This window comes from Pseudoliparis swirei, chromosome 13 (genome assembly GCF_029220125.1).
Source record: "Pseudoliparis swirei isolate HS2019 ecotype Mariana Trench chromosome 13, NWPU_hadal_v1, whole genome shotgun sequence".
Lineage (NCBI taxonomy): Eukaryota > Metazoa > Chordata > Actinopteri > Perciformes > Liparidae > Pseudoliparis > Pseudoliparis swirei.
This window is the reverse complement of record NC_079400.1, coordinates 20,116,152-20,250,035: the sequence shown is the minus strand read 5'-3', so window position 1 is coordinate 20,250,035 and position 133,884 is coordinate 20,116,152. Positions and strand designations below refer to the sequence as shown.

The 133,884-nt window shown below is 47.2% G+C and overlaps 10 protein-coding genes and 1 pseudogene across 26 annotated transcripts; 6 read left to right on the top strand and 5 right to left on the bottom strand.

The window, feature by feature from the left end:
- Positions 1 to 19,835: 19,835 nt before the first annotated feature.
- LOC130204002 (DELTA-stichotoxin-Hmg2b-like) lies at positions 19,836 to 20,741 on the bottom strand. Its single transcript, XM_056430476.1, has 2 exons — positions 20,629 to 20,741; positions 19,836 to 20,280 (listed from the first exon to the last, which is right to left on the bottom strand). The coding sequence occupies exons 1-2, from the start codon at positions 20,739 to 20,741 to the stop codon at positions 19,836 to 19,838; spliced, it is 558 nt and encodes a 185-aa protein (XP_056286451.1).
- A 3,586-nt stretch (positions 20,742 to 24,327) lies between these two features.
- Positions 24,328 to 25,134, top strand: LOC130204000 (uncharacterized). Its single transcript, XM_056430475.1, has one exon. It carries the CDS (start codon positions 24,328 to 24,330, stop codon positions 25,132 to 25,134), a length of 807 nt encoding a protein of 268 aa, XP_056286450.1.
- A 13,499-nt stretch (positions 25,135 to 38,633) lies between these two features.
- LOC130203752 (DELTA-actitoxin-Afr1a-like) lies at positions 38,634 to 39,909 on the bottom strand. Its single transcript, XM_056430149.1, has 3 exons — positions 39,803 to 39,909; positions 39,603 to 39,710; positions 38,634 to 39,145 (listed from the first exon to the last, which is right to left on the bottom strand). Exons 2-3 carry the CDS (start codon positions 39,704 to 39,706, stop codon positions 38,704 to 38,706), a joined length of 546 nt encoding a protein of 181 aa, XP_056286124.1. The 5' UTR covers positions 39,707 to 39,710; positions 39,803 to 39,909; the 3' UTR covers positions 38,634 to 38,703.
- A 315-nt stretch (positions 39,910 to 40,224) lies between these two features.
- LOC130203891 (uncharacterized) lies at positions 40,225 to 41,950 on the bottom strand. 2 transcript variants are annotated; one of them, XM_056430347.1, is made up of 3 exons: positions 41,359 to 41,950; positions 41,162 to 41,286; positions 40,225 to 40,718 (listed from the first exon to the last, which is right to left on the bottom strand). In XM_056430347.1, the coding sequence occupies exons 2-3, from the start codon at positions 41,263 to 41,265 to the stop codon at positions 40,292 to 40,294; spliced, it is 531 nt and encodes a 176-aa protein (XP_056286322.1). In that variant the 5' UTR covers positions 41,266 to 41,286; positions 41,359 to 41,950; the 3' UTR covers positions 40,225 to 40,291. The 2 variants fall into 2 exon arrangements, with proteins under 2 accessions (XP_056286322.1, XP_056286321.1); XM_056430346.1 differs by having other exon boundaries at positions 41,363 to 41,949.
- Positions 41,951 to 43,427: 1,477 nt separating this feature from the next.
- plaub (plasminogen activator, urokinase b) lies at positions 43,428 to 49,220 on the bottom strand. Its single transcript, XM_056430345.1, has 11 exons — positions 48,676 to 49,220; positions 48,493 to 48,592; positions 48,327 to 48,428; positions 48,086 to 48,239; positions 47,145 to 47,242; positions 46,948 to 47,067; positions 46,026 to 46,218; positions 45,789 to 45,940; positions 44,774 to 44,914; positions 44,430 to 44,578; positions 43,428 to 44,311 (listed from the first exon to the last, which is right to left on the bottom strand). The coding sequence occupies exons 1-11, from the start codon at positions 48,727 to 48,729 to the stop codon at positions 44,117 to 44,119; spliced, it is 1,458 nt and encodes a 485-aa protein (XP_056286320.1). The 5' UTR covers positions 48,730 to 49,220; the 3' UTR covers positions 43,428 to 44,116.
- Positions 49,221 to 54,875: 5,655 nt separating this feature from the next.
- On the top strand, positions 54,876 to 66,829 carry LOC130203865 (protein HID1-like). Its single transcript, XM_056430306.1, has 19 exons — positions 54,876 to 54,991; positions 56,718 to 56,867; positions 57,461 to 57,622; positions 59,495 to 59,617; positions 61,312 to 61,418; positions 61,848 to 61,964; positions 62,639 to 62,849; positions 62,930 to 62,986; positions 63,068 to 63,208; positions 63,483 to 63,573; positions 63,646 to 63,797; positions 63,865 to 63,943; positions 64,022 to 64,186; positions 64,550 to 64,771; positions 65,009 to 65,127; positions 65,210 to 65,296; positions 65,383 to 65,474; positions 66,277 to 66,435; positions 66,540 to 66,829. The coding sequence occupies exons 1-19, from the start codon at positions 54,926 to 54,928 to the stop codon at positions 66,601 to 66,603; spliced, it is 2,364 nt and encodes a 787-aa protein (XP_056286281.1). The 5' UTR covers positions 54,876 to 54,925; the 3' UTR covers positions 66,604 to 66,829.
- Positions 66,830 to 66,929: 100 nt separating this feature from the next.
- LOC130203867 (proton channel OTOP3-like) lies at positions 66,930 to 71,127 on the bottom strand. The gene is made up of 7 exons (XM_056430307.1): positions 70,760 to 71,127; positions 70,537 to 70,673; positions 69,451 to 69,509; positions 69,233 to 69,372; positions 67,873 to 68,558; positions 67,638 to 67,799; positions 66,930 to 67,509 (listed from the first exon to the last, which is right to left on the bottom strand). The coding sequence occupies exons 1-7, from the start codon at positions 71,112 to 71,114 to the stop codon at positions 67,339 to 67,341; spliced, it is 1,710 nt and encodes a 569-aa protein (XP_056286282.1). The 5' UTR covers positions 71,115 to 71,127; the 3' UTR covers positions 66,930 to 67,338.
- Positions 71,128 to 72,590: 1,463 nt separating this feature from the next.
- On the top strand, positions 72,591 to 82,889 carry LOC130203549 (pre-mRNA splicing regulator USH1G-like; annotated as a pseudogene).
- A 630-nt stretch (positions 82,890 to 83,519) lies between these two features.
- fads6 (fatty acid desaturase 6) lies at positions 83,520 to 92,884 on the top strand. 3 transcript variants are annotated; one of them, XM_056429840.1, is made up of 7 exons: positions 83,520 to 83,584; positions 83,741 to 84,013; positions 86,319 to 86,485; positions 88,526 to 88,706; positions 88,922 to 89,109; positions 90,488 to 90,667; positions 92,251 to 92,884. In XM_056429840.1, exons 2-7 carry the CDS (start codon positions 83,773 to 83,775, stop codon positions 92,398 to 92,400), a joined length of 1,107 nt encoding a protein of 368 aa, XP_056285815.1. In that variant the 5' UTR covers positions 83,520 to 83,584; positions 83,741 to 83,772; the 3' UTR covers positions 92,401 to 92,884. The 3 variants fall into 3 exon arrangements, with proteins under 3 accessions (XP_056285815.1, XP_056285814.1, XP_056285813.1); XM_056429839.1 differs by having other exon boundaries at positions 83,532 to 83,613; XM_056429838.1 differs by lacking the exon at positions 83,520 to 83,584 and having other exon boundaries at positions 83,640 to 84,013.
- A 722-nt stretch (positions 92,885 to 93,606) lies between these two features.
- On the top strand, positions 93,607 to 102,680 carry trim16 (tripartite motif containing 16). Its single transcript, XM_056430622.1, has 7 exons — positions 93,607 to 94,015; positions 94,408 to 95,168; positions 98,087 to 98,182; positions 99,241 to 99,474; positions 100,116 to 100,287; positions 100,975 to 101,070; positions 101,779 to 102,680. The coding sequence occupies exons 2-7, from the start codon at positions 94,599 to 94,601 to the stop codon at positions 102,393 to 102,395; spliced, it is 1,785 nt and encodes a 594-aa protein (XP_056286597.1). The 5' UTR covers positions 93,607 to 94,015; positions 94,408 to 94,598; the 3' UTR covers positions 102,396 to 102,680.
- A 1,426-nt stretch (positions 102,681 to 104,106) lies between these two features.
- LOC130203350 (exocyst complex component 7) lies at positions 104,107 to 120,660 on the top strand. Of its 14 annotated transcripts, none has more exons than XM_056429437.1 (25): positions 104,107 to 104,189; positions 104,842 to 104,915; positions 106,460 to 106,604; positions 106,700 to 106,789; positions 106,873 to 106,998; positions 110,071 to 110,136; positions 111,792 to 111,976; positions 112,063 to 112,168; positions 113,000 to 113,222; positions 113,569 to 113,736; positions 115,956 to 116,048; positions 116,695 to 116,757; positions 116,887 to 117,032; positions 117,349 to 117,501; positions 117,612 to 117,710; positions 118,066 to 118,128; positions 118,205 to 118,271; positions 118,823 to 118,861; positions 118,930 to 118,995; positions 119,068 to 119,188; positions 119,267 to 119,362; positions 119,587 to 119,650; positions 119,829 to 119,870; positions 119,958 to 120,091; positions 120,338 to 120,660. In XM_056429437.1, exons 1-25 carry the CDS (start codon positions 104,178 to 104,180, stop codon positions 120,438 to 120,440), a joined length of 2,544 nt encoding a protein of 847 aa, XP_056285412.1. In that variant the 5' UTR covers positions 104,107 to 104,177; the 3' UTR covers positions 120,441 to 120,660. The 14 variants fall into 14 exon arrangements, with proteins under 14 accessions (XP_056285412.1, XP_056285416.1, XP_056285417.1 ...); XM_056429441.1 differs by lacking the exon at positions 115,956 to 116,048 and adding an exon at positions 113,849 to 113,860; XM_056429442.1 differs by lacking the exon at positions 115,956 to 116,048.
- Positions 120,661 to 133,884: the final 13,224 nt, after the last annotated feature.

Below are 133,884 nucleotides of genomic sequence, written 5' to 3'. Positions count from 1 at the left end.
CAGAACACGGTTTCATGTTCTGAAACGATGCGCACAGGAGGTCACGCCACGTTGTGACCACTAGGGTGAGACCTTGTGCAACACAATAACACAGGATGTCACGCCACGTTGTGACCACTAGGGGGAGGCCTTGTGCAACACAAGCGCACAGGAGGTCACGCCACGTTGTGACCACTAGGGGGAGGCCTTGTGCAACACAAGCACACAGGAGGTCACGCCACGTTGTGACCACTAGGGGGAGACCTTGTGCAACACAAGCACACAGGAGGTCACGCCATGTTGTGACCACTAGGGGGAGACCTTGTGCAACACAAGCACTCAGGAGGTGTTAAGACGTGCGTAAATGATTCGATCGCCTCGGGTGGAGGAGGAAAGAAAAGCGACGCCGCTTATTCTCGTGTGTGGGGACGGGAGAGGAGAGGAGCGGAGCGGGGAGGGGAGGAGAAGGGAGAGGAGAGAGAGGGGGGGGGAGGTTTGAGGTGCGGGTCGGCTCACACCGGGTACTTTATTGAGGGAAATAAGCGTGCTCTAAGGACAGAAGTGTAGAAAACTGTCGTAAAAGCACGTCGGCGACGCACAGGCGCAGCGCTTCACCGCGCGCTGACAACCTGCACTCCGGAGAGGACGCGGGGCCACGGGTCACGATGCCCGGCCTCTCGTCTGACGGTCACCCCGGATGACGGTATCCTCGCCTGGCTCGTCGAGGGGGAACGAGGAGCTCGAGCGAGGGCGAAGACCGTGCTAAGGGGGAGGGAGGCGGAGATCAGTAACTCCCTCTATATGATTCTGCGACCGTTCGGGCCTGATGAGCGACGCGCGTGCACATCGACAGTAGTAGCTGCTCTGCTCGCGACACCCCGGATGATGTCAGAACGATCTCCGCGGAGAGAAACGCTGGGTATTCAATTACCTGGTCTCACCCCAACACACTCGAGGGTACAAGGCTCGGAGAGCGGTTGACGGGACACTTATTAATATTCTATTTTTAGGACAAACTCTGCGACGAGGATTCGAGGGTTACGAGTCCCTCTCTCGGTCCCGGAACCAACCACGGCTCGGCCGACAGCCGGAGGTCTACCAGCTGCAGCGATATCTCTCGTCAGTACAAAATGTCAGTGGAGGTGTGTGAGGAATCAGTATGTGCCCTGGGTAACTGAGGTCAGTAGCAGTGGCGGCTGGTGAATTTTTTTGGGGGGGGGGGCGCAGTTTAAATAGCACTCAACAATGAGAAGAAAAGAGGTTTTGAGTAGAATATTGTAAAAAACAAAGCTTTATTTCAAGAACACAGCGTGCTCAACACGGTCCAATAACAACCATCAACACACTGTAACTTTGGGCATGAGAGGTTCAGAGCAGCTTTAAGAAACATTGGGTTGGGTTTCAGAGGTTTGCAAAATAAAAGTTTCACCCTCACATGAAAGAGGTTCAGAGCAGAATAGAGTCAGAAAGAGATCACATGTTACATTGGGTGACAGAGTAGAGCCACTACTGTAAAGACAAGTAGCCTCCTCTCTTTAAAGTGGTCAAACTTCTCCATAACTCTGGTTAAAGTCAATCATGTCTGTGACCAGCTTGTTTCATTATTCTGGAGGGAATGTGTCTGTTCTTCAGAACTTCTTCGTTGTGTTTTCGATGCCAGTTCGGTCTCCTTCTGCTGCTCTGCTCTGCAAACAGGGTTAGCTTCATGCTGTTAGCTAGTTAGCTTCATGCTGTTAGCTTCAGGCTGTTAGCGAGTTAGCTCCATGCTGTTAGCTAGATAGCTTCATGCTCTTAGCTAGATAACTGCGGCAATATTCGTGCTTTACACTTGTCTGCAGCTCTTTAGATCCCTCACCCCGTTGTAGTCCAGAGAGTTTCAGTCCCTTTGGAACAACAGACAGGGGAAATTAAACAGCGCATTACTCACTGAGCACCAGCTGACAGCTCCGGTTAGCAACCTGCTCGCGTAGCTCCTGGAGCTCTCTGGCTGAGGGAACGATAAGGTCTCTGATCTGCCGGATAGTCCAGTCACGTGAAATAATAAAACGATGTCATTGGCCAATGAGCGCACATTTTTGTGTCCCAAGATTCATGTTTCATCCGCCAATGAGAAGCCGTCCTTGCCGAAACGACTGAAATGTTTGCTCGCTCACGTACACACACGTTTGGCGGAGCCCCGTAAAGGGGGGGGGGGGGATTCTCTCCGTGATAATGAGTGGCGATATATTATATTTTTTCACATTAACTTAAGTGGTTGTTGACAAGCTGACGGTCTCCCACACACATTTAGCGCGTCAACACGGTATATTTACTCTTTAAATGATTTGGCATATAATGTTTTTTGACAGGATATATACAGGACTGTCTCAGAAAATTAGAATATTGTGATGAAGTTCTTTATTTTCTGTAATGCAATTAAAAAAACAAAAATGTCATGCATTCTGGATTCATTACAAATCAACTGAAATATTGCAAGCCTTTTATTCTGATTTATTGCTGATTATGGTTTACAGCTTAAGAAAACTCAAATATCCTATCTCTAAATATTAGAATATCATGAAAAAGTATACTAGTAGGGTATTAAACAAATCACTTGAATTGTCTAATTAACTCGAAACACCTGCAAGGGTTTCCTGAGCCTTGACAAACACTCAGCTGTTATAAATCTTTTTTTACTTGGTCTGAGGAAATATTAAAATTTTATGAGATAGGATTTTAGAGTTTTCTTAAGCTGTAAGCCATAATCAGCAATATTAAAAGAATAAAAGGCTTGCAATATTTCAGTTGATTTGTAATGAATCCAGAATGCATGACATTTTTGTTTTTTTAATTGCATTACAGAAAATAAAGAACTTTATCACAATATTCTAATTTTCTGAGACAGTCCTGTATATATATATATATATATTTTTTTTCATCTCAAAATTTTAAGAGGGGCGGCGCCCTAGCGCCCCCTATGGACACACCGCCACTGGTCAGTAGGTGTGGCCGTGCGGACGTAGCTCAGACTCACCTCGGGGGCTGCACGGCTCTGGTCTCGGGTCTCTTCCTCGGCCTCCTCGGGTGGGTCGACAGGTGAAGAAATAGGCGTCACAAAAGAAGTAGGTCCACAAACCGAGTGTCAAGTTTTAAGACTGCAAGGCAGCAAGTATTTTATTCAAAAACAGGAAGAAGAAATAAACAAAGTACAAGTCAGTGTCGAGTTCTCTCACGGAAGCCTGAAGCCAACCAACAACTTCTAAAAAACCCTTTCTTTTGTTCCTCTGTTCGTCCTCTTTTATACCCTCTGGCTCATCCTACTTTTACCGGACATACGTCCCCCTCTGGGTGCTGATGGGGGGGTCATGCCCCCCTCCTCTCTTCTTCACCCTGAGAGGTTCCGGGGAGACTCTCTGGCTCCCCATCAAAGAGGAGGACCGTTGTCTTAGCTGGTTTAGATGAGCTCGGTCACCTCTGTGACCCAGCTCCGGGTATCTTGTCTAATCTCTCAGGCACTTAGGGGGAAGTACCCTCTTTACAGCTCCTTCCAGACTTTGTGAGACTTCTCGTGGGCAGTGACACAGAACACACACGGGGGTAAGGATACAGAACATATGGGAGACATAGATTACATTTTCATATCAAAGAACATTGATCTACAGGCAGGTTAACATACATGAATTCAGGCTTGTGTTTATTCACTCCGCAGTACCATCACCTTGGGCCCATATGGTTAGGCTATGGGCTCAGAAAACATGATTAAAAAGAGTCTTCATTTGAATATCACAAGAGGTGCCATGTTTACATCTCGTGTCGACGTGTGGCCCCTGAGTGAGTTTCAGACAGAGGGTCATCGGTTGTAAACGCCTAAGATGACGACTCAGGACCCTTGTTCTCTTCGGACCTGGCCCTCTGCTTATCGTTCCCGCGATGGCCTCGACTCTTTTATTTGACCTTCCAGCCGCTCTCCCCGTCGGCCGGCCTGATGGATGCCTGGTTGCTTTCCTGTCGTTGTCGTCTAATGGAACTGGGGTCACCTTAGATCTGTTTTAGTTCTAACATTCCGCATTCGATACTTCCCCGCCTAGTCCACGGATCCCCCTGCTGAACTTCCAATCCCAGAACAATTTGCATTTATTTGTCCCACTTCTAACTGAGGTCACGCCATTTAACATTTTTTTTTAACCTGCTCTAGCGCAGGGTCATTCAGTCAAGCTGGATAAGATGACCACGCCCCCTGAAGAAATGGAGCTTACTCAGAATCAGAAAGAATCAGAAACAGGTTTATTGCCAAAGAATGTTTTCACAAACAAACGAGGAACTTTTTTTGGCGGAAGGTGCAAGATTCGCGCACCAAGACACCGAGGCGCCGTCCGCGGCGCCATCTTGGAAAGGGTGGATGAAAGATTACAGCATAACATGAGGGAAGAAAGGCGAGAAAAAGAAAAAGCCACCCCCCGACTATGCCCCTAGAGGGGTACAGTGTGGGAGCAGGAGAAACAAAAAACACCATTGCACATAAGCACATACATCTTAGACATGACTTGCAACGAGTAGGAAGGGGGGGAGGGGAGGTAATCCAAAGACTGGGCGATAGCCCCGCCATTGGGGGCAAAAGGTAACCAGCACCGACAAGCAGCCAGCCCGGTCCTTCGCCGTCACGGCGCCGGACGCAGACCCGCCCTGTCACCCTGGGGGGGCAAAGCAGGCGAAGGCGTGGGATGGGGGGGGGGGGGGTAGTGAGTGCATTTCAGTGTGTTGGTTGTGTGTGTAAGTGGCCTGGTGTGTCGTCCTCCCCCAGTCCACAACAGACAAAGTTCCCAGACCGCAAGATGGTCGTTGCCATGGAGATGGCCTTGAAGGGTCCTGGGGAGAAAACAACCACAGGTGTCTGTGGATAGGGGGAAGGGAATGAGAGAGAGTCTCGCTTCAGTGATCTTCGGGGGAGTTGTTGTTCCAGTCACGGCCTTGGCCAAGGCCCGTCCTGGTAGAGGGAGCCGAAAGCAGATAAGATTGGGATTGTTTGGTCTTCCAGTAGCTGCATATCAATTTTGCGCACCTACTATTCCTCCATTTTCCTCCCGTTTGCCAATAGGATTTCAAATCGATCCAATTTCATTTGCAGAGCCATCAGCTTCTCCACGATGTTGTCATTCTGACGGTTTAATGCCAAAGTCTGAGTGCCAACAACTCTACCCAACGCGTCAATCATGTCGGGCAGCCTTAGGGGGCTTTTAACGGCTGTCACCATTTCCTTAATTTTCCGATAAGCCAGGGCAGCGCCAAATCCAAACAGCAGAAATCCTGTAATCAAAGTTCCGAATAGGTAGATGTCTTCTACGTCCTCCACGGAAAGGGCTGCTAGGCACAAGACACGCCACTTCCCCCACGCATCCATCGTGTAACCAGCAACCCACGTCCCGGCAGGACAGGCAGGTTCCCCCGAACCCGAGCTTCTCGTCGAGAAGATGGTGTCAATTGCGTTTAGGGACCAGTTGATCACGTCCATGGTTTTTAGTTCGAAGAGCGATGCGGAGAGAGTCTCTCAAGTATAGAGACAGACAAGACATGACGAGAGAAGCCAAGCAGGGAGGGGAAGGTCATGGGGAGGAGAGGGAGAGAAAAATGCGACCGCCTTCGTCGAGAGCCAAATCCAGCCACTCAATGATAAAGCAGCGAGATTAGTTAGAAAATAGTTTTTTAGGGAAAGAGTTATTATCACGTCAGGATGACTTCCTTGTACGAGCGCCATGCATTCTGCCCACGAGGAATCATTTATTTACTGACCTTCTGGAGCACCTTGAACACCACACGCCGCAGCCGACATTGACTCACAGACTGTTTGCAGAGCCGCGCACAAATGATCCGGAGTTTTTGTGTCTTGTTTCCTGTCTTATTTTGAAGTCCTTGTCTCTCGTATCCTCTGTTTCCATGCACTTCCTGTCCCTGTTATTGTCGTCCCCGTCTCTGAAGGATTCCTTCTGAGCGTTTCCCTCGTGTGTCTTGATTGTTTTCATTCCCCTCACCTGCCCTCAGCCACTCTGGTCTCGTTATTGTCTCATGCTGTACACCTGTGTGTGAGGTACAGTGTGGTACAGTGTGGTACATTGTGGTACAGTGTGGTACAGTGTGGTACATCGTGGTACATCGTGGTACATCGTGGTACAGTGTGGTACAGTGTGGTACATTGTGGTACATTGTGGTACATCGTGGTACATCGTGGTACAGTGTGGTACAGTGTGGTACATCGTGGTACATTGTGGTACATTGTGGTACAGTGTGGTACATTGTGGTACAGTGTGGTACAGTGTGGTACATCGTGGTACATTGTGGTACATTGTGGTACAGTGTGGTACATTGTGGTACAGTGTGGTACAGTGTGGTACATCGTGGTACATCGTGGTACATTGTGGTACATCGTGGTACATTGTGGTACAGTGTGGTACAGTGTGGTACATCGTGGTACATTGTGGTACAGTGTGGTACATTGTGGTACAGTGTGGTACAGTGTGGTACATCGTGGTACATCGTGGTACAGTGTGGTACAGTGTGGTACATTGTGGTACATTGTGGTACATCGTGGTACATTGTGGTACAGTGTGGTACAGTGTGGTACATCGTGGTACATTGTGGTACATTGTGGTACAGTGTGGTACATCGTGGTACAGTGTGGTACATTGTGGTACATCGTGGTACATTGTGGTACATTGTGGTACAGTGTGGTACATCGTGGTACATTGTGGTACAGTGTGGTACATTGTGGTACAGTGTGGTACAGTGTGGTACAGTGTGGTACATTGTGGTACATTGTGGTACATCGTGGTACATTGTGGTACATTGTGGTACAGTGTGGTACATTGTGGTACATTGTGGTACAGTGTGGTACATTGTGGTACAGTGTGGTACAGTGTGGTACATTGTGGTACAGTGTGGTACATTGTGGTACATTGTGGTACAGTGTGGTACATTGTGGTACATTGTGGTACATTGTGGTACATTGTGGTACAGTGTGGTACATCGTGGTACAGTGTGGTACATTGTGGTACAGTGTGGTACATCGTGGTACATTGTGGTACATTGTGGTACAGTGTGGTACATTGTGGTACAGTGTGGTACATTGTGGTACAGTGTGGTACATTGTGGTACAGTGTGGTACATTGTGGTACATTGTGGTACAGTGTGGTACAGTGTGGTACATTGTGGTACAGTGTGGTACAGTGTGGTACATCGTGGTACATCGTGGTACAGTGTGGTACATTGTGGTACATTGTGGTATTGTGGTACAGTGTGGTACATGTGGTACATTGTGGTACATGTGGTACAGTGGTACATTGTGGTACATTGTGGTACAGTGTGGTACATTGTGGTACATGTGGTACAGTGTGGTACATTGTGGTACATCGTGGTACATGTGGTACAGTGGTACATTGTGGTACATCGTGGTACATGTGGTACATTGTGGTACAGTGTGTACAGTGGTACATTGTGGTACATTGTGGTACAGTGGTACATGTGGTATTGTGGTACAGTGTACATGTGGTACAGTGTGGTACAGTGTGGTACAGTGTGGTACATTGTGGTACATCGTGGTACAGTGTGGTACAGTGTGGTACAGTGTGGTACATTGTGGTACATTGTGGTACAGTGTGGTACATCGTGGTACAGTGTGGTACAGTGTGGTACAGCGTGGTACATTGTGGTACAGTGTGGTACATTGTGGTACATCGTGGTACATCGTGGTACAGTGTGGTACAGTGTGGTACATTGTGGTACAGTGTGGTACATTGTGGTACATCGTGGTACATTGTGGTACAGTGTGGTACAGTGTGGTACATCGTGGTACAGTGTGGTACAGTGTGGTACATTGTGGTACATTGTGGTACATTGTGGTACATTGTGGTACATCGTGGTACAGTGTGGTACATTGTGGTACAGTGTGGTACATTGTGGTACATCGTGGTACATTGTGGTACAGTGTGGTACATTGTGGTACAATGTGGTACATTGTGGTACATCGTGGTACATTGTGGTACAGTGTGGTACATTGTGGTACAATGTGGTACATCGTGGTACATCGTGGTACAGTGTGGTACATTGTGGTACATTGTGGTACATCGTGGTAGTGGTACATTGTGGTACAGTGTGGTACATCGTGGTACATTGTGGTACAGTGTGGTACATCGTGGTACATGTGGTACATTGTGGTACATTGTGGCAGTGTGGTACATCGTGGTACATCGTGGTACATCGTGGTACATTGTGGTACATTGTGGTACAGTGTGGTACATCGTGGTACATTGTGGTACATTGTGGTACAGTGTGGTACATCGTGGTACATTGTGGTACAGTGTGGTACAGTGTGGTACAGTGTGGTACATTGTGGTACAGTGTGGTACATTGTGGTACATGTGGTACATCGTGGTACAATGTGGTACAGTGTGGTACATTGTGGTACATCGTGGTACATTGTGGTACATCGTGGTACAGTGTGGTACATTGTGGTACAGTGTGGTACATTGTGGTACAGTGTGGTACATTGTGGTACATTGTGGTACATCGTGGTACATTGTGGTACAGTGTGGTACATTGTGGTACATTGTGGTATATTGTGGTACATCGTGGTACATCGTGGTACAGTGTGGTACAGTGTGGTACATTGTGGTACAGTGTGGTACATTGTGGTACATTGTGGTACATCGTGGTTGTGGTACATTGTGGTACAGTGGTACATGTGGTACATTGTGGTACATTGTGGTACATCGTGGTACATTGTGGTACATGTGGTACATGTGGTACATGTGGTACAGTGTGGTACATTGTGGTACATGTGGTACATTGTGGTACAGTGTGGCATTGTGGTACATTGTGGTACATTGTGGTACATTGTGGTACAGTGTGGTACATTGTGGTACATTGTGGTACATCGTGGTACATTGTGGTACAGTGTGGTACATCGTGGTACATTGTGGTACAGTGTGGTACATTGTGGTACATCGTGGTACAGTGTGGTACATTGTGGTACAGTGTGGTACAGTGTGGTACATTGTGGTACATTGTGGTACATCGTGGTACATCGTGGTACATCGTGGTACATTGTGGTACAGTGTGGTACAGTGTGGTACATTGTGGTACAGTGTGGTACATTGTGGTACATCGTGGTACAGTGTGGTACATTGTGGTACATTGTGGTACATTGTGGTACAGTGTGGTACAGTGTGGTACAGTGTGGTACATTGTGGTACAGTGTGGTACATTGTGGTACAGTGTGGTACATCGTGGTACATTGTGGTACAGTGTGGTACAGTGTGGTACATTGTGGTACAGTGTGGTACATTGTGGTACAGTGTGGTACAGTGTGGTACATTGTGGTACAGTGGTGTACATTGTGGTACATTGTGGTACATCGTGGTACATTGTGGTACAGTGTGGTACAGTGTGGTACATTGTGGTACAGTGTGGTACATTGTGGTACAGTGTGGTACATTGTGGTACAGTGTGGCATTGTGGTACAGTGGTACATTGTGGTACAGTGTGGTACATTGTGGTACATCGTGGTACAGTGTGGTACATTGTGGTACATTGTGGTACATTGTGGTACAGTGTGGTACATCGTGGTACATTGTGGTACAGTGTGGTACAGTGTGGTACATTGTGGTACAGTGTGGTACATTGTGGTACATCGTGGTACAGTGTGGTACATTGTGGTACATTGTGGTACATTGTGGTACAGTGTGGTACATCGTGGTACATTGTGGTACAGTGTGGTACATTGTGGTACATCGTGGTACAGTGTGGTACATTGTGGTACATTGTGGTACAGTGTGGTACATTGTGGTACATTGTGGTACATCGTGGTACATTGTGGTACATTGTGGTACATTGTGGTACATCGTGGTACAATGTGGTACATCGTGGTACAGTGTGGTACAGTGTGGTACAGTGTGGTACATTGTGGTACATTGTGGTACAGTGTGGTACATTGTGGTACATTGTGGTACATCGTGGTACATTGTGGTACAGTGTGGTACATCGTGGTACAGTGTGGTACATCGTGGTACAGTGTGGTACATTGTGGTACAGTGTGGTACATTGTGGTACATTGTGGTACAGTGTGGTACATTGTGGTACATTGTGGTACATGTGGTACAGTGGTACATTGTGGTACATTGTGGTACAGTGTGGTACATGTGGTGTGGTACATTGTGGTACAGTGTGGTACATTGTGGTACAGTGTGTGGTACATTGTGGTACATCGTGGTACATTGTGGTACATTGTGGTACAGTGTGGTACATTGTGGTACAGTGTGGTACATTGTGGTACATTGTGGTACAGTGTGGTACAGTGTGGTACAGTGTGGTACATCGTGGTACATTGTGGTACATCGTGGTACAGTGTGGTACATCGTGGTACAGTGTGGTACATTGTGGTACATTGTGGTACATTGTGGTGTGTGGTACATTGTGGTACATTGTGGTACATTGTGGTACAGTGTGGTACATTGTGGTACAGTGTGGTACATTGTGGTACATCGTGGTACAGTGTGGTACATTGTGGTACAGTGTGGTACATCGTGGTACATCGTGGTACAGTGTGGTACAGTGGTACATTGTGGTACAGTGTGGTACATCGTGGTACATTGTGGTACATTGTGGTACAGTGTGGTACATCGTGGTACATCGTGGTACATTGTGGTACAGTGTGGTACATTGTGGTACAGTGTGGTACATTGTGGTACAGTGTGGTACATTGTGGTACATTGTGGTACATTGTGGTACAGTGTGGTACATCGTGGTACATTGTGGTACAGTGTGGTACATTGTGGTACATTGTGGTACAGTGTGGTACATTGTGGTACATTGTGGTACAGTGTGGTACATTGTGGTACAGTGTGGTACATTGTGGTACATCGTGGTACAGTGGTACATGTGGTACATTGTGGTACATTGTGGTACAGTGTACATTGTGGTACAGTGTGGTACATCGTGGTACATTGTGGTACATTGTGGTACAGTGTGGTACAGTGTGGTACATTGTGGTACAGTGTGGTACAGTGTGGTACATTGTGGTACATTGTGGTACATTGTGGTACATTGTGGTACATTGTGGTACATTGTGGTACATCGTGGTACAGTGTGGTACATTGTGGTACATTGTGGTACAGTGTGGTACATTGTGTGGTACATTGTGGTACATTGTGGTACATTGTGGTACAGGTACATTGTGGTACATCGTGGTACAGTGTGGTACAGTGTGGTACATTGTGGTACAGTGTGGTACAGTGGTGGTACAGTGTGGTACATTGTGGTACATTGTGGTACATTGTGGTACAGTGTGGTACAGTGGTACATTGTGGTACAGTGTACATTGGGGTACAGTGTGGTACATCGTGGTACAGTGTGGTACAGTGTGGTACAGTGTGGTACATTGTGGTACATTGTGGTACAGTGTGGTACAGTGTGGTACAGTGTGGTACAGTGTGGTACATCGTGGTACATTGTGGTACAGTGTGGTACATTGTGGTACAGTGTGGTACATCGTGGTACAGTGTGGTACATTGTGGTACATGTACAGTGTGGTACAGTGTGGTACATCGTGGTACAGTGTGGTACAGTGTGGTACAGGGTGGTACATTGTGGTACAGTGTGGTACAGTGGTACATTGTGGTACATGTGGTACAGTGTGGTACAGTGTGGTACATCGTGGTACAGTGTGGTACATTGTGGTACATTGGTACATTGTGGTACATTGTGGTACAAGGTGGTACAGTGTGGTACATTGTGGTACAGTGTGGTACATTGTGGTACATTGTGGTACAGTGTGGTACAGTGTGGTACATCGTGGTACAGTGTGGTACATTGTGGTACAGTGTGGTACAGTGGTGGTACAGTGTGGTATGTGGTACATGTGGTACATTGTGGTACAGTGTGGTACAGTGGTACATTGGTACAGGTGGTACAGTGTGGTACAGTGTGGTGTGGTACATCGTGGTACATGTGGTACTGTGGTACATTGTGGGTACATTGTGGTACATTGTGGTACATTGTGGTACATTGTGGTACATTGTGGTGCATTGTGGTAGTGTGGTACAGTGGTACAGTGTGGTGGTACATTGTGGTACATTGTGGTACATTGTGGTACATTGTGGTACATTGTGGTACATTGTGGTACATTGTGGTGCATTGTGGGTACATTGTGGTACATTGTGGTGCATTGTGGTGCATTGTGCGTGGTACATTGTGGTACATTGTGGGTACATTGTACAGTGTGGTACAGTGTGGTACATTGTGGTACATTGTGGTACATTGTGGTACATTGTGGTACATTGTGGTACATCGTGGTACATCGTGGTACAGTGTGGTACAGTGTGGTACATCGTGGTACATTGTGGTACATTGTGGTACATTGTGGTACAGTGTGGTACATTGTGGTACATTGTGGTACATTGTGGTACATCGTGGTACATTGTGGTACAGTGTGGTACATTGTGGTACATTGTGGTACAGTGTGGTACATCGTGGTACATTGTGGTACAGTGTGGTACAGTGTGGTACATCGTGGTACATTGTGGTACAGTGTGGTACAGTGTGGTACATTGTGGTACAGTGTGGTACAGTGTGGTACATTGTGGTACATTGTGGTACAGTGTGGTACATTGTGGTACAGTGTGGTACATTGTGGTACATGTGGTACAGTGTGGTACAGTGTGGTACATCGTGGTACATTGTGGTACATCGTGGTACATCGTGGTACATTGTGGTACATCGTGGTACAGTGTGGTACATCGTGGTACAGTGTGGTACAGTGTGGTACAGTGTGGTACATTGTGGTACATTGTGGTACAGTGTGGTACATCGTGGTACAGTGTGGTACAGTGTGGTACATTGTGGTACAGTGTGGTACATCGTGGTACAGTGTGGTACATTGTGGTACAGTGTGGTACAGTGTGGTACAGTGTGGTACATTGTGGTACAGTGTGGTACATTGTGGTACATTGTGGTACATTGTGGTACAGTGTGGTACATTGTGGTACAGTGTGGTACAGTGTGGTACATTGTGGTACAGTGTGGTACATTGTGGTACAGTGGTACATTGTTGTACAGTGTGTACATTGTGGTATATTGTGTACATTGTTGTACAGTGTGGTACCTTGTGGTACCTTTTGTACAGTGTGTACAGTGTGGTACATCGTGGTACATTGTGGTACAGTGTGGTACATTGTGGTACAGTGTGGTACAGTGTGGTACAGTGTGGTACATTGTGATACATCGTGGTACAGTGTGGTACAGTGTGGTACAGTGTGGTACATTGTGGTACATTGTGGTACAGTGTGGTACATTGTGGTACATTGTGGTACATCGTGGTACATTGTGGTACATCGTGGTACAGTGTGGTACATTGTGGTACATCGTGGTACATCGTGGTACATTGTGGTACATCGTGGTACAGTGTGGTACATTGTGGTACAGTGTGGTACAGTGTGGTACATTGTGGTACAGTGTGGTACATTGTGGTACATCGTGGTACAGTGTGGTACAGTGTGGTACATTGTGGTACATCGTGGTACATTGTGGTACAGTGTGGTACAGTGTGGTACATCGTGGTACATTGTGGTACATCGTACATTGTGGTACATTGTGGTACAGTGTGGTACATCGTGGTACAGTGTGGTACATCGTGGTACATCGTGGTACATCGTGGTACAGTGTGGTACAGTGTGGTACATTGTGGTACAGTGTGGTACATCGTGGTACATTGTGGTACAGTGTGGTACAGTGTGGTACATTGTGGTACAGTGTGGTACATTGTGGTACAGTGTGGTACATTGTGGTACATCGTGGTACATTGTGGTATATTGTTGTACAGTGTGTACAGTGTGTACATTGTGTACAGTGTGGTACAGTGTGGTACATTGTGTACATTGTTGTACAGTGTGGTACAGTGTGGTACATCGTGGTACAGTGGTACAGTGTGGTACATCGTGGTACAGTGTGGTACATTGTGGTACATCGTGGTACAGTGTGGTACATCGTGGTACAGTGTGGTACATCGTGGTACAGTGTGGTACATTGTGGTACATCGTGGTACATCGTGGTACAGTGTGGTACATTGTGGTACATCGTGGTACATCGTGGTACAGTGTGGTACAGTGTGGTACATTGTGGTACATCGTGGTACATTGTGGTACATCGTGGTACATCGTGGTACATCGTGGTACATTGTGGTACATCGTGGTACATCGTGGTACAGTGTGGTACATTGTGGTACAGTGTGGTACATCGTGGTACATCGTGGTACATTGTGGTACATTGTGGTACATTGTGGTACAGTGTGGTACATTGTGGTACAGTGTGGTACAGTGTGGTACATTGTGGTACAGTGTGGTACATTGTGGTACATCGTGGTACATTGTGGTACAGTGTGGTACATTGTGGTACAGTGTGGTACAGTGTGGTACATTGTGGTACATTGTGGTACAGTGGTGTACATTGTGGTACAGTGTGGTACATTGTGGTACATTGTGGTACAGTGTGGTACATTGTGGTACAGTGTGGTACATCGTGGTACATTGTGGTACATTGTGGTACAGTGTGGTACATCGTGGTACATCGTGGTACATTGTGGTACAGTGTGGTACAGTGTGGTACATTGTGGTACATTGTGGTACAGTGTGGTACATTGTGGTACAGTGTGGTACAGTGTGGTACAGTGTGGTACATTGTGGTACAGTGTGGTACATTGTGGTACAGTGTGGTACATCGTGGTACATTGTGGTACAGTGTGGTACAGTGTGGTACAGTGTGGTACATTGTGGTACATTGTGGTACAGTGTGGTACATTGTGGTACAGTGTGGTACAGTGTGGTACATTGTGGTACAGTGTGGTACAGTGTGGTACATCGTGGTACAGTGTGGTACATTGTGGTACATTGTGGTACAGTGTGGTACATTGTGGTACAGTGTGGTACAGTGTGGTACATTGTGGTACAGTGTGGTACAGTGTGGTACAGTGTGGTACATTGTGGTACAGTGTGGTACAGTGTGGTACATTGTGGTACAGTGTGGTACAGTGTGGTGGTACATTGTGGTACATTGTGGTACAGTGTGGTACAGTGTGGTACATTGTGGTACATTGTGGTACAGTGTGGTACATTGTGGTACAGTGTGGTACAGTGTGGTACATCGTGGTACAGTGTGGTACATTGTGGTACAGTGTGGTACATTGTGGTACATTGTGGTACAGTGTGGTACAGTGTGGTACATTGTGGTACAGTGTGGTACAGTGTGGTACATCGTGGTACAGTGTGGTACATCGTGGTACAGTGTGGTACATCGTGGTACATTGTGGTACATCGTGGTACATTGTGGTACAGTGTGGTACATTGTGGTACAGTGTGGTACATTGTGGTACATCGTGGTACAGTGTGGTACATTGTGGTACATTGTGGTACATCGTGGTACATCGTGGTACAGTGTGGTACAGTGTGGTACATTGTGGTACAGTGTGGTACATCGTGGTACATTGTGGTACATTGTGGTACAGTGTGGTACATTGTGGTACATCGTGGTACAGTGTGGTACAGTGTGGTACATCGTGGTACATTGTGGTACAGTGTGGTACAGTGTGGTACAGTGTGGTACATTGTGGTACATTGTGGTACAGTGTGGTACAGTGTGGTACATTGTGGTACAGTGTGGTACAGTGTGGTACATCGTGGTACATCGTGGTACAGTGTGGTACATTGTGGTACATTGTGGTATATTGTGGTACATTGTGGTACAGTGTGGTACAGTGTGGTACATCGTGGTACAGTGTGGTACATCGTGGTACAGTGTGGTACATTGTGGTACATCGTGGTACATTGTGGTACATTGTGGTACAGTGTGGTACAGTGTGGTACATTGTGGTACAGTGTGGTACATCGTGGTACAGTGTGGTACATTGTGGTACAGTGTGGTACATTGTGGTACATCGTGGTACATTGTGGTACATTGTGGTACAGTGTGGTACAGTGTGGTACATTGTGGTACAGTGTGGTACATTGTGGTACATCGTGGTACATTGTGGTACATTGTGGTACAGTGTGGTACATTGTGGTACATCGTGGTACATTGTGGTACAGTGTGGTACAGTGTGGTACATTGTGGTACAGTGTGGTACAGTGTGGTACATTGTGGTACAGTGTGATACATCGTGGTACAGTGTGGTACATTGTGGTACAGTGTGGTACAGTGTGGTACATCGTGGTACAGTGTGGTACATCGTGGTACATTGTGGTACATTGTGGTACATTGTGGTACATTGTGGTACATTGTGGTACAGTGTGGTACAGTGTGGTACATTGTGGTACATTGTGGTACAGTGTGGTACATTGTGGTACAGTGTGATACATCGTGGTACAGTGTGGTACATTGTGGTACAGTGTGGTACATTGTGGTACATTGTGGTACAGTGTGGTACATCGTGGTACATCGTGGTACATTGTGGTACAGTGTGGTACAGTGTGGTACATTGTGGTACAGTGTGGTACATCGTGGTACATTGTGGTACAGTGTGGTACATCGTGGTACAGTGTGGTACATTGTGGTACAGTGTGGTACATTGTGGTACATTGTGGTACAGTGTGGTACATCGTGGTACAGTGTGGTACAGTGTGGTACAGTGTGGTACATCGTGGTACATTGTGGTACATTGTGGTACATTGTGGTACAGTGTGGTACAGTGTGGTACAGTGTGGTACATCGTGGTACAGTGTGGTACAGTGTGGTACATTGTGGTACATTGTGGTACAGTGTGGTACATCGTGGTACATTGTGGTACATTGTGGTACAGTGTGGTACAGTGTGGTACAGTGTGGTACATCGTGGTACATCGTGGTACAGTGTGGTACAGTGTGGTACAGTGTGGTACATCGTGGTACAGTGTGGTACATCGTGGTACATTGTGGTACATTGTGGTACAGTGTGGTACAGTGTGGTACATCGTGGTACAGTGTGGTACATCGTGGTACAGTGTGGTACATTGTGGTACATTGTGGTACAGTGTGGTACATCGTGGTACATTGTGGTACAGTGTGGTACAGTGTGGTACATCGTGGTACAGTGTGGTACAGTGTGGTACATCGTGGTACATCGTGGTACATTGTGGTACATCGTGGTACAGTGTGGTACATCGTGGTACATCGTGGTACATCGTGGTACATCGTGGTACATTGTGGTACAGTGTGGTACATTGTGGTACAGTGTGGTACATCGTGGTAGAGTGTGGTACAGTGTGGTACATCGTGGTACATTGTGGTACATTGTGGTACAGTGTGGTACAGTGTGGTACATTGTGGTACAGTGTGGTACATTGTGGTACATCGTGGTACAGTGTGTGGTACATCGTGGTACAGTGTGGTACATTGTGGTACAGTGTGGTACATTGTGGTACAGTGTGTTACAGTGTGGTACATTGTGGTACAGTGTGGTACATTGTGGTACAGTGTGGTACATCGTGGTACAGTGTGGTACAGTGTGGTACATCGTGGTACAGTGTGGTACATTGTGGTACAGTGTGGTACATTGTGGTACATTGTGGTACATTGTGGTACAGTGTGGTACAGTGTGGTACATTGTGGTACAGTGTGGTACATCGTGGTACAGTGTGGTACATTGTGGTACATTGTGGTACATTGTGTTACATCGTGGTACAGTGTGGTACATTGTGGTACATTGTGGTACATTGTGGTACAGTGTGGTACATTGTGGTACAGTGTGGTACAGTGTGGTACATTGTGGTACATTGTGGTACAGTGTGGTACAGTGTGGTACATTGTGGTACATTGTGGTACAGTGTGGTACATTGTGGTACAGTGTGGTACATTGTGGTACATCGTGGTACAGTGTGGTACAGTGTGGTACATTGTGGTACATCGTGGTACAGTGTGGTACATTGTGGTACAGTGTGGTACAGTGTGGTACAGTGTGGTACATTGTGGTACATCGTGGTACAGTGTGGTACATTGTGGTACAGTGTGGTACAGTGTGGTACATTGTGGTACAGTGTGGTACAGTGTGGTACATTGTGGTACAGTGTGGTACAGTGTGGTACATTGTGGTACATTGTGGTACAGTGTGGTACATTGTGGTACATTGTGGTACATTGTGGTACAGTGTGGTACATTGTGGTACATCGTGGTACATCGTGGTACAGTGTGGTACATTGTGGTACAGTGTGGTACATCGTGGTACAGTGTGGTACAGTGTGGTACATTGTGGTACATCGTGGTACAGTGTGGTACAGTGTGGTACATCGTGGTACAGTGTGGTACATTGTGGTACATCGTGGTACATCGTGGTACATTGTGGTACAGTGTGGTACATCGTGGTACATCGTGGTACATCGTGGTACATTGTGGTACAGTGTGGTACATTGTGGTACATCGTGGTACATCGTGGTACAGTGTGGTACATTGTGGTACATTGTGGTACATCGTGGTACATCGTGGTACAATGTGGTACAGTGTGGTACAGTGTGGTACATTGTGGTACATTGTGGTACAGTGTGGTACATTGTGGTACAGTGTGGTACAGTGTGGTACATCGTGGTACAGTGTGGTACAGTGTGGTACATCGTGGTACAGTGTGGTACATCGTGGTACAGTGTGGTACATCGTGGTACAGTGTGGTACAGTGTGGTACATCGTGGTACAGTGTGGTACATCGTGGTACATCGTGGTACAGTGTGGTACAGTGTGGTACATTGTGGTACATCGTGGTACATTGTGGTACAGTGTGGTACAGTGTGGTACAGTGTGGTACATTGTGGTACAGTGTGGTACAGTGTGGTACATTGTGGTACATCGTGGTACATTGTGGTACAGTGTGGTACAGTGTGGTACAGTGTGGTACATTGTGGTACAGTGTGGTACATTGTGGTACATCGTGGTACAGTGTGGTACATTGTGGTACAGTGTGGTACAGTGTGGTACATCGTGGTACAGTGTGGTACAGTGTGGTACACATATATATTATCTACTTTCTCTGCCGACTGCCATCAGGCACATTTAAATAAATATAATCTGATTTATTGGGGTGACGAGGCACTAAAAATGAGCCGATACGTTTTCCAACACTTGAAGCTGCGTTCACACCAAAACCGTTGAGAGCAGATTCATGAATGCACAGACGAGAATGGATGAGAATAAAGAAGATTTTCATCCAGTCGGTGAAAGTTCTGAGCCCTGTGAGTCAACTGGGATGTTATGTATAAATATGTTTATATATATATATATATATTATTGTTATGAACCCAGAGTTAAGAAGTATAGTCTTCAAATTCCTTAGAATCAGCATGAATCTGTTTATTTGTAAAACAATTCAATTGAATCAGTTAAAACATGTGAATATGGTTTGAATTTGGCTCGCTGCATGATCAGTTAGTTAATACGTATGAGATTGGTTTCATAATCATTTTGAATCGTTCGAGGGACACCAGACTTCTATCGACCGTCTCACCTCAGACCGACTTACAGCCTCCAACAAGGAAGTTACATCTGCTGCCATCTTATCTTTCTGTTATCAGTGTATGGACATGCTTCATGAGCGCGTTTTATATCATGGCTCAAATGTATCGATATATTGACGATTAAATCCAATAAATATTATATTGAAAACCTTTTAATATTTATTATGTGCTGCTTTCTGATCGTGCACACAATAAACCGTGGTGATATGTGTGCGTTCATGAGCTGACTCACAACTTTAACCCGCCTCTCCGGTCGACTCGACCTTCATTACTTTACAGTCATCACACAGATGCTCGTCTTCCTCATCAGATTTGATTTATTAAGCATGTATGAAGCATGTACAGAGGAATAAACAACAGCTCCTGTGGCTCAATCATCTCGTGGCTTGTCCCACACCTCCACCTTCAGCACGGACCCGCCCACCGGGGACATGATGGCCTTGATGTGAAATCTGCAGCCCTCGAAGGTGAGGCTGCCTTCTTTGGCAGCCTTCCTGACGAAGCCGTGCATTTCCTTGTCGTGATATGGGACGCCGTAGTACATCTCGTTGTAGAGCGCTTTGTTACACTCCTTGTCTCCGGCGTAGATGCCGATTGCCAGGATGTTCTTGTCCGCGATGTAGTTGAAGGGCACGGAGAACATGATGGCCAGCTTCTCATTGGGAGTGTCGCTCTGCCTCTTGAAGTCGTAGGTCAGCACGCCCACGGCACCCCTGGCCAGGCCGGTGACCATGCTGAATTTGCACATCTCAGCTTTCTGAGGGCTCACGGTGGGCTGAGGGGGAATCTGGCAGTTCCCGCTGAACAGGTAAAACCTTTTATATTAAATTGTATTATTTTATTCATTTTGTTTTGAATACCAAGAAAGAAAGAAAGAAAGAAATAAATAAATAAAAGGGAATACAAAAACATCATTAATTGGTAGAAAACAGTGACGTTTTATTCAAGCTTCAGTTATTTTATTTATTCTTGCAAAAAAAATGTGTAGATAAATCTTCTTTATTAAAATTCTAAATTATTGTCTGTACAGTGTTGTATCAGCAGTAAATATACATCAACAATAGAGCTATACATTATATCTTAGAATCTACCAAACTACAACCATTATAATATAATATATACACATGTAACTATAATAAAATGTATAAACATGTATAACGTACCCGGGGTTGATGAGGCTGGAGACATTGGTTTGGTTGGTGATCTCGATTTCCACGCTCCTGCCGATCCCGAGGTTGGCGAGGTCGGTGGCTGAAGCCTCGGCAGATTCACTCATGATGCTGGACGACACGAACACACACACACACACACACACACACACACACACACACACACACACACACACACACACACACACACACACACACACACACACACACACACACACACACACACACAGCTGTTAAAAGTGTGAAGAATAAACAAAGAAATTCATGCTGGTAAATCCTATGAAAATAAAAATGAAGAGCAGCTCACCTGTTCAGGTCTCTGGTCTCTGGTCTCTGGTCTCTGGTCTCTGGTCTCTAGTCTCTGGTCTCTAGTCTCTAGTCTCTGGTCTCTAGTCTCTAGTCTCTAGTCTCTGGTCTCTGGTCTCTGGTCTCTGGTCTCTAGTCTCTAGTCTCTAGTCTCTGGTCTCTGGTCTCTGGTCTCTAGTCTCTAGTCTCTGGTCTCTAGTCTCTAGTCTCTGGTCTCTGGTCTCTAGTCTCTGGTCTCTAGTCTCTAGTCTCTGGTCTCTGGTCTCTAGTCTCTAGTCTCTGGTCTCTGGTCTCTAGTCTCTGGTCTCTGGTCTCTAGTCTCTAGTCTCTAGTCTCTAGTCTCTGGTCTCTGGTCTCTGGTCTCTGGTCTCTGGTCTCTGGTCTCTGGTCTCTGGTCTCTGGTCTCTAGTCTCTGGTCTCTAGTCTCTAGTCTCTGGTCTCTGGTCTCTGGCCTCTGGCCTCTGGTCTCTAGTCTCTAGTCTCTGGTCTCTAGTCTCTGGTTTCTAGTCTCTAGTCTCTGGTCTCTGGTCTCTGGTCTCTAGTCTCTGGTCTCTAGTCTCTAGTCTCTAGTCTCTGGTCTCTGGTCTCTAGTCTCTGGTCTCTGGTCTCTGGTCTCTGGTCTCTGGTCTCTGGTCTCTGGTCTCTGGTCTCTGGTCTCTGGTCTCTGGTCTCTGGTCTCTGGTCTCTGGTCTCTGGTCTCTGGTCTCTAGTCTCTGGTCTCTGGTCTCTAGTCTCTAGTCTCTGGTCTCTGGTCTCTGGTCTCTAGTCTCTGGTTTCTAGTCTCTGGTCTCTGGTCTCTGGTCTCTGGTCTCTGGTCTCTAGTCTCTGGTCTCTAGTCTCTAGTCTCTGGTCTCTGGTCTCTGGTCTCTGGTCTCTGGTCTTTATTGGAAAAAGTGTGACACCCACAAAAAGAAGCTCCGCCCACCATAGCAACACATCTAAAAATGTGAACCTGCTCCAGCGCAGGATTATTCAGTCTAGCTGGATAAAATGGCCACGCCCCCTGAATAAGATGACCACGCCCCCTGAAGAAAATGTCGCTCACTTCCTCAATGATGAAGCAGCGATATTAGTTAGATTAATGTTTTCTAGGGAGAGAGTTCTTTTCCCGTCAGGATGACTTCCTGTACGAGCGCTACGCACTCTGCCCACCAGGAATCACTTATTCACTGACCTTCTCAGATGTTACGTTAGGATAAAGCAAACTTTTAGGTTCCTCATGGTAATGGAAATATGATCCGGCAAAACATTAACAAATTGGTTGGCCGTGAATGCCAACAAGACAAGGAACTAGAGCTCTATAAATCATTCTCTATACTCTATCCATCGCTCTGGCTCCTAGTCTAAACCACTTTTTTGGGGATGAGATCCGGTCCACTCTCTCCAACCTGTCTTCCTCTTGAGTTCGGGGCGGCACCGACCCGTTTCTACGGTTTTAAATGCATAAAAGAACCGCATCAAATGTGTTTATTGCATCAATGCTTTTTGACCTCTATTTTAACAAAATAAAAAATACAAGATTTCACAAAATTATAAAATGCTCTGGTGGAAATGATGACCTTTGTGTTGTTAGGGTCGCTTTAGGCGGCAGGGCAGCTGCTGCAGATGTCATCAACATGACCCCTGGAACCACAGCGCTGTGGCCAGCGTCAGTGACACCGAGACATGTGTTGAGCTATTTATGCCATTGTCACTAACAAGAGTACTCCTGTTTTCCCCCTATTTAGTGTGCCTGTCTTTCCCTTGTCTCCTGTTGGATTTTTACATTACATGTCATTTAGCAGACGCTTTTATCCAAAGCGACTTACAATAAGTGCATTTCAACCTAGAGTACAAACTAAGAACAACAAGAATACAGGAAGTAACATTTCCTCAACATAGTCGAACTACAAAAGTACCATAAGTAAGTGCTATCTAAGTAAGTGTTGTCTTTACTTCCGTCCTCCTTGTCCTCCTTGTGCCTTGTCGCTGTACCTGCCGGTCTTGGTACGTATCGCTGACCTGAGTTTTTTCCAGGAACCTTTTTTCAGTATAGAGAGTTTTTGTTATCTATCTGCACTCCTGTCCTGTTCCTCATGAGCTCTTGCCCCTCGCGACCCGTGACAGAACAATCCAGCCACGAGGAGCTCAGCAGAGGACAACGCCTTGTTTGCGTCTCTCCAGACACCAGGAGGGTCACAGCACTACAACTGCTCTAGGGCCAGCAGGATTGAGCAGTCCATCAACGGTCTGCTGACAGGGGAGGCTTTAGTGGCCGGCATGCCACTTGGTCTCGGTCGCAGTCCCCGGCCGCCTTTCAGCCCCAGCACCCAGCATGGCTACCCGTCCGTCTACCATCCCCAGCACCCAGCATGGTTACCCGTCCGTCTACCATCCCCAGCACCCAGCATGGTTACCCGTCCATCTACCATCCCCAGCACCCAGCATGGCTACCCGTCCGTCTACCAGCCCCAGCACCCAGCATGGCTACCCGTCCGTCTACCATCCCCAGCACCCAGCATGGTTACCCGTCCGTCTACCATCCCCAGCACCCAGCATGGTTACCCGTCCGTCTACCATCCCCAGCACCCAGCATGGCTACCCGTCCGTCTACCAGCCCCAGCACCCAGCATGGCTACCCGTCCGTCTACCATCCCCAGCACCCAGCATGGCTACCCGTCCGTCTACCAGCCCCAGCACCCAGCATGGTTACCCGTCCGTCTACCAGCCCCAGCACCCAGCATGGTTACCCGTCCGTCTACCATCCCCAGCACCCAGCATGGCTACCCGTCCGTCTACCAGCCCCAGCACCCAGCATGGTTACCCGTCCGTCTACCAGCCCCAGCACCCAGCATGGTTACCCGTCCGTCTACCATCCCCAGCACCCAGCATGGCTACCCGTCCGTCTACCAGCCCCAGCACCCAGCATGGTTACCCGTCCGTCTACCAGCCCCAGCACCCAGCATGGTTACCCGTCCGTCTACCCTCCCCAGCAACCAGCATGGCTACCCGTCCGTCTACCATCCCCAGCACCCAGCATGGTTACCCGTCCATCTACCAGCCCCAGCACCCAGCATGGCTACCCGTCCGTCTACCAGCCCCAGCACCCAGCATGGTTACCCGTCCGTCTACCAGCCCCAGCACCCAGCATGGTTACCCGTCCGTCTACCATCCCCAGCACCCAGCATGGCTACCCGTCCGTCTACCAGCCCCAGCACCCAGCATGGTTACCCGTCCGTCTACCAGCCCCAGCACCCAGCATGGTTACCCGTCCGTCTACCCTCCCCAGCAACCAGCATGGTTACCCGTCCGTCTACCATCCCCAGCACCCAGCATGGTTACCCGTCCGTCTACCAGCCCCAGCACCCAGCATGGTTACCCGTCCGTCTACCCTCCCCAGCAACCAGCATGGCTACCCGTCCGTCTACCATCCCCAGCACCCAGCATGGTTACCCGTCCGTCTACCAGCCCCAGCACCCAGCATGGTTACCCGTCCGTCTACCATCCCCAGCACCCAGCATGGTTACCCGTCCGTCTACCATCCCCAGCACCCAGCATGGTTACCCGTCCGTCTACCCTCCCCAGCAACCAGCATGGTTACCCATCCGTCTACCATCCCCAGCACCCAGCATGGCTACCCGTCCGTCTACCAGCCCCAGCACCCAGCATGGTTACCCGTCCGTCTACCATCCCCAGCACCCAGCATGGTTACCCGTCCGTCTACCCTCCCCAGCAACCAGCATGGTTACCCGTCCGTCTACCAGCCCCAGCACCCAGCATGGTTACCCGTCCGTCTACCCTCCCCAGCCCCTGCAGCCTGTCCGTTGGTCTTTCTACCCTGACAGCCCACGGTACTTCCCACTGCCGCCTCGCAGCCCCCATCGACCCCAGCTCCCAGTGTCTTGTCGCTGGCTCAATTCCCCGGCGCCCTGGCCGGGTCCAGCTCCCAGTGCCCCTTTGCCAGTTCCAGTGCCCCTTAGAGTTCCCGTCGCCGCCCCCCGGCTCGTCCCGTTTCCCCGTGCACCGCTGGTTTGCGCTGCCTCCTCCGGCCGGTTCCAGTTCCCGCTGTCCCGCTTCCGGCTGTCCCGTCGCCGACTCCCCCTTTCCCGCTTCCTCATGTCCCGTCCGGCTCCAGTTCCCCGTGTCTCGTCGCCTGACCGCTCCCCCAGAGCCCTCTCCTCCTGTACCTGGTCCCCCAGAGACTCCCTCTCCTGAGCCCGGTACCCCAGCTCCCCGTTCCTGTCCTCCGCCCACCCCCGGAGTGCGTACTTTGGTTTTCCATACGGTTTAAACCAGGGGTGCTCACACTTTTTCAGCATGCGAGCTACTTATTATGTGACCAAGTCAAGGCGATCGACCGACGGGGGGGTGCTAGTAAGTGTGCTCACCTACCGCGTGCGACCGGAGAAGAGTTGTTGACGGGGGGGGGGGGGGGGGCTAGTGACTTTTTCTTTGCTCTGTCCGTCCCAATGCACGCAAACCGGTGTTGGGAGCTCCGCGGCACACGAGACGGCGGGCAGAGGACTGTTAACGCGACACGTAGAAACAGAAATGACATGCTTCTGCTGTAATGTGGCGCTATAGAGAAAGTGACAGGGGGGCGGGCCAAATTTTTTTTATGTCATGGGATCTACCAATACTACGCCGCGATCGACTGGCAGGTCGCCGCGATCGACCGGTCGATCGCGATCGACGTATTGAGCACCCCTGGTTTAAACCAACTAATGCAACACATTAATTTTAATATTGTGGCACACGGCGGGTGCCCCGTGACTGAGAAATAATAATTCCACTGTCCACACCCAATTTACAACCAAATGCAAAGTCTTTATTTCACAATACCAGAGGTTTAGATCAATCGGGTCCGCGGGGTACGGGCGAGGGTCTGGCAGGATCGGGGTATTCAGACAGGCGAGGATCAGGCAGCCAGAAGCGTATTCCAAAACAGAGTTCTATCCAGTCGCTCTGGGGCCCACAGCCCATACTTCCTAATCGTCTCTCGTATCTGTTCTCGTATCTTCGTCTCCACCACTCTCCCTTGTGGGCTTCTGTCCTTTCTTTTATCTGTAACGCCCCGGGTGGTGATTGGTTGCCGGCCCGTGCCTCCCATCACCCCCAGGTGTTTCCACTTTTGTTGCCTGCCGGTCTGGCTGTCGGGGGGCCGTTGGCTCCTCTCTGGGCCGCAGTGAGGAAGTACAGGGAACAGTCAGTATTTACCGTCCCTGACTTCCCTCGTGGTCTCGTCCGGGCTGGCTGCCACACCCCCTCCTCAGCTCCAACCGGGAGGAGGCGGCCCATCCCAAGGCGTCTCTCCGGGACATGGCATCCGCGTTCCCATGCGGCCCCGGACCTGTGGAAGACGGAGAAGGCAAAGGATTGAAGGGACAGGAACCAGCGGGTGACCCTGGCATTAGTTTCTTTGTTCCTTGACATCCAGACGAGAGGGGCGTGGTCCGTGACAAGGGTGAAGTGCCGTCCCAACAAATAATATTTTAACTCTTCCAACGCCCATTTAATGGCTAAACATTCTTTCTCGATCGTCGAGTAGTTTTGTTCTCGGGGTAGCAGTTTTCTGCTGATATACGTAATGGGGTGTTCCTCCCCTTCTTGCAGCTGTGATAGAACGGCACCCACCCCTGTTTCCGATGCGTCTGTCTGGACGATGAGGGGTTTGGAGAAGTCGGGGGTCACCAACACTGGTCCTGAGCAGAGCGCTCTTGGAATGCCTTCTCCGTCTCTTCTGTCCACAGGATCCGGTCGGCCAGCCGGCTCCTGGTGAGGTCCGTGAGGGGTGCTGCGAGGGAGGAGAAATGGGGGACAAACCGGCGGTAATAGCTGGTGAGCCCCACGAAGGTTCGCACCTGCTTTTTGGTTTGGGGCCGGGGCCAGTTTCGTATCGCCTCGACCTTGCCTGCCTGGGGTTTGACGCATCCACGCCCTATTGTAAACCCCAGGTAATCTGCGTCCCGAAGGCCGAGGCGACACTTCTTGGGGTTGGCGGTCAGCCCGGCCCCTCTCAGGGCTCTCAGCACGGCGGTGACCTGCTGGAGATGGGTCCCCCACTCCTCCCCATGGATGACAATATCATCTATGTAGGCTGCTGCATATTTCTGGTGGGGCCGGAGGACGCGTCCATCAGCCTCTGGAAGGTGGCCGGGGCTCCATGTAGGCCAAACGGGAGCATTAGGTAGTGGAACAACCCGTCGGGGGTGATGAAGGCGGTCTTCTCCCGGGCCGCTGGCGCCAGGGGTACCTGCCAGTAACCCTTGGTCAGGTCTAGGGTGGTGATATATCGGCTGGTCCCCAGCCGCTCGATCAACTCATCCACCCTAGGCATGGGGTATGCGTCGAACTTGGATATCAGGTTTAGTTGCCGGAAATCATTACAGAACCTGAGGGTTCCGTCTGGTTTGGGGACCAGCACAATGGGGCTACTCCACTCACTATGGGACTCTTCGATGATCCCGTTCTGTAACATCGTTTTAACCTCTTGCCGCACGGCTTCTCTCCGGGCCTCCGGGATTCGGTAGGGCCTTAGCTTTACCTTCTTTCCGGGCTCGGTGATGATGTGATGTTGCAGAAGGTTGGTATGGCCGGCTTCCGGAGAGAACACATCTCTATGGCGGTCGATCAGCTCGGAGGTCCTGGCGTTGTCTCTCGGATAGCTGCTCGCCCATAGGTACCACTACGGCCTCCGTTTTTGACGGGCCTGGTGGGAGAGATACAGCACACACCGCCTCCCGGGCGACCCATTTTTTTAACAAATTGATGTGATATACCTTCTCTGGTGGTCTTCGCCCGGGCTGCCTAATGCGGTAGTTGACCTCTCCCACCTTTTCGATCACCTCGTAGGGCCCGTGCCATTTGGCCAGGAACTTGCACTCCGATGTGGGCACCAGCACCAACACTCTGACTCCGGCGCCGAACACCCGGGGCTGTGCGCTCCTGTTGTAGACACGGGCTTGGGCGGCCTGGGCGGCCTCCATGTGTTCTCTTACCATGGGCCATATAGTGGCCATTCTCTCCTGTACCTCCTCCACGTGTTCCACCAGGGTCCGATGGGGTGAGGGTTGCTCCCAGGCTTCTTTGGCCAGGTCTAGGAGGCCTCTGGGATGACTCCCGCATAGCAGCTCGATAGGAGAAAATCCTGTGGAAGCCTGGGGCACCTCACGAATGGCAAACATTAGGTGTGGTAAGAGCTGATCCCAATTCCTTCCGTCCGCTTCGATAACTTTCCTCAACATCTGTTTCAGGGTCTGGTTGAAGCGCTCTACCAGCCCGTCAGTCTGAGGGTGGTATACTGACGTTCTCAACTGGGTAATGTTCATGACTCGGCATAGGTCTTTCATGATTCGGGACATGAAGGGGGTGCCTTGGTCTGTTAATATTTCCTCGGGGATGCCTACCCGTGAAAACATTAGCATTAGCTCGCGGGCTATTCCCTTGGAGGCCATGGTGCGTAGGGGAATTGCTTCGGGGTACCTGGTGGCGTAGTCTAGGACCACTAGGATGTATTGGTGTCCTCGGGCACTTTTTGGCAGTGGCCGATCAGGTCCATCCCTATTCGACTAAACGGTACGGCAATTATAGGCAAGGGGACTAGGGGGTTGCGGTGATGGGGTCTGGGTGCCACCTGTTGGCACTCGGGACAGCTCCGGCAGTACTCTTCTATGGCTTTCTTTATGCCTGGCCAGTAAAACCTGGCTTTAATCCTCTCTAGGGTTTTCTCTACTCCTAGGTGGGCTCCGAGCTGGTGAGTGTGAGCTAAGCGCAGCACCGTGGGGATAAATGGCCGTGGTACTAACAACAAGTCACTAGTTACGGAGGCTTTCCGGACAACCTGGTATAATAATGCATTTTTAATGGCAAAGTGAGGATATACACGTTGTCTCACCCCTTCGACGAGTCGCCCGTCGATCACAGAGACTTGCTGCAGAGCGCTGGTGAGGTTGACATCCTCGAGCTGGGCAGAGCCGAATCTCCCGGCTAGAGGCTCAGCCCTTGGGCCCACGTCGGTGTCGTTGTTGAAGGGGAACATGTCCCATTGGTCGGCTTCCTCTCTGCTGGGGGAAGCGTCTGCCTCTTCCTCGAGGGGGTTCCTTTCCCCTTCCCTCGTCTCCCCCGGTCCCTCTTCCTCTTCCGCCACTACCTCCCCGGCGCTGGACTCTCCTTCGGAGAGGGGGTCGGTGGAGCCTTGGAGGGCGACGTCCTGCACCGCACAGAGGCGGGGTGCCGAGTGGCGCTGCCTGGGAGGCGGGGCCGAGGGGCCCCCTCGGGGCTTCCGCGGGCCTCCCATGGCCAGGCGCAGCCACAGCTGTCTGAAGAGGGGGAAGTCCCGACCGATGAGCACGGCTACTGGTAGGCCTGGTACGACCCCGGCTGTGCCCGAGTATGTTCCCTTTATTGTTTTTAACGTGATGTTTGTAGTGGGGTACTGACGGTGCTCGCCATGTATACACGTGACACTCAGTGTGTCTTCCAGGAGAGGGGGCTGGGCGAACTCCGGTCGCACCAGCATCACCACGCCCGGAATCTATCAGGCGATGGCGTCTCGCCCGTTAGCGGTGACCGAGTCGAGGTGAGTCCCCGTCTCTTCCGCCCAGCCTGTGGTTAGTAACCCATAGGGTCGTCCGCGGGTTTCTCGCTGGCGGCCGAGACCATGTGCACATCACCCTTCTGGGGACAGTTCCAGGCGATGTGGCCTCCTCCCGCGACTCGTAACACCTTCGGTGGTCGGGGTTGGTGGGGGCCGTCTCCATGGTGTTTCCTGTGTAGGTCTCACGACGGGCCCCTCCTCGGCTGTCGCTTCTTGGGGCGCGTGGGGCTTCTGTATTCCCCAGCCGTCCACTGCGCAGTACTCCCTGGGCGGCCTGGTACCCTTCCAGCAGATCCACCAGCTGGTCCACGCTCTGGGGATTCTGTTGACACACCAATTTCTTGGCGTCGTAGGGAAGTGACCTCATGAATCGGTCCATGATGACCCGTTCGATGGGAGTGAGGGTTTTTGGCTCTGAGATCAGCCACGCATTGGTAAGCCTCACTAGCTCATGCATCTGTGCTCGAGGGGTGACTGTGGGGTCGAATACCCACTTGTGGTAACGCTGGGCTCGGGTGATCAGTGTAAACCCATGGCGTTTCAAAATTTCCCATTTTAGGGTGTCAAAAGTGGTAAGGGGGTCAGTGGCTACGTCCTGGTAGGTAGTCTGCGCTATGCCTGACAAAAATTGGTCGATAGGCCACTCTTCTCTGACCGCGGTCCTCTCAAAGGTGAGCAGGAAGACCTCAATGTCATCCGCGGGGGTCTGCTTGGTGAGGAAGCGTGCGGGGTGGACCCGGCGGTCCCTCTCATAGCCAGCATGCTCCTCCTGGGCTTCGTAACGCTCCGTGAGTTGGGTCCGCAGGAGCTCGGTGGTTTGCTGCTGCACCAGCAGGGTCTGGTCGTGGCGCGTCTGCTGCTGTTGATTGTTAACTATGAGCTGTTGATTGTTAGCCATGAGTTGTGCAATCAGCGCCGTTAAATCCTTTGATTCCATTGTAGTTGGGGGGGTTTAATCATTATCTTCAGTCAGAATGCGAAACCCGCATTCTCCACCATATGTGGCACACGGCGGGTGCCCCGTGACTGAGAAATAATAATTCCACTGTCCACACCCAATTTACAACCAAATGCAAAGTCTTTATTTCACAATACCAGAGGTTTAGATCAATCGGGTCCGCGGGGTACGGGCGAGGGTCTGGCAGGATCGGGGTATTCAGACAGGCGAGGATCAGGCAGCCAGCAGCGTATTCCAAAACAGAGTTCTATCCCGTCGCTCTGGGGCCCACAGCCCATACTTCCTAATCGTCTCTCGTATCTGTTCTCGTATCTTCGTCTCCACCACTCTCTCCTTGTGGGCTTCTGTCCTTTCTTTTATCTGTAACGCCCCGGGTGGTGATTGGTTGCCGGCCCGTGCCTCCCATCACCCCCAGGTGTTTCCACTTTTGTTGCCTGCCGGTCTGGCTGTCGGGGGCCCGTTGGCTCCCTCTCTGGGCCGCAGTGGGGAAGTACAGGGAACAGTCGGTATTTACCGTCCCTGACTTCCCCTCGTGGTCTCGTCCGGGGCTGGCTGCCACAATATTAAAGGTGGAGCAAATTGACATTGAACACAGCCAAGCTAGCTGTTTCACTAGGGGGAGACCTTGTGCAACACAAGCAGGAGGTCACGCCACGTTGTGACCACTAGGGGGAAACCTCGTGTAACACAAGCAATCAGGAGATTGTAAAATAACTTTAAAGGACTTTAAAACGTTTTTCTTCCTAAAATACATTCAGGAATAACTGTGTTCATCACTTTGGAGAATTAAATTGAGTGTTAGACATTATTACACAATTTGTTGTTTGTTTTGGGGATACAAACATTTGTCCTCGTCACATTAATGTAAATATTATAATAATTATATATATATATATTAGGGCTTTCAGCGTTAACGCGTTAATCTATGCGATTAATTTGGCCGCGTTAACGCACTAAAATATTTTAACGCAACTTTGTTTACTTCCGGTGTCGTTGAAGTTTTTGCACTCCTGTGAGTGTCAAGCCGCGGCAGTCCGCCTCCTTCCTCCCGTCTGCTCCTCCATATTCACAGAGAAGCAGAGGGCGACGTGTCGGTGACGCGGGGCGGAAGGGAAAGGGGACTTTTCTTCTTCTTCTCCGCTCGATGCGCGCGCAGACGCGCCGGCATGGAGCTCTGCGGCGAGACGGAGAGCCGAGAAGAGTTAACGACACGTCGAGACAGAATGACATGCTGCTGGAGAGACGACCAACAACAGACGTTTAGTTTAATACAAGAACAAACACGTCTTTAAGGAAAGAACCTTACATTACTTCTGCTGTAATCTGGCGCGATAGAGAACATTTCAGGGGGGCGGGGCCTCACCCTGATAGAATGGTGGGCAGGGTTGTCAGGTCTGTGTGACAAAACCAGCCCAATGGCCAATCAAAACCAGCCCAAACCAGCCCAATGGCCAATAAAACAAGCCCAAAAAACAAGCCCAATATCAGAACTCAAAATATGCCTGTGCCAAACCATATACACTGCTTTTAAAGTCCAACAACATTGCTATCATTTCCAAATGTATTGTAATATCTACAAAGTAACAACAAATGGTTAGTATGCCAGCATTAAAAGCAGTTTTCCCTAAACAGTTATTTCACCTAGGTCCTAAAATGGCCTTGTGTAATTAGATACAGTATATTATCATAAATAAAATATAGCTCTGTGAAGGTGTAGACCAATTCACTGACGGACAAACTAACCTGTTGCTTTGTCTTGAGGCTTTCTCTTCCCTTTTCTCTCTTCCTCCCTGCCTGGACAACATGAATGTACTGTTTTTACTTCATATGCATTTACTGTAGTTAATGCAATACCTTATTTCAACTGAAACACCTTATGTTGCTTCACTATATTTTTATCATATACTTATAGTTCAAACAATGTATGCACTCGACAACTGGAGAACGGAGCAGCATTTCGAATGTGTTTCCCCGTTTTGCTGTGGTTTTGGAGATCACTGTGGTGCGCACGAATCTCGGTTTTGCAGTACCGACAAAAAGCTTTGGTATCATCCCCAGCCACACGTTATATCCATTCTTTAATTCCGTTTTCACTTTCCCATTCTTTCGTATATTTCTTCCCGTATTTAGCCCACTTACCGGGTGGCATGTTTCTCCAGTGTAGCTAGCTACACTAACTACCAGACCAGAGTTGGGATCGAGCGGATCGCGGCTCGCGGGAGACTGAGAGCGGCGAGAGCTTTAGGTGCGTGTGTGTATGTGGGCGTGTCCCATGTCCATGTGTGTACGTGCTGATCTGGAGTCAGTTTGGTAGGATTTGGGTAGAAATACATTATTTCATTTAAAATATGGATTTTTATTTAAAGATATTCATGTAATTTGCATGCAAAATAGGTCTACCCGAACCAGCGGACAAGAAATTCAACCCGCGGCAACACTTCAAAAGTAGCCCAATGCCGCGGGAAAACCGCGGACCTGGCAACACTGATGGTGGGGAAACACTGGGATGTGTCACATGCAAAAGCCTTTAAAAGGTGAATTTACATTTTTTTGTAAAATCGAGAAATGAGCCCAGCCTCCAGAGGGTGAACGTGACACATTGTCAGTTACCAAGGCCACTGGTTCTGCTGTTGTTGAATGTTAAAGATAACAGGACCAATGGGGTCTTTAATACACCTTGTTTACTTATCTGGATGTTTCACTGAAGAAACAATTCATCATCCACGATATTAAATACCTCGCTGGCACTTTATAGGTAGGAGCCTCTTTGAAAACACAGCTCTGTGTGAAGTTTGTTCTTTAAAAAAAGAATACAATTCAACAAGTGTCTGAAATACACGCTGTCTGAAGGGATTACTCGTTCATTCAGAAGATTTAGTCTTTAGAAGTAAAAAAAACTTTTAATCGCGATGAATGAATTTCAAAATGTGCGATTAATTAGTTAATTTTTTTAAATCGATTTACAGCCCAAATATATATATATATTACTTTTGGCAATATATTTAATAAGAATAATTCAATTAAATATAATATATATGTGCATATACATATATAGTTTAATATATACTGTATATATATATTAGGGCTGTCAATCGATTTAAAAAAATTAACTAATTAATCGCACATTTTGAAATTGCGATTAATTAATCGCGATTAATCGCGATTAAAAGTTGTTTCCTTCTTTTTAAAGACAAAACTTCACACAGAGCTGTGTTTTCAAAGAGGCTCCTACCTATAAAGTGCCAGCGAGGTATTTAATATCGTGGATGACAAATTGTTTCTTCAGTGAAACATCAGATTAGTAAAAAAAAAAGAAGTACAGGACTGTCTCAGAAAATTAGAATATTGTGATAAAGTTCTTTATTTTCTGTAATGCAATTAAAAAAACAAAAATGTCATGCATTCTGGATTCATTACAAATCAACTGAAATATTGCAAGCCTTTTATTCTTTTAATATTGCTGATTATGGCTTACAGCTTAAGAAAACTCTAAAATCCTATCTCATAAAATTTTAATATTTCCTCAGACCAAGTAAAAAAAAAGATTTATAACAGCTGAGTGTTTGTCAAGGCTCAGGAAACCCTTGCAGGTGTTTCGAGTTAATTAGACAATTCAAGTGATTTGTTTAATACCCTACTAGTATACTTTTTCATGATATTCTAATATTTAGAGATAGGATATTTGAGTTTTCTTAAGCTGTAAGCCATAATCAGCAATATTAAAAGAATAAAAGGCTTGCAATATTTCAGTTGATTTGTAATGAATCCAGAATGCATGACATTTTTGTTTTTTTAATTGCATTACAGAAAATAAAGAACTTCATCACAATATTCTAATTTTCTGAGACAGTCCTGTATATTGAGACCCCATTGGTCCTGTCCATGGACGGATTAAGAAACCACGGGCCCCTGGGCCTGGACGTGTCAAGGCCCCCCCCCCCCCACCCGCAAAAAAACAAAAAAACAAAAAATTGTCACAAATTTTTTTTGTCAAAAAACAAAACAAAAAAAGTACATTATGGAACAACGATACCGGAGCCGAGCAGACAACATAACGCGAATTATATGACCATGACATGAATGACTTAAGCCTAGCATATACCGGCTACGGCGCATCGTGTCATATCATCATATTCATATCAATACAATGTTAATCACAGCGACGTCACGCGCGGAGGCTCAGGCCCAGGGGCCCCCTGAGCTCATGGGCCCCTGGGCCTGGGCCCGGTAGGCCCGTTGGTTAATCCATCCCTGGTCCTGTCATCTTTAACATTGAACAGCAGCAGAACCAGTGGCCTTGGTAACTGACTGACATTCACATATGTCCTGTTCACCCTCTGGAGGCTGGGGGCATGTTCTCCATTTTGCAAAAAAAAAGTAAATTCACCTTTTAAAGACTTTTGCATATGACACATACCCACGTGTTCTACATCAAACATTCCAGAACAATCTCAGCTCTATATATTGAGGCACATTGTCCTCGCGCCGTGTTCTCTGCTCTCTGACTGACAGGCTGCTCATGAGCCTCACAGCTGTGGTGGGAGGTCCTTGTGATTTACTGAGTGATCATTGGTTGTTGTTTTTCGCAAAATGTTGACAGACAAACGGATTGACCAATCACGTTGAAGGTTTCGTGTGACGAGTTCTTTCCGCGCCGCGTCACCCGACACGTCGCCCCTTCGTTCCTCTGTGTATCAGAGGGGGAGACGGGAGGAAGGAGGATATGGAGGACTCAAAATGACTTAAGTATAAATAAATAAATAAATAAATGCATGAATAAATACAAGAATAAATGAATAAATGCTTAAATAAATGTATAAATAAATAAATAAATAAATGCTTAAATAAATGTATAAATAAATAAATAAATGCTTAAATAAATGTATAAATAACTAAATAAATACAAGAATAAATGTATAAATACAGAAATAAATACAGCAATTAATATATATAAGTTATAACTCAACAGGACATCATTAAATAAATGTATTTCTACATTTCTGTATTTCTTCATTTATTTATATCTCTATTTATGTGTCCACACGTATTTCTTCATTTATTTATGTGTGACATTTACGTGTCCGTATATTCAAATGAGCTGGGCGGTCCGAACCTCATTGTTGAACAGGATTGGTCAAGTCAGGGAGCAAGACAGAAGCAATCGATCCCTAGCACTTGGATCTGTAGACGAACAGCGTTTATTATGCATTCTTGTCTGTACATTCTAAATACTACTGTTGAGTCACGGAATGTAATTTAAGGATGTTTTCAGCCGAGAATTTAGTTGTTTAAGCATCAAATCTGTGGTCGGTTTATCGAAATTCAGCCTAATAAGGATATGCGACGGAGATTTGAGGTCCTGCTCGCGGGACCAGTGAGCTCCGGGCGGTCAGCGTGCTGTGTGGCCGCTGAGAGAAGCCTGATCTCGGCAGGACTTTTTGAAATGCTCCGCTGGCTCTGACGTCTCCGTAGCGGCTAAACATGAGATATAATTAGGTTTTGGAGGATCTAAAGAGCACAACGAGTTTATTATTTACTAAAAGATAACGTTACGTCAATTTGACTGAGGGTTAAGATTCATAACTTCATATTGTAGCGACCCTGGGTCAGGAAAGCTACGAGACGTTGTATATTTATTATCGTTTATTCGTAGCCTACGCCAAACAACAGTGAACACCGCAACACATTCTACTCCACTGTAAATTATTTTACAGTGAATAATTTGAGTAAATTCATGCGCAAGAACAGTTGATGTGGTGACGTTACAAGACCAGAAAGACCGTCCTGCGTCCTCGAGAGTCTGGACTCCCAAAACCAGACTCCAAAGACCAGACTCCAAAAAAACACGAGTCTGTACTCAGTGTTCTTGGAATTGATAAACGGCTGAAGTCAAAAAGCTGTCGAGGCTAACTTCTGCTAACGGTGAGCTGAGCGAGTCAACTTCAGCGTCATGTGCCAGGCAGAAGTAGTAGAGCACAACACACCAGGTGCATCACACTCCTGTGACCAATCATGCTTTAGACAGAGGTTCGGACCGCCCAGCTCATTTGAATATACGGACACGTAAATGTCACACATAAATAAATGAAGAAATACATGTGGACACATAAATAGAGAAATAAATAAATGAAGAAATACAGAAATGCAGAAATATATTTATTTAATGATGTCTTGTTGATTTATAACTTATATTTATTCATTCCTGTATTTATTTATTTATTTATACATTTATTTAAGCATTTATTTATTTATTTATACATTTATTTATTTATTTATACATTTATTTAAGCATTTATTTATTCATTTATACATTTATTTAAGCATTTATTTATTTATTCTTGTATTTATTCATGCATTCATTTATTTATTTATTTATACTTAAGTCATTTTAAGTTCTCCATAGGAGGAGCAGGAGGAAACCTGACTGATTCATCCACGAGTTAAACTGATTTCTGATCCTTATTTTCGCGGAGAAATAATTGTTTTAAAAACGGAAACAGTGTCAACCCGTACTGCCGCGGTTTGACACTCAGAGGAGTGTAAAAACTTCAACGAACACCGGAAGCAAGTCGAAGTGTCCTTGAGCAAGGCACTGAACCCCCAGTTGCTTCCCGGGCGCATCACTGCAGCCCACTGCTCCTTAATAACTAAGGATGGGTTAAATGCAGAGAACTAATTTCCCCTTGTGGATTAATAAAGTATATTAAAAAAATAAAAAATTGCGTTAATTGAGTTAAAATATTTTAGTGCGTTAACGCGGCCAAATTAATCGCATAGATCGGGGGGGGGGGGGGGGGGGGGTGTGCTAGTGAGAGTGTGCTCACCTGTGCGCGCATCAAGGCTGGGCGTTATGCGCGCCGGCATCCAGCCGAGCGATGCGCGTTATGGGAGCGGCGGCGCTGGGCTTAGCCCAGAAGAGTGAAGCAGCGAAATGTGTAGACATAGAAACACTCTCAGACAGCAGCTTGCTGTTACGTGCGCCTGCTGCCAGTCTGACTCCGCTGCTTTGGGTGAATGACGTCACGTGCGACCTGGAGGTGTTAACCACTTGTGTGCCAAATCTTTTTATTTTTATTTTTTTAAATTAACATTCGGGGCTAATTTAAAAACATTCGGGGCTTTAGCCCCGGGTTTTTTAGCCTAGGGACGCCACTGGTTAAGACCGAAACGACACTTGAGAGCCCTGAGAATGTTTAATATTAATTATTACACCATTAGACCACCATTACATTTTTCCTCTCGCGCACCCCCTAGAGGCAGCTCGCGCACCCCCAGGGGTGCGCGCACCACACTTTAGGAATCCCTGGCATAGATTAACGCGTTAACGCTGACAGCCCTAATATATATATATATATATATTATATATAGTACATTTATAGTACAGATATATAAAGTAAATGTTGTACCCAAAGTGTTTTACAGATTACATCAGAAACCAATTATACAAACAATAAATGTAGGTAAATGAAAAGCAATCAGTACATTTTATTTAAAGGAGACCATTGATACCACCAGGAGGCTGTTAGCTTAGCTTAGCATTAAACCTTTACTTGTTGAGATGTGTTCTTTGGTTTTTCATTCGGTTCAAACAAACGAATGCAACACATTCTTTTTAACATTAAAGGTACAGCAGGTTACCGTTGAACACAGCCACGCTGTTTCCCTTCATGTCCAGTCTTCAAGCATTTGGAACCAGAACTTTGAACCAGAACACGGTTTCATGTTCTGAAACGATGCGCACAGGAGGTCACGCCACGTTGTGACCACTAGGGGGGATGAGTGTGTTCTGCATGCACTTTTTGCTCAGTAACAACAGACCTCATTTTTCGTGTGAATATATTCATCATTTAGCCTTTTATTATATATATATATATATAAATTGAAAGTATGCATAAATTAGACACTTACAGATGTCTTTAAGACAATTAACATTGCATGTGCAGATTTTTAGAGGATGCTCCTTTTCATTATACATATATATAGCATCTGTTTTAAGTCTTTTCGATATGAGATTAATCTTTATGAATCACTTCTTTCTGATCATGCACACAATAAACCGTGGCGATATGTGTGCGTTGAGGAGCTGACTCACAACTTTAACTCGCTCCACCGGTCGGACTCGACCTTCGTTACTTTGCAGTGATCACACAGACGCTCGTCTTCCTCGTCAGACTTGATTTATTAAACATTCAAAGGACTAACAGAGGAATAAACAACGACTCCCCCCGGCTCAATGTTTTTGTGACGTGAAGAGCTTGTCCCACACCTCCACCTTCAGCATGGACCGGCCCATCGGGGACATGGTGGCCTTGATGTCCAGTTGTTGGCCTTCGAAGGTGAGGCCGCAGCCTTTGGCCTCCTCCCTCACGAAGCCTTCTGGCTCCTCGTTGTAGTACATCTCCTTGTAGAGCGCCTCGTCGCACTTCTTGTCGGCGGCGTAGATGGCGATCGCCAGCCAGTTCTTATAAGTGGAGTTGTCGTAGGGCACGGAGAACATGATGGCCAGCTTCTCACTGGCGCTGTCGTTCTGCCTCTTGAAGAGGTCGTAGGTCATCACGCCCACGGTGCCCGTGACCTTGCCGCTGCTCTTGCTGAAGTTGCACACCTCGGTTTTCAGAGGGCGCACGGTGGGCTGGGGGGGGCTGTAGCAGTTGCCGCTGTCCAGGTAAACCCTATTTGTTTAATGAATAAATAGTTTTTTATTTATTTTTATTAAATATGTATGTATATACATATTTTTTATTTATTTATTAATTTTTATTGTATTTTTTAAACACCAAGAACAAAATAAAGAAAGAAGAGGGAATAAAATAAGATCATCAATCGGTAGAAAAATATTTTTTTTAAGCTTCACTTTTTAAAATTTATTATTAATTTATTCATGGGAAAAAAATATGTAGATACTTAATTAAAATGTTTAAATATTGCGTGTATATTGTTGTAGCAGTAAATATATATCAACACTAGAGCTGTAAATCAATAAAATATACAATACTATCTTAGGATCTACCAAACTTCAGAAACAAGAATATTAAATATTATAATAACGATAATATTAAACATGGACATTAAGTCTCATAATACATATAATAATAACTATATTATTAAATAAGAGCATTTATTACGTACTTGGGGTCGATGAGGCAGTAGGCGTTGGTGAGGTTGGTGATCTCGATGGTCACGTTCCTGCTGCTCTTCAGGTTGGCGGATAAAGCCTCGGCGGATTCACTCATGATGCTAGACGACACACACACACACACACACAGATGTTGAAAGTGTGAAGAATAAACAAAGAAATTCATGCAAAATCAAGAGGAACGGCGGCTCACCTGTCGGGTCTCAGGTGTGCTGCTCGCTCGGCCGACGGTGAGATGTGAAACACCGTCTTCTCTCTCGGGATCCACCTCAAGAAGAGGCTCCGCCCCCTCGCACACACCTTGACCGGTTGCTCACACACACACACAATAGCTGCGTCCTCGCCCGTCTCCGAAGGAATGAAGACAGGGTGGAGCCGCCAGACGCACCACCCAGGTATGTGTGTTGTCTCCTCATGCTCCACCCCTTTAACTCTGCACCACCCCTTTACTTTACCCCACGACTGTACTCGACACCACACATGTGCTCTACACCACCCCTTGTCTCTACACCCCCCATGTACTCATGCACCACCCTCTGCAGTCTGACTGTGTTCATCGTGTTATCTGCTGTTTATTTGATGGTTAGAATATAAAGAACCACGAGAGACATGAGATCCTTATTAATAGTTTTATTTCTCATTAAAAGCTCGGTGTGCGCACACACACACACACACACACTGGTCAGCCCATCTTGTCGTACAGCTCCAGCTTGATGATGGCCCGGCCCTCGTTCGACATGCAGGCCCTGACGTCCACCCCGCGGCCGCGGTACGTGACCCCGGAGCCGTCGGCCTCCTGGCGCACGAAGTTGGTGAAGTCCTTCCCGTTGTACATGTGGTCGAACAGCTCGGCGTCGCAGGCGCGCGTGTGCTCGAACACGCCCACGGCCAGCCAGTTCTTGTAGAAGGTGTAGTCAAAGGGCACCGAGAACATGACGGCCACCACCTCGTTGCAGTGGCGGTTGCGCATGTTGAACAGCTCGTAGGTCATGACCCCCACGGCGCCCGTCGCCGTGTTGTCGTCCTTGGTGAAGGAGCACAGCTCCGTCAGGTTGGTGCGCAGGGTCGGCTGCGGGGGGTTGTAGACGAAGCCGCTTTCCATGTGCACCCTGGGGCACACGGGGGTTACACTCTGTAGTCTCAAGCCACAATGTGTAAATACTCCATCAGAATGAGAAATGAAAAGTACTGGTCCACAAGGGGGGGGGGGGGGGGGGGGTCGTGAGTTCATAACAAAATATCATTCTTTTATTTTTACTTTTTTGCTTTTCAAAAAATCCGAGAATGGAGTCGTTATTTTACACTAAAAAACACACAGAATCTGTCAAAGTGTTTGATTTCATGAGACTTTTTGTTTCAAATCCTAATAAAACCTTCGCTGAATTTTTTTTTTTTGTTATCCAAAATTAGAAGCATGGAGTAGAACATCATTGAAAAGTCTTTCCACCAGAGCTAGTCGTGCATAAACACATTAAAGTACATTTCAGGAATTTAATCTCTCGCCGGTCGTCTTTATTGCGCAATCGAAGCGACCCGCCGCTCGGCTCCTTACTTTGGGTTGACGAGGCAGAAGGTGGTGCTCACGTTGGTGATCTCCACCGTGCAGTTGCGGTTGGTGGTCAGCGTGTGGGAGTGGGCCTCGGCGTTCTGGGGCATGATGGCGGCGGCTCGGCGGCTCTGAGGGCGAGGAGGGAACTCAGAGGAGGCTGTGGACTGAACAACGAGGATCTGTGTGGAAGGTAAACGTACTCACTTGACGTCGTGTGACAGCGGCGTGGCGGAGCGTCCTCTGAACGCAGCTCGGGCTTCGGTTTGGAGACTAGCAACAAGTCCCGCCCCCCCCCCCAGGTGAAGCCCTGGTGAGCCGTGGGCCGGGTGGAGCAGCTGTGAGTCTGGAGCTGCGCCCCGCTGACTCAGGACTGAACCACATGAAAAACCACATTCTGACAGTAGGCGCTGCGTTCAGGCTCCTGGTTATTTTCTTTACTTGTTTCACAACTTGTAGTCTCAGATGTTGAGGAACAAAGCGGAGAGAACGCCTCGTTGTTCAGGGGAACCGGTTGAACCGGCAGCTGAATGATGGAAGAATCTGAGCATCGAAGGGAGCAGCAAACTGTCTGGTGATTCATACGGAGGGATTATTATGATACATTAATAATACTGGGCCACACATATCTAAAGAATACCACAACATGAGCTGCAAAATATCCAAGAGACACAAAACAACCACAAAAAGACATGAAACAAGCAAAAAGACACAAAACAACCACAAAGAGACATGAAACAAGCAACAAGACACAAAACAACCACAAAGAGACATGAAACAAGCAACAAGACACAAAACAACCACAAAGAGACATGAAACAAGCAAAAAGACACAAAACAACCACAAAGAGACATGAAACAAGCAACAAGACACAAAACAACCACAAAGAGACATGAAACAAGCAAAAAGACACAAAACAACCACAAAGAGACATGAAACAAGCAAAAAGACACAAAACAACCACAAAGAGACATGAAACAAGCAAAAAGACACAAAACAACCACAAAGAGACATGAAACAAGCAAAAAGACACAAAACAACCACAAAAAGACATGAAACAAGCAACAAGACACAAAACAACCACAAAAAGACATGAAACAAGCAAAAAGACACAAAACAACCACAAAGAGACATGAAACAAGCAAAAAGACACAAAACAACCACAAAGAGACACTAAACAACCTTAAAGACACAACACCACCACGTAAACCCAGCGTTTGGTTTGACCGCTCTGGGCTCCCGTTGAAACCTGGCAGACTCCGCCTCCTGCTCCCAATGTAGATATAAGAGCTCATGCTAAGCTACGGTTCAGGTTATTATACACTAATAAATACATATATTTTAAACATGATGTTGAATTCCTGCCAAAAGAAATGCAACACGCTGGCCCTTTAAGAGTGAACCCTGACCCTTAAGAGACAAGCTGGTCGAGCAAGTGTTTTATCTCTGCTCCGGGTGGCGAGCCGACACGCTGACCCACAATGCTTTGCACAGCGGACATAAATGTGAGCGAGCCCGTCCTGCTTGAGACGCCATCTTGAGGCCCTGGTTGGGCCCTTCGTTGCGCTCGGCGCCGCTCGGTCAACAGGACGAACCCGTTCTCTCTTCCGATCGACACAAAGGTCGCGGCGCCGCTCCCCGACTCGCCGCCACGCTTCTGTTCCGTGTTTCTCTTTCCACGTCTGCACAAAAGAAAACTGTTCCCTGTCATGCAGCTCGTCTGTCGGAGCGGCCTCTTCAAAAATAAATATATGTACAAAATTAAGAGAGATGTAGCAAAATAAAAATAACTGTCACTGCTTCTTCGTGAGAATGTAAAATACAGTAAATGAACTGTTGCTAGGCAGACTGACAGCAGAAATCACAGAGTTAAACATAATCAAATACCCAATGAGACATGACGTCATGAAGGCGCTGACACCTGAAGACCATGTGGAGCACACGCGTTTAACTTCCACAACAGCGCCCTCTTGTGGTGAAGTGGAGACATGACGCGCTCTGTCCTTTTATTCTCATCGAGCACCAGTGGACATGAATTAAAATGCAAGTGACGTCACTCTGAACGCAACGCATTGTCTTTTTTTGTGTTTCTTTATAGCTCTTTTGAAACTCTTATTTCCAATGTTGTCTTTGGTGTAAAATAACAAAATGAATCCAGAAATAAAAAAGACACAGTAGTGCATAACACATTCTGAATCCATTATACTGAACAGCATAAAATACTAAAATGATATTTAGAACAATATGATGTTAATAAACTGTGAAGATGAAGACAATTTAAAAGATTTATTTTGTTAATACTGTGGTGATTACTGCATGAAAGTGCAATTACAATGTTCTGTCTCACTAATAAATGACCTCAAAATGTAGAAATAAAAGTTTTAAAAAACATTCAACAAAAACATATTAAAATTAATCCTATATTTTTAAAGAATGTATTACAATATAAAACATAAATAGTTACCCTAAGCTACATTGCATTGCAATTGCATTTCTTTTTAAAATACAAAGCTGAGAAAACATATAACAATTTTATAATTACAGATAATTTTACACTATTGATGCTTTGTTGTCAGATAAACGTATTAAACCTGATTTGAAGCAAAATAACGCCGGCGAAGCATTCTCTCTATGGACCACCAGGGGGCGACTCCTCTGGTTGTATAGAAGTCTATACTTCATGTGTTAAAGCTGCATTCTCTCTCCTGACCACCAGGGGGCGACTCCTCTGGTTGTATAGAAGTCTATGCTTGATGTGTTAAAGCTGCATTCTCTCTCCTAACCACCAGAGGGCGACTTCATCATTTAGAGTCAAACAGACCATAAAGCAGGGCATGCTTTAGGGGCGGGGCTACAGTGCGATGACAGGGTATTTTGGGTCACTTCCTTGCAAAAAAAAAAAGAATTAAAAAAAATTTAAACATCCTCGGAGCGAGCCGCCGCGGTCAGAGTTCACGGGCTTCACTCCCGAGGGAACGCGGCGCCGGCGGCGATGGCCGGCAGCGCCGTCCGCTGCCCGATCCACGCGTTGTAGTTGGTCACTCGGGTGTAGACGCCCGGCCGGCTCGCCGCCGCACAGCCCTCACCCCAACTCACCACGCCGAACAGGAAGAGCCTGCTGCCCACCGCACACACCAGAGGGCCCCCAGAGTCCCCCTGTGGGGGGGGGGGGGGGGGGGGGTGGAGAGAGAGAGAGAGAGAGAGAGGGAGGGAGGGATTAAAGGATGTCGGCCCACCGACCCTTGGAGCTCCCAGTCGGGGTCGTCATGGTTACCTCACAGGCGTCTCGGCTCCAGTCGGGAACACCGGCGCAGAACATGTTGGCGCTGATCAGATCCCCGTAGAAGTCCGGACGCCGACACACGGCGTCGGCCAGGAGGTTCACCTGGGCCTCCCGGAGGACCCGAGACCTGTACCACAGACCTGAGGAGGAGGAGGAGGAGGAGGAGGAGGAAACTGAATATCGACGGTGTTTAGGTCCATGCATGTGAGTGAGGAATACAAGCAGCCTCGAGAATTACTAAAAACACAAAGAAGAACAGGGAGCCCCTGAACATGTATCCTGTGATACGTCCGGCCCTTCCTGCTCCTGCGATGACGTCATCGCTGACCGCTCACCGTGGCTCTCCTTCCCGTAGCCGGCGATCTCGCAGGCGGCGCCGTCCGGGAGGCTCTGCAGCGGCGGCGGCAGACAGACGGGCCTCACGGCCGGGCTCTCCTCCGAGCAGAGTCCTCCTCGGGCCCTCAGCCTCAGCAGCGCTGCAGACACACACACTTTGTGTCGTTGTTGTTGTTGTTGTTTTGGTCTTCTTTTGTTAGTGTTGTTGCCGCTCCACTTCTGTCTGTGGTTTTACGTCACTTTGTTATTACATGTTTTGCACCTATTTGTTGTTGTTTTGTGTCTCTTTGTAGCCGGAGCGTTTGGGCCCCTGACCTTTTGGACCTTTGGGCCCGACCCTTTGGGCCCCTGACCCTTTGGACCCTTTGGGCACCTGAGCCTTTGGGCCCCTGACCTTTTGGACCCTTTGGGCCCATGAGCCTTTTGGCCTCTGACATTTTGGACCCTTTTGGCCCCTGATCTTTTAGACCCTTTGGGCCCCTGAGTCTTTGACCCCTGACCCTTTGGCCCCTTTTGGCCCCTGATCTTTTAGACCCTCTGGGCCCCTGATCCTTTGGACCCGTTTCGCCCCTGATCTTTTAGACCCTCTGGGCCTCTGACCCTTTGGACCCTTTTGGCCCCTGATCTTTTAGACCCTCTGGGCCCCTGACCTTTTGGACCCTTTTGGCCCCTGATCTTTTAGACCCTCTGGGCCCCTGATCCTTTGGACCCTTTGGGCCCCTGAGCCTTTGACCCCTGACCCTTTGGACCCATTTGGCCACTGATTTTTTGGAACCTTTGGGCCCCTGACCCTTTGGGCCCCTGAGCCTTTAGGCCCCTGACCCTTTGGACCCTTTGGGCCCCTGAGCCTTTGACCCCTGACCCTTTGGACCCTTTTCGCCCCTGATCTTTTGGAACCTTTGGGCCCCTGACCCTTTGGACCCTTTGGGCCCCTGAGCCTTTAGACCCTTTGGCCCCTGATCTTTTAGACCCTTTGGCCCCTGAGGGCCCAGTAGTAGTCCGTCTCTGCCGTACCGATGTCGTTGTCGTAGTTCCCCTCGCTGTTGTCAAACCCGTGGTGGAGGACGATCTCCTCCACCCTGAAGCGCTGCTCCACCAGCGGGTCCGTCTCGTTCATGGCGTTCTTCCCCAGGACGACGGAGAAGCGGCGCCGCCTACTGCCGGCGCTGAAACGCACGTTCACGTCAACCGGCTGTCCGCTCTCACTGCTCGGCACCTGCCCCGGCGACAGGAAGTGATGTCGCCTCTCACCCGTCGGGGAAGCAGTGGGCGGCCGTGAGCACCCAGCAGGCCGAGATCAGGCTGCCCCCGCAGCGGAACACCTTCTCCTTCGACTTGCTGCGCCAGAATATGGCGGCGACCCACGGGTGGGATTCCACGGTGGCGACGGTTCCGCCCACGATCTTCATCTGCTTCCTCCGGGAGCGCCGGCCGCACGTCGACTCTGCAGCCGGGGGAGGGAACTCAGTTCAGAGCGATCGGGGGGGGGGGGGGGGGGGACAAGACAAGTGCAGAGAGACACAAAATAACTTCAAAAAGACACAAAACAACTTCAGAGAGACACAAAACAACTTCAAAGAGACATACACTACCATTCAAAAGTTTGGGGTCACTGAGAAATGTCTTTATTTTTCAAAGTAAAGCACTGTTTTTTCAATAAGGATAACATTAATCAAAAATACCCTCTCTACATTGTTAATGTGGTAAATGACTATTCTAGGTTGGAAGTGTCTGGTTTCTAATGAAATATCTCCAGAGGTGTATAGAGGCCCATTTCCATCATCACTCCAGTGTTCTAATGGTACATTGTGTTTGCTAATCGCCTTAGAAGACTAATATCTGATTATAAAACCCTTGTGCAATTATGTTAGCACAGCTGAAAACAGTTATGCTGGTGATATAAGCGATACAACTGGCCTTCCTTTGAGCTTGAAGTTTGAAGAACAAAATTAATACTTCAAATATTAATCATTATTTCTAACCTTGTCAATGTCTTGACTATATTTACTATTCAATTTTCAATTCATTTGATAAATAAAAGTGAGTTTTCATGGAAGACACGAAATTGTCTGGATGACCCCAAACTTTTGAATGGTAGTGTACAACTACTTCAAAAAGACATACAACAACTTCAAAGAGACATAAAACAACTGTAAAAACACCAGGAAGTTACCCGTCTGTGGCTCAGTGGGTGACGATGAGGGTGAAGGTGAAGGTGAAGTCGAGGGTGAAGGTAAACTTGACGGTGATGGAGAAGGCGAGGTTGAGGTTGAGGTTGAGGTTGAGGCTGGAACTACAAAGTGAGAGCGCGTTAGACCCTGATGATGAAACGTGTGATTCCAGGCCTGGAAAGAGAGAAAATGAACTCACGCGACTCAGAAACACAACGTGGAATACGACAGTACTCCCAAACCAGCCGCCGGTTCACCCACACGTTGCACCACGGGCGCCGCCTGTAGAAAAGGTTTCTGCAAAACACATAAAAACACATTAAAAACACATTAAATCCATCAAACTGAACAGCATGTGACAGTAAAGTTAGTAACTATTTGCTTTTGGCGCCATAACTTTGGAACAATTTCCAACACCAGAGTTAAAGTGCTGCACGTCTAATAAATTAAATAATATAACGGAAACCTGAAACCACATCTTAAAGCACTTTACAGTCTTTGGGTTGTTTACGTCCATATTTGGGCAACAGTGCCGAACTCGCTGGTTGTCGTGTTTTATATAACGGCGAAGCATTCGCCACGCAGGCAACCCGAAGTGGATGTGGAACATCTGCAAGTTAAACTGAGAGGCAACACCTGAACTGTGAGGTGATGGTCAGACCCAACAATAGGAAAAGGGGCAAAACAACCACTGACTATGACAAAATATACCAATAATAACTAGGAAGAGATGCAAAGAGACAATAATATACTTCACAGGATTAAAAACCACAGAAAGATGCATAAAAACAACAAAAAAGGCCCAAGACAAATGCAAAGAGACACAAAACAACTTCAAAGAGACACAAAACAACTTTAAAGAGAGATATAACTACAAAAAGACACAAATCAAATTTTAAAAAACACAAAACAACTTCAAAGAGACAAAAAAAACAAAGAGACATTTAAGAACTTCAAAGAGATATAAAACAACTACAAAGAAACACGAATCAACTACAAAGAGACACTACACAACTTAAAAGAGACAAAAACAACTTAAAAGAGACAACTATAAAAAGACCTTGGGATCACCGGAGCTACGGCCGTTAAATCCAACCCATCGATGTGAAAGTGAGACCCAGCTGGAGTCGCGGCGCCTACCTGCAGTAGTTGTGCCTCCCCGCCTGGACATCGGAAGACAGGAAGTTGTCCCGGGTGTCCGAGTCCCACTCCGCACACGTGCGGCCGCTCTCGGACGTCGCCTCCGTGCCTCTGTAGTAGAGCCCCACGCCCTCGTAGCAGAGCGGCCTCGTCACTGCAGGGACAGCAGGAGGCGTTGACCAAAAACAACAAACCAACGTGGGGGATCAAAGATGGCCGCCGCTCGGCTCCGGCCGCTCACCCGCTTCACAGCGAACGCCCTCGAAGCCGTCGGCGCACAAGCAGAACAAGTGGTCGCCGGTGGCCAGAGCCGGGAGGGAGCGGCCTCCGTTCAGACAGAGGCCTGTGAGAGCAGAACACGCCTCAGTGTCTGCGCTCTGAGCGTTCAGGAATGCTGAGCTTCTCACCTGAACTCTCAGAGGAGGACGAAGAGGACCAAGAGGACGAGGAGGACGAGGAGGACGAGGACCCAGAAAACGCCCACTGTCTTTTTGCTCTCGATAAGCCCTAAAAAGTATAAAAATAACTCGATGAATTGAAGTGAGATGCAACATGTCAGCACAAGTGAGATGAATCCAACGTGTCCGTACGGCTTCAGAGGCGGCCAGCGCTGCCAGGATGCCGGCGAGGACGAGAGCCTTCATGGTGCTGCTGCCGAATGGAAACCTCCTCAGGGGGAACACTGGCTTTATGTCTGCAAGTGTGCAGGGGAGGAGGGAGCGTCCTGATTGGCCGAGGAGCTCTTCCAACAGGCCGGACCACTTTGTTTGGTGGATGAGGAAACATCAGCTGCTTCTAGGATGAGGAAACACTTTTTAATCCACAACCGGGAGTCCAAGGAAACACATCTGTGTGGCGGGAAGCCGAGCAGCTGCTCGCATGGAGAGTTTCACACGGATGATGCCTTGACGAATGTGGATGAATAATCATGGACCAATAACACAGTTATAAACCTGCAGCACGCTTAGAAAGATAAAGGTGCCCTCGGGAACCGAAAATGGTTTCTGGTTTTCATAATCGCTAAAAAAAAGAGTGTAAAGAACTTTAAATAACCAGAAACGGTGCCTCAAAGAGCCATTTTGAGACACCATTTATGGTTCTTTGAAGAACAATTTCTCTAAAGAACCTTTTTTTTCAAGTTCCATTTGCAAATGTATCCCATTGCCCACCATTTAATAACCCAAACATGATTCATGAACAACTTCAATACCCCAAAGAACCCCGTGAAGAACAGTTACTGGTTCTCTCGTGGGCGATGGGTCTTCAGGGAAACACAGACTTTTAAAGAACCAGTTCGGAAACATAATCTTTTTGGTGTCCACACCCTGTGACACCTCTCACAGTCTCACCAGTGACACCACAACACCACCAGTTGAGTCATTATGAACCAATAAAAACCGCATGAAGAAGAAATGGCTCCAGTCCTGCTTGTTGTCACTTATGTTAAGTCACAAAGTCTCAGTAACGTGATGTGGAAACTACGTCTGGCCATCTTTTACTGCCAGGAAAAGAAATTCATGGTAGAAAAAACCCTAAAAAAAACAAACAAAGGACTAAAGATGTCTGCAAAGAAATGTCAAACTCCAGAGTGATGTGAAACGGCTTCAAAGAGACATACAACAACTACAAAGACACACAAAACAACTACATAGTATATGCCTACATATCCTGTCCATGAAAATAACAAACAAGACCGGTGAGGAAGGGCAACCGGGTAGCCCGTTGCAACGAGTCTGGAACCCCAGACTCCCGCAGCACCCCCACAACCCCCCCCCAAGGGACCCGGTCGAAAGCCTTCTCCAAGACCACAAAGCACATGTAGACTGGTTGGGCTCCCAGGACCCGTCTAGTATTCGAGGGTAAAGAGCTGGTCCACGGTTCCACGACCGGGACGGATTCCTCACTGTGAGGTCGGAGCCTCCTCTCAGCACCCCGGCATAAGCTTTCCCCGGGAGGCTGAGTAGTGAGATACCACGATAGTTCGAGCACACTCTCCGGTCCCCCTTTTTGAAAATGGGAACCACCACCCCAGTCTGCCAGTCCAAGGGCACTGTTCCTGACCCCCATGCTCCTGACCCCCATGTTCCTGACCTCATGTTCCTGATGCCCATGCTCCTGATGCCCATGCTCCTGACCCCCATGTTCCTGACCCCCATGTTCCTGATGCCCATGTTCCTGACCCCCATGTTAATGATCCTGACCGCCATGATCCTGACCCCCATGCGACATTGAAGAGGCGTGTCAGCCAAGACAGACCAACAATGTCCACTATGTCTTCAGTATCTCATGGCGGATCTCATCCCCACGGGCGCCTTGCCACCAAAGAACTTTTTGACAACCTTAGCGGCCTCTGCCAGGGATATTGGTGTGACCCCCTCTTGAGAGGACATGTTGGCCGGATATAGGAGTTCCTCAATGTGTTCTTTCCAATGTCCGGCGATGTCCCCCGCCCGGGTCAGCAGCTCCCCCCTCGTAACACCCCGCTTTCCCTTCCTGAGCCGTCAGATGGTTTGCCAGAACCTCCTTGAGGCCAACCGAAAGTCCTTGTCAATGGCCTCCCCAAACTCCTCCGATGCCCAAGTTTTCACAGCCGCAGCCCTTCTGGCCTGCCGGTATGTGTCAGCTGCTTCAGGAGACCCCTAGACCAGCTTGATGGCTTCTCTCACCCCCGAGTCCACCGTCGGGTTCTCGGGTTGCCAACATGACAGGCACCGATGACCGTACGACCACAGCTCCTATCGGCCTTGTCCAAGATAGAGGCTATGAACAAGGTCCCCAACATCCCTCGGGATGTGTGAGAAGTTCATCCGGAGGTGGGAGTTGAAGACCTCCTGGACCGGGTCCTCCACCAGACATTCCCAGTTCACCCGCACTACACGTTTAGACTTGCCAGGTTTCTATAGCTGACTTCCATCTGATCCAACTCACCACCAGGTGGTGAGCAGATCAGAGCTATGCTCCTCTCTTCACCCGAGTATGCAAGACATACGGCCGCAGATCAGATGATACAATTACAAAGTCGATAATTGATTTCCAGCCTCAGGTGTTCCGGTACCAGGTCCACTCCCGGCTTGTGAGTATCCCCACTCCCACCTGGCGCCTCTCACCCTGGGCAACTCCAGAAGGAACATAGTCCAACCTTCTCCAGGAGCTTGGTTCCAGAGCCAGTGCTGTGTGTGGAGGTGAGCCCAACTATATCTGCTGGTACCGATCCACCTCCCGCACCAGCTCTGTCTGCTTCCCCGCTAGCGAGGTGACGTTCCACGTCCCTAGAGCTCATCTACACTGCCGGCGATCGGCTCGCCTAGATCCCCTGCCCAGCCTGCCGCCCGGTCTATATAGTACCCGACCCTGATGCTTGTCCCTCCGGATGGTGGGTCCACAGGGTGGCTGTTATATGTTGTCTCTTCGGGTTGAACCCGACCAGGTCCCATAGGCGAAGGCCGGGCCACCAGACGCTCGCCGGCGAGCTCCTCTCCTGGGTCTGGCTCCGGGAGGGTGCCCCGGTTTCCCTTCTCTGGGCGAGGTAGCTTTGTTCCGTGGGCTGCTATCCATCAGGTTTTTTTTAACCGCTCTTAGATTGGACTCTCACCTGAGACCTGTTGCCATGGAGAACCTACCAGGGGCTGATGCCCCGGACCACATGGCTCCAAGGATCACTGAGCCTCTCAAACCCCTCCACCACGTTAAGGTGGCGATTCGCGGAGCTTTAAAGAAGACGATGGTGGTGATGGTGGTGATGATGAAGATATGGTTGTTTCAGTCTTCTTACCTGCATCTGACTCATCATCCAATGAAAAACGGGAATGAAAGCAAATATGTACACTAGGATCCCAGATGCTAGGTTCAGAGGCCGTTGGATGAAAACGTTTTCTTAAGCAGACACAACAAACACAGGTTTAGTTTATGTGAAACGTTATTATATCGCTTATGTATTGCTGAAGCAGTTATGATGTTTCAAAGAAAACGATCTTGTGATTATCCCGAAGCTCGAGTTTTCCGAGCAGCGCCTGAATGCAGCGTGAGCGGCTGTGAGTGGTGGATGAGGGAGATTCTCCTCCTTCACTGCAGGACGAGCTGCGGGACGCAGGATGGGAAACAGGGACACCAAACTGCACTTCAGGAAGGCGCTGATTCAGCAGGTCGGTTTCTACACGCCAAAGAACAAGAACATAACTCGCCGATACATTGGGAATGACGAGTATCGTCTCTGCTGCATGAAACTAGATTTTAGTGTAACGAATATGATCCATTTGAACTACTGTCACATATATGTAAATATTTCCCTTTTACAGTTGAGAGTATGTGACTTCATACACACATTGTGTGTCTCTTTGTAGTAATGGTGTGTCTCTCTCTGGTCATTTTGTGTCATTTAGGGTCTCTTGTTGGTCATGTTGTGTCACTTTGTTGTCACTTTGTATCTCTTTCGTTATTTAGTGTCTCTTTGTGGTCATTTTGTTTAGTTAATTAGTGTCTCTTCTTGGTCATGTTGGTCATGTTGTGTCTCTTTGTTGTCATTTTGTGTCTCTCAAGTGATTTTGTGTCTCTTTGTGGTCATGTTGTGTCTCTTTGTGGTCAGTGTGTGTCTCTTTGTGGTCATTGTGTGTCTTTGGTTGGTCATTCTGTGTCTCTTTGTGGTCATTTCATTTCTCTTTTTGGTCATTGTGTGTCTCTTGTTGGTCAGTTTAGTTCTCTCTGTGGACATGTTGTGTCTTTTGTGTCTCTTTGTTGTCGTTTTGTGTCTCTTCATTGTTATTTTGTGTCTCTTGGTTGCTTTTTTGTGTCTCTTTGTGGTTGTTTTGTGTCTTTTAATTGCTTTGTGTCTCTTTGTAGTCATGTTGTGTCTCTTCCATGTAAGAGTGACGTGTTGTAGGTGAAGGCCAGCGGGGCTCCGGACCGGTGGGAGCTGAAACGCACGTTTACGGTCAACCAGCTGTCCGCTCTCATTTCTTAACACCTGCCTCGGTGACAGGAAGTGATGTCACTTAGCACACGTCGGAGAAGCAGTGGGCGACTGTGAGGACCCAGCAGGCCGAGATCAGGCTGCCCCCGCAGCGGAAAACCTTCTCCTTCGACTTGGATTCCAAAGAGACACAAAAGGACTACAAAGAAACATCAAAACAACTGCAAAGTTACACAAAACAACTGCAAAGATACACAAAACCACTACAAAGATACATGAAACAAATACAAAGACACACAACACTTCTAGAAAGATACATGCAACCACTAAGAGACACAAAGCAACTGCAAAGTGTCACAAAACAACTACAAAGATACATAGAACAACTACAAAGAGATATACAACAACTACAAAGTGTCACAAAACAACTTCAAAGACACAGAAAACGACTACAAAGAAACATCAACCATCAACTACAATGTGACACAAACACACTAAAAATATAAATAAAACAAAGACAAAGAAACATCCCAACTACTACAAAGAGACACAAAACAACTTCAAAGACACACAAAACGACTACAAAGAAACACCAAAACAACTACAATGTGACACAAAACCACTACAAATATACATAAAACAAATAAAGAAACATCCAAACAACTACAAAGAGAAACAAAACAACTTCAAAGTGGCATAGGACAACTTCAAAGACACACACAACTACTACAAAGAAACATCAAAACCACTACAAAGAGACATAAATGTGCAAGAAGAGCCACACATCCTCACAGAGATGCGTCGGTATATTATCCAAAGTATATTTAAAAAACATCCATGTGGATGCTTAATTGTTCGGTTTTGTGACAACAAACTCACTTAATGTTTGTGTTGCTCTGTGAACACCGGCGCTCATTTATCCTGATTGTACCTGAAGTATCGTGACGGGTCTCACTTCATATACATCTGTATTTATAGGTTAGAATAATAAAGAATAAAACTACCGTTAGCTTCATCTCAATTCTGATGACATAATATGATCGTTGATGAAGATGAAGATGAAGATATGGTTGTTTCAGTCTTCTTACCTGCATCTGAGTCATCGTCTCTGTTATCCAATGAAACACATGAATGAAAGCAAATATGTACTTTAGGATCCCGGAAGTCGTCGTCTGGATCCTGCTTGACGTGTGCAACGTTCAAGGGCCGTCGGAGTTAATAAGTTTTCTTAAGCAGAAATAGAAACACAACAAAGAGTTTCGGTGAAACTTTGTAATATAGGTCATGTCTTGCAGAAGCAGTTATAGTTATGATGTCGTCACCATGTTGAAAAGAAAACGATCTCATTTTAAAGTTTGATTATCACATTTCCAATATGTTTAAGCTGTTTTGTTTATTTTTCTGCATCTCTTTCTTAAATGTTGGGGAGTATTCATTTGATTTATTTGCCATTATTCACTGAATTTGTTATTGATTATTTGTTACATTATTTTTTCCACTCAAAGCACTTTGATGCTAAGAATAACAGTGTATTCATATGTACACTCGGATATTTGTAATAATGTATATATTGATGTTAGCTGTGTCTTCTTCTTCTTCTTAATAATATTATGTATATATATATATATATATATACGCCGGGCTGTTTTTGTGTGTTTTTGTACTTTTGTTTACTGTCAGTTTGCTGTGGAGATCATTGTCAAGATTGTATTTTTTATGTTTTTTGTGCATATTTTATGAATATTTACAGAAAAACATATAATATAATTTGTTAATACATTGTAACGTCTGCAGCACAGCATCTTACTGTTTGTTAAAAAAGCGTGAGTTTTCCGAGCAGCACCTGAACGCAGCACGAGCGGCTGTCAGCGTGGATGAGGGAGATTAACCTCCTTCACGGACCCGAGCCAGCAGCACGAGCTGCGGGACGCAGAATGGGGAACGCGGACACCAAACTGCACTTCAGGAAGGCGGTGATCCAGCTCACCACCAAGACGCAGGTCGGGTTCTTCACTTTAAACTCCGGGCATGAGCAGAAACGCGCGTCGAGCGGTTTGTGGCGTTAAACTGAGCGCGTGGAGATGAAGTTGGAGCGCCAGATGGCCTGAACGCAGCCACTGTGACGCAAAGTGGAGAGAAACACACGCACAGCAGCGCAGGCGGTTAATTAAAGCGCATTTACACCCAAAACACAAATATATCTCCTGAGGTATCGATATTTCTCTCCATATTGTCCTGTAAACGCTCACCGGGCCGTTTGGATGATGCGAGTCCTTCTTGGTTAATTAATGTAATTAAAACCGAAAACATCCCTAAATAACGTGAACACGTAACGCGTGAATTAAAACATGAACTGGGTTCCCCTGCAGGCTCGTGACGCGTATTTACCTGGCAGGTGTATTTAAGGTGGAACTAACCCCATGACGTCACGACCTTTCCTTTAAGATACACGTTGACTGTTTGTGGTGGTCTACGTGAATATCTTTGTTCATTTTTGGGGACGAAACGGTCACGTTGGCATGTTCCACTGTTTACTTTAAGATGACACTTAATTAATAAAATAATTACTATGAGCCATTTGAACTGCTGCCGTCACGTGACTGTAAACATCTCCTCTTACAGTTGAGTACAAACACACGTAGATAGTTATTATATCCACATGAGAGACATGTGACCTCCACGTCACACGTATGAGAATACGTTGATAAGACGGGATTAAAGACAAGAAGAGATCAGACACGTTAGGAGAGTAATATCACGACAACGTTACCGCTGATCAGCCTCTTGTTGTTGTTGTTGACATGAATCTGAAGTTAGAAAACATGCTGCTGTTGTTTTGTGATGACAAATTCACTGGACGTCCATCTCTTAATGTTGTGTGACTCTGTAGTCACTGTGTGTCTCTTTGTAGTCTAGTTGTGTCTCTTTGTGGTTGTTTAGTTTCTCTTTGTGGTTGTTTTGTGTCTCTTTGTGGTTGTTTTGTGTCTCTTTGTAGTCTAGTTGTGTCTCTTTGTGGTTGTTTTGTGTCTCTTTGTGGTTGTTTTGTGTCTCTTTGTGGTTGTTTTGTGTCTCTTTGTAGTTGTTTTGTGTCTCTTTGTGGTTGTTTTGTGTTTCTTTGTAGTTGTTCTGTGTCTCTTTGTGGTTGTTTTGTGTTTCTTTGTAGTTGTTGTGTGTCTCTTTGTGGTTGTTTTGTGTCTCTTTGTGGTTGTTTTGTGTCTCTTTGTGGTTGTTTTGTTTCTCTTTGTGGTTGTTTTGTTTCTCTTTATAGTTGTGTCTAGTGTCTCTTTGTGGTTGTTGTGTGTCTCTTTGTGGTTGTTTTGTGTCTCTTTGTGGTTGTTTTGTGTCTCTTTGTGGTTGTTTAGTTTCTCTTTGTGATTGTTTTGTTTCTCTTTGTGGTTGTTTTGTTTCTCTTTATAGTTGTGTCTAGTGTCTCTTTGTGGTTGTTTTGTGTGTCTTTGTGGTTGTTTTGTGTCTCTTTGTGGTTGTTCTGTGTCTCTTTGTGGTTGTTTTGTTTCTCTTTATAGTTGTGTCTAGTGTCTCTTTGTAGTTTAGTGTCTCTTTGTAGTAGTGTCTCTTTGTAGTTGTGTTGTGTCTCTTTGTATTTGTTTCATATTTCTTTGTAGTGTTTAATCTCTCTTTCTGTTCATTTTGAGTTTGACATGTTGCAGGTGAAGCTCATATATGTATAACTATATATATATATATATCTCCTGTGCCCCCCTGCAGCCCGTGGAGGCCTCAGACGAGGCCTTCTGGGACCAGTTCTGGGCCAACGCCTCCACCAGCGTGCAGGACGTCTTTGCTCTGGTGCCGGCGGCCGAGATCCGAGCTGTGAGGGAGGAGTCTCCGTCCAACCTGGCAACCCTGTGCTACAAGGTGACGTCCTGGAGACGGCTCACAGGAATGCTGCTGTTTGACGTTCCCACACCGAACGCTGCGGCGCTCGTTGGTGGCGGAGGTCAAAGGTCACTGAAGAACAGCCTTAGAATGAGACTTGCATGTCTGGATGTTTATGAATGAGGTTATTTACATGTTCATCACTCGGCTGCCAAAGAGTGATAAACATGGTGTCTAGTACTTCTTCTTCTTGTTCTTCTTCTTATTATTATTATCATCTTGTTCTTCTTGTTGTTCTTGTTCTTCTTCTTCTTGTTGTTCTTATTATTATCTTCTTCGTGTTGTTCTTGTTCTTCTTCTTATTATTTTCTTCTTCTTCTCCTTCTTCTTGTTGTTCTTGTTTGTGTTCTTTTTCTACTTCTTCTCGTTGTTGTTGTTCTTCTGCTTCTTCTTCCCTCATTCATCTGAAGTGTGAACTAAGGATGTGAAAGATAACGAGACTCAGAAGAACAGATTCAAAGCGTTGAATAAAATGAAATTTACATTTTCTTAGATTTCTGCTGTCAGTTCAGGGCCGAACAGAATGACCCTGAACGCACCGCTCGGTCTGTTCCCCCCCCCCCCCCCCCCAGGCCGTGGAGCGCCTGGTTCAGGGCGCCAACTCCGGCTGCCCGTCGGAGAAAGAGCGCCAGACGGTCCTGAACTGCTCGCGGCTGCTGACGCGCATCCTGCCGTACATCTTCGAGGACGCCGACTGGCGAGGCTTCTTCTGGTCCACGGTGCCGGGGGCCGGGGTGAGTGTGTGTGTGAGTGAGTGTGTGTGTCTGTGTGTGTATGTGAGTGTAAGCCTGTGTGTGTCTGTGTGTGTTTTTTCTCCTTCAGTCTTATTAACTAAATTACCATTAAGCAGGAAGTATTTTTATTTGTAAAGAGTTATTTTGATGTTGATGTGACGTCACCAACGGAAACATTGAACTCCAGAATAAGTGAAGCGACGACACGCTGTCGTTCCACCGGAGCCTTGAACGCCTCACGGTGACATCATCGGGGTAAACGGGAACAACGGGAGGAAACTCTGATGAGCTCAAGGTCAAACTCAGTGGTCCTCGACCTCCACACTCCGCTGACTCTGGATGTGAAGTCACCTTTCAAACATCAAAGGGAATCTTAAATCTTAGGTTTGGTGGTTTAGTGAGGGATCAAAAAAGAAGCTGTTTTTGCATCTTTGGGTAGTTTCTAAACCACAAGAAGTCTGAAAGGCCAGCAGGCGGTCTGCAGGGTTTCATCTCCAGAGGACCTTTGAGGTCTTTTGAGAACCTTTGAGGACCTTTGAGAACTTTTGAGGCCCTTTGAGGACCTGAAGACCCTTAAAGGACCTTTGAGGACCTACAGGACCTTTTGAGGCCCTTTGAGGACCTGAAGACCCTTAAAGCTCCTTTGAGGACCTTTCAGGCCCTTTGAGGCTCTTTGAGGCCCTTTGAGGACCTAAAGACCCTTAAAGGACCTTTGAGGACCTGAAGACCCTTAAAGCTCCTTTGAGGACCTTTCAGGCCCTTTGAGGACCTAAAGACCTTTAAAGGACCTTTGAGGCCCTTTGAGGACTTAAAGGACCTTTGAGGATCTTTGAGGCCCTTTGAGGACCTGAAGACCCTTAAAGCTCCTTTGAGGACCTTTGAAGCCCTTTGAGGACCTAAAGACCTTTGAGGATCTTTGAGGACCTAAAGACCCTTAAAGGACCTTTGAGGATCTTTGAGGACCTGAAGAGCCTTAAAGCTCCTTTGAGGACCTTTGAGGACCTAAATACCCTTAAAGGACATTTGAGGCCCTTTTTAGAACCTAAAGGTCCTTAAAGCTCCTTTGAGGCCCTTTTGAGAACCTTTGAGGCTATTTGAGGCTTTTTGAAGCCCTTTGAGGAACTTTGAGGACCTAAAGGCCCTTTGAGGACTTTTAAAAATCCTCCAGGGGCGAGAAGTGATTCTGCAAGCCGGAGCTGTGAGCTGTGAGAAGGAGGTCACGGTTCCCTTCCACCTGATGGCTGATGGTTCTCTGGTTACCTGGTCGGCCATGGGACCCACGGTCCAAACACTGGCCATATTGTACCCCCCCCCCCCTCTCCCTCCTTCCCTCCCGGCCAGCGGTTGCATTAGAGGGATTCAATGTCTTCATTAAAGTGCGGGACTTCCGAGCTGCAGCCGGCGGAACAACTCAGGTTGTTTTGTGGTTGATTCGTTTTGACGTAGACACAATAACGGAAACACGTCGCCTCCTTGAGCCAATAGAACCAAAAGAAACTCCTCGCTCATTCAGCAGCGTAAGCCCCGCCCACTGTGTCCAAACTCAACTCATAGATTTTTGTTTCAAGAGGGCAGGGTTCATTTTTAAAGCAAATATTTAAATTTTTAGACCAAATATTTTTATTTTGACAGCAAATGTTTTTTATTTTAGAGAAACATTTTTTATTATTTTATACTCGTCTTGTTTTAAATCTAGTTTCCTTCCTCTCCTTTTTCCAGTCTGCTGCCGGTTAGCGTAGCTTAGCACAAACACTGGAAGCAGAGGGGAACTGTAGCATGTCGACTAAAACGCATCTAGAGCCGCCTTATTTAAAAATGACCTCCGACCTCTTTGATTTTTAACGCCCGCTGACTCGTCTGTTTTCCCTTCAGCGTTTGGACGAAGATGGCGATGAAGAGGACGCTCGGCCGCTCGCCGAGTCGCTGCTGCTCGCCATCGCCGACCTCCTCTTCTGTCCCGACTTCACGGCCCAGAGCCGCAAGAAGAGCGACCCGGTGGGTTCCTCTTTATGCTAAGCTACGCTAACCACCGTTTCCATAGAAGAAGAAACGCTCTTCCTCTGTGTTCACGTAGTGAGTCAATAACACAGAAGTCCTGTTGTTTACTCCCCGGACACTTGGCGCCTCTTATCGGCCTCTCAGGCGGTAGCCGAGTTAATGAGTTACTCCAGAGGGGGGAGGGGGGGAGGAGGAGGGAGGCAAAGGAAGGAATAGAGAGGGGAGGAGGAGAAGGAGGAGGGGGAGGAGGAGGGAGGCAAAGGAAGGAATAGAGAGGGGAGGAGGAGAAGGAGGAGGGGGAGGAGGAGGGAGGCAAAGGAAGGAATAGAGAGGGGAGGAGGAGAAGGAGGAGGGGGGGGGAGCGACCATGTTTGTCAACTGGGCTGAGGAACGCGTCTCTGTGGCATTGAGTAAAACATCCAGAGCTGCGTGGGAGGTGACGGACACGTGGCTCTGCAGCAGGTCCTGCAACCCCTCCTCCCTCCTAACTCCTATTTCCTCACACCTAACTCCTCCCTCCTCACTCTCCTGAAGCGTGCACATACATGGAAACATCTGAGCTTGGCCCCGTCCCTTCCCAGGTTCAGGGAAGGGTCCGTTCCCACGAGTCAACAGAGGAAAGTTCCCCTCAGAGTGGAAGGTTCACAATGGCCCCTGAACGCCTCATAACGGGCCCTCCGGCCTCCATAAGAACCAGAGCCTGGCGGCCATTTTGTTTCTCTTTTTGGTAGTTTGAGACTTCTTTGTGTTTCTGTTTTCTGACTCTCTGTGGACATTTGTTGTTGTTGTTGTTTTCTGTCGTCTTCCAACTCTTTGTAAACATTTTGTATCTGAGGAATTCTATTTGTGGGTGTTTTTGGTGTCTCTTTGTGGTTGTTTTGTGGTTGTTTTGTGTCTCTTTGTGGTTGTTTAGTTTCTCTTTGTGGTTGTTTAGTTTCTCTTTGTGGTTGTTTAGTTTCTCTTTGTGGTTTTGTGTCTCTTTGTGGTTGTTTAGTTTCTCTATGTGGTTGTTTTGTTTCTCTTTGTGGTTGTTTGGTGTCTCTTTGTGGTTGTTTGGTGTCTCTTTGTGGTTGTTTGGTGTCTCTTTGTGGTTGTTTTGTTTCTCTGTGGTTATTGTGTCTCTTTGTGGTTGTTTGGTGTCTCTTTGTGGTCGTGTTTCGTCTCTTTGTGGTTGTTTGGTGTCTCTTTGTGGTTGTTTTGTGTCTCTTTGTGGTCGTGTTGCGTCTCTTTGTGGTTGTTTTGTGTCTCTTTGTGTCTCTTTGTGGTTGTTTTGTGGTGGGTCTCTGTGTGTCGGCTCATGAAGAACCAGCAGCGCCTCGTCACGTCTATTCGTGGCGCCCGGCTATCGGGCAGAGGCGTCTCCTGAGATAACGTCAGCTGGTTGAATCACACGCGGAGAACACGGCAAACATTAGAGTCAGAATGAATCAACCAATACCGGAGATTAACTTATCACACTCACGGGGTGCTCGACACCTTTTGTTTTGTCTGGCTTAAAGTTTCATGCTGGTTGTAATTTACCTTCAATGAAATGCCTTGAGGACCATTTTGAAGGATGTTGTGACTGATTTACATTTCTATCAAATATTTTGTCAATTATGATCTTTTAGAATTTCAGAAAATAGTAAAAAACATATAAAATATATAATTGATGAAGAGTGCCGATGTATGACCTGGTGTTCGGGTTTCAGGACTCGGCCGACGACATTCGATCCATCGACAGCTGCGAGTACATCTGGGAGGCCGGAGTCGGCTTCGCTCAGTCGCCTCCACTCAACTACGTCCACGACCTCAACAGGTGAGACTGGAAGTCGGAGAAATTGGAGGTAGTCATTTTTGATATACTTCTATACAACCAGAGGAGTCGCCCCCTGGTGGTTAGGAGAGAGAATGCAGTTTTAACACACGAAGCATTGACTTCTATACAACCAGAGGAGTCGCCTCCTGGTGGTTAGTAAACAGAATGCAGCTTTAATACATGAAGCATAGACTTCTATACAACCAGAGGAGTTTCCCCCTGGTGGATGGTAGAGAGAATACAGCTTTAACACATGAAGCAAAGACGTCTATACAACCAGAGGAGTCGCCCCCTGGTGGTCAGTGGAGAGAATGCAGCTTTAACACATGAAGCATTGACTTCTATACAACCAGAGTAGTCGTTGTCTGGCTGTATAAACTACCTTTCTGTGATGTGCAGTAACTCCGTCCTGTGCTCCTCCTCCTTCAGGGCGGAGCTGCTGAAGTTGCTGCTCACCTGTCTGTCTGAGGCCATGTACCTTCCTCCGTCCTCTGAGAGGCGGAGTCTCAACCCCTGGGTGTCCTTCTTCTGCTCCACGGAAAACAGGTGACGCGAGCACGAGGCCCTCGTATCGTCTCTACTGCGTTTGCATCTTTGACGACACGGAGGTCTGTGAACACCTGGACTCACCGGGAAATGACGAGATTCCTGGTTCTGACTGAATGTTGTCTTAAAATGTCCAACAGGATAAAATGATGAAGTGATGACATTTGACAGCTGTAAAAATATAAATTGTAACCACACAATTTTATGTAATAACATCTTCCTTCCCTCCAAACATGCGCTGCCTCTGTTCATATAAGTCAATATTAAATGCTTTATAATGGTAAAAAGGAGCTAAAGAGTGCAAATGATTACACAAATATGTATATTTTTTATTAATTTTATTATTTTGTACATGTTTTATATTAAATGTTATTTACATCAATATATATATATTATTTTAAATTTTTTTATTTTATTTATATTTATTGATGTGGATATATATATCTATATTTTTATTTATATATATTTATATCTATCTATGTACAGAGAGATATTTATATATACATAGATATTTACTTATTTATGTATATATTTATTTATAGACTTATTGTTTTTATTTATTTGATATACATGTATATTTATATATTAATTTAATTATTTTAAATGTTATATATATATATATATAAATCAAATCAAATAATTATATTTCTGCTCATGACTGAATGCCCCCCCAGACATGCGCTGCCTCTGTTCACCTCCCTGCTCAACGTGGTGTGCGCCTACGACCCCGTCGGCTACGGCGTGCCGTACAACCACCTGATGTTCTCCGACCACCGGGAGCAGCTGGTGGAGCAGGCGGTGCAGATCCTCATCGTGACCCTGGAGCACGAGGGCGGCTCGCCCTTCAGCGCCGCCCTGCAGGCCATGAACGCCTCGGAGACAGAGGTGCGTTCGTTGTTCACGCTGACTCGGCATTTTCTTTGTGTATGTTTTGTGAAACTCTCTCTCTCTCGTCTGTGTTCCAGCCGGCCGGACCCGAGAACCTCTTTGTGAATTATCTTTCTCGGATCCACCGGGAGGAGGTGAGCTGAAGCCCTGGAGCGGGGTGCGTAGGGGGCGGCGCCCGGCGTGTGTTAACGCGTGCCCTGCGTTTTGTTGGTCAGGACTTGAGATTCATCCTGAAGGGTCTGGCCCGGCTGATGAACAACCGCCTGGTCCAGACCTACCTGCCTCACTCGGCCAAGAAGATCCAGTTCCACCAGGAGCTGCTGATCCTCTTCTGGAAGTTCTGTGACTTCAATAAGGTGCCGAGCTCTACACTACCACTTAAGTCCACAGGGGGCGCCAGAACCAACACTACCACTTTAGTCCACAGGGGGCACCAGAACCAACACTACCACTTTAGTCCACAGGGGGCACCAGAACCACCACTACCACTTTAGTCCACAGGGGGCACCAGAACCAACGCTACCACTTTAGTCCACAGGGGGCACCAGAACCAACACTGCCACTTTAGTCCACAGGGGGCACCAGAACCAACACTACCACTTTTCTTTGTACATGTTTTAAATCTTGTAGAAGTTCCTGTTCTTCGTGCTGAAGAGCAGTGACGTGTTGGAGGTTCTGGTTCCGATCCTCTTCAGTCTGGACGACGCCCGAGCGGATCAGTGTGAGTCCCTCACGGTTCTGACCGACGGTGCGTTCAGGCGGCGTGAGTAACCGGCGTGTGTTTGTCCGTCAGCGCGCGTGGGCCTCATGCACATCGGCGTCTTCATCCTGCTGCTGCTGAGCGGCGAGAGGAACTTCGGCGTGCGCCTCAACAAGCCGTACGCGCTGCGCGTCCCGATGGACATCCCCGTGTTCACCGGGACGCACGCCGACCTGCTCATCCTGGTACCGGCCCGGCCCGTAGACGGTTCCCTGTGGCGGTTCTCCCCCCTGACTGTGGTTGTGTGTTTAGATCTTCCATAAGATCATCAGCGCCGGGCACCAGCGGCTGCAGCCGCTGTTCGACTGCCTGCTCACCATCATCGTGAACGGTGAGGAGGCCACGCCCCCTGCTGGTGAAGACGAGGAGTGTTTCCGTGTCTGACGTGCGGCCTGTGCTCCTCCTCCAGTCTCTCCGTACCTGAAGAGCCTCTCCATGCTGGCGGCCAACAAGCTGCTGCACCTCCTGGAGGCCTTCTCCTCGCCCTGGTTCCTCTTCTCCTCGCGGCAGAACCACCACCTCGTCTTCTTCCTGCTGGAGGTCTTCAACAACATCATCCAGTACCAGTTCGACGGTGAGACTCAACCATGAACCCTGTGGCCTCCTCCTCCTCCTCTTCTTCCTCCTCCACCTCCTCTTCTTGCTCTTCCTAATCCTCTTCTTCATCTTTCACCTCCACCTCTACCGCATCCTCCTCCTCTTTCTCTTCCTCCTTCTCGTCCTCTTTCTCCTCTTCCTCCACCACATCCTCTTCTTCCTCCTCTTCCTCCATCTCCTCTTCCTCCTCGCCCACCTCCTCCTCCTCCTCCCCCTCTCAGGTAACTGTAACCGGATGTACGCCGTCACCAGAAAGCGTAACGTGTTCCGACTCTTCTTCCTCCTCCTCCTCCTCCTCCTCTTCTTCCTCCTCCTCCTCCTGACCTTCTCCCCCTCTCAGGTAACAGTAATCTGGTGTACGCCGTCATCAGGAAGCGTAACGTGTTCCACCAGCTGGCCAACCTGCCGTACGACGCGGCGTCCATCCAGACGACGCTGCAGAAGAAGAAGAAGTCCACGATGTCCAGGAGCGTCTCCATGGAGACGGAGAGCGCCGAGGGCAACGGACCGCCGGCCCCCGCCGAGCCCAGGACCCTTAAAACCAGCCTGGAGGCCACTCCAGGTACTGGTCTTCACACAAGGGCCCATGTGGGGTGCTATAAATATATATATATATTTTTCTTTTCTTTTTTAATAACTTTTTTATATATTCATATATATATTTATATATTTAATTTGTTTACATTTTCTTATTTAATTTTAAAGTTGAATACATAAATTTATATATTTATATATATATATTCATAACATTTTAATATAATTTTTCTTTAAATAAAATAAATCTTCTTGCTCCCCTCAGGCATCGATAAGATAACGGAGAAGTCCCAGGTGACCCTGGACGGCACCATGATGCCTCTGGACCAATCGGACGCCACGCGGGTGCCGGCCGGAGACACGGCGTCCACCTCTGAGCCCGAGGTACGCCGGCCGCCACGTGTGAGTCACGCTTCTGTCTGCAGTCAGAGTGACCCTGAACCCCCCACGCTTTTATTTTGAAAAGGTCTACGGCGCGGAGTCGGAGGCAGCGATGAGCCGGTTGTCGAGCGTGTCCTCGTCATCGGCGCCGTGGAGCGCCAACACGGACTGGGTGAGTAGACCCCCCCCCCCCCTCCTGTCTCCACCCGCCCCCCCCCCCCGTCTCCACCCCCTCCATCATGCGGCTGCTGTCCTCAGGTGTTGTCGTGGAAGGCCAAGCTCCCCCTGCAGACCATCATGCGGCTGCTGCAGGTTCTGGTCCCTCAGGTGGAGAAGATCTGCATCGACAAGTAAGGAGACAAATTATTTTAACAATCTTTTGATTATTTTCTTTAAATGTTTTCATCTGTGAAAGATAATATTTATAAATTAGTGTGAGGAACTTTTAACTGGTTCACAGTTTAATCCTGATGCTCTCTACACGACCAACATCAGTAAACAGCAGTGGTAGTGTTGGTTCTGCTGCCCCCTGTGGACTAAAGTGGTAGTGTTGGTTCTGGCGCCCCCTGTGGACTAAAGTGGTAGTGTTGGTTCTGGTGCCCCCTGTGGACTAAAGTGGTAGTGTTGGTTCTGGCGCCCCCTGTGGACTATAGTGGTAGTGTTGGTTCTGGTGCCCCCTGTGGACTAAAGTGGTAGTGTTGGTTCTGGCGCCCCCTGTGGACTAAAGTGGTAGTGTTGGTTCTGGCTCCCCTGTGGACTAAAGTGGTAGTGTTGGTTCTGCTGCCCCCTGTGGACTAAAGTGGTAGTGTTGGTTCTGGTGCCCCCTGTGGACTAAAGTGGTAGTGTTGGTTCTGGCGCCCCCTGTGGACTATAGTGGTAGTGTTGGTTCTGGTGCCCCCTGTGGACTAAAGTGGTAGTGTTGGTTCTGCTGCCCCCTGTGGACTAAAGTGGTAGTGTCCCTGAGCACCAGGGTCCCTTTCAAAGAACTCATTTGACTGCAGCGGGGTCTGATGGTCTCTGGTGGTCTGGTTACTGATGGTCTACAGAGGACCAGGACTACATTGAGACATGTCCCCCACAGTAGCTTTTAATATGTAAATATGGACCCGTGAAGCTTTAACTCTTCACGTTAACCGTCCTTTTCGTCTTCAGGGGTTTGACGGACGAGTCAGAGATCCTGAAGTTCCTCCAGCACGGCACCCTGGTGGGCCTGCTGCCGGTCCCGCACCCCATCCTCATCCGCAAGTACCAGGCCAACGCCGGCACCGCCATGTGGTTCCGCACCTACATGTGGGGCGTCATCTACTTACGGTAAACGCCTCAGACGGGCGGTCCGACGGACGCCTTTAGAACCGGGCCGCTCAGTTTTAATTACTTTAATTCTTTGATTTGATTTTGTTCTCTTGTTGCCGTAGCAACGTGGATCCTCCGATCTGGTACGACACGGACATCCGGCTGTTCGAGATCCAGAGGATTTAGAACGACTTCTTTTCTTTTCTTCTCTTTACCTTCTTCACGCCCGGCCGGCGGTCGGAGGAACGTTTCATTGCAGCGAGGATCTGGAACCTGATTCGTTTGGACAATGTTCAGGGTTTAGATCCCCAAAAAATAAGAAGTTTGAATGTGTCAGAGCATTTGTGTATCCCATACTACGGTGTTATGTGATATGAGCCACACAGTCATTAAATCTGACGTCCTCATGAAATGTGACTGTTATTGAACATTAATTTATTCACTGAGTTCATATAAAACAAACTGAGCCAAACTTCTTCATGTTGAAACCGGAAAGGGACGAACAATTAACACTTTCATTTAAATGTATTTTTAATTAGAACCCTGGTGGTCAGGAGAGAGAATGCAGCTTTAACACATGAAGCTTAGACTTCTATACAACCAGAGGAGTCGCCCCCTGGTTGTCAGGAGAGAGAATGCAGCTCTAACACATGAAGCATAGACTTCTATACAACCAGAGGAGTCGCCCCCTGGTGGTCAGGAGAGAGAATGCAGCTCTAACACATGAAGCATATACTTCTATACAACCAGAGGAGTCGCCCCCTGGTGGTCAGGAGTGAGAATGCAGCTCTAACACATGAAGCATAGGTACAAACCATGTAAAACCGCCTCCTCGTATTGTATAAACCAAATAATGTGTATCATGTTGTTGTTGTTGTTGTCCCCGCCCCCCCCAAACATTGTTGTGTTGCTTCCGCCGTGTCACGCGGCGATGAGCAGCTCCATCAAGGCGCCCACCGAGTGCATCCTGTAGAAGACGCTGAGCGGCTGACCCAAGTTCACCAGAACGAACCACGCCGAGAAGCCGAAGAACTGTTTGCCCAGGCCGTTCTCGAACTGAGGGTGGACCCCGAAGGCGGGGATGACCCACAGCTGGGGGGGGGGGGGGGGGGGGCAGTTGTTAATATAAATCTTAAACATTGAATGTCCTCATGAGTTCAGAATAACAACACGCAGCAGCTTGAACACGTCTCTGAGGAGACGGAAGTGAATCCCGTTACCATGACGTTGGACAGGATGAGGAAGGCACAGATCTCTTGTATCGCCCTTTTGGTCCAGGGGTTTTTCCCATCATGCTCTCTGGCAGCAGCAGCTGGCGCGTTCCCGTCCAGCAGCGTCTTGTTGGTCGTCCTCTCGCCTGGCGCCGGCGTCTTCTTCTTGATCTGTGGGGCAGATCGACGTCCATGGCGAGGATGAGTTCCCGACGTCTCGTGCCCCCCCCCCCCCCCCCCATACCTTGAATATGCTGCTCCGCCGCCGCTCTTTCCTCGCGGCGAGCCGGCTCGGGTGGCGGTGGAGCCCCTCGATGATGAAGATGTTCTGCAGGAGGATCTCCAGGAGGCTGAGGAGGGAGTAGGCCAGGTCCAGGTCCCCCAGGGGCCTGCCGGTGCCCACCGCCATGGCCGCCACCACGGAGAAGTAGGACAGGGCGAGCTGGCCCAGCGCCGCCGCCACCAGCAGCGTCACGTCCAGGCTGCGGGTCGGGTTGCGCCCGGCCTCGCTCGCCCGCCTCTCCAGCCGGTGCACCAGCACGCCCGCCACGCAGCACAGCGCCATGGCGGGCATGACGGCCAGGTGGTAGCCGTAGAAGAGGAGGAAGGCGGCGTGCCGCAGCCGCCGCCGGCCCACCCACACCTGGTAGAGGATGAAGACGACCACGCCCACCGCCAGCACCAGGGCGCCGGCCGCCAGGCCGTAGGGGACGCCGCCGCGGTACACCACCTGCAGGGTGAGCTTCTGGGTGGCGTGCGGCGGGTGGGCGGGGCTTACGCCGCGGCCCACGTTCTTCCACATGACGTAGAGCATGCAGCCGGCCATGAGGTAGAACTCCATGTTGAAGGGGTAGAGGACCTCGAAGCCCTTCCGGAATACCAGGCAGGCGGCGCTCGCGGAGCAGCGGCACGAGGTCGAGTTCATGACCCCTGGAGGAGGAAATCAACCGATGGGATTTCAGCGTGAAACTTCTCCAGCTGGCTCGTTATGTTGAGACGCTTTCTGAAAATGTTTAATATGCAAAATGATGCATTTTCTTATCAGATACGTTCTCATGTTGATACATCTATAGAAGAGAAATAAATCTCTGAACACCGGGGAACGCGTCTGCATTAAGCTTCACAACAACAATGAAATAATAACAGAAATATTCACAATGAACCATGGAGGAGCTTCTGGAACCAAAAAGGGTTCTTCAGAGTGACGCCATAGAAGAACCATTTCTGGTTCCATAAAGAACCTTTCAAACCAGGGTTCTTTAAGGAACCATTTCCTTAAAGAGTTCTTCAAAGAACCTTTAAAGGTGTCTCAAAGAACCTTAAACTCATGGTTCTTTGAGGCACCATTTCTGGTTCCACAAAGAACCTTTCAAACCAGGGTTCTTTAAAGAACCATTTCAATAAAGAGTTCCTCAAAGAACCTCGAAAATATGTTTTTTAAGGCATCATTTCTGGTTCCTCAAAGAACCGTTCGAACCATTTCTTTAAAGAGTTCTATAAGAATCTAGAAAGTTGCCTCCAAAGAAAGCACAGTTCTTCAGTAGGTGACGGTTCTTCGTAGAGCCACAAAGCCCCTTGAAGAACCCGTGTGGTTCTGCGTGTACCTGCTCCTCCCAGCTGAGAGGCGTTGGCTGGGTGGAGCCCGTCGTCTCTCTCCAGCTCCATCTCCTCGTGGACGGTCTCCTCCGTCACGGCGTTCAGCCACAGCAGCAGGTCGGCCGAGAGGACGAGCATCAGGCCGGAGCTGCGGAGCGACACAGCTGCAGAGATGAAGGCCCCGTATACGGTCACTGAGAGCATCATATACAGGTCTCAGACGCACCGGGTGGCGGTCTTGTGCCGGTGGATGCAGTCCTTGGAGTGAGCCCACAGTAAATACGTCTGCAGGGACAAAGAGACAAACACTTTAAACATGTCCAGGAGATGCAGGAGGAAAGACAAACAATGAGCCAACACTTTGAAAAACACTTTCAATATATCTATAACGAATAGTTCTTAAAATGAAAGGTTTATTTAAGACATCTGTCTATTAATTCATACATTTTTTAAATGTTATTTTAAGCATTAGATTCAACAATTTGTGAACATGAAGATCACGAGATGCATGTATTCGTTATGAATGTCTTCTTTATGTTTAGGTGAGACGTGGAGCTTGTGACCATTATATGCATACAGTTTGCATAAACAACATCGACATTGAGATATTGTTGTTTTAGTGAGAACCACAAACAAATCAGATGCATGATTATTTTATTTAGTATTTTTTAATGTTTTTTTAAGTTTAAATTTTTTTTAAGTTTAAAATTTACGTTTCTGTTATATTTGTTCATATTTTAAAAATACATTTTTCAATTATTTTCATGCTTGTTTTATTTAGAGTTTTTTCTCACGTTTCTTAAAGTTTTAATTTGTTTAAAGTTTAAGTTTATGTTAAATATAAATATATTTAAAATACAAATGTTTTCAATTATGTGCATGCTTGTTTTATTTAGTATTTTTATATATATAAATATGTATATATGAATATATATATGACGACCCTCCCCCGCTGCGGCTGGGTACCTGGCCTAAAAGGGCTTTCTGGTGGGTAAAAGGTGGCACCAAAAGGAGTCTCTCTCTCTCTCTATGACCTCTCACTCAGCAGGGCCTGCTGCTCCAGCCTCCTCATGTTTTTCTTCTTGTGTTTGTCCAATGAACAGGTTTGGTTTGTGAGGTCAACGTGTTGCCTCCAGCCGTGAGCCAAGAGGTGACAATATATAAATGAAATATACTGTGAAGTCACATCTTTCATTTCAGTCATTTACTGTGAAAATGAAACAATACCTTCCTTCCAAAGTAACAAAACTACAATCCAAGTAATATTCCTACGGCCTCTCGTGGAGCCTGAAGTACACGTGGGCCTCGTTACCTGCAGCGCCAGAAAAGGCGCCTCGAAGAACGGCGACAGCACCTTGGGCGCCGGTTTGCACGCCATCACGCTGAGGAGGTACCCGGCCCGGAAGACGCACAGCAGCAGGCTGAAGGCGGCGAACAGCATCAGGACCACTGGACCGGAGGGGGGGACACGCATCAGGACTCGGGGGACCCGGGCGAAACCCTCTCACGTGGCCTCGGAACACACGGCGGCTCACCGGTGACGGGGACCCCCCCGGCGTGGTGGTCTTTGTGCGGGCAGATGCCGGGCTGCCTCCGGGCCCACAGCAGGTACCACAGCATCCAGACCAGGCTGACCCCCATCAGCAGCAGCATGAACACCTGGGGCTCCTGGTGCTTCAGGCCGTCGGGGTTGAAGGCCCCCCCGGCCACCAGCGCCGACCCCAGCAGCACCAGGTTCAGGCCCAGCAGACCCGAGATCAGCCGCTTGCCACTGGGGGCCCACGTCGGCACCAGGTCCTGGATCTCATGGTCTGGGCTCTGAGCCGGTTCCAGACCCCCAGGTGACTCCAGGGAGGAATCGGCCTCCGCGGCTCCAGGATCTGGGTTCATGTTTCTAGTTGTTGCTTCTACCTGAACGCGTTGGGATCCGGCCGCCTCCTTCTCGGTCTGCAGGTCTCGCTGTGCTTCCGCCCCGTGGCGCCCGCAGCTCAACATGTAGAGGCAGCAGTCAGAGCGTCGTACTCATCGTGATCCGCCCCCCCGCACACCTGCAGGGGCGGGGCCACGACCCAGAGCACGCCGGCACACATTCCCCAGGGAAACTGACAGGTATCCTGTTTGCTTTGTTTCTGCCACTTGAACAGAGGGTGTTTGTTTATTGGTCGACTGCAAAGATACCAAATCAAAATGTCAAAATTATTCATCATTGATTATCCGTGGGCCGGCAGAACCAAGAGTTAGAGAAGAGTTCAGAGTGTTCATGTGAGTGTTTATCACTCAAGGGGTATGAAGCAACACGTTCAGAGCTATACATGAGGGATGATCAAAGTGAAGGGCAACATGGACTAAAGAGAAGATGATGCTGCGTCGTTAGACACTAAAAACATTCAGAGCAAAAGCACCACACAGACAGAGATTACATGTTCACAGCAGAACAATAAAAGAAGTTATACTTCATTCAGTTGTGTTTTTCACTGAGAAAGACTAACAAGGTTCACAAACACCTTTATGACACAGCTGTGGATTTTAAGGCAAATTACTGTAAATAGGTATATTCACTTATTTTATTTTATTATTATTTTTTGATAAAAAATATTTTTCTTCATTATTTATGGATGTGTGCTTTTTAAAGTAATTTACCATGAATAAAAAACTATACCGGGAAGTCGTAAACATTTTAATTTATTTATTTAATTTTTTCTATTTTTTTTATTTTATGCATTTTTTCAATGTTTTAATTTAATTTAATTTATTTAATCTATTTAATTCATTTAATTTATTTTATTTATTTCATTCATTTTATTTCCACACCTTCCCGTTCACAGGTTGAGGACACTAATGGGCCTCCGTGCTGCCGGCGCTAATGAGCCGTTTAGTCTGTATCTGTCCAGGATCAGTTCCTGCAGCAGCTTCCTGACCCGGAGCAGATTGACTGAAAGCTCTTTGATAACATCCCTCCGAGCTGACCGGCTGCCAGCTGCTCTGCAGGAACGTATCCCCCACAGCTGAGAGCTGCTGCCTCTCACTAAGGGACACTCAGTGTGCATGTGTTACTCCATTTAAAACTAATTTAATGTACCTCATAATCTCACATTTCCCTTTTCCTAAACCCTTTTTATTTTATTTATTATTTATTTTCCTTTATTTTCTTTCAATTAAATTATATTTCCATCGGCCATGCAGGCACTATACAGTTTAATAAAAAAAGGGGGCGGGTCTCATCGTCGTGGCCCCGCCCTCTGCCTCTGCCCGCCAACCAGCACGCCGCTTGCCCGTCTCCTAGCAACCAGCCTGCCAGCAGCCCGCTCCGGACCGGATGCTTTAACCCGGACTGCAGAGCCCTCGAGAGACCCCATGGACCCGAGCCTGTGAGCGGGGCCGCCGCCATGGACGACCGGTGCCACCGGGCGGCCCGGGACGGCCACCTGCACGCGCTGATGGAGGCCACGCGGAAGGAGCTGAATGCCCCGGATGAGGACGGGATGACGCCGACCTTGTGGGCCGCGTACCGGGGGAACCTGGACACGCTGCGGCTCATCGTGGGCCGAGGGTGAGTCCGGCCCGGCCCCATGGAGACTTATGTGAGAGTCAATTAGATATATATATATTATTATTATTATATAGAGGCTTATATTAAAGCTCCAAGTGATTTATGTATTATATTATTATTATTATTAGTAGTAGTAGTAGTAGTAGTAGTAGTAGTAGTAGTAGTAGTAGTATTGTTATATAGAGACTTATATTTTAAAGTTCCCATGGGTGAATTATTTATTTATTATATTTTTATTATTAATAGTAGTAGTAGTAGTAGTATTAGTAGTAATATTATATAGAGACTAATATCTTAAAGCTCCCGTGAGGGCAAATTATTTATTATATTATTATTATATAGAGTCTTATATTTTAAATCTCCCAGTGAGGGTGATTTATGTATTATATTATTATTATTATTATTATTTAGAGACTTATATTGTAAAGCTCCAAGTGAAGGTGAATTATTTAATATATTATAATAATAATAATTCATGTATTATTATTATTATTATTATTATTATTATTAATATTATTATTATAAAGAGACTTATATTTTAACGCTTCTGGTGAGGGTGAAACAACTTATTTGTATTTATTTATGTATTATATCATTATATAATAGAGACTTATATTATATATAATTTTATTTGAATTATATTATTTTGATAATTCTGACAAATAGATAGATAGATAGATAGATAGATAGATATATACTTTATTAATCCCCAAGGGGAAATTTGTCGTGACAGTAGCAGCAACACACAAGAATAAAAACAAAACACAAAATATAAGAAACAGGGATGAAAGATATAGAAGTATACAAGTAAAATAAAAGTAAAATACAAAACAAAATATATATGTAAATATACAACACACATGCATACACAACACACAACAACACTGACAAATCAAATACAAAAATATTAAATATAGACAGAGTGCAAAAAGCAAAGTGTGTGTATGAGTGCAGAGCAAATGAAATGAAATGTGTGTATGTGTGTAGTGCAAACAAATGAGATGTGTGAAGTGCAGATCAACATAGTGTAAGTATTCAGTTATTGCACTATGATCTGGCAAGAGGTGAACTGTTATAGAGCCTCATAGCCGCCGGCAGGTTCTCCTGTATCTGTCCTTGTGGCAGCGGAGCGTGAGGAGACGTTTGGAGAAAGTCCTCCTCTGTCCCTGTAGGAGGTGGTGGAGAGGGTGGTCCGGGTGGTCCAGGTGGAGAGGGTGGTCCGGGTGGTCCGGGTGGTCCAATATGGACACAAGTTTCTTCAACGTCCTCCTCTCCACCACCTGTTCCAGGTGCTCCAGCTGGCAGCCGATGATGGAGCCAGCCTTCCTAACCAGTTTGTTGAGACGGCTGGTGTCACCGGCTCCGATGCTGCTCCCCCAGCAGACAATGGCAAAGTGCAGCACACCGGCCACAACCGACTGGTAGAATAACTCCAGCATCTTGCTGCACACGTTGAAGGATCGAAGCTTTCTCAGGAAAAAGAGTCGACTCATCCCCTTCTTGTACACAGCGTTGATGTTGGCCTTCCAGTTCAGTCGGCTGTCGATGGAGACGCCCAGGTACTTGTACTCCTCCACCAGGTACTGGTCCTCCATCAGGTACTGGTCCTCCACCAGGTACTGGTCCTCCTCCAACATGTACTGGTCCTCCTCCACCAGGTACTTGTACTCCTCCACCATGTCCACGTCCACTCCCAGGACACTCAGAGGGGGAGGAGCTCTTCCTCCTGAAGTCCACCACCATCTCTCTGGTCTTGGCCACGTTCAGCCGCAGGTGATTCTCATCGGCCCACTTTACAAAGTCACTCACCACTGCCCTGTACTCCTCCTCCCGTCCATCCCTAATACACCCGACCACTGCAGAGTCATCAGAGTACTTCTGCAGATGGCATGGGAGCTCTATAGTCAGGAACGTGAAAATAGCGAAGCCACGGACCACCGTCGTGTGCCTCCCGGGGGCCAGAGCGGGCGACGTGGAGTCTTGTTTGAAGCTGCTGGCTAAGGACAAGCGGAGATACAGTCAGATTGTAATACACGCCGGTGGTAATGACGCCCGAGCCCGCCGCTCGGAACTCACTAAAATTAATGTGGAATCGGTGTGTGCTTATGCCAAGACGTTGTCGGACACCGTAATTTTCTCTGGCCCTCTCCCAAATTTGCAGACAGACGAATTGTATAGCCGAATGTCGTCTTTCAACCGCTGGCTGTCGAGGTGGTGCCCAGCGAATAATGTGGGCTACGTAGACAACTGGAAGACTTTCTGGGGAAAACCTGATCTGATGAGGAGAGACGGCATTCATCCCACGTTGGACGGAGCGCGTCTCATTTCTGAGAATATGACCAAGTTGATCACCGGACTTAATCCATGACAACCCAGGGTTCAGATCAGGAACCGGGAGCAGAGTTGTAGTTTAACACCCTTCTCTGCTCTTGCATTCGAGCAGTTACCCACCCATGACTTTAGAGTAGAGTCTGTCCCACGGCCACTTCAATTAAATAAATCAAAAGTAAGCAGAAGAGGAGTCGTACACAATAACCTTATACAAATTAACACCATTATTTCAGCAGTGCAACAAAATAGGTCTATTAAATGTGGTCTCCTAAATATTCGATCTCTGTCATCTAAAGCTGTGTTACTGAATGATTTAATATCAGATAATCACATTGATTTATGTTGTCTCACTGAAACCTGGCTGAGCCATGAAGAATATGTCTGCCTGAATGAATCGACTCCTCCAAGTCATATTAATACTCACATTCCTCGAGGCACCGGTCGAGGAGGTGGAGTAGCAGCCATCTTTGAATCGAGCCTATTAATTAATCCTCAACCAAAATTACACTACACCTCATTTGAAAGCCTTGTTCTTAGTCTTTCACATCCAACCTGGAAAACACTACAGCCAATTCTATTTGTGATTCTGTACCGGCCACCAGGTCCATATTCAGAGTTTATATCTGAATTCTCAGAATTTATATCAAGTTTGGTTCTTAAAACCGATAAAGTTATTATTGTTGGAGATTTTAATATCCATGTGGATGTTGATAATGATTGCCTTAGTGCTGCATTCATCTCCTTGTTGGACTCGATTGGCTTCTGTCAGAGAGTACAGAAACCCACTCACAGCTTTGGCCACACGCTTGATCTTGTTCTTACTTATGGCGTTGACATTGAGCATTTGAACGCCTTCCAACAGAATCCTCTTCTGTCAGACCACAACCTCATAACTTTTGAATTTATACTACGGAGTGTACTCCGTTAGTCAAAAGTTTCTACACCAGATGTCTAACTGACAGTGCTGTAGCTAAATTTAAAGCGATTCCTTCTGTATTTGATTCGATACCACGCCTCAATATAACAGAGGACTCCTGGTCTAACTTTAGTCCGTCCCAGATTGATCATCTTGTTGACAGTGCCACAGGCTCTCTGAGAATGACACTGGACTCGATAGCCCTCTGAAGAAGAAGACAGTGAGGAAGAGGAGGTTTGCTCCTGGTATAACCCTCAGACCCGCAAACTGAAGCAAGCGTCACGAAAGCTTGAACGCATATGGCGTTCAACTAATCTCAAGAATCCCGCTTAGTTTGGCGAGATAGTCTTAAAACATATAAGAAGGCCCTCCGTAATGCCAGAGCAGCCTATTACTCATCAGTAATAGAAAAATGAACACAACCCCAGGTTTCTCTTCAGCACTGTAGCCAGGCTGACAGAGAGTCACAGCTCTGTGGAGCCGAGCATTCCTATAAACCTCAGTGGTAATGACTTTATGAACTTCTTTAATGAAAAGATTTTAACTATTAGGGACAAGATTAATATTCTCTTGCCCATAACCAGTGCCAATCTGTCCTCAAGTGGAATGGCCTTGGAAACCGCTGTATGCCCTGGTGTATATTTGGAGGGCTTTTCTCCCATCAACCGTGACCAATTATCTTCAGCGGTTTCTACTTCTAACACGTCTACCTGTCTCTTGGACCCCATCCCGAGGCTGCTTAAAGACGTTTTGCCTTTAATTGGCGGCTCTCTATTAGATATTATCAATGTGTCTCTGCTAACAGGCCACGTACCACACTCCTTCAAGGTGGCTGTTATTAAACCTCTCCTGAAGAAGCCCACTCTGGATCCAGAGGTGTTGGCTAACTACAGACCGATCTCTAACCTCCCCTTCCTCTCCAAGATCCTTGAGAAAGTGGTCGCAAATCAGTTGTGCGACTTTCTACATCATAATAGTTTATTTGAGAAATTTCAATCAGGATTTAGAAAACACCACCGAGACAGCACTGGTGAAAATTACAAATGACCTCTTAATGGCAGCAGATAAAGGACTTCTCTCTGTCCTGGTCTTGTTAGACCTTAGTGCTGCATTCGACACCATTGACCATGACATCCTGTTACAGAGACTGGAGCAGTCGATTGGCATTTCAGGCACGGCACTAATTTGGTTTAAATCCTATTTATCAGATCGATCTCAGTTTGTATTTGTAAACGATGACGCCTCGATAACCACCAACGTTAACCACGGAGTTCCACAAGGTTCTGTGCTTGGACCAATTATATTTACTTTATACATGCTTCCTTTGGGCAATATTATCAGGAAACACTCCATAAACTTTCATTGTTATGCAGATGATACTCAACTATATTTATCGCTAAAACCAGAGGAGAGCAACCAACTCGGTAAAATTCAAGCATGTCTTAAAGACATAAAAACATGGATGACCTGCAACTTCTTGATGTTAAACTCAGACAAAACCGAAGTAATTTTAATCGGCCCTGAGCACCTCAGAGATCAATTATCTGGTGATGTGGATTCTGTAGATGGCATTGCCCTGGCATCCAACACCACTGTAAAGAATCTTGGCGTTATCTTTGATCGGGACTTGTACTTTAACTCCACGTAAAGCAAATCTCAAGGACTGCATTCTTTCATCTACGTAATATTTCAAAAATCAGGCACATCTTGTCTCAAAAAGATGCAGAAAAATTGGTTCACGCGTTCGTTACTTCGAGACTGGATTACTGCAACTCCTTATTATCAGGCTGCTCTAATAAATCTCTTAGGTCCCTCCAGTTGATCCAGAATGCTGCAGCTCGTGTTCTCACTAAAACTAAGAAAAGAGATCACATCACTCCTGCACTAGCTGCTCTGCACTGGCTCCCAGTAAAATAAAGAATCACTTTTAAAATTCTTCTCTTAACCTACAAAGCCTTGATTGGTGATGCACCATCATATCTTAAGGAGCTTGTAGTACCATATTGCCCACTAGAGAGCTACGCTCACTAAATGCGGGACTACTTGTAGTTCCTAGAGTCTTAAAAAGTAGAATGGGAGCCAGAGCCTTTAGTTATCAAGCTCCTCTTTTATGGAACCAGCTTCCAATTTCAGTCCGGGAGGCAGACACAGTCACCTCGTTTAAGAGTAGACTTAAGACCTTCCTCTTTGACAGAGCTTATAGTTAGGGCTGAATCAGGTTCACCTGGTCCAGCCCCTTGATATGCTGCTATAGGCTTATAGCTGCCGGGGGACGTTTTAGGATGCACTGAGTACCTATCTCCTCTTTTTTCTCTCCTTAAGGATGAATTTTCATCTCTCAATCACACGTTACTCACTCTGCTTTCTCCCCGGAGTCCTTTTGACTTCACGTCTCATGGGGTCATCGGACCCTATGAGACATAGATCCTATCTGCTGATGGATCATCGAGGTCTGGGTCGTGGAATTCCTGCTCCTGACTACGCCACTGTCCTGTTGAGACTCCGCCCACTGTTGAGACTCCGCCCACTCCTCCTCCCCACCGCCATCTGCCTGATGGATCGTGGAGGTCTCCATCGTGGAATATGCCTACTATGAACTATTCATACACTCTGTCATATTCATTGAATGTATTTTAACTCTAAATCTGTCCTTCTGTACACATTACATCTATTGCATCTGTCCATCCTGGAGAGGGATCCTCCTCTGTTGCTCTCCTGCAGGTTTCTTACCTTTTTTCCCCTGAAGGGTTATTTGGGAGTTTTTCCTGGTCCGATGTGAGGTTTTGGGGCAGGGATGTCTATGTGTACAGATTGTAAAGCACTCCGAGACAAATTTGTAATTTGTGAAATTGGGCTATACAAATAAACTGAATTGAATTGAATTGAATTGAATGACTCCGTGTTGTACTGGAAGTCACTGGTGTACAGGGTAAAGAGGAAGGGAGACAAATATCTGTACATCAACTGTCAACCGAAAAACTGAATAAATACAAAGAGTCAGTGTGGATTATTCTCTTTACAGAGAATCTTATAATAATAATATAATTATTAATAACAATAATAATAATAAAAGATTGCTGTTTATTTTTATAAAAGATATCCTTTAATTTCTCAAGAATGCTGCAGCTCTTCACACAAAATATTGTATTGTCTCTTATACCTCAGTGATGTGCTAACATTCACATGGATAATAAAAACAACAGCCCCTGGTCCACTTCCTGCCCCCATCGCTCTCATGTAATTAATCAGCTGCTGCAGTTTAAACTCCATCTTAACGGCCTGATTCCAGTGAAAGGTCACCGGATAACTTTATATGTTCATGTCTCAGATGTGACTGAACCATCAGGAATAATGAGATTCAGTCCCAGTGTGAAGAAGTAGAGAGAGAGAGAGAGAGGGATGAAGGTCAGAGGGCTGGAGGACGAGTACGTCGCGATGCTGCTGACAGGTTTATGGAGCGCAGTAAAGCGGAGCGCCGTCGGTTTGATGCTGCAGACACGAGGTTAAAGGTCAGCGTGACGGATCCTCAGATACAACCACATCAGTCCCTGGAGGGCGGGAGGGCAGAGACTGAAGGAACACAGGAGGAGGAGGAGGAGGAGGAGGAGGAGGAGGAGGAGGAGGACTTTTTATGTTTTTATTGTCTTTCAATCATTAGCGCTGCAAACTGAAAGACAAAGTATAAGACACACCTCCTGTAATATTTAAATGAAGGGGGCGTGGTCGTGTGACATCACCCGTTGAGTTTGTGGACCGCCGCTTTGTCGCCATCTTGGATTACGGCCGTCGCCATGTTGTTGTTGTTTTTTTGCAAACAGTAAACAGGAAGTGACTTTATCTGGAGGATGGAGGAGGCACGGGATCATTTTCAAATTTGTTTTTGAAGATAATTTGGAAAATAATTCTAAAAATTGTTTTGCAAAAAAATTTTGAGAAAAAAAATGTTTAATAAATTTAGAAAAACAAATTTTGAATTTTGTTTTCCGAAAAAATAGTTTACAAAATAATTTTTTACAAATAATTTTCATATTTCTTTATTTTTTCAAAAAGATAAAAAAATATTTTCACTATTATTTTCAGCATTTAAAATATAAAAATATAAAAATACAAAATCTTATAAAAAACTAATTACAATTATTATTATGATTATTATGATTATTATGATTATTATTATTATAGAAAAAGCCACAATAATAATGATAATATTCATCTGGCCTGGTGTTCTCATTGGCTGACCACCAGGTGCAGCTGTTGGCGTGAAGGCGTGCGGTCGCCGTGTCTCTGGGTGTCTGCACAATAAAAGCCTCTCGGTGTGCGGGATGAATAATGCAGAGTCACCTCTGTCGTGTTTAACCTGCAGGGCTTAAATTATTGATCGGGGGCCGTGTGGGCGGAGCCAAAACAGGAAGCGGAGGAACTCGACACAAAGCCCAGTTCCCGGTTTACTGTCGGTGCTCTTTGTCTGTAACGTGGAACGCCGCCGGCCTCCTCTGTGTTCCAGAGGCGACCCGGACCGCTGTGACATGTGGGGCAACGCGCCGCTCCACCTGGCGGCCGCCCACGGCCACCGCCGCTGCCTGTCCTTCCTGGTGGCCTTCGGCGCCAACGCGTGGTGCCTGGACAACGACTACCACGCGCCGCTGGACGTGGCCGCCGCCAACGGCCACATGGACTGCGTCCGCTTCCTGGACTCCGTCGCCGCCCGGCAGCTCACCCTCGACCCCAAGCCGGTCGGCAAACTCAAGGACCGCGCCTTCCGCCGCCGAGCGCCGCGTCAGAGACTGCGCCGAGCTCCAGAGGAAGCACCGCGAGCACATGGAGAGGAAGTTCACCAAGGAGGCGGCGGCGGCGGACAACTCGGACGCCATCAGCTTCTCCAGCTCCACCAGCGGCAGCTCCAACGTGCCGTACTCGCAGGTGGCCGTCGGCTTCTCAGTCACACCTCAGCTTCAGAGCGCGGCTCTTAACGTCTGACCTCTGCCCTCAGGCCGCCTCCCAGTCCGCCGCCAGGAGCAAGGCCAAGATCCACAGGAAGCTGGAGAAGAAGAAGCAGGTCGACGGGGCGTTCAAGATCTACGAGGACGGCAGGAAAAGCGTGCGCTCGCTGTCCGGCCTGCAGCTCGGCAACGACGTCCTGTTCCTGAAGCGCGGGGCGCACGCCGACCCCCGGGAGCGGCCGCGCCTCGACGTCCGCGACATGTTCCCGAGCGACGACGATCGCCACGACGAGGACGGCGACGGCGACGGCGTCTCCCGCGCCGCGAGCGACCCGGGCCGCCACGAGGCGGCGTGCTCGGAGGTCAGCGCCGACTCCGGCCGCGGCTCCCTGTTCACGCGGCCCGGCCTCGGCACCGTGGTGTTCAGGAGGAGCCACCTGAGCGCGGGCGCGTTCGGCGCCCGGCCTCCGGGGGGCGGGAGCGTGGCGGGGGGCGAGCCCGCGGGCCGGGCGCCCGACGTCCGCCGACGGGAACTTCCGTCTCGCCGCTCGCCGAGCTTCGACGGGGTCAGCGTGGGCAGCGCCGCCAGCCTCCGGGGTTTTCCCTGGGAGGAGGCGGAGCCCGAGTCGGATGAGGAGGCGGAGCCAGAGAACTGTCCTCTGGAGACCTTCCTGGCCGCTCAGGGCCTCGGGGAGCTCACGCCGACCTTCGGGAGGCAGAAGATGGACTTGGAGGCTCTGCTGCTGTGCTCGGACCGGGACCTCGCCGGCATCCACGTCCCTCTGGGCCCCAGGAAGAAGCTTCTGGACGCCTGCAGGAGACGACTGGACGCCATCGGCCAACCGGAGGCCATCGGGGACACGGAGCTCTGAAGGTCAGTGTGGACGACCTTCCAGGAGAGGACTCTCCTTCTCTTGATGTATTCCCTCAGTAAACATGTCAACATGAGTTCATGTCTCAGTCTCTAGTTTCAAGTTTTCTTGAGCATGATGTCATCATTTAGTACTTTATGGTCTGTAGAGTCACACAGAGCATAAAGCAGGGGACGCTTTAGGGGCGGGGCTACAGGGTGATTGACAGGTCGACACCAGAGACGTGTACAACATTTCCACGTCACTCATCCTCAGTCCAGATATGTATATACGTATGTATGTATATATTTCTATATATATATATATATATATATGTATATATATATATATGTTTATATATTTATATATATGTATGTATATATATACATATATATATATGTTTGTATTTATGTATATATATATGTATGTATGAATATATGTATGTATATATATATATATATGTATTTATAAATATATATAAATATATATAAATTTAAATATATATATATATATATATATAACCTGCTTAAGTTTAACATGGCCCTTTTTTGTTGGCTAAATGGTGCCATCTAGTGGCCACCTGTGATATAACGAGTTTCATTACACATTTACCAGAATTATGTCAAAAATAACGTTGTTGTTCTGCCCCCCCCCCCCCCCTACCCAGGACACCATGACGTCAGTGGAGTCGAGGCGTCCAGAATGAACATTTAAATAGAAAGTGTTGCCACATGAATCTTCTCCTGACTTGTTATTGTTGCAGACGGTGTTAATGAATGTGTCGGTGAATGATTTGTAATTTTGAATATTCTTTTTATCATGTCTCCATTGTTCAGCTTCTAACATGTTGTTCTACTGAATAAACAATGGGGACTATCTTTATATATTTATATATTCATGAGGACATCCACGGACCGACTGCTCTGTTGCAACAGAGACAACAACGTGAGCTGCTGGATAACTTTATCCGTGTGTCTGTCACGTGACCAGAGGAGACGCATGCTACATGTTTTTGTACTGAAGATGTACCCACAAGGAATGTCAGTATCTTTTGTTATGAATAAAGTTTTTATTGTTGTTTTTTTGCGTGTGACCTGCGATCAGTGCTCAAGGCTGTGGGAGGAGCTGGGAGGATGTGGGAGGAGCTTGTCGCGACCTGGTTGCTCTTGTGTTCTTGGTATCGTCTTTCCTTTCGAGTGAATAAACACATACACACACACACACACACACACACACACACACACACAAACACACAAGTGAGTAAAGTGAGTATACTGCGACCCCCATGGCCGCGAGCCATGAACACTGGCCTTTCTCTGGAAAACAACCATATATACATATATATATATGTGCATATATATATATGCACATATATTTATATATATGCATATATCTGATATGTATATACATTTATATATATATATATATATATATATATATATATATATATATATATCAGATATAGTTGCCAGCAGCATCTCCTCTTCTGAACCTCTGCCCTCTGAAGAATGGACGGCTGTTAATCCTCCTCCTCCTGTTCCTGTTCCTGTTCCTCCCTCTCCTTTCCCAGGACACTTGCCAATGTTACCGGGATGGGGAGGGGAGGTATGGAGAGGGGGGGGGCAGTCACAGAGAAACCCAAGAGGGTGAGCGACATGCAGAATGCATGAGACACCAGAGAGGAGGCAGCAGAGCTCGAGCTGAGCGGCTGCTGAAGAAATGAGGATTTTCCATCACATCACAATATAAATCCCATCAGCTGACAGAGGGAACAAGTGAGAGGAGGAAGAGGAGGAGCAGCGGGGTGCGCGAGGCTCTTGGAGCAGCCGGATATGGGGGCTGGCCCATGTCTCACATTGTTTTTCTTTTTTTGTACCCATAAATAAGGCTCTTTCGCAACGCTCACTGTGACCTGTGGACTTTGTGTTCAGGGCGACACCGAGCACCGAGCACCGGCAGCAGCATGCAGGACGTGCCGGCGGAGTGGAGGGAGAGAGGAGGAGGAGGAGACGGGAGGACCGGGGAGCAGGTGTCGGCGGCCCGGGGGGAAGCGGCTCCGCCGCGGGGGGAGAAGGACACCGGAGAGTCGCCGATGATGGAGCTGACGCGGCTGGTGCAGGAGACGGTGCGCGCGAGCAGCTGGTGGGAGCGGCGGGGCGTCGACTGCAGCATCCTGGCCGCCGCGTTCCTCTGCGTGCCACCCGGTGAGACCCCCGGGGGGACCCCCGCCTCACACACAGTCATATAGAGCGACAGTCACACACTGTACGCGGTGTCCCTGTTATCTGATGGTTACGGGACCTCAGCCTGTCCAAGGTCTGCAGGGAGAGGACGAGACAGCAACGCGATGACGTCACATGTTGATGTTAATCATGTTGTTATGTCCCTGATGAATAACTTTGTGAAGTATATTTTAAACTTTCTCCAGTGGTACAACAACTGGCAAACATTCACAATAAATATGCAAGTTTTTATTTTTATGTTCATTACTTTTAATAAAATAAAAATATTGTTTCTGCATAGCAGAAGGTAAGTGCAGGGAAATGTGCACAGATGTGTGTTTTAAAACTAAAAGATTAGATTATTAAGATCATAAACAGACAATAACAATCTCCACAAGGGCAAAGGGACATGTTAACATGAAATATCTTTTTTTAAATATGGTGAATGTTTTATCTTTGTTCCTTTATTGTTCTCTCAAAGTCTATAGAATGTAAGCTAATAATAAAAAATGTCCTTCACAAGTTCCTGTAGACTTCGAGCTGCAGTCAACACCCCCATAGTTCAGTACAGAAGACAAAATAAACAACATATATTATTTAAAATAAGCTCTTAATGTTGTTCGATATAAATGAACTCACTCCAGCCCTATAATGCCTCTTTAATGACATAATCATGCATAATGCAACAGCTCCAACTCTGTTGTGATATTTGCACGTCCTGTGTCTGGGTCACTGGGCTGTGACCCGCATCAGGACCGGGGTCTCCTGGGCCTCGGGTCACCGGGTCACCGGGCAGTTTCCAGCTCGTAATCCATGGGCTGCACGCGCAGGATTATCGCATTCTTCTCCGCTTTTGCATAATTTGATAATGAAACAAGTCTTGCTCTCAGAGTGGATCTCTGGCTGCGGCCCAGGAGACGTCTGCCATCCGGCGTCAGAGCGCCAGACTTATCGCCTCCAAATAGTCCGCTCTGAAATAGGAGGTGCAGAATATTAGCGTAGAGTTTTATTGAGTTGGGAGGGAGAAGTGTCACCTGACGCCGGCCAGAGGAGCCTCATGCCTTTATTCAAGTTAAGAAGTCACATTAATGTCTGTATACGGTTGTATATATTGACTGGAAACACCTCAGTCACCAACATCTAAGTTTTCTTATATTCGCCTTTAGTCCCTGGCAGGTTTTTACAATTTATTGTCCTAAACGCATCAATGTAACAGCAAACACAAGTTAATAGTTTGTATTATTTACTCATGTATGACTTACTTTTAATGTTTTTTATTACTTACTTTCAATGTGCTGTCCTGTAGCTTCTCATCGTGTGTATTTACTGCTCTTCTTACCACAAATACTTATAGTGGGTCTGATCCTGTACTGTATGTTATTCTTTTGTGTTTGTTATTGTGTTATGTTTGTTATTGTTTTGTGTTTGTTATTGTTTTGTGTGTGTTACTGTTTTGTGTCTGATATTGTTTTGTGTGTGTTATTGTTTTGTGTTTGTTATTGTTTTGTGTGTGTTATTGTTTTGTGTGTGTTATTGTTTTGTGTCTGATATTGTTTTGTGTGTGTTATTGTTTTGTGTTTATTGTTTTGTGTTTATTGTTTTGTGTTTGTTATTGTTTTGTGTTTGATATTGTTTTGTGTTTGTTATTGTTTTGTGTGTGTTATTGTTTTGTGTTTGTTTTTGTTTTGTCTTTGTTTTGTGTTTGATATTGTTTTGTGTGTGTTATTGTATTGTGTGTGTTATTGTTTTGTGTTTGTTATTGTTTTGTGTGTGTTATTGTTTTGTGTTTGATATTGTTTTGTGTTTTTGTTTGTTTTTGTTTTGTGTTTGATATTGTTTTATGTTTGTTATTGTTTTGTGTGTGTTATTGTTTTGTGTTTGTTATTGTTTTGTGTGTTATTGTTTTATGTTTGTTATTGTTTTAGATGCACATTATCTGTATCTATACAATCTGGTCCAGTCCATCAAATGGTGACATTAGTGTTTTAACTGTACATGATCCCTTTTAAATAAAGATAATCGTAATAATAAAACAATACAGTAAAATACATAAATATGTGGCAAAAGTAGCAGATTTGTGAGTATAAATAAACCCCCAGACGATTTTTGTTCAACTGAAAACCAACTAATATGATTTAATGGTGTTGTTGACAGCTTCAGGTTCACATGTTGGCATTTTAATACAAAGTATTATAATTCTACGTTATAAATATGTGAAACCCAGATGTGTAGCATCCTGCATGTTGGACCGCCTCTTGTCCGTGAACATTGGTCTGATGGTCTGCAGCCTTCCTGCTGCTGGGCTCCTCGCGGCTCGAGTGGTTCTCGGCGGGCGTGCTGCTGATGGGCGTGGCCCACGGCATCATCACCATCAAAGGCACGCACCTGGCGAGCCACGGGGCGCTGAGCGAGTCTCCGGCCTGGGCCAGGTTCTGGGCCGTCTTCTTCATCGAGGTGAGGAACACAAACGGTTAGTCGTGACGCAACACAACAAACACGTGACGGACACAACAACAACAATAGGGCATTCCTGAAGAGATTTTTTATTTTTAAATTAGCATCATGAGGAATGTAAACAACATGGAGAAAAAACGTTTTCCTGGTCAGATAATATGGCCGACATCTTCACATGAAGTATTCCAGCTCCTCTCGACCCGATCAAGCCCCACAATACTACTGCCGAAGTGCCCTTGAGCAACGCGTTTAAAGAGTACCTGCACACTTAAACATCTTTTTTTGAAAGCTATTAACGAAATAACATAAACTGTGATAAAAACAGACAGACGTTAATATAAAAACACAAATAAAACATTTATAAATTCTCAATTTATGACATAAAAATGTCATCTACAGTTTTAATTATTACAGATTTGTCCGTTTGTGTCTAACATACGTCACAAAATAAACAAAAGCCTCAACGCCCTCTAATCATAATCATAATAATCATAATATTAATCAGACCCTCCTCCTCGCCTCTCTCCACATTCAGCTGTAGCTTTAGCGCTAACCCCGGCTAGCACCCCTGTCTCCTCCTTGCGAGCGGACTAACTAGCTGGTTGCTAGAAGAGCTGCGTTGCTATTGTAATGCTAGTTAATTTAGTTAATTAGCTAATGGGGATCCAGTGAATAAACTAAACTAACTAGCATTACAATCACAACGCAGCTCGTTTTAGCGGCCGGCTAGGTTAGCTCGCTAGGAGGAGAGACAGAGGTGCTAGCTAGGGTTAGCTCGCAAGCTACAGCCGCGACGGTAGCGGCTCTCCTCCCCGTGAGTCGCCCGGTGGCAGGGAGTGAAGAGGAGGGGCTGCAGGGTGTAACTGTTGTCTCATATGTGGTCCGATAAACAGTGAATTCATAACATTCATCAAATTCAACGCCCGGTGCCGTATTGCTCTTTTTCCAAGCTGTTGTATTTTGCCGAGGTCTTTGTCAAATGGAAGCAGACATGGGTTGTTTTACATTTGGGGAACATTTAGGATATTTTCTTTTTTGTTGAGAGTTAGATGAGAAGATGGATACCACTGCCACGTGCGTGCGGCGAGTAGCCAATTAGCTTAGCACAAAGACTGGAAACGGAGGGAAACGGCTAGCCCGGCTCTAAAATCTAACAACGTACTTTTCCCCCCAACACCTTGAAGCTCAATGATCAACACGTCACGTCTCGTGTGTTCAATACGCACACACACACAAAGACGTGGCGTTGTGGGGGACTGTTTCTTGGCGCCGCTGGTTGCTCGGCAACCACACAGGAAGTCGCCGCCCGATACGAGAACTACGTCCTGCCATCGAGACGCTTGTCTTTTCTTTGCTTTGCTTTCTGGACAAAGTCAACAAACACGATGTAACGTATTCAAAGGTGAGCTGTAGGGCTGCCGGCAGGACGGGGTTTTATTTTGTCGGCCTGCTTCCTGTCTTCATGCTCAGCTAAGCTAACTGGCTGGAGCGGCATCAATCGTCCAGGTAGGAAAATACATCAGCGGTGGTTTCCAATAATGCAGGACTGTTTCCTTCATCTCCCAGCTGCTCCAGTGAAGCTGCTCTGGGATCAGTTGTATGTATTTATGTCTGTGGGGCAGCTGTGAATGTGAAGCCGTCGGAGGCCTCGTGCTCACAAAGCGCTGCACCTGACGTAAGATAAGAAAAGGTGACATAACCTTTACCGCCAGCTCGTGGAGGAGCAGAGGTGTTTACGCGGGTTATTAAAGCAAAGTGTGATGACCTTGAATAACCGCAGGTCGGTGACCTTTTGAGCCCGAGACTTTGGATGTTGACTTAGCCTTCGGCCGCTCTTTGGCCAAAACGGAACGCGCCTGCTGCTCTTTGCCCTCCTGCTTTCTTTTTCTGTGGCTGCTTCTCAAAGCAAACAGAATGACAACATGCAGTAAAACGAGGAGGAAACTCTCTGCGATTGTTTCATGTCTCTTGTTGTGTCTGCGTGTTGAATGAATAAAGAAAGGAACGCGTCCCCATCTGTCCCTGTGTTCGTCCACTCAGATCTGCGGCTCGTTCTCGGCGCGCGCCGGCGTCCACGGCCACATTAAGATGCACCACGCCCACACCAACGTGGTGGGACTGGGCGACTCCAGCGTGTGGAAGGTGCCCTGCCTGCCTCGCGCCGTCTACCTGTTCCTCGCCCCCCTGGCGATGCCCGTCATCACCCCGTTCGTCGCACTCGGTAAGCGGCGGGAAAACGAGGAGCAAAAGGGTCCGGGGCCTTCAGGGCGCGTGACGAGCCTGCTCGCAAACTTCAACAGGAAATGTGATGATCGGCATGAAGTCGAGAGGGATCCCCCCCCCCCCCCCCCTGTTCCCTCGCCGCTCTCGCGTCCCTGCGAGTTTATTCTCACACGTGTGATTATCTGTTTGTTGTTGTTGTTGTTGTTTTCGCAGCTTATCTCAAAGGTCACCCTGTGGCTGTCGTGGTCAGGACCATGCTGATGGTGGCGCTGGGCCTGGGCTCCCAGTACTGGCTGCTGATCCACGTCTCCGGGTTCCTGTCGCCCCTCAGCGCTCTGCTCTGCATGCTCGTCTGCAGGGCCATGTTCTCCGTGCCTTACATCCACGTCAACATCTTCCAGGTGAGAAATACCTGCAGCTACATATAGCGTAGCTAAATACCTGCAGCTACATATAGCGTAGCTAAACACCTGCAGCTACATATAGCGTAGCTAAATACCTGCAGCTACATAGCCCACATCTAATGTAGTGAAACACCTGCAGCGACATATAGTGTAGCTAAATACCTGCAGCTACATCCCTAAAGTAGCTAAATAGTATTTAGCTACATATAGTGTAGATAAATACCTGCAGCTACATACCTAGTGTAGATAAATACCTGAAGACAAATTTGTAATTTGTGAAAATGGGCTATACAAATAAACTGAATTGAATTGAAGCTACATGCTAACACGCTGGTGTTTAGCGGGTGGAAAGCCTTCATTCGGCGAGTTAGCATGCTAACATTTAGAGTGCCTTTAACAGTTCTGTTCTCTGTAATATAAAACGGGTCAGTGAACGCCCCTCTGGTGACTCTCAAAGAGTCTAAAAGGAGACGACTAAGCGCCCTCACAAGGACGCTAGTCCTCCTTCAGCTTAGGCGAGGAGACGTGAAGTCACGTGACCGCGTTGGAGCTCCTTTATAGCCGCTAGCGTTAGCTTCATCCCACGTCAGATGTCAATAAAAGTGAATAAGTGAAAATAATCTTGATGAACAAAATGTATAAATATCATAAAAGTTAGTTTGACACAGATGATTTTATCTATTGGTATTTGGAGTTTAAAAAAAAATCCAAAATCCAATTAAAGAATCCTGTTGTTTTTTATTGAAGTGAAGCTAACTTCCCGAATTGTTATTCAGCGTCAACAACATTCAGAGATGAAGTTAAACTCTTGTACAATGTCTCTGTTGCAGTCTGAGAGTCCAACAACTTTTCAGCAAAGATTAAAATCAATAAGTGTGCAATACGGCCATTTAAAGACAAAAGTACCAACATACAGCAAAGCCGCCGTCCAACGGTCGTATAAAGGTCATGTGATCGCCGACTGAGTGCAAACACTAGCCCACCCTGAGGACGGGTCATGTGACATGAGGTTCTCAGGGGTCCGACCACGCGGGACATGAAGGGAACAGTCCAAGCTCATTGTGCATTGTTCTGATCAGAGGGCGGGAAGCTGGATTAGAGAACAGGTTCTTGAAGTGAAGTCCAGGGTCTGAGCAGAGGGACACTCTGGGGGTCACAGTGACACCTGGCCCCTCCTCGTTGCCTGGTTTCCTATCCCCTGAACTCAACGTCCCCCCGAACTTTTTTTAACAGATTTTAGGACATATTCCAAGATCAATTTGTCTTGTCAAATTTCTAAGAAAACTATTTCACAAGCCAAACCTGAAAGAAAACACTAATCTGATGGATTTATATTGTGCTAAACATTTCCCCGAATTAAACCTGTTGCCGGCAGCACATCGGCCTCCACATGTTCTCCCCCACCGACCGGCCCAAGAGGATCTACCAGATGACCCACGGGGTCCTGAACCTGCCGCGCAACCCGCTGCTGGACCTGCTGTTCGGACACTCGCTCATCAACTGCCACGTGGAGCACCACCTCTTCCCCTTCCTGTCCGACAACATGTGCCTCAAGGTACGTTCAAAACAATAAAAACACACATCTGTTGCATTGTTTTAGGGAGATGCATGTTTAGCATTGGCAGACAAATATAATAAATCCCAGCAAGGTGTGACATGTAGAGTAAAATGTCTGAAATATAAATAAATTGTATTATTAACAATGATCATCTAATTTTACTGGATAAGCATACAAACACATTAAAACATCTCACCTCGAGGTCTATGTATTTATAGTGCAATATATATATATAATTATATATATATATAATTATACATATTGAATAATATCTATAATTATATATATTTATATATTTATAATTATACATATTTATATATATACATATGTATACATATAATTATATATATAATTATAGATAGTAATCTATCTATAATTATATAGTAATATATATATATATAATTATATATATAGTAATATTTATATATATATATATATATATATATATATATATTAGGGCTGTCAGCGTTAACGTGTTAATCTATGCGATTAATTTGGCCGCGTTAATGCAATAAAATATTTTAACGCAATTAACGCAACTTTGTTTACTTCCGGTGTTCGTTGAAGTTTTTACACTCAAACCGAGTGTCAAACCGCGGCAGTACGGTTTAACACTGTTTCCGTTTTTAAGACAAATATTTCTCCGCAAAAATAAGGAGCATAAATCAGTTTAACTCGTGGATGAATCAGTCGGGTTTCCTCCTGCTCCTCCTTCCTCCCGTCTCCCCCTCTGATACACAGAGGAACGAAGGGGCGACGTGTCGGGTGACGCGGCGCGGAAAGAACTCGTCACGAAACCTTCACCGTGATTGGTCAATCCGTTTGTCTGTCAACATTTTGCGAAAAAAACAACCAATGAACACTCAGTAAATCACAAAGGACCTCCCACCTCACAGGTGAGGCTCATTTAGCAGCCTGTCAGTCAGAGAGCAGAGAACACGGCGCGAGGACAACTGAGCCTCATTGAATAGAGCTGAGATTGTTCTGGAATGTTTGATGTATAACACATGGGGGTATGTGTCATATGCAAACGCCTTGAAAAGGTAAATTTACATTTTTTTGTAAAATGTATAAAATGAGCCCAGCCTCCAGAGGGTGAACAGGACATATGTGAATGTCAGTCAGTCACCAAGGCCACTGGTTCTGCTGTTCAGTGGTAAAGATGACAGGACCAATGGGGTCTCAACATACTTCTTTCTTTTTTTACTAATCTGATGTTTCACTGAAGAAACAATTTATCATCCACAATATTAAATACCTCGCTGGCACTTTATAGGTAGGAGCCTCTTTGAAAACACAGCTCTGTGTGAAGTTTGGTCTTTAAAAAGAAGAAAACAAACTTTTAATTGCGATTAATGAATTTCAAAATGTGCGATTAATTAGTTAATTTGTTTTAATCGATTGACAGCCCTAATATATATATATATATATATATATATTAAAACATCTCACCTCCATTTAGTAGCCGTTCTGGTGCTTCTTTTTTTTTTAGATCATTTTTTAAAATAAAGTTAGTAACTTCCATTCCTCCAGAACATGTAGAGGTTTGAAGCTGACCCCGGGTCTGTCCTCCTCTGCAGGTGAAGCCTGTTGTGTCCAAGTACCTGATGGAGCAGCAGCTCCCGTACCAGGAGGACGGCTACGTCTCCCGCCTCACGATGTTCTTCCACAAGTACCAGGAGCTGATGGTGTTCGCTCCGTCCATCACGGAGCTGGTGGGGGTGCAGTGAGGAAGAGTGAGGAAGAGGAGCTCATCAGGAGCGCTTTACAGAAGTCTGAGGAGAGGAGGTTAACCACTGATCTGGGGTCTGTCTCATGAGTACGAGGTCTCAACGGGTTTTGACTGCACACAGAAAAGTAATGGTTCTTAAAAGGTTCTTTAAAAAGCTTTGTGGTTCTCCATATGTACACAATACAGTAAATACTTGTGTATATTTATAATGTGTTTAATACTTTTTGTGCAATAATAATAATGATGTATTTGGCATTTTATGAAATACATTTTTACAAAGTTAAAGTCGAATAAATCCAAATATTTTACTTTAGAATATGAGGAAAAGTCCTTTTTGAAAAATAAAGAGTTCACCATCTAATCCGGCTTCATGAGACGGGCCCTGTTGTTGTTGTTGTTGTTGTGCTGGCTCATTCTTGCGATATGTTTTTATCTCTTTGAGGACACATTTAAAACATGAAATAAACATTATTTTTATCTCCGTAGTCGTCACATTGTCTTACATTCAAACATCCCTCCTCTCCGGCTCTCCTCTCCTCCACCTCTCTGTCTCTCCTCCTCTCCTCCTCCTCTCCTCCATCTCCTCCTCCTCCTCCTCCTCCTCTCCTCCCCTCCTCCTCCTCTCCGTTTCTCCGTCTCTCATCCTCTCCTCCTCCTCCTCTGAGTCCTCCTCCTCCTCCTCTCTGAGGAACTCTTCTTTTGGAAGTGAAGGAGACTTTTAGAATCCAGATTGAACGTGTAAACTAGATCTAATCAACGATATACTTATATGTATATAAACTATATTTTTACATTATAGTATATATATATATATATACCCCCTTACCCCACTAAGCTCAGTGGGGTCAGGGGGTCGTCCTGCAACCCCAAGGTCGTCGGTTCGATCCCCGCTCTCCCCATTAGTTGCAAGTGGAAGTGTCCTTGAGCAAGGCACTGAACCCCCAGTTGCTTCCCGGGCGCATCTCTGCAGCCCACTGCTCCTTAATAACTAAGGATGGGTAAAATGCAGAGAACACATTTCGTTGCACGTGTACCTGTACTCTGTGCAATGACAATAGATTGAATCCAATCCAATATATATATATTAGTATATTTATAAATATATATAATTCCACTTGGGGGCAGCAGAACTTTATCTCCTCATTACAGACAATCAAAGTTCATTATTCAGACTTAAGCGCCAACATGACATCTGTCTTTGATAAGCAACCAGTTTGATCCAGATAAGGTCGTTATTTATTTATTTATTTATCTATTTATTTATTTATTTAGTTATTTATCCTTTCCTGACTGTCCCTCACAGCATGTGTCTGCTTCCTCTATTTAACCGAGCTTCTGTGTGTTCCCTCCACCGCTCACCACTCATTTAACGAGGTCAGCCCTGAGTCTCTGATTGGCCGAGCAGGCCTGTGATTAATCACATGACCACCCACATGCTGACCATGTGTCACCGGCTGGTTTCTGTTGCTATCTCCATGATTCACTCAATGTTTGCATTCGGCTCCGAGTTCCTCTCTTGAACTTTGGAGCTCACGTTGACGTCAGAGAGGGAAGAGAAGCTGCAGCCGTGACGTCAACAACAACAACAACAACAACAATAGCAACAGCAACAGGTGAGACCACAATCAATCACCAGTTACAGTTCATTGTGACACACAATGCATGATGGGGCATGTGCAACTCGACACCGCTCTGCTGCTCCTCGCTCCGGGGAAGGGGAGGGCAGCGGTGGAGCGCGTGTGTGTCACTATGTGTGTGTGTGTGTGTGTGTGTGTGTGTGTGTGTGTGTGTGTGTGTGTGTGTGTGTGTGTGTGTGTGTGTGTGTGTGTGTGTGTGTGTGTGTGTGTGTGTGTGTGTGTGTGTGTGTGTGTGTGTGTGTGTGTGTGTGTGTGTGTGTGTGTGTGTGTGTGTGTGTGTGTGTGTGTGTGTGTGTGTGTGTGTGTGTGTCAGAAGGGGGTGGAGTTCTTTTCTTACTGACGCTATGGGCCCGCTTCACATCCTCTAGGTGTGGCTTCAGCCTCTTCACAGAGATCCAGGAACTACCGGCTGAGTGAAGTGGCCCAGCCAGTTGTTCTCCCTCAGAGAGAGAGAGAGGAGGTGAAGAGAAGGAGAGAGAGAGAGAGAGGAGGTGAAGAGACGGAGAGAGAGAGAGAGAACGAGAGAGGAGGTGAAGAGACGGAGAGCGATACCGGAGACATGGCAGATACAGCGGCAGGTGGAGCGGCTCCCGGCTCAGGTGAGCCCAGCGGGACCAGCTCTGTTTGTGGGGTCAAAGGTGAGGGACCCGGACCGGCCGGCGGCCCCAAGCAGAACGGGACTGGGGTCGGGATCAAAGAGGACCAGGAGCCTCAGGGGGCGGAGGAGACCCGCATCCAGGAAGACCTGAAGGAGCCTGAGGAGGACGGAGGACTGGAAAACGGAGGGGGGGAGGTGAAGGAGGAGGTGAAGGAGGCGCCGCTGGGCCCCGACGACGTGGTGTGCGACTCGTGCATCGAGAGCCCCTGCCGGGCCCTGAAGTCCTGCCTTACCTGCCTGGTGTCGTACTGCGAGGCCCACCTGCGGCCCCACCTGGAGAACGCCAAGTTCCAGAACCACCGGCTGGTGGAGCCGCTGAGGGACATCGAGCGGCGCACCTGCGAGAGCCACAGGTGGCCCCTGGAGCTGTACTGCTGCGCCGACGGCCGCTGCGTGTGCCAGGACTGCGTGGCGGAGGAGCACCGGGGCCACAACACGGTGCCGGTGGCGGAGGCCCGCGGCCGCATAGAGGCGAGTGGCCCCCGAGCGCTGTCCCTTTAACACCGTGACACGGAGGAAAGAGAGCTGATGCCACAGGGAGACGTCTGATTAGTTCAGGGATCAATAACGAGATGCGTGTCCTTCAACGGAGGAATAATCAAATAGTTCTCTCTATTGATCCTGTAAGTCATAAAAATAACAATAATGAAACAATAATGAGTTTATTATCTTAAAATAATGTTAAAATGTATCATTATTTTGAGATACTAAGTGATTATTGACATTATTGTGGCCTCTAAGTAATTATTGACGTTATTTTTATACAAATCTTCTGATTAGTTCATGGATCAATAACAAGATTCAACTGAGAGAAAACAGAAAGAATAATCAAACAGTTCTTCTCTCCATTGATCCTGTAAGTCATAAACAATTTATTATGTAACAATAATGAGTTTATTATCTTAAAATAATGTTAAAATGTATCATTCATTTAAGATACTTAGTGATTATTGACATTATCTTAAGATAGTCATTGATTATTTACATTATTTGGGGACAAATCTTTTGATTAGTTTATGGATCAATTACAAGATTTGTGTCCTTCAACTGAGAAGAAACAGAAAAAATAATCAAATATTTCTTCTCTCCATTGATCCTGTAAGTCATAAAAAGGGTAATATATAACAAAAATTTAACAATAATGAGTTTATCATCTTAAAATAATGTTAAAATGTATCATTATTGTGAGATACTTTATTATTAACATTATTTTGGATACTAAGTGATTGTTGACATTATCTTTAAGATACTTATTAATTAATGACATGATTGTGGATCCTGAGTGATTATTGATATTATTTTGGATACTAAGTGATTGTTGACATAATTTTTAAGATACTTATTAATTATTGATATTATGTTGGATCCTGAGTGATTGTTGACATTATTTTGGACCGTGAGTGATGTTGGCGTCCGTGTGTCCTCTGACAGAGTGACACTATGATGATCTTTGTTTTCACCGGCTCAACAACATTCTCATATTACACAACAAGTCTCCGGCGTGGTGCCGTCATCCGGTTACTTTCACTTGTTATTGATTTCTTTTACATTTTTAATGTGCGGCGAAGATAATTAGAGATCAGGCAGACGCCGACGGCCCAGAGGAACAAACAGCTCGTCCACATCAGAGGGAAGACATACTCCTTAAATCTCGAGGAGATGACAGAGTTATGTGTGACCTTCAGTCACGGGTCATCCTGCCGTTGGCTCGCCGTGATTAACGAGATCATTTCTCTGGAACTGGATCCTGGACTCGGGCTCCCGGGTCGAGGTGTCAGTCGCGTCTCCTCGCGACGGCCCGTTGACCCTCCGGTCCAGATTCCTCCCCCTGATGTTTCCTTCATTAGAGCGAACATCAGGCGGGAGGGCGACACATACCACCACGGCCTCTGGTTCTGGCATCTGAGAGGTTATGACCAGGGGGGGGGGGGGGGGGGGGGTATAATATGATGTGATACAGATTCTACCAAAGTGGAAATGCAGTCGCAGTCACTTCCCTTTCGAAGAGATTCATTTCCAGGTTGGAGACGCATGGAGACAATGGAGTGACATCACTTCCTGTTCCTCAGAACCTTTGATAGAAGTCATACACAGATCTGTGAAGGCAACGCTTCAAATGCTTTGTTTACGAGAGATGAGATCCTAAGTTTCTGGGAAATCTGCCAAAAATCGTAGTGGACCGATGTGGACTGAGGAGGTGACCAATGAGGTAAGAGTTTCTAGAAGACTCTTACCTCAGTAACATGTTGTACGTGGGTTTAGACTACATACATATTTCTTCAATGCGGTTAGTGGCAGTGTGGGCTCCATCGTTCTGGGGCTTGGGGGCGGGGTTTGGGGGCGGGGCTTAAGGAGAGTCAAAACTGGAAGAAAGAAAAAAGAAGACGAATTGTAGTGGACTGATTGAGGAGTTTCTAGAAGACTCTCACCTCACTAACTGGTTGTACGTGGAGTTAGCTGTAGTTTTTTTTACAAAGATTACACATTTCTTCCGTGCGGTTAGTGGCCGTGTGGGCTCTGTGGCTCTGTGGTTGGGGGCGGGGCTTAAGGAGAGTCAAAACTTCCGAAACTGGTTAAAAATGTTGTTTTTTACCTCTTTCTTTTGGTGTGAACAAAATATTTTCTCCATCCGGATGATTCAAATTCAGACTTAAAAAAACATAACATGTTTAATATTTTAGTTTTTCGGCCTCGAGTGAAACTCAAATCCTCCGAGCTCGAGCTGATGGACGTGAACCCGTCAACGCCTCAGAAACACACATCTGACTATGCAGATATAACAACAACAAAATATGCAGCCAGAATGTTTGATCTCATATTTGACATTTTAACGAGAAGATGAAACGTTTGGAGAAACTTTAGCTGCGTATTCATGAACATAGCTTCCGATCTTTGTGTCTCATTAACGTAGCTATCATGAATAAAGCTCGTGAAGTTCGGGTCTGTTAAATATTTCTGCGAGTTGTTGCCGGGGAGAGGAAATCCCAAAAGGACGTTCCTCTTTAAATGAAAGAGCGTCTCTGCTCACGGAGGTGGAGACGAGTCTCAGACACAGAGATTTCCCCTCGGGGGCCAGAAGTTACCGCGGAATGAGTTCTCCTGGAGCGGGGAGTCGCCTCAACCTGCCGAGGAATTCAGAGCTCTGCAAAACAAGGCCACGCTTCTCATAGACACGTGGAACAGGAAGTGTGATCAGTGTCTCGTTATCTCCCCCTCCGCGGAGAGAGAGGGAGGGGAAACTGTGGTGAAACCCAGTTTTTCCTGTAGAAACCGCCCTCCTGTGTTTACATGGAGCCACCAGCTTCATTCACGTCTGCATATTTGCAGCGTGACGGCCGGCCGGTGGTTTCTGAGCTGAAGTCTCGTTCTCTCTGTCCTCGTGTTCGCAGAAGGAGCTGAGGGAGAAGCACGGCGAGATGGTGAAGACGGTGAAGGCCGGCGAGAACGCCATCAACAAGCTGCAGCTCAACACGGTGTCCATCGAGGTAACCGCGGCAACACCTTGTAACGTTCACCAAAAACATGTTGTTCTTCCCTGTCTGTCCCAATACACTGAGTCGGAAAACACTCCGTTTTTTCGGCGCCTGTCTCTTTAAGACTCTCCAAAATAAAAGCCCATTCTGCTCTGATTGGCTTGCGAACCATCCAGCTCTGGAATGAGCCAGCTAAGTATTAGTTAAATGATACGTATTAACTTCACCGCTTATAGTCGTTCTTGACAAGGTTCGAGGTAAACTCAGGAAGCTGCTTGCTACACTCACCCTCGGAAAACGCTCCGTTTTTTCAACGCCTGTCTCTTTAAGACCCTCCAAAATAAAAGCCCATCCTGCTCCGATGGGCTTGCGAACCGTCCAGCTCTGGAATGAGCCAGCCAGCCAGCTAAGTATTAGTTAAATGGTACTTAAAACCACTTTTAGTCGTTCTTGATGAACTTCGAGGTAAACGCAGGAAGCGGCTTGCGACACTCACCCTGGGAAAACGCTCCGTTTTTTCGGTGCCTGTCTCTTTAAGAATCTTCAAAATAAAAGCTCATCCTGCTCTGATTGGCCTGCGAACCGTCCAGCTCTGGAATGAGCCAGCTAGCCAGCTAAGTGGTTGTTAAATGATACGTATTTACTCCGGTTCTCTGCACGCCGTCACCACTTTTGGTCGTTCCTGACCTCCGTGACCTCACACACGACCGGCCACGACGGTCCGAGTGGGAATGTCTCGTTCTCCCGCTATTCCATTCCTACGGGGCACACCTTCGCAGGTGTAGTCCTCCACGTGACCAGAATGTTTGATCTCATACGTTTTCCCGACCTGTCCCTTTAACGAGATGCCGGGCGGCAGCAGCTGTTCTGGGTTGCTGAGAAGCCTCCAGCTGTAGAGGCGTGGGTTGGTTTCCTTGAGGCGTGGGATTGTGTTCCTGTGGTTATGTAACGTTGCCATGGCGACCGGGGGGGGGCCTCCCCCACCAGTTTACCTGCCGGCCGCTTCACACACGCGTCGCCTCCTCTCCTGGAATGTGAAGAATGTCGACGTGAACTCTTCCCCGCCTCAGCACTCGGTGACGGAGGTGCGGACGGTGATCGAGAGCCAGTTCGAGGAGCTGCAGGTGGTGCTGGAGCGGGCGAAGCGCGAGGTGACGGAGATCCTGGAGGCGGAGGAGAAGCAGGCGCTGAGGCAGGCCGAGGGCATCCGGGTGCACCTGGAGCAGAGGTGCTCCGAGCTGAAGAAGACTCAGGGCCAGATGGAGAAGATCAGCAAGAACGAGAACGACGTGGACTTCCTACAGGTGAGACCCAGAGGCCCCGAAGCCCAGAGGCCCCGAAGCCCAGAGGCCCCGAGGCCCAGAGGCCCAGAGGCCCAGAGGCCCAGAGGCCCCGAAGCCCCGAAGCCCAGAGGCCCAGAGGCCTCGGGGTCTCACTCATGTTGAGATGTATCCTGATGAGAAGGGCCACAACATATACCACCTGAGGAATTATACCAAGAGATAGAGATATATAGAGAGCTATATAGATACATATGTGTATATATATATATATATATATGCACATATGTATCTCTCTCTCTATATATATATATATAGATACATAGATCTATAGATACATAGAGATATAGATGTACAGTATATATAGATATAAATATAGATATATAGTTAAATAAATATATATATATATAAATATATATATAGATACATAGATAAATTGAGTTATAAATAAATGTAGATAAATGAAATATGAATTCTAACAACAATTCAAGTATAAGTAATTGTGTGTGTGTGTGTGTGTGTGTGTGTGTGTGTGTGTGTGTGTGTGTGTGTGTGTGTGTGTGTGTGTGTGTGTGTGTGTGTGTGTGTGTGTGTGTGTGTGTGTGTGTGTGTGTGTGTGTGTGTGTGTGTGTGTGTGTGTGTGTGTGTTTGTGCTCGTCCTCCAGGAGTACTCTGAGTGGAAGAAGGAGGCCACGGACATCTCTCTGCCCGGCGTCTCCATCGGCCTGGCGGATCGCCTCACCTCCTTCAGCCGGGTGATCGTGGCCTCCACGCAGCAGCTGTGCGCCATGCTGGTGACCTCGTACATCGAGAAGGTCAAAGAGACGTGCACGAGCGGTGAGGAGCCTGCTCTGGCTCGAATGACATGAGGAACTGAATTAGTTTGTTAAGTTAACTCGCTTGCTAGAGGCTAATTAGTTGGATTAAGTTATCTAGTTAAATAACTAGCTAGAAGCTAATTAGTTTTTTAAGCTATCTAGTTAACTCGCTTGCTAGGAGCTAATTATTTGGATTAAGTTATCTAGTTAAATAACTAGCGAGAAGTTAATCAGTTGTGTTAAGCTATTTAGAAACTAATTAGTTGAGTTAAGTTATTTAGTTAACTCGATTGCTAAAAGCTCATTAGTTTTGTCAAGTGATCTAGTTAAATAACTAGCTAGAAGCTAGTTAGTTGAGTTAAACTATCTCGTTAAATTGTCTTCGAGAATCTAATTAGTCGGGTTAAGTTACCTAGTTAAATGCATTTCTAGACGCTAATTAGTTTTATTAGGTTATCTAGAAGTTAATTACTTTTGTGAAGCTAAACCAATGAAATAAAAAGTAAATAGCCAGCGGGCCTCCGCCCCCCCCCCCCCCCCGGTTGCAGCCCGACTCGACTGAACCTGTCCACCTGAGTGCAGAATGTCCAGCCCGTGTGCCACATCTAGCGGTGTTGTGCAGGAATGCAGAATCTCACGGGACAAACCCGGCGTGAGCCTTCAGGCCGACGCCCACTCTGAACCGGCCCTTCTTTCTCCTCTTCAGACAAAATGGGGATAAAGACGACGGTTCACGAGATCGTTGCAGCCAAGCACAACGTGGCGCTGCCGGACCCCAAGACACACGCAGACTTCCTCAAGTGTGAGTGCTGTGTTTATATTTTAATATATATATTTATATTTAAACATATATTTAGATTTGCCACTACCGTTAAAAAGTTTGGGGTCACCCAGACAATTCGTTGTCTTCCAAGAAAACTCTCACTTTTATTCATTAAATGAATTGCAAATGAATATAAAATAAAGTCGAGACATTCACAAGGTTATCAATAATTATTTTTATTGTAAATATTAATGTAGTTCTTCTTGTGGCTCAAAGGAAGGCCAGTTTTAAAGCTTCTCTCAGCAGCATAACTGTTTTCAGCTGCGCTCACATAAAAAGGGTTTGAAGGGTTTTCTACCCCTCCGCTAGTCTTCTAAGGCGATAACACAATGTACCATCAGAACACTGGAGATGGGCCTCTACACACCTCTGTGGAGACTTCATTACACACCAGAGAATAATCATCTACACATTAACTATGTAGAGTGTTTATGATTCATTTAATTTGATCTTCATTGAAAAAAAACAGTGCTTTGAAAATTAAGGACATTTCTAGGTGACCCAAACTTTAACGGTAGTAAATGTGAGTGTCTATGCACATTGATGTATTCTCTCCTTTCTTAAATGTATTTTTAGTCTGACGGTCTACGTTGTGACACATTGTGGCCGATACGACCTTTGTGACCTCAGAGGTCGTATCGCTTTCAACGCGACCGCACGAACGACTTTCACAATCCTCTCTCGCAGATGTCGCCCACGTGAGTTTCGACGGCGACACCGCCCACACGTTCCTGAGGCTGACGGAGGAAGGCCGGAAGGTGACCAACACCACGCCGTGGCAGCACCCGTACCCCGACGCGCCCGAGCGCTTCGAGAACTGGCGCCAAGTCCTGGCGACGGAGAGCTTCTACCTGGGGCGCCACTACTTCGAGGCGGACATCGGCGGCGAGGGAACGCACATCGGCCTCACCTACAAGAGCATCGACCGCAAGGGCGCCGAGAGCAACGGCTGCATCACGGGGAACAACTTCTCGTGGTGCGTCCAGTGGAACGGGCGCACCTTCTCCGCCTGGCACAGCGACGTGGAGACGCCGCTCACCGTGGAGAAGTTCACGCGCATCGGGGTCTACGTGGACTACGCCCGGGGCCTGCTGGCGTTCTACGGCGTGGACGGCGCCATGACGCTCATCCACGAGTACAAGGCGGACTTCCTGGAGCCGATTTACCCGGCGTTCTGGTTGTCCAAGAAGGAGAACGTCGTGGCCTTGGTGGCGCCGGGGGAGCCGCTGCGGCTCAAGAGCCCCTCCCCTCCCACCTCACCGACCAACGGAGCTATTGTTTCCAAAATGGCAGCACGGAAATGATTAGAAGTCAGATTTCTCGGCATCAAGTCAGCAATATGCGTCTGTCTCCCACTGATATAGAAAATACGGGCAGTCTTCCCATATTAAAGCTGTTTAATGTAATGTATTTGTAAAACTAATGTGATAAATAGCAGATGTTTACCGTGGCTATATTTGGGCTCAAGTCGTATTTATACCTCTGTGGACCTTTTGGGACTTCTGTTACTTTTCATCCCTCTGTGAATTCACGGGTTTTCGGTATTTTCTGTGTGCAAATAAAAAATGTGACTCTTTGCAAAAGAACAAGTGTTTTGTTTTTTGTCTTATTTTTTTGTTCCAGGCTTTCCCAAAGCATTAGATTAGTTAATGTTTTACTTCTGTTATTGTGGATTTCTTTGTAAATTGTCTTGTGGATGAACGAGAAATCTGCCACGCACACATCTGTGTGGATACCCTGTGGGGTAATTTGGGGTGTTGCATGCATCAGAAGGTCATAGTCTGAAATTATAAAATAAAGTCTACTTGAGCAAAGCCTAAGTCTGTGAGGTGTTGTCGTCGGTGTACCACAGCCCTGGACATGCCAGAATCACATACGTAGTTCATCCATCGTTGAGTCCATCATCTGCTCCTCCATCACCGTCTGGCACCCTGCAGCCACAGCCAAAGACAAGCGCAGCTGCAGAGCATCATCCGCTCGGCCGAGAGGGTTATCGGCTGCAATCTGCCTTCCCTCCAGGTCCTGTTCACTTCCAGGTCACTGAAGCGGGCCAGAAAGATTGTCGCTGACCCCTCCCACCCTGGACACTCCCTGTTCGAGTCCCTCCCCTCGGGGAGGAGGCTGCGTCCATCATGACAAAGACCTCCCGCCACACCAAAGTTTTTCCCGTCGGCAGTCGGGCTCATCAATGGAACCCGGGACTGACTGACTGTCACCCCCAGGACTACCACCTCTTCTTCCACCTTCCTCTCTCCTCCTTCTTCCTGCTCCTTCCTCTTCCTCCTCCTCCTCCTCCTCCTTCTTCTTCCCTCCTGGAGGCCTCCTCCACACATCACTTTAACATGCACTTTAACTTGAGGCCTCCTCCACACACATGTCACTTTATTTACATGCACTTTAACTTAAACACACGCCACATGTAACATACACTTTTAACTAAAACACACATCACTTGAAGCACACACCCAAACACTTTCACATTATTTGTTGTCTTTCTGTCGTGATGATTGTTGTTTGTCATGTCCAAATGTTGCACCTACCGCCAAAAAAAATTCCTCGTTTGTGTAAACATTCCTGGCAATAAAACTGTTTCTGATTCTGATTCTGATTCTGATTCTGATTTATATAGTTTCAAGGAAGAATACATTGCAACGGCCTGTAAGAAAGAGGCAACAATAGTTAATAATAGATAGTTGTGTAACGGAGCCAACGAAGATTGTTCACTATTTTTTAAACTTTTTTTTATCCCATAAAAAAAGTAAATATTCAGACAATTATATTTAATTTTGTTTGTATTTAAAAAATATATATAATATATATATATATAATTAGAAAATAAATGTACATATAGTTTTCTGAATCTTTCCTTTTTTTGTTATTTTATTATAAATTATGAGTTAACGAGGTGATACACATATTAGTTCTGAGAGGTATTGCGTAACAATAATAGACCAATCAACCTCCGCCACGACGTTAGACCCTACGTCACGACGTAAGACCCTACGTCAGCACGTCGCGGTCACGTGGCCAGCGTGCCCGGTGACGTGTTCCCAGCTGAGCCCGCACAGAGCCTCTCAGACCTCAACATGCTAACGGAAGTAAGTCACCCGTTTAGCGTTCATCTTTATCCTCAACGTTGAAACGTGGCGGACAGCCGGCGCGGCTTCCTCTCGAAAGACCAAAGACAACAAATGAGCTCGTGAATAATATGTTACACGCCGAGCTGAACGTCTGAAGCTGCTAAGTTGTGAGCTAAAGCTAGCTCAAGTTAACTAGCTGCGTTATGATAATATAATATCACTAATAACAATGACACGGTCATATAAACTTGTACTTTACATCAACGGAAACGCTCGTGCGGAGAAACTTAACGTCGCCAATTTGTGTCTGTTTTATTGTTGTTTAATTTAAGCTAACAAGCTACTGGACTGAAGTGTCTTTAGCAACAGCGTGACGCGCGAAGCCTCGCGACACTTATTGTTACTTTATACTCTTTTTGTTGAATGATAACAAACAGATTGTGAGAAGTACATTGTCTTTTAATTATGACTCGGATTCTTGATTTAATCTCTTAACAAGACCCCCGACTGGTCATAAAGAGTTGTCTATGAGTGTGTGTCTCCTTGTGTTGTTGTGTTGTCATTTAGTTGTGTAGTTTTGTAGTTGTGTTGCCTCTTTGTGTAATTGTGTAGTTGTGTTGTGTAGTTGTGCGTCTCTGAGGGATTCTCTGCTTCCTCATTGGTCCCTCAGGACAACAACGATGAAGACGTGTCTCTGTTTGACGCGGAGGAAGACGCCGGGAAGAAATCCAAGAAGAAGCTGAAGTGGGTGAAAAGATTCTCCTTCTTCTCCTCCTTCTTCTTCTTCTCCTTCTTTACCTCTCCTTCTTCTCCTCCTTCTTCTTCTTCTCCTTCTTTACCTCTCCTTCTTCTCCTCCTCCTTCTTTACCTCTCCTTCTTCTCCTCCTCCTTCTTTACCTCCTTCTCCTCCTCCTTCTTTACCTCTCCTTCTTCTTCTTCTCCTTCTTTACCTCTCCTTCTTCTTCTTCTCCTTCTTTACCTCTCCTTCTCCTTCTTCTCCTCCTTCTTTACCTCTCCTTCTTCTCCTCCTCCTTCTTCTTCTCCTTCTTTACCTCTCCTTCTTCTCCTTCTTTACCTCCTTCTCCTCCTTCTTTACCTCTTCTTCTTCTTCTCCTTCTTTACCTCTCCTTCTTCTTCTCCTCCTCCTTCTTTACCTCTCCTTCTCCTCCTTCTTTACCTCTCCTTCTCCTCCTTATTTACCTCTCCTTCTCCTCCTCCTTCTTTACCTCTCCTTCTCCTTCTCCTTCTTTACCTCTCCTTCTTCTCCTCCTTCTTTACCTCTTCTCATCCTTCTCCTTCTTTTCCTCTCCTTCTTCTCCTCCTTCTTTACCTCTCCTCCTTCTCCTTCTTTTCCTCTCCTTCTTCTCCTCCTTCTTTACCTCTCCTTCTTCTCCTCCTTCTTTACCTCTTCTCCTTCTCCTCCTCCTTTACCTCTTCTCCTTCTTCTCCTCCTCCTTCTTTTCCTCTCCTTCTTCTCCTCCTCCTTCTTTTCCTCTCCTTCTTCTTCTCCTCCTTCTTTACCCCTCCTTCTTCTTCTCCTCCTTCTTTACCCCTTCTTCTTCTCCTCCTCCTTCTTTACCCCTTCTCCTCCTCCTTCTTTACCTCTTCTCCTTCTTCTCCTCCTTCTTTACCTCTCCTTCTTCTTCTTCTTCTTCTCCTCCTTCTTTACCTCTCCTTCTTCTTCTCCTTCTCCTCCTTCTTTACCTCTCCTCCTCCTTCTTTACCTCTCCTCCTCCTTCTTTACCTCTCCTTCTTCTCCTCCTTCTTTACCTCTCCTTCTTCTCCTCCTTCTTCTTTACCTCTCCTCCTCCTCCTTCTTTTCCTCTCCTTCTTCTCCTCCTTCTTTACCTCTCCTTCTTCTCCTCCTTCTTCTTTACCCCTTCTTCTCCTCCTCCTCCTTCTTTTCCTCTCCTTCTTCTCCTCCTTCTTTACCTCTTCTTCTTCTCCTCCTCCTTCTGTACCTCTTCTCCTTCTTTTCCTCTCCTTCTCCTCTTTCTTTACCTCTCCTCCTCCTTCTTTACCTCTTCTCCTCCTCCTTCTTCTTCTCCTCCTCCTTCTTTACCTCTCCAGTGTAAACACTCGTCGTTTCATTCTCCGCTCATTGTTGTGACGGTTGGTGGATAAACGACACAAAGTGAAGTGTTGAACTTTAAAAGGTATGAAAGTGATCAGATGTCATTGTGTACATCTCAGGAGGAGCGTGTTGTACTTCTACCTTCACACCTTTACTTTGATAGTGTCGCACTTCCTCTCGTGTCCACAATGATGACCTCATTCCTCTCCTCCAGGCACCCGCTGGCCTCGTTCTTCCACCTGTTCTTCCGGGTCAGCGCCGTGCTGGTCTACCTGCTCTGTGGCCTCTTCAGCGGCAGCTTCATCGCCTGCATGGTGGCCATCATCCTGCTGCTGTCATGTGACTTCTGGACCGTCAAGGTGTGTGTTCACACACTCTGCTACAGGTGCACCCGCTCTCTCGCCACTGGTCTGAGGTCAGCTCTCTCTGTGTGTGTGTGTGTGTGTGTGTTCAGAACATCACTGGGAGGCTGATGGTGGGTCTCAGGTGGTGGAACCAGGTGGACCACGACGGGCGCAGCCACTGGGTGTTCGAGTCCAGGAAGGTAAAGAACTCTCTGTGTGTCTTTGTGTGTGTGTGTGTGTACCTGTGTGGTTATTTTGAGAACATCCTGTCTTTTGGCTTCAGGGCGTCGGGAAGCCGCCGGCGTCCGAATCCGAGTCGCGGATCTTCTGGGTCGGGCTGATCGTCTGCCCGATGCTCTGGGTGCTCTTCGCCTTCAGCACCCTCTTCTCCTTCAAGATCAAATGGGTGGTGAGTGCTGCCGTTGCCATGACGATTTACTGTGGGGGGAAATCACACACAGTTTCTCAAAACGTTTAATTTAACAAACTCTTAACGGGAGGAAAAAAACTATTTTCGGCGGCGGATGAATACACATTTAGCGTTCCAGTGAATATTCGTACGTGAGATGGAGTCACAATTGATGAGAGAGCTCAACGGCTCAGAGGAAGAAGAGACATTAGGCTGAGACACACACATACACACACACACACACACACACACACACACACTGGTATGTATGAGATTCAGGACCGAACTATAATCTTCTGGGAATATTTGCACCATAAAAGGAAGCACAGTGCAGGATGTGTACATATTTTAAAGAAATTAGGGACACTTTTTTTTAAACTACTGAAATAACATTTAACCGTTGTTAAAAAATACTAAATAAACTTCTTTAGGGTTACAGTAGATAAGCAATTGTCATAAAAATGGCAATAAGACTATTGGGCAATAATAAGACTATTAGGCAGTAATAAGATTATGAGGTAATAGTCTACAGATTCAAAGTGAAACAGAAAACATAAATCAGACAATCATATTAAATGTTCTTAATTCTTTGGTTATTTACTATTAAATGTTTTAAACAACTATTAACAATTAACAAACTTTTATTTTTATTTTGTATATATAATTTAAAAGTATATGTATAAATTGTTTTTGTGTGTACCTACCCAGTCCAGGAAGTGCAGATAGGACTCTATCTGCACAATACAACTCTATTAAATTATCATCATTATTATCATCCTTATGGGGCATTTGTTGCCCCTCTGGCGGCATCAGGGGCAACAGGATCTTTCTTGGGGCGGTTCTGCACAGTGCAACAGACACGTTGGCAGTTTTCCCAGCTTGTGTTTGCATCACAAACATCTCGTTGTTGGTGCTCGTCATGTGACCTTAACGCCCCGCTGCCTGTGTGCTGCCAGCCCGTGGTGGCCATGGGGGTCGTGCTGCAGGGCGCCAACCTCTACGGGTACGTGCGCTGCAAACTGGGAGGCAAGACCAGCTTGAAGAACATGGCCACCAACTACTTTGGGCGGCAGTTCCTCAAACAGGTGAGACTCCGCCCACTTTTGGGTGAAAAGTCTCCTTATTGGTTGTTGCACAAATCTTCACACGTGTGTTTTTTATTATTTTTCTCCTCCACAGACGCTGTCGAAAGAAGAGGAATCGTAGAGGGGTTCAAACTTAATGCTAATATATATATGTATATCTTCTTTTAGTGGGTTTATGTGGAGGCTTTTGGGTTTATTTCCTCCTCTTCTTCATGTGTGACTCGGTCCCAGCGGAGACGTCCCCGTTTCCACGGAGACGTCCAGTAACCCGACCCCTCGCCAACGCAAGAGAGGAAAAAAAGGACGAAGCGGCTTCAAAAGTCAAAGCGGCTGTAGTTTAGTTTATTTTGCCTCTTAACTTTAATCTTTATAAAATACAAGAAGAAGAATGGAAGAAAATATGTTTCTTTAGAGGTATTGCACAAACACATTTTGTTTGTATTACGGTTGTGGTTGTGTAAAGTATTCCAGGAACTTGTACATATGTAAAGAATCTACGTGGAACTTCTTATGGCGCAAATACATTTGTAACGTGTTTTTCTGAACCGTGTGGTCGTTTTATTTATTTCAATAGTTAGAAACAAGTACGAACTGAAGCTGATTCTTTTCCTTCAGCTTTGGTTTGAGGGGAAGTCGGGGAGATATTCAAAGTCCTGACTCGTGGAACGTAATTTAATACAAATTGAATAAAATAACTTAAGAAAAACATAACTGAGGTTTTGTTGTCGGTCTTTTTTTGGAAAATGAAGACTTTTTAAACATCTTTTTTCCAGATTAACTGGTAAAATATATAAAAATCGGTCAATTAAACCAGATCGGTTAGAGACAATTATCTGATTGTTCAGATTGAGCAAACAGACAAAAATGACATTTAAAATATAAATTAATAAACGAAACCGCGGGATGGATCTGACAAGTGCCTCTTCATAAACAATGTACTTGTAGAAATAAACTGGGTGAACACAAATGTCATCATATTGAGCTGAATTTAAACATGTCATCAGCATTCACTTGACTGCAGCGACACCGAGCGGTTCGTTTATGTCATTACATGTAACGGGTTGTTTGGTTGGTAGATAAATATGTTACAGTATTTTACAATAATTAAAGAGATTAATTTATGAATAACTGGTTAAAAAAACAGTATTTTATTCAAACTACTTCAATGTGGTTCCAAACCCCTCCCAGGATCACAAGACCGGAAGAGAATAGAAATTCACATAGACCGGAACGCGGATAATTTTACCTTCAAAATAAAAGATCAATTAATTGTGTGTATAGGAACAAACTTACTGGTTGTGTGTTGTATTGAGAGGCATGTTTGGAGATGAACGTAATATAACAAAGCACACGTCTTCTGGTCAGGACATGGTTAATAGTCTAATTTATTGTAGTAATACATATGGAGGAACTGTGCCTTTTGGTGCTACAAAATGATCAGTAACCTCGATTAACGTAGTAAATATTTTAAAATATAACTTGATAGCATATCATACGTTGATGAAGAAGCCTACTGGAAGAAGAAACCAATTCATGGGTAGTTATCTTGACGTGTATTCAGTTTAATGTGTGGCACAATTCACCGGCAGTGCGATTTAATTTTTGAAGTCCTAACCGGAAGCCCGCCTTGTAACCGTTAGACACCAGCAGCTTGACGTCGTTTTATTTAAGCTAGTTATTGACAACAGTAGCTTTGGGTTCTTCGGCGTTGGACGTTTTAAAGCCGTACATCGAGCCGTGTTTCCGGCCTTCGTTCCCCGGTGGCCGCCCCTCCACGGCATTCCCTCCAGGATGGTTCACACCGAGGACGCGTCCTCCAGGAAGCGGGAGATAGAGGAGAAGCTGAAGCAGGTCGGTCCGGAGCGGAAGGAAGCGTCCCGAACGAGGCTGCGCGCGACACGTTGAACCAAAACCAACCGGTAGTGGTCACGTCGTTGCTTCTGACGCATTTTAACGTAAACTGCCTTTTTACTGTGTGACGTCACAGGAGCAGGAGACGCTGTCGTTCATCCGGGAGAACCTGGAGAAGAGCGACCAGCAGACCAAGGGGATGGTATGACGTCACAGCTCACAACATTCACTCACAAACACACACAAACATTCACTCACAAACACACATAATAACTCACAAACACTCACTAACACACAAACAAACGTACACACTCAAACACATAAACACTCACAAACACACATAAACAAACACACACAAACATTCACTCACAAACACACATAATAACTCACAAACACTCACTCACACACACACATACACACTCACTAACAAACGTACACACTCACACACATAAACACTCACTAACACACATAAACACTCACTCACATACACACATAATAACTCACAAACACTCACTCACACACATACACACTCACTAACACACATACACACAAACACACACTCACTAACACACATACACACTCACATAAACACTCACACACACTCACTCACACTCACTCACACACACTCACACACACTCACTCACTCACACTCACACACACTCACTCTCACACACACTCACTCACTCACACACTCACTCACACTCACTCACTCACACACTCTCACACACACTCACTCACACACTCACTCACACACTCACTCTCACACACACTCTCACACACTCACTCACTCACACTCACACACACTCACTCACACTCACTCACACTCACTCACTCACACACTCACCACACACACTCACTCACACACTCACTCCTCCTCACTCCACTCACTCACACACTCTCACACACTCACTCACACTCCTCACTCACTCACACACACACCTCACTCACACACTCACTCACACTCCACCACTCACTCACCTCACTCACACACACACTCACTCACTCACACTCACTCACACACCTCACACTCACTCACTCCTCACCTCACACTCACTCACTCACTCCTCACACTCACTCACCCTCACACTCACTCACTCACTCACACTCACACACTCACTCACTCACTCCTCACTCACTCCACCTCACTCACTCACACACTCACACCTCACTCACTCACACTCACACCTCACCACCACTCACACTCCACTCACCTCACACTCACACACTCACTCACTCGCTCACACACTCACTCACACACACTCACTCACTCACTCGCTCACACACTCACTCACTCACACACACTCACACTCACTCACTCACTCCTCACACTCACTCACTCACTCACTCACCACTCCACACTCTCACACTCACTCACACACCACTCACACACTCACTCACTCACTCACACTCACTCACTCCTCACTCACCTCACACACACTCACTCACACACTCACTCACTCACACACTCACACACTCACTCACACTCACTCACTCACACTCACACACACTCACTCACACACTCACACTCACTCACTCACTCGCTCACTCACTCACACACTCACTCACCCTCACACTCACTCACTCCTCACACTCACTCACTCACTCCCTCACTCACACACCTCACTCACACTCCTCACCACTCACTCACTCACTCACTCACTCCACCTCCTCACTCCTCACACTCCTCACCACACTCACTCACTCACTCACACACTCACCTCCACTCACACACTCACTCTCTCACACACACACTCACTCACTCACACACACTCACTCACACACTCACTCACTCACTCACACTCACTCACTCACACACTCACTCACTCACTCACTCACACTCTCCCTCTCGCCCCCCAGGTCTCCATCCTGTCGTCGTTCGAGAGCCGCCTGATGCAGCTGGAGAACTCCATCATCCCGGTGCACAAGCAGACGGAGAACCTGCAGCGCCTGCAGGAGAACGTGGACAAGACGCTGTCCTGCATGGACCACGTCATCAGCTACTACCACGTGGCCAAGGACACGGACCGGATCATCCGGGAGGGGTGAGGCCGCGAGGGGAGGAGCCGAGCCGTTTGAACCGATGCGGTAAACCTCCGGCCGCGTGGTCACTTCCTGTTTCCTGTTGCAGGCCGACGGGCCGACTGGACGAGTACCTGGCTTGCATCGCAAAGATCCAGAAAGCCGTGGAGTACTTCCAGGACAACAACCCGGACAGCCCCGAGCTCAACACCGTGGTACCGTGGGCTTTACACCCGTCTGTGGGCTCTCTTAAAGGGCCAGCGCCACTTGTTGTTGCTGAGAGTGAGACGATGCACACGGGAACATGGAGGAGCCGTCTGGAACCGAAAACGGTTCTTCAGAGTGATGACAGAAGAACCATTTCTGGTTCTTCAAAGAACCTTTAAGACCAGGGTTCTCTAAAGAACCATGTCCTTCAAGAGTTCTTCAAAGAACCTTTAATGGGGCCTCAACGAAAACATGGTTCTTCAGTAGGTGATGGTTCTTCGTAGAACCACAAAGCCTTTAACCCTTGTGTTGCCTTCGGGTCAATTTGACCCGATTCAATGTTTAACCCTCCTGTTACCTTTATATTTACTAACATGTTTTACCCTTGAGGTCAATATGACCCCAGCTATTAAAATCTCCAGAAAATTATTAGAATTAATATTGTTTTCCAAGTTTAAGTGTGAGGTACTTTATGTTTGTTTGTTGACTCCCGAAAGAACACCGACATTAAACATTGAATGGGGTCAAATTGACCCGAAGGCGACAGGAGGGTTAAATATTGAATCGGGTCAAAATGACCCGAAGGCAACACAAGGGTTAAAGAACATTGTTCTTCTGTGTGGATGATGCGTTGAGGTGCTCGTGGGTGTCGCTAGGCTAGCAGTTTCCCTCTGCTTCCAGTCTTTATGCTAAGCTAACTGTCTGCTAGGTCTGCAGGGTATTTGTTCTCGTTAATGAGGTAAAATAATAGTTATAAAGATGTAATGGATGCAAAGACAAGAAACATGACACTGAGTTCTTCGTCTTGAGAGTCCACGTGACCTTTGTGACCTCTGCAGAAAGCGCGCTTCGAGAAGGGCAAAGAGCTGCTGGAGGCGGAGTTCCGCAGCCTGCTGACGCGCTACAGCAAGCCGGTTCCCCCGATCCTCATCCTGGACGCCATCAGCCTGGACGAGGAGCTGGAGGTCCAGGAGGACGTGGTCCTGGAGCACCTCCCCGAGGCCGTGCTGCAGGACGTCATCTGCATCGCCGGCTGGCTGGTGGAGTACGGACGCAACCAGGGTGAGGCCTGCAGGCTGGGGCGCCCCCTAGAGGAGCGGAAGGGCACTGCATTCCCTCCTCTTATTCTTTTTCTTCCACTTCTTCTTTTTGTTCTTCTTCCACTTCTTATCCTTCTTCTTCTTTTTCTTCCACTTCTTATCCTTCTTCTTCTTTTTGTCCCTCTTGTTCTTCTTATTCTTCTTCCGCTTCTTCTTCTTCTTATCCTCCTTCTTCTTCTTATTATTTTTCTTCTTCCACTCCTCCTTTTTCTTCTTCTCCTCCTCCCTCGCCTCCGTCTTCGACCTCTTCTCCTCCTCCGTATTCTCCTCCTACTTATTCTTCATCTTCTCCTCCTTCTCCTCTGCAGATTTCATGAACGTCTACTTCCAGATCCGGTCCAACCAGCTGGACCGCTCCATCAAAGGCCTGAAGGATCACTTCCGTAAGAACAGCGCCTCGTCGGGGATCCTCTACTCGCCCGCCGTCCAGACCAAGCGCAAGGACACGCCCACCAAGAAGTCGCCCAAGAGACCAGGTCAGCTACCGCGTAGATCTGACCTTCATCCAGCCACCATCGCCCGCCCCGCCCCTCCGACTAACCCCTCCCCCCTTTTCCTCCTCTTATAATGCCGTTGTCGTGACGACAGTCTACATCCCAGGTAAATGGAAAAGCTTCAAGCGTGTGTTGCGTTCAGGCGCCGCAAGAGCGTTAGGCATCCACAAGAAAAGTGCATTGTTGGGGTTTTATAGGAGCGATGACGACCCTGAGCTTTCCGTGTGCTTCATGTGTTAAAGCTGCGTTCTCTCTCCTGACCACCAGGGGGCCACTCCTCTGGTTGTATAGAAGTCTATGCTTCATGTGTTAAAGCTGCGTTCTCTCTCCTGACCACCAGGGGGCGGCGACTCTGGTTGTATAGAAGTCGTTGGTCTTCTCTTTAAAAGCCTCTGACTGCTGAACGTGCTCCAGGCTCCTTAACTCACTAACCACTCAGACCTCGTGTTTTAATCCAGAATATGAATGTGCTGCAGACCAGGGGTTCCCCACCGGGTCAGGAGGTCACGATTACACTCTAAATATAATAATACTAAGACATAAATACAAATAAACATCAGAAATGTACATTCTGTGAGATAAATACAACTAGGGGGTGGGGCTTTCATGAATACAACTAGGGGGCGGGGCTTTCATGAATACAACTAAGGGGCGGGGCTTTCATGAATACAACTAAGGGGCGGGGCTTTCATGAATACAACTAGGGGGCGGGGCTTTCATGAATACAACTAAGGGGCGGGGCTTTCATGAATACAACTAAGGGGCGGGGCTTTCATGAATACAACTAGGGGGTGGGGCTTTCATGAATACAACAAGGGGGTGGGGCTTTCATGAATACAACTAAGGGGCGGGGCTTTCATGAATACAACTAGGGGGTGGGGCTTTCATGAATACAACTAGGGGGTGGGGCTTTCATGAATACAACTAAGGGGCGGGGCTTTCATGAATACAACTAGGGGATGGGGCTTTCATGAATACAACTAGGGGGTGGGGCTTTCATGAATACAACTAAGGGGGGCTTTCATGAATACAACTAGGGGCGGGCTTTCATGAATACAACTAGGGGGCGGGGCTTTCTAATGAATACAAATAGGGGGGCGGGGCTTTCATGAATACAACTAGGGGGTGGGGCTTTCATGAATACAACTAGGGGCGGGGCTTTCATGAATACAACTAGGGGGGCGGGGCTTTCATGAATACAACAAGTGGGCGGGGCTTTCATGAATACAACTAAGGGGCGGGGCTTTCATGAATACAACTAAGGGGTGGGGCTTTCATGAATACAACTAGGGGGTGGGGCTTTTATGAATATAACCAGGGGGTGGGGCTTTCATGAATACAACTAGGGGGCGGGGCTTTCATGAATACAACAAGGGGGCGTGGCTTTCTAATGAATACAAATAGGGGGGCGGGGCTTTCATTAATACAACTAGGGGGCGGGACTTTCATGAATACAACTAGAGGGGCTTTCATGAATACAACTAAGGGGTGGGGCTTTCATGAATACAACTAGGGGGCGGGGCATTCATTAATACAACAAGGGGCTTTCTAATGAATACAAATAGGGGCAGGGCTTTCATGAATACAAGGGGGCGGGGCTTTCTAATGAATACAAATAGGGGGGGTGGGGCTTTCATGAATACAACTAGGGGGCGGGGCTTTCATGAATACAACTAGGGGGTGGGGCTTTCATGAATACAACAAGGGGACGGGGCTTTCTAATGAATACAAATAGGGGGGCGGGGCTTTCATTAATACAACTAGGGGGTGGGGCTTTCATGAATACAACTAGGGGGCGGGGCTTTAAGGACAGCCTGTTGGGAACCACTGCTGCAGGTGTTGCCCGTTCCTCCCCGTGTAACTGAATATTAATGCTGGTTATTGTTATTGTTGTGACGGCCGTGTTGTGTTCTCTGTGTGTTGTTAACGGACCTAACCTGTTCCCTCTGCTCTCACGACCCCCCACCCCCCCGCCCCCGGGTCACTGTGCGTCTGAGCACCAGCGCTGTAGTTGCTCATCCTGGTGATAGGCTCCTCCCCCTCCCCCATACATACAAACCTCTGCTGCCCGGCTCGGTGGTGGTGGTGTCTGTTCCATGTTTTTCACTTCCTAGCTCTCCCTCCTCTTCCTCTTCTTCTTCTCTTCCTCCTCCTTCTGTTTCTTGGCTGTCTGGACCTCCTCCTCTGTGTTCATGGCCCAGGGACCATTCGCAAGGCCCAGAACCTTCTGAAACAGTACTCACAGCATGGGCTGGATGGGAAGAAGGGGGGCTCTAACCTCACGCCTTCGGAAGGTAACGCACCCCCTCTCCTCTTCGGTGTCCTCTCTCCTCGCCACCTCACGGCCGTCGCAACAGCTTCTGAGCTCATGAATATCCAAATAAAGCCAGAAAGACTGAGCAGCTAAATATTTTAATCCTGGCAAAAAATTCCCCAGAATCTGTAAAACATATTTACATGTATTGCCCCTTTTTAAGAGGAAATTCTCCTTTCAGCGTAAAATAAAAACAGTATATTTAAACCATTAATGTGTGCTTTGTGATATTTAAAGGGATAGTTTGATCTTTTGAAGCTCTTCTCCACAGTCTGTGTCCGACACGCAGTCGATGACGATTAAATAAAACATTTAAAAAGCCACTGATGGGAGCTGACGGTCATTTGACCTCGTGTGTGAAGCTACAGAGCTGAATCAAAAGCTGTTGTGACGGGTTTTATTATCTTTAAAGCCCTCATGAAACGCACTTAGATGGGTCACACACACACACACACACACCTCCCCCGGCTTGACTGCAGTGGGTGTCCCCTGCTCCCCCCCCCCTCTGCTGGGTGCCTGGTGGTGGTCGGTGCAGATGTTCCAGGTTCAGGTTTGCTCCCCCCCCCTCACCGGGCCGAGTCACGACCCCGGTGGTCTGACTAGGTCTGTGCCCCCCCCACCACCAGATCTCGACCTCCGGGTCAAACACCTGTCTGACGCTCTGACCGAGAAGCACGGGGCCGCCTCAGGTGAGTGGCGGGGAACACAGCGGCCGAGAGAAGGAACATTACCCACAAAGCATCACATCACATGTCCTCTGAACACGCCCCCCCCCTCGCCGGCTGACGGCGTCCTCTCTGCTCGTGTTTTGCTCTCAGGCAAAGACGACGTCCTGGACATCGAGATCGACTCGTACATCCACTGCATCAGCGCCTTCGTGAAGCTGGCGCAGAGCGAGTACGCCCTGCTGGTCGAGGTCATCCCCGAGCACCACCAGAAGAAGACCTTCGACTCCCTGATCCAGGTCAGAGGTCAACGAGCATCGTCGACGTCCTCTGGGGCGGCAAGAAGAATAGTATTAAGAGAGAAGTACAGTCATTTTTATCACCTGGTGGTCAGGAGGGAGAATGCAGCTTCAACATATGAAGCATAGACTTCTATACAACCAGAAGAGTCGCCCCCTGGTGGTCAGGACAGAGAATGCAGCTTTAACACATGAAGCATAGACTTCTATACAACCAGAGTCTCCCCCTGGTGGTCAGTAGAGAGAATGCAGCTTTAACACATGAAGCATAGACTTCTATACAACCGCCTGATGACCCTCCCCTGTCTGTCCACAGGAGGCGCTGGACAACCTGATGCTGGAGGGGGACAACATCGTGTCCGCCGCTCGGCGAGCCATCATGCGTCACGACTACTCGGCCGTGCTCACCATCTTCCCGATCCTCCGTCACCTGAAGATGAACAAGGCCGAGTTCGACTCCACGCTGCAGGTCGTCTTAGGCTCCGCCCCCAAAGTCCTCCAGGGGAACGTTGAATGAACGTTGAAAGAAATGACTGTGTGTGTGTGTGTGTGTGTGTCTGTGTGTGTCTGTGTGTGTAGGGAACAGCAGCGAGCACCAAGAACAAGCTGCCGACGCTCATCACCTCCATGGAGACGATCGGGGCCAGAGCTCTGGAGGAGTTCGCCGACAGCATCAAGGCGAGAGAAGATCACCCGTTAAACCCCGAGCGTCGTCTCTCAGGAGTAGTTCACCCGTTAAACCCCGAGCATCGTCTCTCAGGAGTAGTTCACCCGTTAAACCCCGAGCGTCGTCTCTCAGGAGCAGCTCACCCGTTAAACCCCGAGCGTCGTCTCTCAGGAGCAGCTCACCCGTTAAACCCCGAGCGTCGTCTCTCAGGAGCAGCTCACCCGTTAAACCCCGAGCGTCGTCTCTCTCGAGCAGCTCACCCGTTAAACCCCGAGCGACGTCTCTCGGGAGCAGCTCATCAGTTAAACCCCGAGCGTCGTCTCTCAGGAGGCGTGAGCTGACCGCTCTCTCTCTGTTCCACCACAGAACGATCCCGATAAGGAGTACAACATGCCGAAGGATGGAACCGTGCACGAGCTGACCAGCAACGTAAATGCTCCCGTGTCCCTCCGCCCGGTCACGTGATCGGTGAGCTCGCCGCTCACCTCTCTGTCTCCCCCTGCAGGCCATCCTGTTCCTGCAGCAGCTGCTGGACTTCCACGAGACAGCCGGAGCCATGCTGGCCTCACAAGGTACTTCCTCCTCCTCCTCCTCCTCGCCCGGCTGCATCCTTTAGTTTCAATGCCAGCAGATTGTTTGTTTGTATTTTCAGTGTTTGGATGTTGTTGTTTTTATTTAAAGGGCCAGCGTGCAGCAGAAATGGAATTTTAAGTTCATTAATGGTTAAAACAAGAACAAGTCACTGTACACATACTTTGTCTCTCCAGATACAGATAACTGATAGATAACTGATAACTGATCATTGATGGATAACCGTCACAGGTCTGATTCTCCTTCTTGGTTCAAATCCTTCAGGAGTCTGTGTTCCGATATTTCAGATTCATGCTTCCCCCTCTGGTCTCCTTCCCTCTGGTCTCCTTCGCTCTCCTCTCCTTCCCCCTCGTCTCCTTCCCTCTGGTCTCCTTCCCTCTCGTCTCCTCGCTGTCTGACTGGTTGCTTCCTCTGCACTAACAAATCTCTTCTAACCTTTTTTTGTGTGTGTTTCTGTTGCACTTGCTCTCTCCCTCTCTCCCTCTCTCCCTCTCCCTCTCTCTCTCTTCTGCCTTGCCTGGGCCCTTTTAAGTCCTGGGGGACACTTACAATATCCCTTTAGACCCCCGAGGTAAGCACCCTGCTGTGAGTGTGTGTGTGTGTGCGGTTCCTCTGTGACGGCCTGTGTTTCCCCCCCAGAGACGAGCTCGTCGGCGAGCAGCTACACCTCCGAGTTCAACAAGCGTCTCCTCAGCACCTACATCTGTAAGTGTGGGCGGGGCTTACCCTCCGCAGGGCGCTCTGTCGGAGGCTGACGGCCATCTTTGTGCCTTACAGGCAAAGTGTTGGGCAACCTGCAGCTCAACCTGCTCAGCAAGTCCAAAGTGTACGAGGACCCGGCGCTGAGCGCCATCTTCCTGCACAACAACTACAACTACACCCTCAAGTCTCTGGAGAAGTACGTGAAGACCCGTTTCCATGGCGATGACGATCCTCACGCTCTCCAGCTGTTCTCTAACGGCGGTGGTGTGTTCAGGTCCGACTTGATCCAGCTGGTGACGGTGACGCAGAAGAAAGCAGAGAACTCGTACCGGGAGCTGATCGAGCAGCAGATCCAGATGTACCAGCACAGGTAGACCACCTCAGAGGGCCTTCACTTCCTGTTTGTGTGCCACGTTGACCTCACGCTGACCCCACGCTGACCTCATGTTGACCTCACATTGACGCTGAACTCACATTGACCTCACGCTGACCTCATGTTAACGTTTACCTCCCCTTGACCTCATGTTGACCTCACGCTGACCTCACCTTGACCTCACGCTGACCTCGCGGGGCCGTGTGTTGGTTCTGTCGCAGCTGGCTGAAGGTCACGGAGAACCTGACGAGCAGGAACATGCCCGTCTTCCAGCCCGGCAGCAAGGTGAGCCTCCGGTTCCCCGGTTCCCCGGTTCCCCTCCACAGGTTTCACTGCAGAGGCCTGGAGTCTGGAGAACCTCCACCAGGGGGCAGCAGCAACACGTTTCATCTGTTCTTCAAAGCCACCAGACCCCCCCCCCCCCCTGTGTTCATGTACCTGAAGCCTGTCTTTCCTCCTCCAGCTGAAGGATAAAGAGCGACAGGTGATCAAAGACAAATTCAAGGTGAGGGCAGGAACAGGTTATTATGGGATGTCTTTTCAACTAAAGCGTGAATATTTAATTATAATATCATGAATATGAACCCCTCAGGGCTTCAACGACGGGCTGGAGGAGCTGTGTAAGACCCAGAAGGGCTGGGCCATCCCGGACAAAGGGCAGCGGGACTTCATCCGCCAGGCCCAGAGGAGGGTGGTGTCGGAGGCCTACAGGGCCTTCCTGCACAGGTGAGCCGTGAGAAGACGTCATGATGTCGTGATGTCATGATGTCATGCCGTGATTTCATGATGTAATGATGTCATGGCGTGATGTCATGTCATGATGTTATGATCTATACCACCCCATTCCATCACATACTGTAGTATATATTTTTTTATGACTTTTTTACTTGAATGAAATCCTGAACTGAACCTTCCAGCCAATCAGAGCGCTTCGATCTCCTTTTGCACACGACCCCATTTCTCCTGTTTCAGATGCGCCAACGTCTCGTTCACCAAGAACCCCGAAAAGTATCACAAGTACCGGCCGGAGGAAGTGGAGGAGATGATCGAGAAGCTGTTCGACACGTCGGCGTGAAGAGACCCTGAACACGCCTCACCCTGAACACGCCTCACCCTCTCACCCTGAACACGCCTCACCCTGAACACGCCTCACCCTCTCACCCTGAACACGCCTCACCCTCTCACCCTGAACACACCTCACCCTGAACACGCCTCACCCTGAACACGCCTCCCCCTCTGTCTGTGGAGGATGTATTTATGCCCAAAAGAGTGAATAAAGTGAACTTTGAATCCTCTGTTGTTGTGATGTGTTTTCTTGATGCAAGATGTGTGTATACAGGACTGTCTCAGAAAATTAGAATATTGTGATAAAGTTCTTTATTTTCTGTAATGCAATTCAAAAAACAAAAATGTCATGCATTCTGGATTCATTACAAATCAACCGAAATATTGCAAGCCTTTTATTCTTTTAATATTGCTGATTATGGCTTACAGCTTAAGAAAACTCTAAAATCCTATCTCATAAAATTTTTATATTTCCTCAGACCAAGTAAAAAAAAAGATTTATAACAGCTGAGTGTTTGTCAAGGCTCAGGAAACCCTTGCAGGTGTTTCGAGTTAATTAGACAATTCAAGTGATTTGTTTAATACCCTACTAGTATACTTTTTCATGATATTCTAATATTTAGAGATAGGATATTTGAGTTTTCTTAAGCTGTAAGCCATAATCAGCAATATTAAAAGAATAAAAGGCTTGCAATATTTCAGTTGATTTGTAATGAATCCAGAATGCATGACATTTTTGTTTTTTTAATTGCATTACAGAAAATAAAGAACTTTATCACAATATTCTAATTTTCTGAGACAGTCCTGTATATGTGTATATATATTATGTATTCTTCCTCCAGACATCGATTGACCGCCATTACATTTTCTAAAATAAGAACTTTTAATCATCTGAGAAAATCCCTCAAATACAACCAGAGGTGTCGCCCCCTGGTGGTCAGGAGAGAGAATGCAGCTTTAACTCATGAAGCATAGACTTTCAGACCTGGAGGTTGCAGGTTTTCTTTATTGTTCTGTTTGACCCAGTCTGCTCTCATTGGCTCGTTTGAATCACATGTGTTTTCTGATTCTGGTTGGTGGACTTTGGTTCGTTCCCTTTAAGCCAAATCAAAGGGGGCGTGTTCCCCCGGCTGACCAGCAGAGGGCAGCAGAAGCACAACGAGCGGCCCGTGTTCACAGCGAGGTCACCGGTCCTCAGAGGAGCTGCAGATGGCGGTGCGTCTCAGCATCCACCAATCAGGGAGAGGCCGGGGCCCTTTGAGCCTCTCGCATGCATTACGCCGTTGACTTCTATACAACCAGAGGAGTCGCCCCCTGGTGGCCAGGAGAGCTCGAGAGGCCAGTGACCTCAAAACATCTGCTCCTCCCCCGAAGCCCCTCAGTGTGAGCGAGGCAGGTGGACCTCCGGGTCACTGCAGAAAGCACTTTCTCACACACACGCACACACACACACTCACACACTCACACACACGCACATCCTCTCAACCGTTGCCGCGCTGATAGTCCCACACTATATAAATAGTGTTCACTTTTAATAAGCACGTGTGTCCAGTGGATGACGTCAGCGCCGTGGGGCTCGAGGAGTGTTTCATTATAAACCTGCATCATTAAAACGCTGCTGGCCGGGTCTGCCCCCCCCCCCCCCACCCCCCTCACACTTTAATGAGGCCAGCCGGGATCCCAAATCGATGCAGGTGAGTGTGTGTGTGGGGGGGTCATAGTCATAGATGTCATGTGACGGTTTAATAATTATAGATATTAATGTAAGTGGTGTGTGTGAAGTGTAAACGCATTATGATGTCCTAACGAGATATTATGATCTCATATGTTGGGTTGACAACATTTATTGACACAAATTATTATCCCTTTATAATCCCTCGTGTCCCCGACCTCTGACCTCATGGGTCACACGGTTCATGCTTTATGGATTTCAGAGCGTTGAAATTATTTTTTGGGGGGGTGCCAAAAAAAGAGAAGAACCCAGCTGCAGCGAAGCGGCCGTGTGTTCATGTTCATCAATAATCAGCAGAGCGCTCCCAGGTCAAAGGTCACGGAGGTCGCGAGGCACACAGGTGCTTTCAGAGAGCCGCAGGAAGGAAGCGAGGGAAGCGAAGGAAGCGAAGGAAGGAAAGGAAAAGGAGTCGGCGAGAGCACTCGTGTGGTCTGCAGCTTCAGGCCAAGACCACCCCCCTCCCCCTCCCCCCCCCCACCGACCGCACACAATCGTCTTGAATGAGACGAAATCCTGAGGAGTGATAGTTTACTTAGCCTAGATACCCTCTCTCTCTCTCCCCCTCTCTCTCTCTCCCCCCTCTCTCTCTCTCTCTCTCCCCCTCTCTCTCTCTCTCTCTCCCCCTCTATCTCTCTCTCTCTCCCCCTCTTTCTCTCTCTCTCCCCCCCTCTTTCTCTCTCTCTCCCTCCCACCCCCTCTCTCCTCCCCTCTCTCTCCCTCTCTCTCTCTCCCCCTCTCTCTCTATCTCCCCCCATTATACAAACTGAAACCTTGTCGTTACGCGGTGGAAACTCAAGGACCTCATTGGCCGATCTGGAGAAGAGCTGCAGACCACCAGACCTGAGCAGCGGAAAAATAAAACATGTACATAAATATACATATATATATATGTATATACATACATATACATATACATATATATATATGTATATACATATATACAGGACTGTCTCAGAAAATTAGAATATTGTGATAAAGTTCTTTATTTTCTGTAATGCAATTAAAAAAACAAAAATGTCATGCATTCTGGATTCATTACAAATCAACTGAAATATTGCAAGCCTTTTATTCTTTTAATATTGCTGATTATGGCTTACAGCTTAAGAAAACTCTAAAATCCTATCTCATAAAATTTGAATATTTCCTCAGAAAAGATTTATAACAGCAAAACAAAATCAAACATTTGAAAATGTGTTTCCAGGTGTTTCGAGTTAATTAGGCGATTCAAGTGATTTGTTTAATACCCTACTAGTATACTTTTTCATGATATTCTAATATTTAGAAATAGGATATTTGAGTTTTCTTAAGCTGTAAGCCATAATCAGCAATATTAAAAGAATAAAAGGCTTGCAATATTTCAGTTGATTTGTAATGAATCCAGAATGCATGACATTTTTGTTTTTTTAATTGCATTACAGAAAATAAAGAACTTTATCACAATATTCTAATTTTCTGAGACAGTCCTGTATATGTATTATTATAATATATTTTATATATAATATATTATATAGTATATATATATACTATATAATATATAGTGTATTTATATATATATATATTATACATATATAGTATATATATATTATAGTATATATATTATACATAGATATATGTATATAGTATACATATATATAATATATATAATATATTTATATATATATATATTATATAATATATAGTGTATTTATATATATATATATTATACATATATAGTATATACATATACATATGTTATAGTATATATATTATATATATATATTATATAGTATATATATATAATACATAGATATATATATAGTATCATTGTGGTTCCCGACCGGATCGATTAACACGGAAGACTTTCTTTCCTTGTAAAGAAAAGGATAACTTTACTTTTCAGGTCTCTAAAAAGATCCAACTTTGGTTGAAATGGTCACATATTTGCAGCGTGATTAAGAAGACAATGTTTTAATGTGAGAGAATTAATATATATATATATATATAGATATAATATATACTTATACTATATATATATGTATGTATAATATATATACTATATAATAGATATAATACATATACTATAATATATTTAAATATATACACTATATATATGTATAATATATATATATATAGAAATATACTATATATTATATATATGTATATATATAATATATATAATATATATATAATATATATGTATACTATATATATATCTATGTATTATATATATACTATATAATATATATATATAATATATATACTATAATATATTTATATCTATATACTATATATGTATAATATATATATATATATAAATACATATGTGTATGTATACTATATATATCTATGTATAATATATATACTATAATATATATATATACTATATATGTATAATATATATATATATATATAAATACACTATATATTATATATTATATATATATACTATATAATATATTATATATAAAATATATTATAATAATACATATACAGGACTGTCTCAGAAAATTAGAATATTGTGATAAAGTTCTTTAAATATTGCAAGCCTTTTATTCTTTTAATATTGCTGATTATGGCTTACAGCTTAAGAAAACTCAAATATCCTATTTCTAAATATTAGAATATCATGAAAAAGTATACTAGTAGGGTATTAAACAAATCACTTGAATCGTCTAATTAACTCGAAACACCTGGAAACACATTTTCAAATGTTTGATTTTGTTTTGCTGTTATAAATCTTTTTTTTTACTTGGTCTGAGGAAATATTCAAATTTTATGAGATAGGATTTTAGAGTTTTCTTAAGCTGTAAGCCATAATCAGCAATATTAAAAGAATAAAAGGCTTGCAATATTTCAGTTGATTTGTAATGAATCCAGAATGCATGACATTTTTGTATTTTTAATTGCATTACGGAAAATAAAGAACTTTATCACAATATTCTAATTTTCTGAGACAGTCCTGTATATATATATATATGTATATATGTATATACATATATATATGTATATGTATATACATATATATAAATATATGTGTATATATATTTATCTTCACATATATATTAAAAAGGGTAAACATAAAATGCGAAGCCGCCTCACGCGACATGTCCGACCACGAGTTGAACTCACGTGTCACTTTTTCCCCTCATCGTCTCCAGGTGGCGAGATGTGCCTCCCCCCCCTCCCCCCCCTCCCTCTCTCCGAAAAAGAAGAAGATAATACAGAAATCAATTGGCGTCCCGATGATGATGGAGGAGGAGGAGGAGGAGGAGGAGGAGGAGGAGGAGGAGGAGAGATCCTTTGCTTCCGAGTCCTGCGGCATTAAAGTCGACCAACCGTCACATCGAAAGTGTTCATCTGTAAGAGCTCTCCTTCAGGCGACTTTAATATTACAACATACACACACACACACACACACACACACACACAGTGGATAATAATAGAGCGGAATGGTTCTACCAGACGCTCAGTGGAGGCTCATAAAGACGAGCGGTAGCTGCTTCCTGCGTCTGGCCGGTCCGTCTGGTGTCGGCGCCGAGCTGCAGGACTCGGACCGCCGGCCCGGCTCAACCGGCTGCAGGACTCGGAAATGTAGAGAAAATGTATAAATGGTCATTTAAAGAAGCACACGGGACTCACACAAACAAACACACACACACACACACACAATCCACTCAGACTGGATGTGTGCATTTAAATTAACACATTACGCAAAAAAAATAAGCTAAAGTCGACGGATTTCAGGTTCAACGTGCAGACGCTCCAGAAACGCCGTCCTGAAGTGCAAATTGGGTTAAGAAATACAAGAATTGACGTTGGAGGGAGAAGCTACTCTGCCACACGGTGGCCACGCAGGGGTACTACACCGTGACACCGCGGCAACGAGTTCCTCACATCGCTCTACGGAGTTTTCTGACTCCATGGCGCCGCGTCGCCACGGCCGTCGGTGAAAAGTTGATTTAAAGTCTGATTTTTAATCTCCCGCGGCTGAAAGTTCACGTGAACTCGGTGAACTCGGCGTCCGAGCCGAGCTCCGCCGCGCGTTCACGGGGAAGTGTGCAAACCCCACATGCTGCCTGCAGGTGAATTAGCCGCATGAAGCTACTTTCCCTCCCTCCCTCCAGCGCCGCCTATAAGGGCTTCATTATCCTCCCCACATGCCGCCGCCCAGCGCGCCCCCTCTCGGAGGGGGAGGGGTCCGGGCCGCGCCGGCCCAGTTTCCACTGCTTTTAATGAGAGTCGCAGACAGAAGAGAGGAAATGTGCGGGGTATTTATAGAAAAAACGAGAGGAATGCTAGCCCCCTAATTGTGCTTAGTCTATCTCTCCGCTGCTCGGCCAATGACGTGCGGAGCGGAGGAGAGAGAGGAAACACGGGGGAGGGGAAGAGAGAGAAAGCGGGTGGCGTGCACACGGCGAGGCTCTTCTTCTGCTCGTCCTGCCGCTCGGGAGGCGACGTGTGAGACGAGTTGTTCTCCGTGTGCTTTCCTCCGCGTGGCGTTCAGGTCCAGTCTGAAATAACGACTCGACTGATGAGCAAATGGATGCTGAGAGACGTTCAGGGTCCCAGAGGATGAACCCTGATGACTTTGGGCCACCGGCTGCTCCTCGAGGTTTTTATTGGTGCTCAGCTGCACTTTGTGTTTAGTAATAATGAATAAATGAAGATGTTCATCCCCTCGTCATGGTCTGACTCTACAGACCATGACGTATAAATGATGACATCATGCTGTCCAGAAGAAGACTGGAGACTAGAGACTGAGACATAAACTCATGTTTACAATGTTTACTGAGGGAATACATCAAGAGAAGTAGAGTCACTATATAGACTTCTCTCCAACCAGAGGAGTCGCCCCCTGGTGGCCAGATGGTCAGGAGCCGCTGTGGACCAATGGGGAGCTCCGCTTATTTCGTGTTTTTGTCATAGTAGCCCAGCTTTGTCATTTCTTGATGGACTCTGGGGCCACATGTTGGTATTCACCCTCCAACCCACAGCGGAGCAGGGAAGGCAGCCATCGGGTCTCACTGTGTCCTGCAGGCCGTGATGCACCTGTGTCTCGCTCTTCGTCTCAGACGGACCCCTCGCTGTGCTTTTGTCTTCCTTGAATGGCGTTCCTGACTTTATCATCGTTATCTCGTGTGCGGCGGTCAGGGCGTCGGGTTCCTGCCGCTTGACCTAAAAGCTTTTTGTCTGGCTCTGAAAAACCAAAACAGAAGACAAAAGACTACAAGTAGCACTTTAGCACACACACCTTCAGTTTCTCTCAAAGGGGGCGACTCCGCTGGTTGTATAGAAGTCTATGCTTCGTGTGTAAAAGCTGCATTCTCTCCCCTCACCACTAGGGGGCGACTCCTCTGGTTGAGTAGAAGTCTATGCTTCATGTGTTAAAGCTGCATTCTCCCTCCTGACCACCAGGGGGCGACTCCTCTGGTTGTATAGAAGTCTATGCTTCATGTGTTAAAGCTGCATTCTCCCTCCTGACCACCAGGGGGCGACTCCTCTGGTTGTGTAGAAGTCTATGCTTCATGTGTTAAAGCTGCATTCTCCCTCCTGACCACCAGGGGGCGACTCCTCTGGTTGTGTAGAAGTCTATGCTTCATGTGTTAAAGCTGCATTCTCCCTCCTGACCACCAGGGGGCGACTCCTCTGGTTGTGTAGAAGTCTATGCTTCATGTGTTAAAGCTGCATTCTCCCTCCTGACCACCAGGGGGTGACTCCTCTGGTTGTATAGAAGTCTACGCTTCATGCGTTGAACCTGTTTTCTAAAAATCACTCCATGACGCAAATAAAAGTCCCCCAAGGCCGCCTGGACGATGATATAATATTTATGGTATTTATTAAATAACGATTATTATTGGGCGCGATCGATCGGTTCCCCTGACCCGATCGATCGGCTGCACGCGGCTCACAGCGTGTGATCGATGGTCAGTTTTCATTCCTAAACCTTCATTGAAGTGAAAGTGTGAAACGTGGGTGTCGGTGTGACCGCGGCGTTGTGTTTGCGTCTCTCTTCAGGGCGTCGCCTTCATCGACGCTGAGATATTACGCCGTGTGAACGTCTGAGAACGGACGCCAAGGAGAGGCCCGGTTTCTGGTCCGGTTCTTTGTTGTTGTCATGTCCAAAGACGGGCTCTGGAAAGTCGTTAAATTAAGCACAGAATGTGATCTATTACACGGAGGAAAGCTTTGAGAGACAACGAGACGAGAGAAAATACTTAGGAGACGAAAAAGAACAAAGTGTTGGATCTGGGTTGCGAGGGAGAGAAAGTTCTGGCCCGCCGCGCCGCTCGACACGCTTCCTCCCGACCGCACGGCCGCGCAGCTCGTTAGCAAACGGTTGCACGGGAACCACGAGGCCCGGCCAGGAAAACGTCTCGCTGCCCGGCCCGGGGTCACGGCCCGAGACTTCCAACGAGAAGAACTCTACGGGTGACGGCGGATCCCTGAGACCTGAACGGGACGCGAAGTCCAAGAGACCGGTGCTGAAGGCCTGGACCGACGGGAAGACCTCCGTCGTTGCCGCGGCGCCGTTCCGCTGGCTCGATGTTTTTTTTACGAAACCCCCAAAAGTCAGAGAAACGTCCCGCGGGGCCGAAACCCTGTTTGCCCGACGGCACGTCGTCCATTGTTTGGGAAGGTTGCTCAGAATACATAGAAGCACACCAGCGCAGCACATGGCTCGTCACGGTGCGCGGTGACGTGGTCGGACCGCTCCAGTCTCAATATTTCGTTCCCCCATCATGGCAAAGCCGTGACTCCGCCCACTCCGCCTCTGATTGGCTCGTACTCTGAACCTCATGCCCAAACTTAACCAACACAAACAAAGAAGAGGACAAGAGACGCCGTATAGCTCTCTGGATGACTAGAAGTCCCTTTACTGGGTCCTCTTTGTCATGGAGTGTCACGGACGTCGCAGCGAGAGAGGACCCAAATGCCGACATAACTGCACAAACTAATATTTAATTCCACAAACCAGACAGGACGACAAAACGCGGACCAAACGGTACGAAGCCACACTGGGAACGAGACGAACAGGGTTTACATCCACAGGCAGGCGGAGAGGATCGGACAACGGGGAACGAGACACAGGTGGACACAACCAGGACCAGGGCAGCCAATCACAGGGAGACAGACGACACGAGGACTTCAAAACAAGACACAAACAACAGATCATGACAGTTTAAGGTTATTTCAATGCATCTTGCAGAGTCGAGTTGACCTTTCACAATAAAAGCCCGGAGCACAATACAAGACGTCAATGCACACACGACCCCCATGGCTGTGGAGACGAGGCTACACTCTGGGTCATCATGAGGGTTACCAACCTACCTTAGCAGTGGAAGGTGCCCAACGCTGCTCTTTGATCCGCGTGTTGCCACAACACACGCCGTGCCGCCACTCCGGAGCTCCAACCGGCCGTCTCTCCTGTCCCATCATGGCCACGCCCACAGATCTTCTTTTGACACTGGAAAGTCCTCCTGTGGCTGGTGTTGTGTCAACCGTGGACATCAAATGATTGAATGGGATCATAACAAAAGGAAACGCTCAGAAAGCACGTCAGCCATGGCAGGGGAGGGGGGAGGGAGGGAGGGGGGGGGCGTCCCCATCCATCATAGTGACAGACATCTGTTTCTGATGACGACGATCAAAACACCATGTGTGGACTAAAGTGGTAGTGTTGGTTCTGGTGCCCCCTGTGGACTAAAGTGGTAGTGTTGGTTCTGGCGCCCCCTGTGGACTATAGTGGTAGTGTTGGTTCTGGCGCCCCCTGTGGACTAAAGTGGTAGTGTTGGTTCTGGTACCCCCTGTGGACTAAAGTGGTAGTGTTGGTTCTGGCGCCCCCTGTGGACTAAAGTGGTAGTGTTGGTTCTGGTGCCCCCCGTGGACTAAAGTGGTAGTGTTGGTTCTGGCGCCCCCTGTGGACTAAAGTGGTAGTGTTGGTTCTGTCACCCCCTGTGGACTAAAGTGGTAGTGTTGGTTCTGGTGCCCCCTGTGGACTAAAGTGGTAGTGTTGGTTCTGGCGCCCCCTGTGGACTAAAGTGGTAGTGTTGGTTCTGGTGCCCCTGTGGACTAAAGTGGTAGTGTTGGTTCTGGTGCCCCTGTGGACTAAAGTGGTAGTGTTGGTTCTGGCGCCCCTGTGGACTAAAGTGGTAGTGTTGGTTCTGGTGCCCCTGTGGACTAAAGTGGTAGTGTTGGTTCTGCGCCCCCTGGACTAAAGTGGTAGTGTTGGTTCTGTGCCCCCTGTGGACTAAAGTGGTAGTGTTGGTTCTGGTGCCCCTGTGGACTAAAGTGGTAGTGTTGGTTCTGATGCCCCTGTGGACTAAAGTGGTGTTTCTGTTCTGGTGCCCCTGTGGACTAAAGTGGTAGTGTTGGTTCTGGTGCCCCTGTGGACTATAGTGGTAGTGTTGGTTCTGGTGCCCCCTGTGGACTAAAGTGGTAGTGTTGGTTCTGGTGCCCCCTGTGGACTAAAGTAGTAGTGTTGGTTCTGGTGCCCCCTGTGGACTATAGTGGTAGTGTTGGTTCTGGTGCCCCCTGTGGACTATAGTGGTAGTGTTGGTTCTGGTGCCCCCTGTGGACTAAAGTGGTAGTGTTGGTCCCGCCCCCTGTGGACTAAAGTGGTAGTGTCTGGTAGCACCCTGTGGACTAAAGTAGTAGTGTTGGTTCTGGTGCCCCCTGTGGACTATAGTGGTAGTGTTGGTTCTGGAGCCCCCTGTGGACTATAGTGGTAGTGTTGGTTCTGGTGCCCCCTGTGGACTATAGTGGTAGTGTTGGTTCTGGTGCCCCCTGTGGACTATAGTGGTAGTGTTGGTTCTGGTGCCCCCTGTGGACTAAAGTAGTAGTGTTGGTTCTGGTGCCCCCTGTGGACTATAGTGGTAGTGTTGGTTCTGGTGCCCCCTGTGGACTAAAGTGGTAGTGTTGGTTCTGGCGCACCCTGTGGACTAAAGTGGTAGTGTTGGTTCTGGCGCCCCCTGTGGACTAAAGTTGTAGTGTTGGTTCTGCTGCCCTCTGTGGACTAAAGTGGTAGTGTTGGTTCTGGCTCCCCTGTGGACTAAAGTGGTAGTGTTGGTTCTGGCGCCCCCTGTGGACTAAAATGGTAGTGTTGGTTCTGGCGCCCCCTGTGGACTAAAATGGTAGTGTTGGTTCTGGCGCCCCCTGTGGACTAAAATGGTAGTGTTGGTTCTGTGCCCCTGTGGACTAAAGTGGTAGTGTTGGTTCTGGCTCCCCTGTGGACTAAAGTGGTAGTGTTGGTTCTGCGCCCCTGTGGACTAAAATGGTAGTGTTGGTTCTGTCGCCCCCTGTGGACTAAAGTGGTAGTGTTGGTTCTGGCGCCCCCTGTGGACTATAGTGGTAGTGTTGGTTCTGGCGCCCCCTGTGGACTAAAGTGGTAGTGTTGGTTCTGGCGCCCCTGTGGACTAAAGTGGTAGTGTTGGTTCTGGCCCCCATGTGGACTAAAGTGGTAGTGTTGGTTCTGGCGCCCCCTGTGGACTAAAGTAGTAGTGTTGGTTCTGGCGCCCCCTGTGGACTAAAGTGGTAGTGTTGGTTCTGGTGCCCCCTGTGGACTATAGTGGTAGTGTTGGTTCTGGCGCCCCCTGTGGACTAAAGTGGTAGTGTTGGTTCTGGTGCCCCCTGTGGACTAAAGTGGTAGTGTTGGTTCTGGTGCCCCCTGTGGACTAAAGTGGTAGTGTTGGTTCTGGTGCCCCCTGTGGACTATAGTGGTAGTGTTGGTTCTGGTGCCCCCTGTGGACTAAAGTGGTAGTGTTGGTTCTGCTGCCCCCTGTGGACTAGAGTAGTAGTGTTGGTTCTGGCGCCCCCTGTGGACTAAAGTGGTAGTGTTGGTTCTGGCGCCCCCTGTGGACTAAAGTAGAAGTGTTGGTTCTGGCGCCCCCTGTGGACTAAAGTGGTAGTGTTGGTTCTGCCCCCTGTGGACTAAAGTGGTAGTGTTGGTTCTGGCGCACCCTGTGGACTAAAGTGGTAGTGTTGGTTCTGGCGCCCCCTGTGGCCTAAAATGGTAGTGTTGGTTCTGGCGCCCCCTGTGGACTAAAGTAGTAGTGTTGGTTCTGGCGCCCCCTGTGGACTAAAATGGTAGTGTTGGTTCTGGCGCATCCTGTGGACTAAAGTGGTAGTGTTGGTTCTGGTGCCCCCTGTGGACTAAAGTGGTAGTGTTGGTTCTGGCGCCCCCTGTGGACTAAAGTGGTAGTGTTGGTTCTGCTGCCCCCTGTGGACTAAAGTGGTAGTGTTGGTTCTGGCGCCCCCTGTGGACTAAAGTGGTAGTGTTGGTTCTGGCGCCCCCTGTGGACTAAAGTGATAGTGTTGGTTCTGCTGCCCCCTGTGGACTAAAGTGGTAGTGTTGGTTCTGGCGCCCCCTGTGGACTAAAGTGGTAGTGTTGGTTCTGGCCCCTGTGGACTAAAGTGGTAGTGTTGGTTCTGGCGCCCCTGTGGACTAAAGTGGTAGTGTTGGTTCTGGCGCCCCCTGTGGACTAAAGTGGTAGTGTTGGTTCTGTTGCCCCCTGTGGACTAAAGTGGTAGTGTTGGTTCTGGTGCCCCCTGTGGACTAAAGTGGTAGTGTTGATTTTGGTGCCCCCTGTGGACTAAAGTGGTAGTGTTGGTTCTGGCGCCCCCTGTGGACTAAAGTGGTAGTGTTGGTTCTGGCGCCCCCTGTGGACTAAAGTGGTAGTGTTGGTTCTGGCGCCCCCTGTGGACTACAGTGGTAGTGTTGGTTCTGATGCCCCCTGTGGACTAAAGTGGTAGTGTTGGTTCTGGCGCCCCCTGTGGACTAAAGTGGTAGTGTTGGTTCTGGCGCCCCCTGTGGACTAAAGTGGTAGTGTCTCTGAGCACCAAGGTCCCTTTAGAAAACTTTTCATTTTACTGCAGCAGGTCTGATAGTCGGCCCCTCGGCCCTGGTTCTGGTTCTCCCGTGACCCCCCCCCCCCCCCCAATCAGTATTAAATTGGGAGCGTTTTAAATCCTCACGGGCAACTGTATTGCTAATGTACTCTCTCTCTCTCTCTCTCGCAAAATTCTGAACTCCATTCGCACCCAGCTCCCCCCCCCCCCCCAAACCCCAAGGCGATAGTTACTCAGCGGAGCCCCGGATGGTGTTGATACAGTTGCCTACCCCGAGGCTCGTCAACAGGCCCCCCGCAGAAGTGGTTCTGGCCCCTGGCACTGATCCCCCCCCACACCCCCCCAACCCCCTCCACCAAGACTGAAGAGGTCGGGGCCTTCGCAGCTGAGCTCGGAGTCGAGTCCCTGTGAGTCCTGTAGGGCCCGTATCCTCCGAGTGGACGTGGATGGGCTGCCGGCCCCTGGACCGCGGGGCCCGACGATGAGGCGACCTCACGGCGACCCGCTCACCGGCCGCCATCTCCGCGTCGTAAACCATCGTGTTGAAAACAGAGGCGACCACATCCAACTGCATCTGGGCGGACGCCACGCAGCCGCCTCCCCACGAAGAAGAAGAAGAAGAAGAAGAAGAAGAAGAAGAAGACCCTTCTGCGGAGGAAGCACGCTCCAGTTCTCTCGCACGTGAAAGGAAAGTCTGAGTCATCGCTCGCGTCCCATAAATCAGGCTGAGCCGTCGGTCCGGAGCACATGCCCGCCGCTACGCCGAAGAATGCGCGGCGATCGCATGTGAGGACACGTTGTCAGGGCGACCCGCTGCGCCGGCTGGATGTGAAACCAGATTCCACTGACGGAGGCGATGACTCGAGGAGACGATGAAGGGCCCCGGCGGGATTTGAGA

Bases quoted from the DNA above. Each gene is read 5' to 3' on its own strand.
- LOC130204002 (XM_056430476.1), bottom strand. From the start codon at position 20,741: ATGAGTGAATCTGCCGAGGCTTCAGCCACCGACCTCGCCAACCTCGGG. The intron at 20,281-20,628 runs GTACGTTATACA...TTAATATAAAAG, and splicing joins TCCAGCCTCATCAACCCCGG to GTTTTACCTGTTCAGCGGGA.
- LOC130204000 (XM_056430475.1), top strand. From the start codon at position 24,328: ATGGCTACCCGTCCGTCTACCATCCCCAGCACCCAGCATGGTTACCCG.
- LOC130203752 (XM_056430149.1), bottom strand. From the start codon at position 39,706: ATGAGTGAATCCGCCGAGGCTTTATCCGCCAACCTGAAGAGCAGCAGG. The intron at 39,146-39,602 runs GTACGTAATAAA...TTAAACAAATAG, and splicing joins TACTGCCTCATCGACCCCAA to GGTTTACCTGGACAGCGGCA.
- LOC130203891 (XM_056430347.1), bottom strand. From the start codon at position 41,265: ATGCCCCAGAACGCCGAGGCCCACTCCCACACGCTGACCACCAACCGC. The intron at 40,719-41,161 runs GTAAGGAGCCGA...CGTGTGCCCCAG, and splicing joins TTCTGCCTCGTCAACCCAAA to GGTGCACATGGAAAGCGGCT.
- plaub (XM_056430345.1), bottom strand. From the start codon at position 48,729: ATGAAGGCTCTCGTCCTCGCCGGCATCCTGGCAGCGCTGGCCGCCTCT. The intron at 47,068-47,144 runs GTGAGTTCATTT...CTCACTTTGTAG, and splicing joins ACGTTGTGTTTCTGAGTCGC to TTCCAGCCTCAACCTCAACC. The intron at 44,915-45,788 runs GTACGGCAGAGA...GTGTGTCTGCAG, and splicing joins GAACTACGACAACGACATCG to CGCTGCTGAGGCTGAGGGCC.
- LOC130203865 (XM_056430306.1), top strand. From the start codon at position 54,926: ATGGGGAACGCGGACACCAAACTGCACTTCAGGAAGGCGGTGATCCAG. The intron at 61,419-61,847 runs GTGAGACTGGAA...CTCCTCCTTCAG, and splicing joins TACGTCCACGACCTCAACAG to GGCGGAGCTGCTGAAGTTGC. The intron at 63,209-63,482 runs GTGCCGAGCTCT...TAAATCTTGTAG, and splicing joins AGTTCTGTGACTTCAATAAG to AAGTTCCTGTTCTTCGTGCT.
- LOC130203867 (XM_056430307.1), bottom strand. From the start codon at position 71,114: ATGAACCCAGATCCTGGAGCCGCGGAGGCCGATTCCTCCCTGGAGTCA. The intron at 68,559-69,232 runs GTACACGCAGAA...TTCCTCCTCCAG, and splicing joins CTCTCAGCTGGGAGGAGCAG to GGGTCATGAACTCGACCTCG. The intron at 67,510-67,637 runs GTAACGGGATTC...CCCCCCCCCCAG, and splicing joins TCATCCTGTCCAACGTCATG to CTGTGGGTCATCCCCGCCTT.
- fads6 (XM_056429840.1), top strand. From the start codon at position 83,773: ATGCAGGACGTGCCGGCGGAGTGGAGGGAGAGAGGAGGAGGAGGAGAC. The intron at 84,014-86,318 runs GTGAGACCCCCG...GATGGTCTGCAG, and splicing joins GTTCCTCTGCGTGCCACCCG to CCTTCCTGCTGCTGGGCTCC. The intron at 86,486-88,525 runs GTGAGGAACACA...TCGTCCACTCAG, and splicing joins GGGCCGTCTTCTTCATCGAG to ATCTGCGGCTCGTTCTCGGC.
- trim16 (XM_056430622.1), top strand. From the start codon at position 94,599: ATGGCAGATACAGCGGCAGGTGGAGCGGCTCCCGGCTCAGGTGAGCCC. The intron at 95,169-98,086 runs GCGAGTGGCCCC...TCGTGTTCGCAG, and splicing joins AGGCCCGCGGCCGCATAGAG to AAGGAGCTGAGGGAGAAGCA. The intron at 100,288-100,974 runs GTGAGGAGCCTG...TCTCCTCTTCAG, and splicing joins CAAAGAGACGTGCACGAGCG to ACAAAATGGGGATAAAGACG.
- LOC130203350 (XM_056429437.1), top strand. The intron at 111,977-112,062 runs GTGAGGCCGCGA...TTCCTGTTGCAG, and splicing joins GACCGGATCATCCGGGAGGG to GCCGACGGGCCGACTGGACG. The intron at 116,049-116,694 runs GTAACGCACCCC...CCCCACCACCAG, and splicing joins TAACCTCACGCCTTCGGAAG to ATCTCGACCTCCGGGTCAAA.